The 144179-nt window shown below is 40.4% G+C and overlaps 1 protein-coding gene across 8 annotated transcripts; it reads right to left on the minus strand.

Annotated features, from left to right (window-relative positions):
• Positions 1 to 39555: 39555 nt before the first annotated feature.
• ATL2 (atlastin GTPase 2) lies at positions 39556 to 107460 on the minus strand. 8 transcript variants are annotated; one of them, XM_027555034.1, is made up of 14 exons: positions 107307 to 107448; positions 78660 to 78904; positions 56990 to 57124; positions 56638 to 56742; positions 52367 to 52417; positions 52012 to 52068; positions 50488 to 50580; positions 47715 to 47853; positions 46759 to 46886; positions 45567 to 45623; positions 44578 to 44649; positions 43509 to 43940; positions 41977 to 41991; positions 39556 to 41876 (listed from the first exon to the last, which is right to left on the minus strand). In XM_027555034.1, the coding sequence occupies exons 1-14, from the start codon at positions 107422 to 107424 to the stop codon at positions 41769 to 41771; spliced, it is 1755 nt and encodes a 584-aa protein (XP_027410835.1). In that variant the 5' UTR covers positions 107425 to 107448; the 3' UTR covers positions 39556 to 41768. The 8 variants fall into 8 exon arrangements, with proteins under 8 accessions (XP_027410835.1, XP_027410836.1, XP_027410841.1 ...); XM_027555041.1 differs by lacking the exon at positions 107307 to 107448 and adding an exon at positions 106763 to 107075 and having other exon boundaries at positions 41769 to 41876; XM_027555035.1 differs by lacking the exon at positions 41977 to 41991 and having other exon boundaries at positions 39676 to 41385.
• Positions 107461 to 144179: the final 36719 nt, after the last annotated feature.

Consider the following 144179-nt stretch of genomic DNA (forward strand, 5'->3'; position numbering starts at 1 on the left):
GGAATGAGCAGTGGAAGCACTTTCTCTTCCATTACATGTGCAATAACAGCCTGGCTGATCCCAGTCGTGTGAGTAAGTTCCTGGCAAGGAGAGCAGTTTCCATCTTACTTCACTGATGGCTTCCCTGAACCTCGGGTTTCCCCAGTCCCCAAAGTCTGTGTGGTGAAAGGCCTCTTAGGTATCATCATTATAGTAGTTGTTCTGTGGGGGATATTTATCGAATACTAACCATTTATTCATTCAGTTAAAACATTTTGTTGGAACCCTATTGTGTTCTATATGTCTTAAACGTTCATTTGTTAATATAATGACAACTTCAAGTTGATCTTATCCTCAAATTACAGATGAAAAGAGTGAAGCCATGTGAGTTTTGATAAGTCCACGGTGGCAGAGTTGAATCAGTTATTATGGCTATGGAATAAACCACCCCGAAACATACTCTATACATTAAGCTTAAAATTCTGTGCAGCAACAATTTAGAATCTATCTGCAGAGCAACAACAGAGACACAGACATAAAGAACAGACCAGTGGACACAGCAGGGAATGGGAAGTGTGGGATGAACTGGGAGATTAGGATTCACCTATATACACTACCATGTGTAAGACAGATAGCTAGTGGGAAGCTGTTATATAGCCCAGGGAGCTCAGCTCAGTGCTCTGTGATGACCCAGAGGGGCAGGGTGAGGATGGGGCGGAAGGGCAGTCCAAGAGGAGAGGATACATGTATACATGTAGCTGATTCACTTCATTGTACAGCAGAAACTACCACGACATGGTAAAGCAATTATATTTCAATAAAATTAAAAATAAACGATTGAGGATGGTTTCGCAGTCTTGGCTAAGTTATATCATACATGGTGGTCAGCTCTGGGTTGATTAGGCAAGAAGTCAAATGATTGACTGGCTGGTGACTGGAGCCCCTCAGGTCTCCTCCATGAAGTCTCCCATCTTCTGTAGACTTACTTGGCCTTGTTCTCACTGTGGATGCCAGAATCGAAAAGCAAATCACCCAGATTCAAGTATCATTATTCTTCCTTCCCTAGTTTTTCCAGACCTTCCCTATCACAAGAAGGCTGAGGCAGGGACCTCGTCTGTGACGACCTGGGCAGCCAGCCTCCTTCTCTAACTCTAACTTACTGTGAATCTTACTTGGTCATTCACATTATACCTGTTTACATTTTAGCAGCTTTTGTCATTGCAACATATCTCGCCTGATCTTTGTATCTCTACCTTGGGCTCTTGATTTGATTACTTTTGAAATTAATTCCAAAACATTTTGTCATAATTTTTTCCAATAGACTTTACTTTTTAGAGAATTTTTAGGTCCATAGCAAAATCGAGTGAAAAGAACAGAGTTCCCATACACCCCTTGCCCTGACACATGCTTAGCCTCCTCCACTATCAATATCCCCCACAGTGTGGCACATGGGTTACAGTTCACGAATCTACACGGACATACCATCATCACTCAAAGTCCTTAGTTTACACCAAGGTTCCCTGACGGTGCTGTACCTTCTATGTGTTTTGACAAATGAATGATGGCTTGTAGCCACCATAATAGTATCATGCAGAATAGTTCCACACCCTTGAAATCCTCTGTGCTCCATCTCTCCATTGCTGCATCCACACAAGCCCCTGGCAACCACAGATCCATTTTTACTGTCATCACAGTTCTGCCTTTTCCAGAATGTCATACTTGTTGTTGTTCAGTCGCTAAGTTGTGTCCAACTCTTTGTGACCCCATGGACTGCAGCACACCAGGCTTCCCTGTCCTTCACTATCTCCCAGAGTTTGCTCTGACTCATGTCCATTCAGTTAGTTTGCTACCCAACCATCTCTTCCTCTATCGCCCCCTTCTCCTCCTGCCCTCAATCTTTCCCAGCATCAGGGTCTTTTCCAATGAGTCAGCTTTTTGCATCAGGTGGCCAAAATATTGGAGCTTCAGCTTCAGCATCAGCCCTTCCAATGAATATTCAGGGTTGATTTCCTTTAGGATGGACTGGTTGGATGTCCTTGCAGTCCCAGGGATTCTCAAGAGTCCTCTAGCACCACAATTCGTCAGAGTTGGAATCAAATGGTATGTAGCCTTTTCAGATTGGCTTCTTTCATTAGTAATAATATGCATTTAAGGTTCCTCCAAATCTTCTTATAGCTTAAGCCCATTTCCTTGTAGCACTGAATAACATTCCATTGTCAGAATGTACCACAGTTTATTTGTCCATTCACCTATCAAAGGATGTCTTGGTTGCTCAATAGTTTCGGCAATTGTGAAAACTCTTCTATAAACATCACTGTGCAGGATTTTGTGCAGACGTAAATTTTCAATGCATTTGGGCAAAGGCTAAGGAGCACAATTGCTGAATTGTGTGAAACTGTCCAACTGTCTTCCAAAGTGGCTGGACCTGAGTCACTGCCATACAGCAGAAATCAGCACAATGTTGTAAATCCACTAAACTTCAATTAAGAAAGAAAAAATGGCTGTACCATTTTACATTCTCACCACCAATGAACGCCAGTTTCTGCGGCTCCATATCCTGGTCAGCATCTTGTGCTGTCTGTGTTCTGAATTTTGGCCACTCTAGTGTAATGTTGTTTTAATGTCATAATTTTATCAGCGGGACTGCGGTGTTTTTCTGCAGCGTGTACTTCATTTAACATTTGTTTTTCCTGTTACTTTCGTTCTTCCTTCTTCTAATATATTTGTACAAGACCCTATGGTGGTTCATTTTTTATTTCTTTTTATAGAAGCAGGTGATATTTTCCTGTAGCAGCTTTTGGCTTTCTTACTCATGTTATTTGCCTGTATTAGTCCACCGCTTATGCTGAAAATTATGACATGGAAGGAAGGGGAGAGATAAAGCACTTTCATAATTCTTTTCCTTTCAGTCCTTCCTTACCCATCAGGAAGTTGAGAACGTGGGCAGAAGGTGCACAGATCAACAAGTGAAAAGAACTAAGTTCATTGTGTGCAGTGTTTCTGCTGTTCTTTATACTTAAAGACAAAATACATCTGCATGTGCAAGCTACAAAATGTGAACTGTGTAATTTCAGTGCATGATTTAAGGATGAATGGTAACATTCATGCTAATTCTAAATTTTAATCTTTCTTTTCTTAGAAAAACATTAACTAGTAAATTAAAAACATCCTAAGTTGGGACTTCCCTAGTGGCTCACTGATGAAGACGCATGTGCCTATGCAAGGGATATGGGTTCGATTCCTGGTCCTGGAAGATCCCACATGCAGCAGAGTGGCTAGGCCTGTACACCACAACTACTGAGCCTGTGCTCTGGAGCCTGTGAGCTCACCACTGACCCCCTGCCGCAACTACTGAAGCCCACGCAGTCTAGGGCCTGTGCTCCACAAGAGAAGCCACTGCAATAAGCAGCCCGCAGCACCACAGCTAGAGAGTAACTGCCACTCACTGCAAGCAGCAAAACCCAGGGCAGCAGTGAAGACCCAGCACGACCAAAAATAAATTAAAAAAAATTTTAAAGACTGTCAACCTAGATTTTTTAAAAATCGTAAGTCGAAAGTGAGATAACACAGGAGAAAGAAAAGAGCTTTATATTTTAGAAACTTTAAGGGCAATTTTCCCCTGATTTTTGAACAAGGGTCTTGTATTTCCACTTTGATTCAGCCCTGCTCAGGAGGTTAGTGCTGAAAAGACCCTGGAGATTATCTAGCTCAGTCCCTTCATCAGACAGGGAAGATGAGGTCCAGAGAGGCCAAGTGACGTCTTGCTCAGGAAATTAAAAGAGAAGCGTGGGAGGGAAGGGCCTTCATCCATCTTCAGGCCTTGAGGAGTGAGCGAGGGGTTTACTGAAACACACTAAATCCAGAGGGACCCACAACTCTCAGATCTGCCTTTGTCCAGGTTCTCTCACACCCACCCCTTCCCATGATGATCCCAGGGTTCCTAGAGCCAGGCTCATCCCCACGGTTCAAGGGCAGTGGAACCAAGCCGTTAGTTTCTTTGCAGCTCTGCATATCTTGGCCACATTCCCACCATCCTGGATTCCCCCCCGCTAGGGATCACTCCCACACATTCAACAGCCAGACAAGATCTTAACCAACAACGAGTCCCGCCAGCCCTGGGCACCTGGGGACTTTCAACAGACACGTGTTCTGTTCTTGGGAATACTCAGTTTCTAGTAAGGCCATAAGGCCTTCAAAAGTTTGGGAAATGCTGTATAGCTCATGGAACTCTTCTCAAAACTCTGTAGTGACCTATAAAGGAAAAGAATCTTTAAAAAGAGTGGATATACATACACGTATAACTGATTCACTTTGCTGAACAACAGAAACTAAAACAACATGGTAAATCAATTATACGACAATAAAAACTTTTTTTAGGCTTTAAACGCTATATTTTATTTAAAATACAATTATATTGGTATGAATAAAAATTATGTAATCATAAATAGAATCAAACATATACATTCAGTTCAGTTCAGTCGCTCAGTGGTGTCTGACTCTTTGCGACCCCATGAATCGCAGCACGCCAGGCCTCCCTGTCCATCACCAACTCCCAGAGTTCACCCAGACTCACGTCCATCGAGTCAGTGATGCCATCCAGCCATCTCATCCTCTGTCGTCCCCTTCTCCTCCTGCCCCCAATCCCTCCCAGCATCAGAGTCTTTTCCAATGAGTCAGCTCTTCTCATGAGGTGGCCAAAGTACTGGAGTTTCAGCTTTAGCATCATTCCTTCCAAAGAAATCCCAGGGCTGATCTCCTTCAGAATGGACTGGTTGGATCTCCTTGCAGTCCAAGGGACTCTCAAGAGTCTTCTCCAACACCACAGTTCAAAAGCATCAATTCTAGGAGGAGCCAAGATGGCGGAGGAGTAGGACGGGGAGAACACTTTCTCCCCCACAAATTCATCAAAAGAGCATTTAAACGTCGAGTAAATTCCACAAAACAACTTCTGAATGCTGGCAGAGGACATCAGGCACCCAGAAAAGCAATCCAACTCTTTGAAAGGAGGTAGGAAAAAATATAAAAGACAAAAAAAGAGACAAAAGAGGGAGGGACGGAGTTCCGTTCCCGGAAGGGAGTCTTAAAAAGAGAGAAGTTTCCAAACACCAGGAAACCTTCTCACTGCCGAATCTGTGCCGAGCTTTGGAAGCACAGAGGGCAACATAACAGGAAGAAAAAATAAATAAACAATTAAAACTCGAAGATTGCGAGTCCTACGGTAACTCCCCCAGCGGAGAAGCAGCGCAGACGCCTGCATGCGCCATTAGCAAGCGGGGGCTGGGCAGGGAGGCGCAGCGCGGGCTGCATCGCTTAGAGTAAGAATCTGGCCTGAATACCCTGAGCACTATCTGAGCGAAATAATTTGGGCTAGCAAACCAGACTGTGGGATATCTACCACGAGAAAAGCCAGCCCCAACCTAAGACACCGCCAGGCCCACGCACGGAACAAAGATTTGAACAGAGATAGCCGGCTGCAGACCTTCCCCCTCCGGTGACAGGCAGCCAGAGCCGGAAGGGGGCAATCGCAGCCCCAGAGAGACATTATCTATAAAACTGTAAGCAGGCTTCTTTGCTAACTAAAACTTTTTGGGGGTCTGGACGGTTAACATCTGCCTGAGAAGGTGCGCCGGTTTTACACCCAGATAACCAAGTGGCGGGGAGGCGATAAGTCGCAGCATTGGCGCTCGCCAAACACCTCATCACTTGAGCTGCTCGGACCTGGGAAGAGCACAAAACTCAGGCCCAACTGAGTCTGCGCCTCTGAGGACTACCCGAGTGCCTGAACCTGAGCGGCTTGGACCTGGGAGGTACATGCAACCCAGGGCCAGCCTCGGATTGTTCCCGGCGGAACAACCTAGAGCCCGAGCAGTGTGGGCAGGGAGGCTACACGCTCCATGAGCGGGGGCAGACCCAGTGTGGCTGAGGCACTGCGAGCGCACGCCAGTGTTATTTGTTTGCAGCATCCCTCCCTCCCTCCCCACAGCGCGACTGAACAAAGAGAAGAAATACAGCTCCACCCATCAGAACACCGACACAAGCTTCCCTAACCAGGAAACCTTGACAAGCCACCTGTACAAACCCACACACAGAGAGGAAAAGCCACAATAAAGAGAACCCCACAAACTGCCAGAATACAGAAAGGACACCCCAAACTCAGCAATTTAAACACGATGAAGAGACAGAGGAATAGCCAGCAGATAAAGGAACAGGATAAATGCCCACCAAACCAAACAAAAGAGCAAGAGATAGGGAATCTACCTGATAAAGAATTCCGAATAATGATAGTGAAATTGATCCAAAGTCTTGAAATTAAAATGGAATCACAGATAAATAGCCTGGAGACAAGGATTGAGAAGATGCAAGAAAGGTTTAACAAGGACCTAGAAGAAATAAAAAAGAGTCAATATATAATGAATAATGCAATAAATGAAATTAAAAACACTCTGGAGGCAACAAATAGTAGAATAACAGAGGCAGAAGATAGGATTAGTGAATTAGAAGATAGAATGGTAGAAATAAATGAATCAGAGAGAATAAAAGAAAAACGAATTAAAAGAAATGAGGACAATCTCAGAGACCTCCAGAACAATATTAAACGCTACAACATTCGAATCATAGGGGTTCCAGAAGAAGAAGACAAAAAGAAAGACCATGAGAAAATACTTGAGGAGATAATAGTTGAAAACTTCCCTAAACTGGGGAAGGAAATAATCACCCAAGAAACCCAGAGAATCCCAAACAGGATAAACCCAAGGCGAAACACCCCAAGACACATATTAATCAAATTAACAAAGATCAAACACAAAGAACAAATATTAAAAGCAGCAAGGGAAAAACAACAAATAACACACAAGGGAATTCCCATAAGGATAACAGCTGATCTTTCAATAGAAACTCTTCAAGCCAGGAGGGAATGGCAAGACATACTTAAAATGATGAAAGAAAATAACCTACAGCCCAGATTATTGTACCCAGCAAGGATTTCATTCAAGTATGAAGGAGAAATCAAAAGCTTCTCAGACAAGCAAAAGCTGAGAGAATTCTGCACCACCAAACCAGCTCTCCAACAAATACTAAAGGATATTCTCTAGACAGGAAACACAAAAATGGTGTATAAATTCGAACCCCAAACAATAAAGTAAATGGCAACGGGATCATACTTATCAGTAATTACCTTAAACGTAAATGGGTTGAATGCCCCAACCAAAAGACAAAGACTGGCTGAATGGATACAAAAAACAAGACCCCTACATATGTTGTCTACAGGAGACCCACCTCAAAACAGGGGACACATACAGACTGAAAGTGAAGGGCTGGAAAAAGATTTTCCATGCAAATAGGGACCAAAAGAAAGCAGGAGTAGCAATACTCATATCAGATAAAATAGACTTTAAAACAAAGGCTGTGAAAAGAGACAAAGAAGGTCACTACATAATGATCAAAGGATCAATCCAAGAAGAAGATATAACAATTATAAATATATATGCGCCCAACACGGGAGCACCGCAGTATGTAAGACAAATGCTAACAAGTATGAAAGGAGAAATTAACAATAACACAATAATAGTGGGAGACTTTAATACCCCACTCACACCTATGGATAGATCAACTAAACAGAAAATTAACAAGGAAACACAAACTTTAAACAATACAATAGGCCAGTTAGACCTAATTGATATCTATAGGACATTTCATCCCAAAACAATGAACTTCACCTTTTTCTCAAGCGCACATGGAACCTTCTCCAGGATAGATCACATCCTGGGCCATAAAGCTAGCCTTGGTAAATTCAAAAAAATAGAAATCATTCCAAGCATCTTTTATGACCACAATGCAGTAAGATTAGATCTCAATTACAGGAGAAAAACTATTAAAAATTCCAACATATGGAGGATGAACAACACCCTGCTGAATAACCAACAAATCACAGAAGAAATCAAAAAAGAAATCAAAATTTGCATAGAAACGAATGAAAATGAAAACACAACAACCCAAAACCTGTGGGACACAGTAAAAGTAGTCCTAAGGGGAAAGTTCATAGCAATACAGGCACACCTCAAGAAACAAGAAAAAAGTCAAATAAATAACCTAACTCTACACCTAAAGCAACTAGAAAAGGAAGAAATGAAGAACCCCAGGGTTAGTAGAAGGAAAGAAATCTTAAAAATTAGAGCAGAGATAAATGCAAAAGAAACAAAAGAGACCATAGCAAAAATCAACAAAGCCAAAAGCTGGTTCTTTGAAAGGATAAATAAAATTGATAAACCATTAGCCAGACTCATCAAGAAACAAAGGGAGAAAAATCAAATCAATAAAATTAGAAACGAAAATGGAGAGATCACAACAGACAACACAGAAATACAAAGGATCATAAGAGACTATTATCAACAATTATATGCCAATAAAATGGACAACGAGGAAGAAATGGACAAATTCTTAGAAAAGTACAACTTTCCAAAACTCGACCAGGAAGTAATAGAAAACCTTAACAGACCCATCACAAGCACGGAAATTGAAACTGTAATCAAAAATCTTCCAGCAAACAAAAGCCCAGGTCCAGACGGCTTCACAGCTGAATTCTACCAAAAATTTAGAGAAGAGCTAACACCTATCCTGCTCAAACTCTTCCAGAAAATTGCAGAGGAAGGTAAACTTCCAAACTCATTCTATGAGGCCACCATCACCCTAATACCAAAACCTGACAAAGATCCCACAAAAAAAGAAAACTACAGGCCAATATCACTGATGAACATAGATGCAAAAATCCTAAACAAAATTCTAGCAATCAGAATCCACCAACACATTAAAAAGATCATACACCATGACCAAGTGGGCTTTACCCCAGGGATGCAAGGATTCTTCAATATCTGCAAATCAATCAATGTAATACACCACATTAACAAATTGAAAAACAAAAACCATATGATTATCTCAATAGATGCAGAGAAAGCCTTTGACAAAATTCAACACCCATTTATGATAAAAAACTCTCCAGAAAGCAGGAATAGAAGGAACATACCTCAACATAATAAAAGCTATATATGACAAACCCACAGCAAACATTATTCTCAATGGTGAAAAATTGAAAGCATTTCCTCTAAAGTCAGGAACAAGACAAGGGTGCCCACTTTCACCATTACTGTTCAACATAGTTTTGGAAGTTTTGGCCACAGCAATCAGAGCAGAAAAAGAAATAAAAGGAATCCAAATTGGAAAAGAAGAAGTAAAACTCTCACTATTTGCAGATGACATGATCCTCTACACAGAAAACCCTAAAGACTCCACCAGAAAATTACTAGAACTAATCAATGATTATAGTAAAGTTGCAGGATATAAAATCAACACACAGAAATCCCTTGCATTCCTATACACTAATAATGAGAAAACAGAAAGAGAAATTAAGGAAACAATTCCATTCACCATTGCAACAAAAAGAATAAAATACTTAGGAATATATCTACCTAAAGAAACTAAAGACCTATATATAGAAAACTATAAAACACTGGTGAAAGAAATCAAAGAGGACACTAATAGATGGAGAAATATACCATGTTCATGGATTGGAAGAATCAATATAGTGAAAATGAGTATACTACCCAAAGCAATTTATAGATTCAATGCAATCCCTATCAAGCTACCAACAGTATTCTTCACAGAGCTAGAACAAATAATTTCACAATTTGTATGGAAATACAAAAAACCTCGAATAGCCAAAGCGATCTTGAGAAAGAAAAATGGAACTGGAGGAATCAACCTACCTGACTTCAGGCTCTACTACAAAGCCACAGTTATCAAGACAGTATGGTACTGGCACAAAGACAGAAATATAGATCAATGGAACAAAATAGAAAGCCCAGAGATAAATCCACACACATATGGACACCTTATCTTTGACAAAGGAGGCAAGAATATACAATGGATTAAAGACAATCTCTTTAACAAGTGGTGCTGGGAAATCTGGTCAACCACTTGTAAAAGAATGAAACTAGAACACTTTCTAACACCATATACAAAAATAAACTCAAAATGGATTAAAGATCTCAATGTAAGACCAGAAACTATAAAACTCCTAGAGGAGAACATAGGCAAAACACTCTCTGACATACATCACAGCAGGATCCTCTATGACCCACCTCCCAGAATATTGGAAAGAAAAGCAAAAATAAACAAATGGGACCTAATTAAACTTAAAAGCTTCTGCACATCAAAGGAAACTATTAGCAAGGTGAAAAGACAGCCTTCAGAATGGGAGAAAATAATAGCAAATGAAGCAACCAACAAACAACTAATCTCAAAAATATACAAGCAACTCCTACAGCTCAACTCTAGAAAAATAAATGACCCAATCAAAAAATGGGCCAAAGATCTAAATAGACATTTCTCCAAAGAAGACATACAGATGGCTAACAAACACATGAAAAGATGCTCAACATCACTCACTATCAGAGAAATGCAAATCAAAACCACTATGAGATACCATTTCACACCAGTCAGAATGGCTGCGATCCAAAAGTCTACAAATAATAAATGCTGGAGAGGGTGTGGAGAAAAGGGAACCCTCTTACACTGTTGGTGGGAATGCAAACTAGTACAGCCACTATGGAGAACAGTGTGGAGATTCCTTAAAAAACTGGAAATAGAACTGCCTTATGATCCAGCAATCCCACTGCTGGGCATACACACTGAGGAAACCAGAAGGGAAAGAGACACGTGTACCCCAATGTTCATCGCAGCACTGTTTATAATAGCCAGGACATGGAAACAACCTAGATGTCCATCAGCAGATGAATGGATAAGAAAGCTGTGGTACATATACACAATGGAGTATTACTCAGCCATTAAAAAGAATACATTTGAATCAGTTCTAATGAGGTGGATGAAACTGGAGCCTATTATACAGAGTGAAGTAAGCCAGAAGGACAAACACCAATACAGTATACTAACGCATATGTATGGAATTTAGAAAGATGGTAACGATAACCCTGTATACGAGACAGCAAAAGAGACACTGATGTATAGAACAGGCTTATGGACTCTGTGGGAGAGGGAGAGGGTGGGAAGATTTGGGAGAATGGCATTGAAACATGTGAAATGTCATGTATGAAATGAGATGCCAGTCCAAGTTCAATGCACGATGCTGGATGCTTGGGGCTGGTGCACTGGGACGACCCAGAGGGATGGTATGGGGAGGGAGGAGGGAGGAGGGTTCAGGATGGGGAACACATGTATAATTTTTTTTAATTAAAATTGAATTATTTTATTATTAATAAAAGAAAAAGAAAAAAAAAAAGAAAACAAAAGCATCAATTCTTCGGCGCTCAGCTTTCTTCACAGTCCAGCTCTCACATCCATACATGACCACTGGAAAACCCATAGCCTTGACTAGACGGACCTTTGTTGGCAAAGTAATGTCTCTGCTTTTCAATATGCTATCTAGGTTGGTCATAACTTTTCTTCCAAGGAGTAAGCATCTTTTAATTTCATGGCCGCAGTCACCATCTGCAGTGATTTTGGAGCCCCAAAAAATATACATTACAGACATTATTTTTGATACTGTTCAGATTTTCTTATACTTACTAAGAAGCTATAATGCTAATGCTATTTTGTAATTAATTTATTTACTGAAGGATAATTGCTCTACATCTTTGGCTACAAAGAATATAATCAATCTGATTTCGGTGTTGACCATCTGGTGATGTCCATGTATCGAGTCTTCTCTTGTGTTGTTGGAAGAGGGTGTTTGTTATGACCAGTGCATTTTCTTGGCAAAACTCTATTAGCCTTTGCCCTGCTTCATTCTGTATTCCAAGGCCAAATTTGCCTGTTACTCCAGGTGTTTCTTAACTTCCTACTTTTGCATTCCAGTCCCCTATAATGAAAAGGACATCTTTTTTGGGTGTTAGTTCTAAAAGGTCTTGTAGGTCTTCATAGAACCATTCAACTTCAGCTTCTTCAGCGTTACTGGTTGGGGCATAGACTTGGATTACTGTGATATTGAATGGTTTGCCTTGGAAACGAACAGAGATCATTCTGTCATTTTTTTTTAAATTTTATTTTATTTTTAAACTTTACAATATTGTATTAGTTTTGCCAAATATCGAAATGAATCCGCCACAGGTATACCTGTGTTCCCCATCCTGAACCCTCCTCCCTCCTCCCTCCCCATACCCTCCCTCTGGGTCGTCCCAGTGCACCAGCCCCAAGCATCCAGTATCGTGCATCGAACCTGGACTGGCGACTCATTTCAAACATGATATTATACATGTTTCAATGCCATTCTCCCAAATCTTCCCACCCTCTCCCTCTCCCACAGAGTCCATAAGACGATCTATACATCAGTGTCTCTTTTGCTGTCTCGTACGCAGGGTTATTGTTACCATCTTTCTAAATTCCATATATATGCGTTAGTATACTGTATTGGTGTTTTTGAGATCGCATCCAAGTACTGCATTTCGAACTCTTTTGTTGACCATGATGGCCACTCCATTTCTTCTGAGGGATTCCTGCCCGCAGTAGTAGACATAATGGTCATCTGAGTTAAATTCACCCATTCCAGTCCATTTCAATTCGCTGATTCCTAGAATGTCAACACTCATTCTTGCCATCTCTTGTTTGACCACTTCCAATTTGCCTTGATTCATGGACCTGACATTCCAGGTTCCTATGCAATATTGCTCTTTACAGCATTGGACCTTGCTTCTATCACCAGTCACGTCCACAGCTGGGTATTGTTTTTGCTTTGGCTCCATCCCTTCATTCTTTCTGGAGTTATTTCTCCACTGATCTCCAGTAGCATATTGGGCACCTACTGACCTGGGGAGTTTCTCTTTCAGTATCCTATCATTTTGCCTTTTCATACTGTTCATGGGGTTCTCAAGGCAGGAATACTGAAGTGGTTTGCCATTCCCTTCTCCAGTGGACCACATTCTGTTAAATCAGATTGATTATATTATTTGCAGCCAAAGATGGAGAAGCTCTATACAGTCAGCAAAAACAAGACCAAGAGCTGACTGTGGCTCAGACCATGAACTCCTTATTGCCAAATTCAGACTTAAATTGAAGAAAGTAGGGAAAACCACTAGACCATTCAGGTATGACCTAAATCAAATCCCTTATGATTATACAGTGGAAGTGAGAAATAGATTTAAGGGCCTAGATCTGATAGATAGAGTGCCTGATGAACTATAGAATGAGGTTCGTGACATTGTACAGGAGACAGGGATCAAGACCATTCCCATAGAAAAGAAATGCAAAAAAGCAAAATGGCTGTCTGGGGAGGCCTTACAAATAGCTGTGAAAAGAAGAGAAGCAAAAAGCAAAGGAGAAAAGGAAAGATATAAACATCTGAATGCAGAGTTCCAAAGAATAGCAAGAAGAAATAAGAAAGCCTTCTTCAGCGACCAATGCAAAGAAATAGAGGAAAACAACAGAATGGGAAAGACTAGGGATCTCTTCAAGAAAATCAGAGATACCAAAGGAACATTTCATGCAAAGATGAGCTCGATAAAGGACAGAAATTGTATGGACCTAACAGAAGCAGAAGATATTAAGAAGAGATGGCAAGAATACACAGAAGAACTGTACAAAAAAGATCTTCATGACCCAGATAATCACGATGGTGTGATCACTGACCTAGAGCCAGACATCCTGGAATGTGAAGTCAAGTGGGCCTTAGAAAGCATCACTACGAACAAAGCTAGTGGAGGTGATGGAATTCCAGTTGAGCTATTCCAAATCCTAAAAGATGATGCTGTGAAAGTGCTGCACTCAATATGCCAGCAAATTTGGAAAACTCAGCAGTGGCCACAGGACTGGAAAAGGTCAGTTTTCATTCCAATCCCAAAGAAAGGCAATGTCAAAGAATGCTCAAACTACCGCACAATTGCACTCATCTCACACGCTAGTAAAGTAATGCTCAAAATTCTCCAAGCCAGGCTTCAGCAATATGTGAACCATGAACTTCCTGATGTTCAAGCTGGTTTTAGAAAAGGCAGAGGAACCAGAGATCAAATTGCCAACATCCGCTGGATCATGGAAAAAGCAAGAGAGTTCCAGAAAAACATCTATTTCTGCTTCATTGACTATGCCAAAGCCTTTGACTGTGTGGATCACAATAAACTGTGGAAAATTCTGAAAGAGATGGGAATACCAGACCACCTGATCTGCCTCTTGAGAAATTTGTATGCAGGTCAGGAAGCAACAGTTAGAACTGGACATGGAACAGCAGACTGGTTCCAAATAGGAAAAGGAGTTTGTCAAGGCTGTATATTGTCACCCTGTTTGTTTAACTTATATGCAGAGTACATCATGAGAAACGCTGGACTGGAAGAAACACAAGCTGGAATCAAGATTGCTGGGAGAAATATCAATAACCTCAGATATGCAGATGACACCACCCTTATGGCAGAAAGTGAAGAGGAACTCAAAAGCCTCTTGATGACAGTGAGAGAGGAGAGTGAAAAAGTTGGCTTAAAGCTCAACATTCAGAAAACAAAGATCATGGCATCCAGTCCCACCACTTTATGGGAAATAGATGGGGAAACAGTGGAAACAGTGGAAACAGTGTCAGACTTTATTTTTCTGGGCTCCAAAGTCACTGCAGATGGTGACTGCAGCCATGAAATTAAAAGACGCTTACTCCTTGGAAGGAAAGTTACGACCAACCTAGATAGCATATTCAAAAGCAGAGACATTACTTTGCCAACAAAGGTTCGTCTAGTCAAGGCTATGGTTTTTCCAGTGGTCATGTATGGACGTGAGAGTTGGACTATGAAGAAGGCTGAGCGCCGAAGAATTGATGCTTTTGAACTGTGGTGTTGGAGAAGACTCTTGAGAGTCCCTTGGACTGCAAGGAGATCCAACCAGTCCATTCTGAAGGAGATCAGCCCTGGGATTTCTTTGGAAGGAATGATGCTAAAGCTGAAACTCCAGTCCTTTGGCCACCTCATGAGAAGAGCTGACTCATTGGAAAAGACTCTGATGCTGGGAGGGATTGGGGGCAGGAGGAGAAGGGGACGACAGAGGATGAGATGGCTGGATGGCATCACTGACTCGATGGACGTGAGTCTGAGTGAACTCCAGGAGTTGGTGATGGACAGGGAGGCCTGGCGTGCTGCGATTCATGGGGTCACAAAGAGTCAGACACGACTGAGTGACTGATCTGATCTGATCTGAATTGCTCTACATACAGTAAAAACTTTTGATAAATAAAATAGATACTTTAAAAGAAGTTCAGGAAATTAATTGTTCAAGGTGCAGTTTAGGGGACAACAGGGAGTTGTCCTGAATCAGGATACAGTATCCTGAATCTTCCTCCCTTGGACAAATCTGTTCTTTGAAGAAAAAGCAGTAGGGAAAAGAAGAGAGCAGTAGGAGGGCTGAAGTAGGAAAGACCTGACGTCTTTCCCTGTTGTTCTCATAAAATCCTTGCTGGGAAGCTTGATAATGCTGATTCTGAAAATTTTAACAATTTCTTTCAGAGGCAACTGATTGAATAATATATATAACATGAGTCGTTTATCAGATGTCATGTCATCTGATATTCCAGCCAGTACCACACACACACACACACATTCTGCTTTCACTTCTACAGGGAATAAAAAAAAAAATAGACAGTTTTTCTCAAATTACAGTGAGATAATTTTACCCTCCCCTACATCCCTAGAGCCCAAGCCATTCTTGAAACACAGCACGGTTTGAAAGGACACCATGCACCATTTCATTCCTTTGGGTGAAAATGTGATTTTCACCCTCCACCCTCCCTTCACTCCACCTTCATTAAAACTCCAGAAGGACATTTTCTTCAGGTGATGTTTTCTGGGATTTCTTGGTTTTCCCTGAAAAGTATTTATTGAATCAAAACATTTTGGCCTAGGCCATGGCTACGTGCAGGGGCAAAGCAGATTGGGGCTGGGATTGCAGAAAAGGAGGAAGAAGGACCTATCTCCCACCCCACTCCACACCCCCGAGACCAGGCGCCCAGGGACCACCACACCCTCCCCCAGCTTTCAGGCTGCTCACAGCTTTTTTGCAGAAAAAATGAGATGGATAACGTCTTATCCAGCCACCACCAGCCACAGGGTTTACAAACAAGCCCACAGCCTCTGTGTTGAGCCGGCAGCTTCAGGCTCCACGCACCCCTCACCCCCAGCCCTCCCATCAGCCCCTTCCCTTTGGTCGGGTTCTTTCTGTGCACCAGCTTCTGTGCGCTGGACTTCGGGATTCTCAGGTGATTCCTAGAGCTTCTTTGACAGGACCCAAAGCTCAGTCCTCCTGACCAGTTTCCCTCCTGCTCCAGCGAGAACCGGCTCAAAGGTAACAGCCCCTCCAGGCCTTCCTCATGATACAAGGCCCGTTCTAGCCCATCCGAACAAAACCAGGATCCCAGCATTTTATCTCCCCCTCGTCTTTGCTTCCTCCACTCAGGAACAAGGACATATTTTTCTCCGCCCCGCCCCCTACCCCAGTCCCTAGCGCAGGATGGGTGTATAGGCACACAGTAGGTGTTCAGTGAAGATGAGCTGTACAGATGAACAGTTCTCCACTGCAAGCACAAGGTTCTTTGTTTACTGAGCTCTGTTGCACAGAAACTCGGTTAACATACGCCGTAAAACTTCGATTTCAGTTCGATAAATGTGTCTCAGCTGTGTTCTCAGACCCCCGCCCCCATCACGGCAAAGGCCAGAAGAGAGGTGGGACACCCCTGAGATCTGAAAAGTCACGTGGGCTGCTCTGGCCAGCTGTAGGGCAGTCGGGGCTGTTGTTGAGCTTTGAACAAATCCAGGGATTATTTATAATTGAAAATCAGGCTCGGCAAGCCTTCAGAGCCATGAAGGAGTTTATTATTCTCCACCCCACGTGCTCTGCCTCCCCCTCCGCCTCATATCCGGCCTCACTCACAGCAGGCTCTCTGGCTCGAGCGGGCCTCGGAGCACCTGGGCTGGGCGGGCGGCCGCCTTCCCAGGAGTCGGGAATCGCAGACCACCCTGCACACCCACACGTACCCTTTTGACTGGGACGGAGCATCCAAGGATGGGAATGGCCAGCTGAGGCGGAAACTCCATGAGACTGACATACTCCAGGCTTATCTCAGCGGGGGCCTACAGAGGCTGGCAGAAACGGAGGCCCCGCGGGGAAGGCCCAGATGGGAGCTCAGGCCTGTCTCCACCCAGGTGACAACCTCCTGCCCCATCCCCTGGGCTGCCCGGCCTGTGAACACAGCAATCTCTTAGGTCTCTAATCATGCCCAGGCCAGGTGATTAAGAAAGGGAAACCATAAAGAACATTAGCCTTGGAGAGGCCAGTAAAGATCTTCTCAGCTGGTAAACATAAAACAATTCTAGCTACAGAGCCCTTTCTTCAAAAGAAACTTCCAGAAAATCCAGTAAGCAAAAAGGAGAAAACGCCAGGAAGAACAGGCCACACTTGGGCCCTCCACTTTCACAGCTGTCCAGTCAAAATGTTTTTATTCCTGACCAGAAGAGGCCCCTGGTAGTTGGGAGCCCACCTAGGGTGTGCACTCAGGGACTCTAACCCCAACAAAATCAGGCCAGCAAGCAGCCTTTTCTTGTCCATGCAGGATTGGTATTTATGGAAAGCCCTAGAAGTCAGGCACATTGATGAGAGTGTTAGAATATTCTTTCTTGAGAGTGATGGAAGCCAGTATAAACATGCTTAGTTAAAATGGGGCTTCGTTGTAAAGAACCTGGAGCATCCAAACACATGTCTGTGCTCTCAAGGCCTAGAATTGAGTCTCGATGCCATGAAAACTCCTTTTTCCTTACCCCATACTTGGCTTTATTCCCTTCATTCTGTGTGACTGAAAACATAGCCTCCGGAATCTAGATTCCCATCCATCCCTCCAGCCTCCCCAAGTTAAGATGACTCTCACCACTAGCTCTTCTTAGATCAGTCTGAAGAAAGGCCTCTGATCACCCCAGAATCTGTCATGTGCCCATCCCTCAACCAATCACTGTGGTCTGAGAGAAGGATACCCATCTAAGCCCTGGACAAGGGCATGGAGTTCTGGGCTTGCCAGGCCCTCAGAACCATAGGGAAGGGAGACTGGGAGAAATAATTCCTCAAAGAAACATGGGTCCCTGGTAAGTTAATGGTGATGAACAGCCCCGACTTTTAGCATTTTGACCAAGACACTCGGAAAGAGTGCCCTAACCAAAAGGAATGATCCCCACAAGTTCACTGGGGCAAAGAGGGCCTTGCAGAGCCCCGAAGACCACCCACAGAGGGCACCATCTACTCTTTCTTCCTACACAACCAGAGCTAAACCCAAGCATTAGCTGGGAACATGTGTGTTGCTTTTCCTTTTAAACTTAATTCAACTTGAAAGGACTCTTCATCTTATCTTGTGCAAGTGAGTAAGGGAGAGTGTGTTGGTTCAGTGGTGCAATAAATAACCTCTCCTTATGAGAAACATGATGCCTCAGCCCCTAAGCCATTTGGTAACTATAATCTGACATTACAGAAGCTTTTCTGGTGAGACCAGAGATATCTGAGCCACTTCCCTTTTCAAACAACTTCAGCTAATGGCTTTCAATGCTATTAGTGGAATGAGTCCAAGCTATCTTTGATTTGTGGTCGCTTGATTGGATCCTGAAAGGGGAGGCTCAGCTTTGCAAGGAGAAATAATTGCCTGGGAACACTGCAGAGTGATACAATTCCTGTGGAGTCAGAGGAACCACAAATTTGGAGAAGCTTGACTCCTCTGGAGAGATGAAAATACTTGTCAAGGTTTCTAACTCTCCTGCTGGCCCCTTCCTCACTCTGACAGCTCACTTCAGCCCCCTCTGCTTCCCCAGTGTTCCTGATGCTGGTTTTGTTTTCTTTAGAGAGAAGGGGGGTCCTTCTTGGATCCTGCTACACAATGCCAGAAGCCATTTAGAAAATGACCCAGCCACACAACCTGGCTGACAGGTCCAAGTGTCCTTAGGCAAATGTCAATCCTGGGAGTGCATCTGAAACTCTAGTGATGAGTTTCAAACCGACTCCAGTCACTGTAGGGCAGTTGGAGTAGGGACAGGGCTGTGTGTGTGGTCATTAAACAGAGCTTCTCTTTCTAGTAGAAAGAGAGGCACCATTTTGTAACATTGCCTGACCCCCTGCATGTTTCTGGGCTCGCTCACAGGCACATCTTAGGGGTCCCTGGTCCCATTTGAGCTAAAAGAAAATGACAGTTATTTGACACTGTACTATGCACACATCACTGAGTGGAAGAGAGACCACCAGTGGGTCAGCATTTGTTGTAACATTGGAAACCTGGCTTCATTTTCTGAACCATAACAACCAGAGGTTATCTCAGGCTTAGAAGGGACTTTTTCTTTTTAGTAAACTTTTGATTTTGAAATAAATTTATATTTACAGAAGAGTTACAAATGTAGTTCTGAGGGTTCCCATGTATCCTGTGCCCAGTGTCTGCTAATGGTAACATCTTTTCTGACCATGCCGCTTTTGTCAAAATTATTAATAAGAAATTAACGTTGGGATCATGCCATAAGCTACACTCCAGATATGATTCGGATTTCACTCACTTCTCCATTAACGTTCCAGGATCCTACGTTGAGTTTAGTCATCGTGTCTCCTCTGTCTCCTCCAATCTGTGACCATTTTTCTGTCTTTCCTTGTTTATCACGACTTTGACCATTGTGAAGATTCCTGGTCATACACTGTCCCTCCCTCCGAGTTGTCTGATGTTTTCTTTGAATTGATTAGAAGTATGGGTTTTGAGAAAGAAGATCCAGAAGTGAAGTAACTCAAAGATTACTTCACACAGATGAGCAGAGAAGGCTGAGCCATAAATGTTCTAAAAAAATGTTCCAGAGACCACTTCCCTGGTGGTCCAGTAGATAAGAACCCACCTGCCAATGCAGGGGACATGGTTTCGATCCTTGGTCCAGGAAGATTCCCACAGGCCCCAGGGCATCAAGCCCGTGAGCTGCAGCTACTGAAGCTCACGCGCTCTAGAGCCTGTGGTCCGCAACGAGAGCAGCCCCCACTCACCACAAGTAAAGAGAGCCCACACAGCCACAAAGACTCAGAACAGCCAAAAATAAATAAATAAATCAATCCTATTTTTAAATGTTCCAGAGGAGTAAACCTTCAGCCTGACATGTTATTGCTGGAGCTGAGGCCCAATAGTCTGCGGCCAAAGCAGGAGCCCTCCCAGGCCTCTCCATGAAGAAGGGCTGGCTGGTTCTGCAGGGCTGGGAACCCACCAAGCCAGGAAATGGCCAAGCTCACAGAAGGTGGAAGTGCAGACAAATCACATGAGCAAAGTGGCAAAACCAAGGGAGGGAGGCACAGCCAACTCGGCCTGACCAGTGGGATCCTGGTAAGAAAAGATTCCTCCTGCAGGAACTCAGATGGGGTTTGTCATAAGATTATGACATTTCATAAGATTATGAAACATTGTGGAACTTGTGGTTCCTATAATTTGTCTGCCAAGGAGGCACTAATGTTTATTGATTTTCTTCTGGAAGAGGCAGAATCATCAATTTGGGTTGCAAGTATTGAAAGTTCTCAGGTTTCTGGAAGAAGCTTGAATGAAAAAAAAATTAGGGCTCTCTATATTGGTGTCATTCTTAATCACAGAAATTGTTATAGTGACATTATAGGCTTCACATATAGTGATATATAGGCTTCACAAACATCCAGAATCTTACTGTTTTTCAAATTCTCAGAGGTTGAAAGTGTTGGAAGGAATGAGCAGTTGAACCGAGTGTGTGTCAGGCCACTGAGCTGGGCCCTTTGACAAGAGTGGAGGGAATTTAATATGTGCAGAATCTCCAAAATGATTATTATATCCGTTTCACTGAAAACTGAACTGTAAAAAAATTAAATAGCTTACCCAAAGTTCCACAGATGAAATGGATACAAAGTGAGATTTCGATCCATGTCTGTGCATTTCAAGTTCCGAATCTTTCCGTGGCTCATCCTGACTCTCTGTGACTGGTTTTTCTCTAACATTCTACATATTTTATTGTCCTATTGAATTATTTGAAACTTCCAAAACAACAGTAACAATAAAAGTGGTCAATGCTATTTGTTCCTGATTTTAAAGTGGCTTCTCTATTTCATAATTCAATACAGCCATCAGCATGTTTTAAAAGCCTTATTTTATTTTTAATTTACATGGGATTTCTATTAGTAATTGTTGCTAGATTTTATCAATGCCTTTACTTTCTACTGCTGTAATAATGCAGGTTTTTTTCTCTTTTCATCTGAACACAGAAATTTTTTGCTGAATTTTCAACTTTTAGACTATCTTTACGAATCTGAAATAAATGTGAGCTTAATTTCCTTTCATTCTTTGTATAACTTTCTACTGGATTGTGCTTACTAATTTTTGTTTAGTAGTTTAGCTTCTACATTCATAAGTGAAATTGTCTAGTTTTCTTCTTTTTCTATCCTTCTCAAGTTTTAATATTAATATTACTTGGGAGCTATTTCCACCTGTTTTCTCTGGCCTAGGACAGTTTAAATAGTAATGTGCCACAGTTTCCCAGTCTTAGGCCAGAAACAAAAGGCAGATTGTTACTCGCAGCCATAGCAGTAGTGAGAAATCAGCATTTAGTAGCTCCAGTGCAAGACAAACTCTGTCTTCCAAGATTTTAAGAAATCTGCCCTTTATTCTGAAGGCAACCACTATCTCTACCTTCCACACTTATTGACCATCCAAACGTCCTTGAAAAGATGGCCCAGTAGTTCACTCCTATACGTGCAAAAAGGTGAGCGATCCATGGAGAATTATTCCCCAGTGATGGATGACTGAGGTCAAACAACAAAACATTAGTACTTGTTCATTCTAGGCTTTTTCTATATTTTTTAAACATCCTCCTGCCAAAAAGAAAGAAAGAAAGAAGAAGGAAGGAAAGCTTTGTAGTACTGGAAGAACTGTCTCAAGATTTGGTAAGTGTTTCAGCAGATTATGGTGACTTCCTTTGGAGACACTGTAGAATTCCTGACTTGGATGGGTGGCAGGGTAAGGCCCTTCTAATTCAAAGAGTCTACAATATTGGATAGGGCTTCCCTGATAGTTCAGTTGGTAAAGAATCCGCCTGCAATGCAGGAGACCTGGGTTCGATCCCTGTGTTGGAAAGATCCCCTGGAAAAGGGAAAGGCTACCCACTCCAGTATTCTAGCCTGGAGAATTCCATGGACTGTATAGTCCATAAGAGTCGGACATGGCTGAGCGACTCTCACTTCACTTTCATTTCACAATATTAGATGGTCAACAAAAATTTATTTGGCTGGCGTCGGATCTTAGCTGCGGCTTGCTGGATCTTCATTGCCTCATGTAGGATCTCTCCTTGCAGCTCATGGATTCTCTAGTTGCAGCATGTGGGCTTAGTTGCTCTGTGACATGTGGGATCTTAGTTTCCTGACCAGGGGGTCAAACTTGCATTGCAAGGTGGATTCTTAACTACTAGACCTCCAGGGAAGTCTCGTAGATGGTCAACTTTGAAGACATTTCAGGACTCCTTGTATTGTGTGTGTGTGTTTAGTTACTAAGTCATGTCTGACTCTTTGTGACCCCATAGAGTGTAGCCCACCAGGCCCCTCTGTCCATGGGATTCTCCAGGCAAGAATATGGGACTGGGTTGCCATTTCCTTCTTCAAGGAATCTTCCTGACCCAGGGATTGAACCCAGGTCTCCCTCATCTCCTTCCTTACAGATGGATTCTTTACCATTGAGCCTATTCAGAATTCCTTAGCTATTCCTGCTCATTACCTCTCTATTTCATCATACTCATAGGTGAACCAGTGACAGGTGATTGGAAATCAGTCACATACATGCACACATACAATTCCAAATAACTCATGGCTGGGATTATCCACATTTTTTAATCTCTTTAGGCTTTTCTTAATGAGGTCAGTGGGAGGGCTGTTATTTATGCTCCTAAACACTGGTGTGTGAAAAATGTATAGGCACAGCAAAGTCAGTGGTGAGCAAGACAAACACGACCCTGGTCCACAGAACTTACTATCTATTGGGGAAGAGAAATAATTCAACGGAATAAGAAGATGTGATTGACTCTCAGATTCACTAGAGATTGATTTAGCTCCCTCCCTTTCCACTCACCCACTTGCTGCCTAGGAAGTCATTGCCAAAGAGAGTTGGTGCACTTTGACCCATGGAGAGTAACAGAACAGGAGGGCCAGGGATGCCGTAGATTAAAGAACGAGCCCAGCAAGGTGCTGGTTGATAAAAGGCATCTGCTCAGGTATTTCTCCTCTCTAGCTCAGATTTTCCTTTGCGTAGAAAAGCCCAATGCCTAGCCTCATAGCTCAGTTGAATACTTACTGCTTTAGAGTACCCAGCAAACCTAATGTACCATTAAAAAGTCCAAAATTAGAATAGTCTCTCAAGGTCTTTGGCCAAAATGCAACACCCCACATCCCTGGTCCTTTCCTCTCTTCTGCTCCTCTGATGCATTCTCATGGCCATAACACTATGTCACACACACACACACACACATACACATACACGCATGTGCAGTTTCTTTCTCTACATTTCTAACATTTCCTCTCATTCACCCTGAAGGGATGTGGGAGTGGCTACTATTTCTGAAATGGGAATAAGGTTAGCTAATGAAAACAATGGCCTCTTTACTCATCCTCTCATCAAAAATCAAAGCGTGGCTACAACTCAGGTTAAGCAAACATCTAAATTAAAAAATCAGATTTGTAGACAATATTATATGTTAATATTAAATCTACTTAATAGTTGTTATTTTTTAAAGCATTGAGAATAAAATCCCTTATTTTAGCAAGCATCCCTCACAACTATTCCCCAAAAATACTTACTCTGAAGTCTGAATTCAGATGTTCATTGAATATGAAGAGAAAATGTTCCTGTAGTTTGACTTTTTCCCAGATTTGATACCAGAGATACCTAAAGTCAGGTAAGCCCTGAGCAAAATGAAAAACTAGATTCCAGCTTCTTTCAAAAACTGAAGTAACAATTCTAATCTGCTGTCATCTAAAATGCTGGGTTGCCCCCTGCTGTTTTCTAGGTAAATGACAGGACATCCTAACCAGCAGGAGATAGAGCTGCTTTTGGTGTGTACTAGCATCCCTTGCTAGAATGGAAAGGCTATGGCAAAAAGACTGTGCCTGAGGCTCAGCAGTGTGTCCCCAGCATGAAATTAGCTGGAATGTAGCAGACACTCGATTAATGTGCCGAATGCATACACAAACAGAAAAGAAAATAGGCTTACATACTCTGTTTGCAGAGGCATAACACAGAGAGTATACAGGCCCAAGGAAAGAAATGCTTTGCAATTCTCTGTTCGTAACTGTTTGAAATAAATTGGTGGCAATTAGACATGCCTGATGTCCTCTAATAATTCCACTGGGTTAAATAAATTAATAAACTGGAATATTTAGACTTAACAATAAAGATATATTTTCTGAATGTTGCTTACTGTCAAAAAATAAATATTTGAGAGCTTAGGATCTAAAAGCTGCAAGGTTAAAAAAAAAAAAAAAATGATGGTTTCCAAGATGGCAGAGCTGGTTAAGATATAAAGTTCTCAGTGTTATCTTTCATCTGTTCTCCGAGATCCCTGCTGCTAGTCCTAAGGTCACAATCAGTCACAATCCATGTATCTCTCAAGCATCAATGAATGCAAGGACAGAAATAGATCCTTTGAAACAGAAGGGCTTTACCCTGACCCACCCATCCAACTCAAGAATTCTACAGTGTCCTGGGATTCCTTAGTGGTCCACTGACTCTTTCATCCCAATGCAGGGGGGCAGGTTCAATCCCTGATCAGGGAACTAGATCCCACATGTTGCAACTGAGACCCAGTACAACCAAAAAATAAATAAAATAATAAATATTTTGTAAAGTTTAAAATAAAAGAATTCTATAATGTCCCCAAAGGGAAGTCACCATATTCTTCTGGAACACTCATCACATCTTGAGACAGCTCTTCCATTACAAAACAGCTCTTCTCTCTTCTTCCTTCTTTCTTTTTCTTATAGGCATCATCTTTAGTTGGGGGTGGATTTATTGAATATGAAAAGAGTCACGTTAGGAAAAAGATTTTGACATTTGATATACCTCTGTACCCACCTGGAAGCTTAGGTTTCTCTGATGAGTCAATCAGTGTAGGCAGAACAATTCTGAAGGGAATATAAATATGTGCCAGTGCATGTGATACAGAAAATGTCCAGAAGAGAAATGTTTCCACCGAGGGTATCTACCAGTGGAGACTGGCGCTTGGTCGTTTCAGGTTCTGTACACCACATGACTAAATAAGCAAATAAAATGGGGTGGAAGGGGGAGGGTTGACCATTTCAGCTGGGGTCACTGATCCTGGCTGTTAGGGAAATAGCTCTGCTTCCTGAGACAGGCTGGAGGAATGTTCAAAACTAAAGTGCCCTCCTTGTACTTCCCCATCAAATGGTGAAAATTAACACAACTAAAGCAACCCCAGAGAAACAGAAGGTCACCCCAGACTCACATCCTCAGGAATAAAAATCCTCCACCAGGTAAAGGATGCTAGCAAAGTAATGCTCAAAATTCTCCAAGCTAGGCTTCAACAGTATGTGAACCAAGAACTTTCAGATGTTCAAGCTGGATTTAGAAAAGGCAGAGGAACCAGAGATTAAGTTGCCAACACCCATTGTATCATAGAAAAAGCAAAAGAATTCCAGAAAAACATCTACTTCTGCTTCATTGACTACACTAAAGCCTTTTACTGTGTGGATCACAACAAACTGTGGAAAATTCTTAGAGATGGGAATACCAGACCACCTTACCTGCCTCCTGAGAAATATGTATGCAGGTCAAGAAGCAACAGTTAGAATGGGACATGGAACAACAGACTGGTTCCAAATTGGGAAAGGAGTACATCAAGGCTGTATATTGTCACCTTGCCTTTTTAACTTATATGCAGAGTACATCATGCGAAATGCCGAACCGAATGAAGCACAAGCTGGAATCAAGACTGTCTGGAGAAATATCAATAACCTCAGATATGCAGATGACACCACCCTTATGGCAGAAAGTGAAGAGGAACTCAAAAGCCTCTTGATGACAGTGAGAGAGGAGAGTGAAAAAGTCAGCTTAAAACTCAACATTCAAAAAACTAAGATCATGGCATCTGGTCCCATCACTTCATAGCAAATAGATGGAGAAACAATGGAAACAATGAGAGACTTTATTTTGGGGGGCTCCAAAATCACTACAGATGGTGACTGCAGCCATGAAATTAAAAGACGCTTGGTCCTTAGAAGAAAAGTTATGACCAACCTAGACAGCATATTAAAAAGCAGAGACATTACTTTACCAACAAAGGTCCATTTAGTCAAAGTTATGGTTTTTCCAGTAGTCATGTATGGATATGAGAGTTGGCCCATAAAGAAAACTGAGCACCAGAGAATTGATGCTTTTGAACTATGGTGTTGGAGAAGACTCTTGAGAGTCCCTTGGACAGCAACAAGATCAAACCAGTCAGTCCTAAAGGAAATCAGTTCTGAATATTCATTGGAAGGACTGATGCTGAAGCTGAAACTCCAATACTTCGGCCATGTGGTGCAAAGAACTGACTCTTTGGAAAAGACACTGATGCTGGGAAAGATTGAAGGCAAGAGGAAAAGGGGCTGACAGAGGATGAGATGGTTGGATGGCATCAGCGACTCAAAGGACATGAGTCTGAGCAAGCTCTGGGAGTTGGTGATGGACAGGGAAGCCTGGCATGATGCAGTCCATGGGGCTGCAAAAGGTAGGATATAACTAAGTGACTGAACTGAACCAGGTAAAGGCAAACCAAGTTATGGCTGAGGGCAAAGCAACATGGAGTAATAAATATTAACTGTATTCTTATATTTCCCCTTGTTGGTGAGTTATGTTATATAAATGTATTGCTAAATCTTTCTCCTCTCCCTTTCCCAATATATATTGTATATAGTCTCTGTTGATATATTTTATAATTTATCCAGGGTAGGGATTCCCTGATGGCTCAGACGTAAAGAGTCTGCCTGCAATGCGGGAGACCCGGCTTCATTCACTGGGTCAGGAAGATCCCCTGGAGAAGGAAATGGCAACCCACTCCAGTATTCTTACCTGGAAAATCCCATGGATGGAGGAGCCTGGTAGGCTATAGTCATGGGGTTGCAAAGAGTGAGACACGACTGAGAGACTTCACTTTCACTTTCCAAGGCATTAAGAAAAGAATGTGTTTAAATTAGAATGAACAGCAAACCAAAATCCTGACTATAGAGCTGAATGCAATCCACTGAAACTAGGGGCTTCCCCTTTTGAGGAGCGAGGCTGTGTTCTGCAGGCTGGGGGTTTAAGGATGGAGGAAGGGTGTACACTGATGTAGGGCATCCACAGAGTGACTGCGGCGAACATTTATCCTTTCCTGGATCTCTCAAACAGCTTCTTCTCACTTGGATAATTCCCCCCATATAAATCTTACCTCCCTCATCGGAAACAGATTTTTTAAATGCATTGAAATTTTTAATCCATTTCAAAATGCATTTTGAATTCATTTCAAAGATACATTTGAAATTTTGAAATTAATGTAAGTGTATTAAAGTCTACCAATCAGAAATACACATGCAAGACTTTGTTTTGAAAGCAAGTTTTCCGGAAAAAAAAAAAAAAAACAAAGAACATCCAGGGAAGCAAAGGTAGCTGGTTCTGAAGTCAGTGGTGATGGAACCGTCTCCTCTGTCCACAGCAGAGTCCCTGTGTTTTGCCTGCGGCTCCATTACCGGTCGAATCTGATCTGTGGTTCTGTGATCTGTTGTTCCTAGCAGCTCAGCCTAGCTTCTCCAAAAATTCTGCAAATTTTGAAGAGCCTTTGTGAATCCCTTCCCATGTAAACTAGCTAGAGAGGATTCTATTGTGAGAACTAAGACATCTGATTAGTATAGAAAAATTCAGTAGCCATGTGCCTAAGGCAATTTGTTTTGCCTCTCTCAGACTCAGTTTTATCATCCTTGAAAAATTTCAAGCACTGTTGTAAAGACTAGAAATAATACAAAATGTCTTATATTTTTTTAAAAAAACATTATATTATGGCTTATTATTTCATCAAACTATCAATTCAGTTAGCTGTTCACTCATGTCTAACTCTTTGTGACCCCATGGACTGCAGCATGCCAGGCTTCCCTGTCCATCACCAACTCCCAGAGCTTGCTCCGGGATGAACCCAAGTCCATTGAGTCAGTGATACCATCCAACCATCTTATCCTCTGTCATCCCCTTCTCCTCCCGCCCTCAATCTTTCCCAGCATCAGGGTCTTTTCCAATGGGTCAGTTTTTCACATCACATGGCCAACATATTGGAATTTCAGCTTCAGCATCAGTCCTTCCAATGAATATTGGGACTGATTTCCTTTAGGATAGACTGGTTGGATCTCCTTGCAGTCCAAGGGACTCTCAAGAGTCTTCTCCAATGCCACAGTTCAAAAGCATCAATTCTTCGGTGCTCAGCTTTCTTTATGATCCACTCTCACATCCACACATGACCACAGGAAAATCCATAGCTTTGACTAGACAGACCTTTGTTTGTCCTTTGACGTTTTTCAAAGTATATCCCTAATCTATTTCTTACCATCTGATCCACAATCATCATCATCTCTCATCTGGACTATTTCCATCACTTCCTAATTGATCTTTCTTTTTCTGCCCCCCCAACCCCCTACAATCTAGTCTCATTCCAACAACCAAAATGACCCAGTCACAATCAGTTCCTATCACTCTTCTGCTCAAAATGCCCTAATAGTTTCCAGTTTGCCTTCTACTAAAAATTTCTTTTAACTGTGTAGAAGCCCTACATGACCTGACCCCTAAGAGCCTGACTGATCCCTTTCACAGGATATGCACCCTCATTCCTCAGGCCCCAGTACTTTCTTTTTTCTGGCATACTCTTCCCTGAAACATCTGCATGGTTCATTGCCTCACCTCCTCCAAGTCTTGGTTCAAATGTCACCTTGACGATGAATCGTACCGCCACCATCCCACTTAAAACAGTAAACCTCTACAACATCATTAAAGTACAGATTTTGTTAAAATTTCACAAAATTTTATGCTTGTGTCCATTATTTGTTTTCATACCTTATTCAAGATCCCCCTTGTATTTAATTGCATTGAGCAACTTCAGCTACATGCAGCAAATTCTGGTAAATACTCTTTTTATTTTTATTCTATTACAAACGTTTTCTCATTTTCCTTGTTATGGCTTCTTAGATGCAACCATCATTTAAAAGTGGACATTTAACTTCCACATACATGGGATTTTGTTTAAAGTATCATTAATATTATCATCTTGATACTAATTTCTCGTTTAAACACTTTCTTCTGTGCAGTCACCCAAGGTGTTTTTTTCAGTCTAACTTTGAGGCTTTTGATGCCTAAGTCGAAGATCTCTCTTGGTAAATGTCACACCACACTTGAAACCATGTGGGTTGTTTTCGAATATCTTTAGATATTGATTTCTAGTATAATTCCACAGTGATAAGAGAACAGACTTTATATGATTTTAGTACCTTTAGACCATGACAATTTTGCACTTTTTATATCCCTGGATGTGTTCCAGTGTCTCCTAGTTTACAGTCTATGGGAACTTGAATAGAATTTGTATCCTACTGTTGTGTGAAAATTTTATAAATATTAATTATATTGAATTGGTTCACAGTGCTTTTCAGGTCTACTATATCCTTCTACTTCTCTGTATATTCATTCTATTAATTTTTGAGAGTTTGACATTGAACTCTCCAACTAAAAATCTTTTTGTAATTATTTGTTTATTGGCTGTGCTGGGTCTTTGTTGCTATGTGGGCTTTTTCTCTAGTTGCGGTGCTCAGGCTGCTCATTACAGTGGATTCTCTTGTTGCAGGGCAGGGGCTCTAGAGCACAGGTTCAATAGCTGTGGCACACAGGCTCAGTGAAGAGCCCACGTGCATTGGCAAGCCGATCCCTTACCGCCAAGCCACCAGGAAAGTCCTCCAACGAAAAATCTTAATATACAGTGGAATTATATGTAACCTTGTTCTGTATTTTCCAAGTCTCCTGAAAATGTGTTATTGTACTTTCATAATTTAAGGCAAATCTTTAAAAAAGAGAGAGAGAGAGAAAGAAAGAAAGTACTCTAGGTTATGCCTCAGGCCCCTGGGCAAAGAGGTGAACAGGACCTTCCTTGGTCAACCCTTCAACTAGGCAGTTCCTCTCCTACAACCCACCCAAGAGACATGCACGGGAATGTCACAGCAACCCAAACTGGAATCCGTTCAAATGTCATCCATGGACATATACATACATATCTACCAGTGGGATGCAATAGAGCCTACTAAAGCGTGAATCCTGGCAACTCAGCGCTACAAACGTTCAGTGTTGGCTGAAGCTGAAGGAAAGCAGACCCAAGCATACATATGCATGAATTCATGCAGATAATGTTCAAAATCAGGCAAAACAGAGTAACAGAATATAGGTCAGTTCCCCACCCCCCAATAACAGGAGGGTTGACATGGAACTACCTATGGAAAGGGAGCATATGGGAACTTTCTGGAACAGTGGGAAGCTTCTATATTTTTACCTAGGTGGTAGTTATGTAGGTGTGTACATTTGTGAAAACTGAGCTGTACAAGATGTGTGCATCTTATGTAAATTATGCCATAATTTTTAAATTAATTAATTAAACCTCCCCACCCCTAGCACTCCTCATCCTGATCCTTTTTTTTTTTTTCTGTAGCACTTACCACATTCTTGTGGCTTCTCAGGTGACTTAAGTGGCAAATGCAGGAGACACAAGAGACACAGGTTTGACCCCTGGGTTAGGAAGATCCCCTGGAGAAGGAAATGGGAACCCACTCCAGAATTCTTGCCTGGAAAATGCCACGGACAGAAGAGCCTGGTGGGCTACAGTCCATGGGGTCACAAAGAGTCAGACACGACTGAGCGACTAACACGCATACACACCACAAAGAGACTAAGAATATACGTACAAGAATAACTGGGACTTCCCTGGAGGTCCAGTGGTTAAGACTCTGCACTTCCAATGCCAGGGCCACGAGTTCCATCCCTGGTGGGGAAACTAAGATCCCACATGGCATGGCCAAATTTTTTACAAAAGAGAAGAATGGTTGTCTTGCTGGACCACTGCATCTAAGCTGAGTAAGAAAGGAAGTGAGATGGGTGTGATATGTATGAATAAGTGGTAAGGCCAGAGAATAAGGTTTTGGTGAGATCAGAGGATTGCTTGAAAGGAAATACAGGAGTAAATGAGTTGAAAGGTTAGGAGTGATAACTGTCAAAAATTTAGATTTGGGAGGCAGTATGGATATAGTAGGACAGTGTGACTGAAGACTAGTCCTACTTAGGACTAGGTAGAAATGGAGTGGAAAAAAAGATATCATGGGAGCTGAAAAAAAGTTCAGGTATGTGATGGGTCATTTCTGTGGTGTTACAGTTGCCAAGAATGACCACAGAAGGAGCAGAGAAGAAGCACTGCAAGCCAAGTGCTGTAGTTATTAGTGAAGGAGAGAGGTGTGGCAAATGCCAGTAGCAAGTTGGGGTGAGGAGTGGAAAAGTCTGACAGCTCTGAAGAAGCTGGTTTGTTTGTGGTCAGTTAATGGAAAAAAAGATTTGAATCAGCAATAGAGCACAATTAATCTAACCCTACTTCAGGACTTGAAGAACACAGGTATGGAGAAAACCAGCCTCGAAGACATATAGGGAGACATTCTACTGAGGGAGTGCAAGAGGAAACCCAGTTTCAGTTAAGGCAAGACATGAAGAGAGAACACAGAGGGACTGAGCTGTAGACAGCACAGAGGAAGGGGCAGGAGGGCAGGGGAGGGTCTTCAGTCCTAAGTGCACAACAGAATCACCTGGGGAACTTTTAGAAAATGAAGCCTGTGCCGCAGACCCCCTGAAACACAATCTTGAGGGTTGGCTGCGTGTGGTGATCCTGTTATACGGACAAGAATGAGAACTACTGGATTCAATGATTAATGAAACAGTAAGAAGATAAATGACTTCATTTTCTGATGGTAGATGGATGTCAGGAACATGATGGGGTTGGTCCTAAAAGCACTGGTGATGGGTCAGTATTCTCAAACACTGCTAAAGGAGGTGTGGACTGGTACAAGACTTCTATAGGTCGGTAATTCTATTTCTAGGATTTGTCCCAGTCTCCACATTATTAGCAGAGATGTCCACAAAGAGATAGGTACAGAGTTATTCACTGCTGTGTTATGAACACACCAAGAATGAAGATGTCAAGCATACATTATGAAACTAAGTAAATAGATTATAACAAAATAAAATAGCTGTTAAAAAACTTAGGACATGATTTACTGTCATGAAAAAGGCTTGTGATATGTTAAATTTTTAAATATATTAAATTTTTTTTAAAAAACATGGTCTCAAATTCAAACATATGCTTACTTTTATACACCTACACTGCCTGCAATGCAGGAGACCCTCATTCGATTCCTGGGTCGGGAAGATCCCCTGGAGAAGGGATAGACTACCTACTCCAGTATTCTTGGGCTCCCCTGGTGGTTCAGCTGGTAAAGAATCCTCCTGCAATGCAGGAGACCTGGGTTTGATCCCTGGATTGGGAAGATCCCCTGAAGAAGGGAAAGGCTACCTACTCCAGTATTATGACCTGGAGAATTCCACCAGGGGGTCGCAAAGAGTCGGACATGGCTGAGCAACTTTCACTTTCATTCTATATACCAACACAGATGACAGACTGAAGGAAATTAAAAAAAGAAGGTATCAGTGTTTACCTCCAGTAAGTTCAAAGTACTAGAGATAATTGTCTTTTATATTTTCTGAATTTTGTGCATTTTACACTGAGAGGGAAAAAAGACATTTTTGCTTGGGGGGATTGTTTAAAGAAATGTGTTTACAATGTAGTCCCAATTCTCACTGTTCACAAATGGAATTTGGTCTGTCTGACCCAATCTGTTTCTGGTGATAGGAGTATAACATAGGCTTTGAAATATAAATAAGAAAAATCATCCAAACCTTGGAAATAAGCAAAAGACAGTACAGCATGTACTTTCAAAGTTCTACTGGGGCATTGTTTAACATGCCTGCCAAGGGTATTTTTTAATAGAGGGTAGTGGTTCTCAAAGTGTAATCTAAGGACCCCTGAGATTTCCCAAGACATTTTGGGACTCTGTAAGGTCCTCCCTTTCCAACTACATAAGTGTGAGGTCAGATTTTCCTCATATACTTCAACCAAAACAACATACTGCAACATGTGAATGAAGAAATTGATATAAGAATTCAGCTGTCTTCTGATAAGCCAGTTTAGTGTTCTTTTTGCCAAAGTGTAAAAATGCCTTTTTTCTGAAAACATATCTCAAGTTATTTTTCATTTAAAAATGTTAATAGGCTTGTTCTTCTTATTTTTAAAATATGGTTGACCTTTGGGACTTCTCTGGTAGTCTAGCAGTTAAGACTTCACCTTCCAATGCAATGGGATCCTTTGTCAGGGAACTGAGATCCTACATGCCTCATAGCGAAAAAAAAAAAAAAAACAGAAAACAAAAAATATTGCAACAAATAAAGACTTTTTAAAAAATAATGGTCCACATAAAAGAAAAAAATCTTTTAAGAAAATACAGCTGACCCTTGAAAAACATAGATTTGGACGTCACAGGTCTGTTATACAAAGATATTTTTCTGTAGGGTCTTCCCTGGTGTCTGAATGGTAAAGAATCCATTCTGCCAAGCAGAAGCAGCGGGTTCAATCCCTGGGTTGGGAAGATCCCCTAGAGAAGGAAATGGCTAACAACAACAAATTTTTCCGTAGATACCAGCTGCTGTGCTACATAATCTGTGGCTGGTTGAATCCAGAGAAGCAGAACCCAGGATGAAGGGTGGACTCTAAAGTGATTCCTGGAGTTTTGACTGTGGGGAGGGTGGGTAACCCTAACCCCCACCTTGTTCAAGAGCCTACTATAATATTTAAACATTTTTGTTTTAGTGTCAAATAAGGTTAATACTGATAGATCACTTGGGATCCTCAGTTTTTAAGAATATAAGGAGTCCTAAGAATAAAAGTCCTTGAGACTCACTAACCTAGAGGTTTGACTTTGCTATTCACTTTAGAAGGCTTAGATCACTCAGCACACTCATTTCAAAACACCCTTTCTGGTAGACTACGTAACTCCTGTTCCTCCAATTCTGCTTCCAACCAGCTTTGCCACCTTATCAGCTTCCTCATTCGGAGAAGGCAATGGCACCCCACTCCAGTACTCTTGCCTGGAAAATCCCATGGACGGAGGAGCCTGGTGGGCTGCAGTCCATGGGGTCGCTAAGAGTCAGACACGACTGAGCGACTTCACTTTCACTTTTCACTTTCATGCATTGGAGAAGCAAATGGCAACCCACTCCAGTGTTCTTGCCTGGAGAATCCCAGGGACGGGGGAGCCTGGTGGGCTGCCGTCTATGGGGTCGCACAGAGTCGGACACGACTGAAGCGACTTAGCAGCAGCAGCAGCAGCAGAGGGATCAGAAGCACAAATTCCTATCCCAGAATGGGCTCTGGTGTCCCCCCATCCTCCCTACTGCCTCAAGCCCTGTGCTCTTTTAGTTGTACATTTTATTTCAAAGGAAAAAATATTTTCAATTGCCAAAGGGGAAAAAAACACCAGAAGTTGATTACCCTACTACGCATTAGGAAACACTTCTCAAAATACTAAAATATTAAGCTCCAGTACACATCAGAATGATCTGAGAGGCCTATCAGAAACAGATTTGAGTTCATTAGTGTGGGGCAGGGCAACAATGTGCATTTAAAACAAGCACTTCCAGGTGACTGATTTAAAAATAAAACCATACTTTGAGAAACCAAGACAATTAAAACCACTGCTAACTGACTGCCTCTGTTTTTCTAAGAATCACCCATGTATCCTTAACATCTACATGCCAAGTCCTTCTACATGGTCTGTAAAAGGACTTCACAATCTGACCAGGGTCTTCACAACTTTCTCTCCCACCACTCCATCCTTCTCCACCCTACAACCACCTCCTACACTGGAACCCACTGCTGCACTCCTCCTTATTGTTGACCTCTTTCCTTCTCCCTTGCCCTGCCTATGCAGGACTGCTTATTCTTTACAACGGTGCAATAGAGAGGGTTCGGTTCAGTTCAGTCGCTCAGTCGTGTCCGACTCTTTGCGACCCCATGAATCTCAGCATACCAGGCCTCCCTGTCCATCAACAACTCCCAGAGTTCACTCAGACTCACGGCCATCGAGTCGGTGATGCCATCCAGCCATCTCATCCTCTGTCATCCCCTTCTCCTCCCGCCCCCAATCCCTCCCAGCATCAGAGTCTTTTCCAATGAGTCAACTCTTCGCATGAGGTGGCCAAAGTACTGGAGTTTCAGCTTTAGCATCATTCCTTCCAAAGAAATCCCAGGGCTGATCTCCTTCAGAATGGACTGGTTGGATCTCCTTGCAGTCCAAGGGACTCTCAAGAGTCTTCTCCAACACCACAGTTCAAAAGCATCAATTCTTCAATGCTCAGCCTTCTTCACAGTCCAACTCTCACATCCATATATGACCACTGGAAAAACCATAGCCTGGACTAGACGGACCTTAGTTGGCTAAGTAATGTCTCTGCTTTTGAATATGCTATCTAGGTTGGTCCTAACTTTTCTTCCAAGGAGTAAGCGTCTTTTCATTTCATGGCTGCAGTCACCATCTGCAGTGATTTTGGAACCCCAAAAAATAAAGTCTGACAGTTTCCACTGTTTCCCCATCTATTTCCCATGAAGTGGTGGGACCAGATGCCATGATCTTCGTTTTCTGAATGTCGAGCTTTAAGCCAACTTTTCCACTCTTCACTTTCACTTTCATCGCTATCTAGACTCTAAAGCCAGTACACCTGGCTTCCAATCCCAGAACTGTTTGGTAAAAGTGGCCAACCTCTGAGTCTCAGATAACTCCTCTATCAAAGACTGTTTAAATAGCCACCCCAAGGTTATTAGTACGTCAGCACCAGCGGTATTTCGTTTAGAGGCTAAATGTATTAATTTGGTTTTCTTACCTCCTGTAAAACCTTCAACACTAATAGAACTAACAGCTCTCCCCTCTGTTTTAAGCAGTGTTAGCATTCCTAGAGACACAATGAATATAAGAACTCTAAACTCCTTACTGTGCAGGTCTATAAATCCAGTTCTGTAAGAACTTAAAAGAGTAGACACTTAATTTGAAATGACTTTTTACAACTGGAGTTTCAGAAATAAAATTCGTGTCAGTTTAAGTAATCACGCACTCATTTTCCATAAATACTTTATAAATTTATACATTCACACACACACACAGAGCAGATACTTAAGAAGCTGCATTAAATCAGTATAAGTTCTAAAGATAATCCAAATCCCTAAGGGTAGCCTACCCTCACTTCCTCAGTTACGATTTTTTTAGTTAATAATCATGTTCCTTATTTTGAGGTCAAGGTGGAATAATACAACTACTGATACTTAGGGCCCATAGCTGCCACATGACCCCCTTGCCCATCTACAGCAGATGGTATAGCTCATCTATAGTGGATGTTTAAGTACGGAAGGTGGGTGAAGGGATGCAGTTGCCCAGTCCAGCCCATGTTCAAATATTCTGAGCATTTACCATGTATAAAAAAATACTAGACAATATGAAAGGCTAAAAGATGCATGAAGTATAGTTTCTTCTTTCCAAGGAACTTAGTCCTATTGAGGAAAGGAACTCCTGATACTGCTTTTCTCCACAATGACTATCACCCTCCAAGAGTCATCATGGTTTTTCTCTTCAGAAAGCAGAGGGTGTAAGATTAAGAGTAGGTATGATTTGTAAGACAGATGCACATTTACAAATATCATCCCCCATAAAAGGGATTCAAAAGAATGTCTATGAGGATTTTATGTTCTCATCCTATTCTCCTAACAACCCTGAGAGGTAGGTATTATCTCTATTTAATAGATGAAAGTGAGGCTCAACTGTTACTAAGTGTTGGCCCAAGTTCACAAAGCTTGGAAGTGGTGGTGCTAGGAACAAAGCTGTTTTAACCCCAAGGTTCATCTCCTTTTCCCCCCCGAGTTTAAATTCAAGTATTCTTCCAGCTCCAGGTCACCCAAGCATTTACAGAGTCTTCACATTTTTTGATTGGAAAGTCTAAACTATGACATTTTAGATGACCTTTCTTGCTCTGTCAGTAGCTACAGAACCATTTTACTCAATGACCACATTCTTTGACATACAAACTTTCAGAAAGTTTAAAATTGTTATTTAAAATAAGAGCCCAGGTGGTACAGTGTAAAAAATCTGCCTGTCAATGCAGGAAAATTTGGGTTCAATCCCTGGGTTGGGAAGTTCCCCTGGAGAAGTAAATGGCAACCCACTCCAGTATTCTTGCCTGGAAATTCCATGGACAAAGGAGCCTGGTGGCCTACAGTCCATGGGGTTACACAGAGTCAGACACAATTGAGCACACACACAAATCACAGTCCAGATAACCCCCACACCCTATCAAAGTATGGACAAGCTTCAGGAAGTAGTCATTAGTCAACTGGCCAAATAGAGCCAGCAGACAGACAAACAAAACGGAGTACAAATTTCCTACAGTACCTGCTTCCCAAGCACCCTCCACGTATCTGATTCTCTCACCAATCCTGTGGTAGGGGGGAGAACAGCACAAAAAGTAAGATCCAAGGTCTGGGCTCTCCCCACAAAACCCCATTGACCCTCAGAAGGGTCAAAGCCACTGCATGAGCATTGAAGAATTACTTAACAGCCCAAGAAAATGTCAGTGTTGTATGGGGAAAATGTATAATGTACAGGGTAATTCTATTTTTGTGTACAACAAAAACCATGTTTTATACATACATAAAGATGTGTCAATAAGCACAGGGCAAGTTTTCCATAGCACACACACCAAATATATGGTTACCTCTGGCACATACAATCAAAAGGACAAGGAGACTTTCACTACTTAATTAATACCACTTTTTAAACGTGGTATTATGGGTCATTTTCACCTTGCTTCAGTATTAACAAATTCTTCTCCAGCTTTAGTAATTTTAAAATGCAGGTAAGACAGTTTTGAGTTATGAATATCACTGTCTGTCTGAAACTTTCCACGGACTCAAACCCCTGGTGTGGAGTGGCAGAATCCTGGTTCGCAAGCCTGAGACACCCGAGACAGCTTTTTTTAAGTGGTTTCCTACCACACGACGGTTGAACAGAAAGTACTAATGTATGTGCAAGTGCTTGACTGACTACACGAAGGCTGTGATGCCCCCCTTTCTCCTAAGCTTGTTTTACACTCCTCTTCAGGCACTTTTGACCCGGTCAGCTCCTAGCTTTCACTGAAGAATGTTAACAGGAGCTGTATTGCCCTCAAGTATGTCAAGGGTAGATCAATTCCTCATCCTAAATTACAGCAAACTGCAAATCTGGAGAGGAGAAATTCCTAAAATCTGATAAAAGACTTAGGTAGAGAAGGTGGCATTTCTCTGTCCTGCATGAGAAAGCCCTCATGTAGCTTTGTTTGCCCCAAAGCCAAGAATTCCCCAAAGTTAAGTTCCCTTTCTGACAGAGGCTCCAGACTGAATCCAAGAGTCATTTGATGAGTACATTCTGGCCAAGTAGATGGCTGCCAGGAACAGCTGCCAGCTCTCCAAGCCGACGTTCGCCATCACCTCACAACTAGGACACAAATGGAAAAATATTTAGGTGCACAGAGCAATCCTGGTCAAAGTAGGAAAAAAAACCCTAATGCCAAGAATGAAACTGCTGAAACCTAAAAATGTGTGCAACAGACCCAGGCAACCCACAGTGGCAAAGAAACAGCTAATCGGAAAGCCAAAAGACTAAGCAACTGCTTAAAAACTTTCTATAAGCCCATTTTGACCTTAGGGAACCATTAACAGTAACATTATAGTGCTTTCTGCAATTTTATGATATATTTATTCCCAATAGGTTCTTAACCAAGCTAAGTCCACCCAAAAAATGTTTAACCCTGCAATAATCAAACAATGTAACAAACTCCAGCAGTAGTCACACCTACACCAAGAGTAACTGCTCAAGCCGCCCAGTTCTGGAATAAAATGACTAATTAAAGTTCACCAAATAATATAAATTCTCAAAAATCACTGCTACTCCATTTCACAAGCAGAATATACTTAGTCAAGCAAGGATGACTATTTTCATGAGGAATATATAAGGCATACTCAATAGTAGGGTCACAAATTTTATCTCTTCCATAGAAGTAAGTTATTTATATCTCAATGGGGAAGACAGTTTGCTTTAAAAAAAAAAAAAAAAACCCTTGTAATATAAATTACTAAAAAATTTTACCACAGAAAATATACTAACACCAAAATTATTTCAGGGAACAGTTTGAATTTGTCTTTAATCCCTTTTACTGCTTCTTAACAATATTCAGTCTTCCAGCTGAAACCAAAGTACTTTCTTGGAATCCTTAATAGAATTGTTATCTTTGGGAAAAATACTCTTTCCAACAAGAAATATTAAGAAATCCAATGGTCTAGATTTCACAACTCTTTTGTTAAAAAAACAAAAAACAAAAAAACAAAACAGTTACCTGTGTCTCTTTAATTTCAGAAGAATTGCTATTATACAACAAACTTTTTATTTTTTCCATTCATAAAAACAGTCCACAACATTCATAAAACATAGTAAAATGAGACACTTTTCAGGTGGATTCTCTTAAAGAACAGATGAGTTGGTAGCAGTTTAATAATAGATGGAAACAAACACAATCCATATAAAAACAGGATTTGAAGCGGGAGGGGGGAGATATATACCAAAGTAAATTTTGAGCTTTCGGCCATGCAACTCAACATCTGAGTTCTCCATTTAAAAACCAAACTAGGTGCTTTAAACAGGTGTTCACAGAAAAGGCTACAAAAGTACTGCAAAATGTTAGCCTTACATACACCAGAAAAAAGAGAGAGAAATGAAAATTAATAAATCCCCTAGCTAATCACAAGTTTTCCCTGACAGAGACAGACAGAAAAATAACTGTTTACAAGCTTAGCTTCGAGGTACAATGGCTTACAGCTCTCACATGGGTGTTCCTCACTCATGCTCTTTTTAGTATAAACAAATAGGTTTACGTAATGGAATACATATTTGAAGAATTCCTTAAAAAAAAAAATCACAAGTTCCATTTTATATATGCAACAAATTTTTAATTATGTACTGAAAATAAATTACAGAAAATAACTTTAAAATGCAACAGAGGACAAAGTCACAATAAACATTCCCATTGAATTCCCTCGAGGGTGGGGGGTGGGGTGGGGAGTGAGACTGCAGTGCTCAAGAAGATAAATATCACAAATATATCAAAAACTTCAAATTGTCTATGCATTCATACACTGACATGAGCCACAAACACTCCTTCACAGGGACTGTACTCATTAGCCTACCACAGAACCAGATTTTGCCATAAACTACAAAACTTTTAATACAAAATCGTATTTATATATTTATAATTCATATACATGCCCTATCTGTGATTTTAGAAAATAAAAGCTACACACTGTACAGACACTCTTAACTCATAGCTGTAGGCAACATTTTTGGATGGAATTTCTCCCCCAATAAAATTAATGGCATATTTTATGTACATGAAGGCTAAACTGCATAAAGACAGTTTAGTTTCCCAGATATGCATCTCGTTTTAGGGCAGGTTTATAAATTTAAAAAGGCAAGACAAATGTACACTTCAGAATCACTTTCTTAGCTACAAGAGTTGTCGTGTAATTTCTGTGAAATTTCTGATACATGCATTTATGTAATACTGGTATTGAAGGCAGTAAAGCAATATATACTTTTAATGTCGTGGCTCAATAAAGGCTTCATTGTCATTCCAATCTGAATCTTGCTACAGTGATTCATTAACTTCTCTAAAAATTAAAATTTCAATGGGACACTGTGTTAAAAAGACTCTAAATAGATTTCTTAAAATATTTCCCTGAAATATCCTTTTACATAAGACAAATTTCACTAACATCAAAGAAGGGAAAAAGAAAAAAAAGAATTAAACATGGCACCAGTGTGCATGATAAACTAATGCTCCTCAGCCAATCATCATGTCTCAGGAGCCATGAACAGAATGCTTAAAACCAACAAACAATTTCACACTCTGTGGCAGCCATCTGTGAAGCCAGTTATACTAAACTACTTCTACAGTTGATTGTAAACTTTGGTTTATTTTTATTTGAGTTCTCATTGTACAGCAAGCATGAAAAAAAGGGAGAGTGGAGTCCATGAGGAGATGAAGTGTCAGTCTGTCTTTAATCTGGCATGATGAGACACCTGGTCAGTCAGGCCTGCTTTGATAGAGTTTGTTACAGACTGCCTTATGTTTTCCTCCATCAAATTATCACCCAGGGGCTTCAATACCTGTGGTATGAGAAATGTGCAAAACAAATAAAAACATGAGGTAAAAAAAGAGTTACATATAAAAATAGATATAAAAAATTCAATTCAAAGCAATGAAGAAAATAACCAGGAATGTGGGAAATAAAAAGATGCTTCTCCCAAAAAAAAAGTTATGATGCTACAAATAATGCAGTTAGACATTTTATAATGTAACAAAAATTACTTTCCTCCTATTCAAACCATTACAATTCCTATGAGATGGATGTGCAATTCCATACCCTATATGCAGCATCAAATCTGGTATGTATACAGCATTTATGCAGACCGGCCCAGACGGTCCTGCTTATTGTCCTACATGTATAAGTGTGAACACTTCAGATAGGGAAAAAAGTTAAAAATACTGTCTAATTTTTCTTCTTGTTATTGTTGGATGACAGTCTCTGTCGCTGTGCTGACGAAAGAACACGATGAACCATTCGACGTCTAGTAACTTCGAACAGTTTGGAAAACACCTAAAACATGGAGTGATTCGTTAGAAGAATGATTCAGAGGGCCTTGAACTTAAAGAGTTTAATTAAGACTATAAAAATTTGAGACTTCATAGTTTCTCACCTTCCTGGGACTCCTCTGAAGCAAAAGAAAAGAGAAATGCAAAAAAATTTAGACAAGGTTTGTTGACACTGCACAGACCTTCCGCCTAGTGATCATCTTACCTCAACTGTACTAAAAATACTTGTACACGCTTTAGATTCTTCCACTGACTTGTTTTGTGATAGTGGCACCTCTAAAATCCTAGAATCAGCGCTGTACTGGAGATGACTGATTTTCAGAAGACTCTGTACAATTATCAAAATTCCATGTGGCAGAAAATTAATAATGATTCAACACTTTTAAAGTAGATACTATTTTAAGTGATGCTGTGATAGCTTTTTTTTTTTAGGTTGTGATAGCTTTTAATCCATCTTCTGTCAGAACATATCAGAGGAATATAAAGAATTAACTTTTTAAAGATATAAAAATTTAATAAATATCCAGACATAAGGTTCCAAATCAGATCTGAATAGAGCATTTCTCTAAAGAAATATAAAATGGAAATTAATATAGCAGGTCACTGTATAAAATAGTAACAACATTATTAGTAGAAAAATCAGCATCAATCAACTTCTTCAGTCTTTGACTTTAAAACCAAAACCAGCATGGACCTGCATTATCTTAAATCTTCAAAATAAGCCCAATACTTCATCGGCCCAGAAATGGTATCTGAAAACGCCTTTCATATTGTCCATCAGTAATAACTGTAGCTTTCATTCTTGATATGATGCTCAGGTATTTCACGATGACCATTTTAATGACAATATCCTTAAGTGGAATTTTCTGAACACAGGCAATTCCAGACAACAGTTGGCTGATACACAAGGCTTTCCTTAGTAGATACTTGTCAGGCCCAACTTTGAATTCTGGTTTAAGGTAAAAAATCATGATTTGAATTCTGGTTGCGGCAACAGATTATGATTAAGAAAAGCTGGCTCCCTGTGGTACTTTGCTTTGCTCATTAGCATTTCCATAGTACAGAAGTAAAAGATTATTTGCTGTAAGAATTCCCTATAAGATTGTTCTTTGTAGTAAGTACATCAGTAAACCACTACTATCTTCATGGAAGGCAATGAAGACCTGAATATCACCCATTTTTCCTGGAATATAAGCATGCATTGCTTCTTATCAACCCTAGTAAGAAACTTCAAGGGAACTGCACTTCCGAACTTACTTCCTTACCTTCATTACTCTTGCACTGATATTTTCTTTTCTCAAAAAAACAAAAAAAAAGGGGAAAATCCTTAAAGACTCTGGTCCTGCCCACTTGTCTGGTATAATCAGGCCTATAACTAAGAAACTATCCAGAGTATTACAGATATAAGTTAACCAAAGCACACTAAAACTTTCAAGGAAAAAAAACTTCAGTTTATACTTTATATTTGGATTATGCATCTAAACAAAACAGAAAATATCCTTTTGCCATTCTCCATATAAAGAAAAAGTAGGTGTGGAAATATTGGGGGTGAGGGTGGGGAATGGGGGACTGGAGGAGGGGTGGGGAGCCACAAGGATAAGATTAGTCACTGAAAAACCAAAAGAGAGATACCAACCTGTTCCCATAGTGTTTCAGCAATCTGATCGATCATTGTTCCAATTTCTCTGAACTCCCCAGAGTATTTAACATATGCCCAAGTACAAAGAGACGTCAGTGCTAACCCCATGACAAGGTTACACAAGACGGCTATAGAGTTTAGGCCAACGAAGCCAGTCAGTCCTGAGATTATATACATAGCAAACATGACCGCAAACAGTGTGGCAGGGGTACGAGCAGCATAGAAGATGTTTTTGCCATCATTGTGCTTTATAAAATTTGCATAGGTTTCTTCAATTTCAGCCTCAAGCTGGTCCTGATAACGACGGCAGAATTCATCTCCACCCATTTTTTTCACTGAACGAAACTGTTTAATCGCCACTTCCTTAAGATCCAGGTGTTTTCGCTCCAGATCTGAAGGTGCAATGTAAGGCTTGTCCCCACCACATACCTGTGCAGACAGCAGGACAGATTACATGCTGGAAATAAGTCACACTTGAAAGAAATTCCCCATCAGTAAAGTTAAACCACCTACATGATTTAGTTTTAAATTTGTTTGTAATACTCCACACTTCATCATAATCTATGCATTTCTTATATATTTAACTGACTCAGGCAAAATAAATTTTCCCAATTAACTATATACCAATAAAGACAAAAAGAATTACACTACAATCTGTATTGATGTCAGCTGACCCAGCAATACACCACAAAAGACTGCTGGCAAGAAAGTGTGTTAAGAGCTGTAACACATAAAAAAGGTACTTGAATATTTGAATTAGCAAGCTTAGCAAAGAAATTGCTATTGGTCTTAGGACAATGTTACTAACATCAGAAGCTACTGATAATAGCACTCTGAATCATGTGTCAAAAAATATTTTATTGTGGTCTATGTAAATAACTTACTACTCTCATCCTGCACTCTAATGATGGAAATTATAATCTTAAGTTTATTTTCAGTAGAGATGATAAAAGAAGATTTGGGAATGATGTAACATGACAATGTATAAGGAGTATGAATTGGTTCAATGATTTTAAATATAAAAATCTTCTCACTCTAGTGTCTAATATAAATGTTAGTCACAAACCTGCTCCATACTTTTGCAATAGATCTCTCTTGCTCCTGCTACTGCAGCAAGATTATTAGCTTCAGCTGTTGCCTAAAAAATAAAATAAAATGTGCCAACTTTATGTGAAATAACTGATGACTATAAATGCTTAAGACAATAAATTATGTACAGTGACCAAGTCTGAAAATGAAACAGAAAAATATTATCAACTTCCAGTTTTCCTTTCTAATGGAGGAAACACTAGTAAAAATGATATAACAACTGCTTCTAATAGGACTACCTGATTAATTTTGTTTTGCTTAGATTTGTTAAAGTGGGTTTGTAGAATAGAACACATATGCCCAGGAAATTATAAGAGAATTAAATAAATACAGCCCTAAAATATGTCCCGTCTCCAGGTGCAAAGAATCAAGGGTTACTCATATGGTCCTCTCTCTCATAATCAGTATGACACAGGATACATTTTTAAATCCACAAAACTGTTTACTACATGTATTTTATGAAAAAAGTTTAATCCACTATAAAACTGGGAAATTGCCCAAAGTAGCAAATTTTTAAAAAATGAAACAGGTTAAAATAACATTGTCCCTAAAGAATACCTTTTTTTTTAAAGAAAGAAAAAAAAGAAAACTATAGTCACTAGAAGTAGCTGTCATTCATTAAAGAGAAAATAAGCCTATTTCAAACAACATTCATTGTCAAAGACCCAGAGAACAGAAGCAGCTTGGTTCAGCATGGCCCACACCAAGCTATCTTCTGAAACAGAAATTTTCCTACACTTCTTGAGCAACTGAAGAGAAAGCACCAAGGACCTTCATTTCTATGAACTGTGTGTGTACAAGGTCTGCAATCTGTAGTTACAAAAACTCAAAAACTTCAGGACCCATGCCTTGAGTATCTAAAATGTATTTGCATGCAAAGAAGCACCACCCCATTTCCAGCATTTCTCTCTAAAGCAAATTTTTTTTCTACCTCATAAATAAATGTATGTACAATGCACACACTACCTGAAGCATGGACTTTGGATGTGGAAGTTCCTCTCCTTGATAAATTTTAATGTAAGCCTAAAAATACAGAAGACTCATTATACTGATAGGTTATGCAATTTGGCTCCATATTGCCAAAGAAAAATCATTAGATAGAAAAATGATTCACACTATTAAAAGGAAAGTCTAAGCTTTAAAAATCATATACTCTCATTCCAACGAAGTTAACCCTATTCTCAACATTATTAAAAACGTGTGTTGCTAAGTAATATCCTAGAGAAATATCTCTAAATGTAACTCCAACTTGGCAGAAAAGTTGTTTCATATTTAAAGTTATATATAAAATGCTATCTACCCTATGAAAAGAAATCCACAATTCTCTCCTACTGCCAAACTGCCAATGTTTCAAATAAATATGTAACAAAACATTTTAACTCAGTATTTTACTTTGATCAGATTAAAGTATATTTCAGTTCAAGAGCAAAAAAAATTACCGAATTTGTGGTTTAAGAGTAAGAAAGATGAAAATTTTTAGGTAAGTTCCATATAGGAATCTTTCATCTCAACTTTCATCTGACTCTTAAATTATTTCATAACTAAACAAAGACAGTATGAAAGTGATCAAGTGTCCATTAAATAACACAAAAATACACTCTTTCATTAACTGTGTTTTCCCATCCATCTACAACTACTACAAATAATTACAACCCTCAACAGTGGCCTTCCTCTGGCAAGTAAGCTATAAAGACTAGAGAGCAGAGGGGGGGGAAATAATCTATGAATAATTTACTTGAGCTCAGAACCCAGTTTTGATAACTTTCAAAGGCTCTCATCAAGTACTCAGACTCTGAGACAAGGTTTTTTATGAGAACTCAAGATGCAGAATTATGCTCCCAATATCTATTATTATTTTCAAATGATAAGAGTGGTATTATAATATTATGAATGGTTCTTCTCTGCATATCAGAGCTGGAGAAAAAGTAAGATAACTGTATAAACAAATAAAATTACTGTGTAGAAGATACGTGTTACAATCTGCTATAATCTTCAATATTCTAAAATATTGATACATCCAATTCAAGGCAAAAAAATACATTATAAATTTTACTTCATTGTTTTAAAATACAGATAAATTTTTATACCATACAGATGAGTTTTAAGTCAACTATATTTCTAACTTACACAAAGTCATTTAATATAAGTATTTTCCTACCTTAAAGTATTCTACAAGATCTCTACAAGTGACTTTAGATCCACTTATCTCTTTTTCTACCAAATTTTCTGGGGCAAGGAGCAATGGAACCAGATTTCGAAGCTCTCGTTTAAACTCTTCATCAATATCTGATGGGCATGAAATTAGTCAACATATTAGTAAAATAAAAAAAAAAGAAGAAGAAGAAGTAAAGTCACCATTGGTAAGAGTTAATGAGATTCTGTTTTATAGAACAAGAGTATGATACTTAAGTATAGATTCATTTCAAAAAACTCATCCAAATCTGTCATACTGACACATCTCCTAGGAAAAAATATAATGCCCCCACCCAACTCTGTACCCCATTTTCTTCATCTTCCAATAATTCTGTCAGCTTAAATAATAAAAAACTGTGAACTATCAAAACAAATTCCACATCAAGTATTTTAAGTCAACTATCCTTTCCAAATGGCAGGCAATTCATGAAACTGTATTAAATATTAAAACTAAATTTTGTTTTTCTAGCCATACTGTTAAAGTTTTGTTAGTCCCCAAGTCTTCTGCTATCATGCTCAAAATAATCCTAAAACATACACAGAAAATTATACCATCACCCCGAAACAGACTTAAATCTAATTATATCAATACAATACATTGGTAATGCTTTTTAGCAGACTGCAATCAGATGAAATACTGAAATGTTCTTAGTCTTCAGTGTTTTTAGGACATCAGTGCTGAGCAACAGACATTAAAAAATATGTTAATCAATATGCTAGGTGTTTGCAACAAACCAATGAAATGGAAAGCTACAAAGACCACACAGAGCACTACAATCACTTCATTAACAATGCACTGAAATATCCTCCAGTATAAGAGAGAAATTTTAAGGAACCATATATATATATATATATTATTTTTTTTTAACTTTCAGTCTCTAAAACTTCAGTTCTGATTTTAGCAAGAATGGGAATTCCCACCTTTCAATCTCCCATCAAAACTAGGATTAGTTGCAACTTTAAGACCAGGATGTGGCAAAAGGAAGCAACCAAGATTTGAGAAACAATTGTGAATGTGCTTCCTTACATTCTGCAGCTCTTCATGTTGATTCTGTTTTACCTGGAGGTAGGAGGAGACAGGGTAAAGGAGCAAACAAGAGAAAAACAAATTTTTTTTAAAAAAGTACACACACATACTCACAAGCATGCACAGTAATTCAAATGCTACTCCACATGGGTGTTTTTTGACAATATAAAATTTTATTAAAGACCCATTTCTAACCATTGGGTAAGACCCACCTCCTCTCCTAAACCAAGAGATTTTTTTTCCCCGTTAGCTACCAGAGAGAAAGTGAAATTCCGAATCTGACTCTTTGCAACCCCATGCATTATACAGTCCATGGAATTCTCTAGACAGAATATTGAAGTGGGTAGCCTTTCCCTTCTCCAGCGGATCTTCCCAACCCAGGAATCACCCATGTCTCCCACACTGCAGGCGGATTCTTCACCAGTTGAGTCACAAGGGAAGCCCATTAGCTACCAAGGATATGAATAAATACAAATAATAATCAATCATAATATCTAACACCAGAACAACAGGTGTGACTGTGATTTATAAACCCGTCTTTAAAGTACTTATAATGGCAAAGAGAAAAACAAAGTACTAATCTGCCTACAAATAAAAAGGTCAGCCCTCGGGCAAAACAACAGATAAGGTGAAAACTACCAGTACAGTCTAAAGAACTGTAAGATTTCAGCACTCATCCCAAGTGATTACTTATGACATATGCTAGTCATCAGTTTTCTGCAGAAGAGAAACTGCTATGTGTTTTCTGGAAGAATATACTATAGTTAGATTTTTAATAACTACTTATCCCAATATAATTCACATATTCCCTCCTAAACTCTTCTCAAAAACCATTCTAAAATACATGTACTGTTAGTAATCAACAAAACCTGGAAACTACCCAAATCTCCATTGAGAATAGAATGGAAAAATTATTGTTATTCTTACAATGGAATACTGAATATCAATGAGAATAAGGGAACTAAACTACAGGCAACAATCTGAACTAATCTCAGAAACGTAATACTGGGCAAAAGAAACTGGACACAAGAGAATACATATCATGTGTGATTCCTTTCATAAAAAGTCCAAAAACAAAGCCTCATGAAGGTCTGAACAGCAATGAAGGGTTTGGGGACCAGGGGGAGTTAGCAGACAGAGGTGGGTGCTTCTGGGTCATTATATGGCTATGTTCAATTTGCACAAATTCACCAAGGTGCATACTTATGGTCTGTGTACTTTTCTGTATCACTTTAATAATGTATTTAAAAACCCCTTTGTCTTTGAAGTCCATAATTCTGAATTTAGTTAGTATGCCTAATGTACTTCGTGTTAATTTCTTCTGAACAAACCAAAGAAAATGCTGATGAATGAAAATCTTTGACAGTCTAGAAACGCCTTTCATATAATCTAAGAATAAGGATTTGGTTTTAATCTCAGTTTAGGATCAAGAAAAATTATATTATACCCTCAGTCTTTGAATATGGTTGCAAAACTAAATTCATCCTTCCACAGGGAAAAAACAAAAGTTTATTACCCCAAAGAAAGAAATCTCCTATTTATGAATAAAGGGATTTTTATACATCTTTTATTGATGTCAGTAGGCGGGTAGTATTTGACCTGAGGGTTTCCACAGGAGGATACCTCTAGGAATAAAGGATCATGGTGGTGAGTTTATTTTCCAGGACTGCCTTGGTATGGCATTTTGCATGGGTCAGAACAAGAGTCTGGATATTTGAGTCCTATTATAGTTACTGATAATGTGTTAAATAAACAAAGGCAAGTCACTTTTCTGGATTCCAGTTTTGAGGTGTGTGTGGAACTGTGGTTTTGGAGAAGACTCTTGAGAGTCTCTTGGACTGCAAGGAGATCAAACCAATCCCTCCTAGAGATCAGTCCTGGGTGTTCACTGGAAGGACTGATGTTGAAGCTGAAACTCCAATACTCTGGCCACCTCATGCGAAGAGCTGACTCATTTGAAAAGACCCAGATGCTGGGAAAGATTGAGGGCAGGAGGAGAAGGGGACGATGGAGGATGAGATGCTTGGATGGCATCATTGACTTAATGGACATGGGTTTGGGTGGACTCCGGGAGTTGGTCATAGACAGGGAGGCCTGGCGTGCTGCAGTTCATGGGGTCGCAAAGAGTTAGACACGACTGAGCGACTGAACTGAACTGTGTATAAATGCTAAGCTAGATAAAATGTTTAAGATCCCTTTTCTAGCTCTCTATATGCTGCCACTCTATGAGGCAATATTCCTTGGAAAGAAAGTCTCACATCATTTGCGTTCAATGCATGCACACTAGATTATCCATCCTGTCTCAAATGTTCAGAAGCTCAGCTGGGCCAGAAAGAGACATGCATGCAATCTGAACAGATCAAAAGGTTAGTCTACCTCAAACTCTTATCCTGTGAATATTGATTTATTGAAATGTCCCTTCAATATGTCTCTGGAGAAATATCTGTTCCTTAATTTCTATTCAAGGGCATTTCTACTGTTCTCTTTCTCAGGAGTGCTACCAATTTATACCTCATCAATTATGTATGGGGTTACCTAGGTTAACCAGGGATACTCTATTTGTCCCGATCATACTTAGACATTGGTGGTCTAAGCAGCAGTCCAGGCAGCCCACTCCTTTGCCTGACTCGGTGCTTATGCTCTCCTCTCTCAGAAATAGGGACTTACCTGCAATCTCTTTTCAAGGAATTGTTTGCCACCTTCCAAACCATATGAATGTTCATAAGGATAACTCCAGTCTCGAATCAAAAACATTAATGTCTACAGAAAAAAGGAAAAACATAGAATCATTTCTTATAAAATTTTACCAAAAATTACTACCTTAACAACTGAAGCATCCCTTACTCCCCAGAAACAATCCTTATCAAAAGTTACAGCAACCAAATGGTTTACTACTAATCATAGTTATATCAAGAGCCTACTACATAAACCAGTAACACTCCCAACTCCTATCCAAGAATCTACATCCACTTGAGAAACTTACTCTATATATTGTCACCACAAGTAATAACACAGGGATTTTTAAGAAGAAACAAAAGACGTATCAGGGTATACAGATCATAATTTTAAGCCAAGATTGTATAATTAAAAGACCAAATAATTCACAGAATTTTGTATTCTTACATGCTTAGGTTTCTCAATTCAGCATTATTGATGCTTTGGGTCAGATAATTCTTAGCTGTACACACTTGTCCTATGTATTACAGGATGTTGAACAGCATGTCTGGTCTCTAAAAACTAAATACCAATGGTATTAACTTCCTCCCCAAAACTGTGATAACCTAAAATGTCTCCAAATATCAGCAAATGCCATTTGGGTGGCAAAATTACCCCAGTTCAGAAAAACAGATATAGGCAAAATAGAGTACATTTTATCATATACAAAAAATGACACCATAACCTGTCTAAATATTTCATGAAAGTAATCACTTGAGCCAGGCAAGACTGAGGCTGAATCAGTGTAAACCCACTGACAGTAAGAAGCACCAGTGATGCTTTCATGTAAGGGAAGACTTCACACACGGATGAGCAAACAGGGTGGAGTCATTCTTACCTACTGTAACACAACTAACCAAGTAACACTATGTCAACTTATAAACCACTTATTTCAAAAAAGAAACTATCTAAAATTAGCTTTTTTTCTTTTAAATCTCTGTAATGTTAAGACTCCAAAGAAGCAATATCAAATTATGCTTCTCAAATAACTCCACCCAGATTAATTTCTGACTTAATATTCTGCATCTAGCATTTAAAGGTAATGAAAAAACATGAGGGAGAGACATAATAAATTCTGAAACTTTTCTATGAATCAAAAATGAACAATAACAGGTCTAACTTCAACTTGTAATATACTCCCCCACACACACAAAACCAACAACATGGCAGTAGTTTATGATGTATACAAGAAGTTCACATGACTATCTCAACTCTGGGAATTAACACCTAATTAAGAGAAATGTTATTAACTTCTTTAAGTAAAAATTCTAAGAATCAATCTATAATCATTTGTTCTATTTCCTATCTTGTAAATTGCTACTGTTAAGTTGGTAATGACTCTACCATAAATTAGTTTCAATTCCACTGGATCTGTTGCTAAAAATGAGTTTGGCATAATGTCCTTGTGTCTTCAGAAATACAAGATGACAGCTTTTCACAGATAAATTTCTTTTAATGATAAAATACTTAATTTACCTGAAATGGTTTCTGGTAGATTTCTTCCATTGCAAGTCTGCCGTATTCTGTAAATAACTATTAAATCAAATTATTTAAAATAATGCCCCCAAAGACGTTGAAAGAAGACATCTGTAAAGCTGTTCTATATCAGAGCACTAGATGTCAGGGCCTTTAAAATCATTTGAAAGCCAAGCATTTAATTTTTAAGACCAAGTATACATCAAAATTTCTTTTAGTTAAGAAATCATGTATCTGTTTAAAATCATATAATAGTCAATCTTCTTACAATATTATAGATTCTTGGTGTAAAGTAACAATAATGTAGGAATTAAATTTTCAATACTTTGGCATACATTCTTTGAGACATACATACTTGTAAGTGTTGAAGATCATCTTCCTGAATATTTTGAGACAAATTATATACCTGTTAAAACAATATGGTTTTCATTAGTGCTTTACTTTGAATACCCATCTGTGTGTAACTTTACTTGTGGTAATGAAGGCTATTTTATACCTGAACACATATGAATGACTCGATCATTATCTTAACTGGTGATGAAAAGGATTTCTTTTTCCCTAACTATAAAACATTAAGGGGGGAGCAGTGGTGGTAAACTATGTAAAAATCATGAATACATGCATATGGGGCCAAGAGAGCAGCAGACCTTTTTTTAAAGTATATGTAGTATATTTATATTGTACGTTTACATACTTACACTTAGGTAGTAAGTTTCTTTAATGTTACACCATGTTTTTTTTTTTCTTAAGTATAGGATTTCCCCAATTATTTTTCTAAGTGAATGTATGTGAAGGGCATAGTTCTACAAAGATCAAATTCCTCCTTGGAGCATTCACAATATATATGGGTGAATATATATATCACCCATATATCATGGGTGCCTCAACTACCATTGACTCTATCTTTTTACTTAAGCAAACTCAGTCTAAATAACACGAAAATTTTACCAGACTGTAGTAGCTGTTTTAAAAAAAAAACACACAACAGTAGGTGGCACTCTTGCCCTTTCCACAAATTTTTAGGAGGCTTTCCAAGCCACACAGACCAGAGCTGATAATGGTAAGTTCAGTAAGTATAAATATCAAATAGGCTAAGTTTTCAAACTGAGTACAATGACATATAATCTTGTATGCTAAGTCACTTCAGTCATGTCCGATTCTGTGTGATCCTATGGACTATAGCCCGCCCGGCTCTTCTGTCCATGGGACTCTCCAGGCAAGAATACTGGAGTGGACATCCCTCTCCATGGGATCTTCCTAACCCAGGGATTGAATCCGGTCTCCTGCATTGCAGGCAGATTCTTTACCATATGAGCCACCAGGGAAGGTCTTATAATTTATTAAGTGATTTCTTAAGTGCCTTTGGTTGGGTTTTTTTTGCCTGTTGGAAAGAACCCCCATTATACCGAAAAAAAAAAAACTTAAAAATTGCTAATTTAAATACTGATTATATTTGAAAAGTAGCTTTTCAAAGAATTATGATATATTATACATTTTATAGCTTCTTTATTTGAAAATTACTGTTTTTGCACATATTTTTGAAGGAATGTGAAAAATGCACAGTTATCAAAAACAGAATTTTAGAACTAGAAGGAGCATTGAAGGAGCATCTGACCCTAACTTTGTATTGTCCATGGGTAAAACTGAGACCCTTTGGGTCCAGTTTGGGTCCAGAATCCTGTTTGCTGAAAAACATGGAGAACTCATGGCTCCTGACCCCTTTTCTCTCTTCAGTCCCCAAGTCTGGGGAAGGAGTGTTCAGTTCATTGGGAGATGGACCAATGTGACCTGGCATTCTGGAAATGGAATGGTTTGGGTGGGGGCAGGGGAAAGGTAAGAAGAACTGGGTTTGAGACCTAATATCTGTGGAGCATCAGGGTACCTTCTGAAACCATTATACCCTAGAATGGAACCGCAAATACCTCATCCATGCAGAATTTTAGAGGCTTTGCGAAAAATCTGGAAAGTGCCACTGGCCAGTGGGAATTAAAGGGATGTGTCTTGGGACTGGAGCTGTGCTTAGGGAGGATAATGAACAGTCAGACTTGACTACCTATCTACCCACCATGCAGGTTTCTGAGTGGATGCAGGCAGCACCCCAGTGCCCCAAAATTCCACCATGAGGGATTGCTCCTTTTTGTGAGAGGGGCATGAAGGTCATTTGGAAAAGGAAATGGCAACCCTTTCCAGTATTCTTGCCTGGAGAATTCCATGGACAGAGGAGCCTGGCAGGCTACAGTCCATGGGGTCGCAAAGAGTTGAACACAACTGAGTGACTATCACTCACTCAAGTACTCGCAAGAAAGAGAAACTGGAGAGAACATTCACTAGGTACAGTCCTTCTGAATCAAATCTTTTAAGAGGTCAACTAGGCCACCAAAGGAGAAAAGTAGTAGGTGTCCATAGTTGCAGCCTCTGCTAAGAAATAACGTATCTAAGAAAACTGGGTTACTCCAAATATAGAACAAGCTATTCTAACCACAAAAAAATGCCGATCAAACTTAATCACTTGGAGGTCAAGAAAATAAACAGCCACTATAAGCCAGCAAACTTAAAATTATTTTCTCAGCTAATTTCAAACAGGTACTTACAAAGAAATTAATGATTGAGGTGGTTAAACTCTATTTAAACTTAAAATCTGAGAGCATGACCAACCTATTCTCACTGATATGGGCCTTAGCGTTTAGAAAATAGGCCCAGATCCTTTCATTGTCAGGGCCAGGTTATAAACAGCAAAGAGAAAAGATTTGTTTACTGTAGACCATTAGTACTTAGTATACCACACTGTATTTAACAAGATGCTCAACAATTATTTTTTGAAAAAATAAATGACAAAGGGATCAATCTGTCATTAGCCTATCAATCATATAACTTATATAATAAGGAAGGACAGAAATCTGGCCTCAAGAATCAGGAAAGACGCAATAATAAAAAATAATTTCAGGGACTTCCCTACAAGTTCAGTGATTAAGACTCTGTGCTCCCAAGACAGGGGGAATGGGTTCGATCCCTGGTTAGGGAACTAAGATCCCAAATGCCAGTCAGTTCAGCCTTAAAAAAAAAAAAAAAAAAAATCAATCTTTTTGATTATTTAGTTTACAAAGCACTTTTTTATGCATTATCGCATTTGGATTTCATTTCTGACTGCACATAAAACCACATTATGAGACAGTCAAGCAAAGCAAGAATTTTCATTTTACAGTAAGAAAGTGGCTTTAAGTTTCCAAAATTAGGCCTCTCACTATCATAAAGTTAAACAAACAACAGAACACCACGGTATATAAGTTTTAGGACAGAGAGCTTATAATTTAAAGCAAGTCAGAGAGTCAGCTAATCTGAAGGGCTATAATGTGATAATACAAACACAAAGATGCATTTTCTGGTTGCCTCAGGAAAATGGCAGTTGTGCCACCCTGTAAGATTGGAGGAAAAAAAGTAGAACATATTGGAAAAGAGAGATTCTGAGGGTCCCCAATAATATCATTTAGTTTATAGAGACAGATATTTCCATCCCTATAATAAAAAGAAGCCCCTTCTCTTTTATCTCATAATAATATCCAAAAGTTGTTTCCACTGACAGCTAAATACTTCGAATTGAGGAAGGAGATGGGAACTTTAATCGAGACAAGTCATACATTCCAGATACTAATAGAAAGCACAAAAACCAAGACACTGTGACGGTATCATCTATAATCTCTCATCAGTAAGAAATATTTCTTACCTCAGAAGAGGCACATACTTTTTAAAATATTTGCAAATACGTATCTCGAAACATCACCACCAGCTGGACCTAACCACCATACTTCAATAATTCTTTTTTCAGCCAGAGAAGTATCAACCACAAATGAGCTCATAAAAGGGAAAGTAAAAAAATACAAAATGACCTGTGGTGGTTTAATTCAGTCCAATCAGTCTAAATTATACACAAAAAAGATGGCCTAGCTCAAAGAGACTAGAACTTGACAAAACACCAAACACACCTAGGGTACAGCATAAGTGAAAGAGAAAAGAATTTTACTTCTTTCTAAGTGAAACAGGTGCTATCCTAGATTATATAAACATCACTCAGGTTTCCTAAGTTACATAGGACCCTAGTTTATTATATAAACATACCTCCATTCATTCAAATAATCAAGTACTAGTTGCCACGCACATCAAGTAGAAAACTAAATTTAATTACTTGATTTTGCTGTTTGGTTGATTTAGCCAAAAAATAAAAATATACTCTACATTTTACTGTATCTGGCAGCCACAGTATCAACTGAATATCCTAGAATTCAATTAAGGATAATATACAATATATACTCCTTAAAGAAAAAGAGCATTGATGCTACAACAAAATACCAAAGGCATTGGCTGTTGGTTCACTGCTTCCCTGGTAAGCACTTAAAAGTACGAAATTTCACACTGTAAGCCAGGACAGCAGGCACAGAAATGTAAGTGAGCGTTAAGAAATGTAAATAGTTTCTCTAATTTTAATCCGTCTTTTCTTCAATCAAATGGCATTCTGAGGAAGAGCAAAGGTACTAGAGTTCTGTGAACTGATCATGCTGGAGCATCCCTGCGTCTCACCTGAACAGAGCTAGTCATGAGAACTGATCATGCTAGAGCATCCCTGCGTCTCACCTGAACAGAGCTAGTCATGGTGCTCAGAGCAAACACTGTAGCACAATCCTTGATCGTCGACTGGCTGTCAAAGGCACCCTGGGTATCCATTAGCAGCACAGCCACCTAGGAATTTAAAAGTTAGAAATACTACGTAAAAACTCACCGACAGTGATTTATAAAAGTCAAATATAAAATGGTTACTATAAAAACCACTAATTAAGTCAAGAAAAGTACATATCTCACACATTTTGACTTAATAGTCCACATGTTTAAGTTATTGGATAATAAGATAAGAGTTCTGCATTGTTTTGCTCAAGAAATAAGGAAGAAAAAATAGTTAAAAAAAAAAAAACTCTAAAAAGAATTTTACTTTTGTTCCATTAGGTCTCTCGATCACAAACACTTCATTCCAGACTTGTATGCCTGTTGTTTCTCTTTCGCAACCACCTCGCCATGTAAAGCCAGTCAATGGTTCATTGTTTCCACCAATCCAACTCTGAGAATCCTGTTGAAATCAAGCATAAATATAAAATAAAACACACAAAAATAAGAACTCAAAAGGAATGTAGGAAATCACCCACTCTTTACAACATTGTAAATCAACTACACTTCAATAAAAATTTTAGGAAAAAAAGAAAGAAATCATCCACTCCTTATTTTATATATAAGGACGGTATATCCAGGGAGATAAAATATACTGTAACATTACACAAGTAGTTACAAAAACAAATCCCACATCCTTCACAGAGGGACCTGAACCTTCTCACATCTGCTCCCATTTTCACACCCTAGGCTTCTAGATAAGTGGGGTCACACCCACTTTTCCCACTTTGGAAAGACTTCCTATGTTCAAAATCATAAAAATAAGATACCAGCTATTTTGACACCTCCTTCTACAAAACCAAGTTCCAGACAGAATGACTGTCAAAACAGCACTGCTCTCTTAGAATAGCTTATATACTAAAATGTTTTCACACTGCCTTAATCTTCTCTTTAAAAAACATCAACTTTAAAAATAACCACAAGATTTGTATAAAATCCGATTCAAACAATCCAACTGTAAGTCTTTTTCAAAACCAAAAGGGAAATCTGAATCCAGACTGGGTATGGTATTATATGGTGCTACGTTGGGGTAAAGATGATTGTGTGAGGTAATAATGGCTTTGAAGTTGTACTACTAATAATAAAGTCTTATCTAGTTAAAATAAATAAGTAAAAGGGCAGAGAGGAAAACAGATGAAATAAGACCAGGAAAATGTTGGCGGGTACACTGGAGTTCATTATATTCTACTATTTTGGGGTATATTTAAATTTTTCTATAATAAAATGTTTTAGCACATACATTATGGGACTAAACTGTTGTAATATTATAAAATTATATGAAATTTAATATACCATAGGCTAATTTATCTAGAAAATTAAATCTAGAATATGATAAATGAGTTAACTGTGACATATATTAAGAGCCCTCTACTTTAAGTATATTTAAAGCCCATATATCCTTTTCTCAAAGTACCTTCCCTCACAGGAAAAATTCCTTTGTTTCAGAAATACTTCTAATAAGCTTTACTACATAGTCCAAAATAGATAACAAAGGTCCAATTAGGGGTGGAGAAAGATGTATAAGGTAGACTTAATGAGGAAAAGGCGGGAGACAAAAGTGTTGCCCAAATTATCACTACTTTATATAAAGATCAGTCTTAAACATCAGTGGGCTTCCCTGGTGGCTCAGATGGTAAAACACAAACCATCTATAATTATTATTCCACAGAACTCCATCCCCAGTTGTTACCAATCCTATCACTTACAAAATTCTCTTGGACTCTCTTCACTTTCAGTACCTTCAACTTAAGACCCTCATCCTCTGCTGGTCACAAGGCTGACACATGGTACAGCTCTATTTATACTATATACTACAGACTTGTGCTTCAAGAAGCACCCTTCACAGGGATCAGGGGATTAACAGTACACCCTAGATAAGCCCAGTTACGGTCTTGCACTGACTATACTTTTCAGATGCTCCAAATCACCTTGAACCTCCCTGTTGTACCCTCCAACCCATCCTTCCCAACTGTCACTTAATGTTCTCAACAAGAAATCTAAAATCATGCCATGGTCCCACTAAAAAGCCATCTGTGGCTCCCCATTTCTTTACAGGACCATCTGGAGACGTGCTGTATACAATCCACCTTTAATTTACATTTCCTATCTCTGCTCCTTATGTCCCCCCAACACACACACCTCTTCCAGTTTGTCCCACAACAAAAAAGGTCAATATTCCCAAATACATAGGTTGCTTAGCATCTCTATACCTTTGCTCAATCTGCTCTCAGCCTGGACTGAGTGGGTGGTCAGGAAAAGAAACTCCAACTTTTCTGAACTCTTAAAGCCTATTATTGACAGTTCAGGTGGCTCCCTTTAAATGGCTTTGCACTGCAGTTCTTGTGTAAGTATTGTGAGCACTGGCTATAAACCCATCTGATTTACAAAACTGTTTCTACCAAAATGCCTTCCATATTCTAGGTCCTCACACATAGCACCTCATTCCCCAAAAGTGTCAAAGTGATATTTAATGAACTGATTCAACCTACACAAGTAACTTAAAAGAATTTATCCTATTAGAGAAATCTACTTTTATTCTACATATTACTTTTTACTTAATTACTTAATTTTACTTATTTTTTTCCCTATCTCTTCTATGAGAATTTAAGTTCCATGAAGAAAAAAAGTCTTGTCATTTTTTTCCTCTCAAAACACAGGATAGTATCCCCAGAACATAGAATAGTGCCTGGCTTGCAGTAGGTACTCAAAATATTTGCTCAATAAATACGTCAAATTTTTTAAATTAGTAAGCTTCAACATGTTCCTTTTTGCACATGGGTAAGAGAGATGGAAGAAATAAAATCCTTTCAATCACTGCTAGAAATAATACAATAAGAGTAAAACTGAATTTTAAAAAGTACAGATGACTGAAATCATAAGCTAAGTAAGATGCTTGTTAACCTTACTATCTCCAAAAGAACTTTAAAAAGAATTGGTGTCTCATTAAAAAAGATGTACTAACTATATATTATCTCTTCTTGGTTTACCCTGTAATGGAAATGTTTACTAAATTGCTATTGTTCAGTCACTAAGTCGCCCAACTCTTTGTGACTCCATCCACTACAGCACATCAGGTTTTCTTGTCCTTCACTATCTCCTGGACGTTGCTCAAACTCATGTCATTGGGCTGGTGATGCCATTCAACCATCTCATCCTCTGTTGCCCGCTTCTCCTCTTGCCCTCAGTCTTTCCCAGCATCAGTCTTTTCCAATGAGTCGCCTCTTCACATCAGATGGCCAAAGTACTGAAGCTCCAGCTTCACCATGAGTCCTTCAGTGAACGTTCAGGGTTGATTTCCTTTAGGATTGACTGGTTTGACTCCTTGATCTTCAAGGGACTCTCAAGAGTCTTCTCCATCACCACAGTTCGAAAGCATCAATTCTTCAGCAATCAACTGTAGCCTGCCAGGCTCCTCTGTCCATGTAATTCTCCAGGCAAGAATACTGTAGTGGGTTACCATTTCCCCTCTAGGGTATCTTCCCAACCCAGGGATCAAACCTGGGTCTCCTGCACTGCCGGCAGGTCCTTTACCACTTGAGCCACCACAGCTTTCACTATACAGACCTTGGTTGACAAAGTGATGTCTCTGTTTTTTAATGCGCTGTCTAGGTTTGTCACAGCTTTCCTTCCAAAGAGCAAGCATCTTTTAATTTCATGGCTGCAATTACCATCTGCAGTGATTTTGGAGCCTGAGAAAATAAAGTCTGTCAATATTTCCACTTTTTTTCCATTTATTTGCCATGAAGTGATGGGACTGGATGCCATGATTTACTTTTTTGAATGTTGAGTTTTAAGCCAGCTTTTTAACTCTTCTCTTTCACCCTCATCAAGACACTCTTTAGTTCCTCTTAGCTTTCTGCCATTAGAGTGATATCATCTGCATATCTGAAGTTGTTGATATTTCTCCTGGCAATCTTGATTCCAGCTTGTGTGCTTCCTTCAGCCAGGCGTTTCGCATGATGCACTCTGAATAGAAGTTAAATAAGCAGGGTGACAATATACAGCCTTGACATATTTCTTCCCTAATTTTGAACTGGTCCATAACTCCACATCCAGTTCTAACTGTTGTTTCTTGACCGGTACACAGGTTTCTCAGGAGGCAGGTAAAGTGGTCTGGTATTCCCATCCTGTTAAGAATTTTCCAGAGTTTGTTGTGATCCATACAGTCAAAGGCTTTAGCGTAGTCAATGAAGCAGAAGTACTAAATTGATCAGTCAATAAAAGAATGAGAGAAAAGGTAAATCAGAGAACCTAATTAAAACCAGTTAAGTTTTGACATTTCAAAACATGAAATTAAGAAGTCTTGTTATTTCTCTAACATACTGAACACTGGTAAATTTAATAGTCATTCAACAAATATTTATTGAACCCCTACTGTGTGCCAGCCACTGTTCTAGATTCAAGGGACAGAGCAGTGAAAAAGAACAAACATCTCTGCCCTCAGGAGGATGCTAATGAATTCGAGAAGGAGCCTCGCTCATTAACAGATACCGTCTGCTGTCATGAGTAGAAGCAAACTTAAGAACTTGAAAAACAGTACCTGATACCATTTATTAATACAGGGACAAAAACTAAAAATTTAAAAAATTATCTTAATCCTCCAGTTCAAAAAAAAAAAAAGCTTACTGAGTAAGTCCCAGTTGCAAAAGGCATCTCAGCTGAAAAGACTTGAACTTTGAATGTAGTCAAATATTACAGTGAATAAACAGAAATCCTTGCCAAAAAGACTCAGCAATATAATTATCAACAATAAAGAACCCCTACCTGCTCTAAACAATAAGAAACAAATTCTTATTTCACCATAGGAAAGATAACATTCTCTAGCAATGGAGATCGGAGAAGGCAATGGCACCCCACTCCAGTACTCCTGCCTGGAAAATCCCATGGATGGAGGAGCCTGGTGGGCTGCAGTCCATGGGGTCGCTAAGAGTCAGGCACGACTGAGCAACTTCACTTTCACTTTGCACTTTCATGCATTGAAGGAGGAAATGGCAACCCACTCCAGTGTTCTTGCCTGGAGAATCCCAGGGGCCAGGGAGCCTAGTGGGCTGCCATCTCTGGGGTCGCACAGAGTTGGACACGACTGAAGCAACTTAGCAGCAGCAATGGAAAAGGCAATGGCACCCCACTCCAGTACTCTTGCCTGGAAAACCCCATGAATGGAGAAGCCTGGTAGGCTGCAGTCCATGGGGTCACTAAGAGTCAGGCACGACTGAGCGATTTCACTTTCACTTTTCACTTTCATGCACTGGAGAAGGAAATGGCAACCCACTCCAGTGTCCTTGCCTGGAGAATCCCAGGGACTGTGGAGCCTGGTGGGCTGCCGTCTATGGAATCACACAGAGTCAGACACGACTGAATCGACTCAGCAGCAGCAGCAACAAAGTGAAACAAAAGCTAGGTAAATTTGCACACTGAGTTGGTAGTCCAGCCAGGTCTCCTAACTTCAACAATGGGCATGCCAGAAGATAAAGGTGCATTGAGAAGCCGTAACAACTCAACACAGCTATAAGGAAAATGAACAGAAGGATGAAATTAAAGATCCAAGTAACTGTACAACAAAACAGCAGATCCTTCGAGCTATGAAGCATTCCCCATAAAAACATAACAGATAAAAACCTTAATCTGTATAAACTAGTACCTAACTTAGGAGGTAGATTATTAACACCAAACACCAAACGACAGAATAAGCTAATACTAACATTCTGACCACCAAGCATAACTTAAAGAGTTTTCATTTGAATATGTAAGAATACTCTGCAAGTCCGAGAGCAAATTAAGAAACATTAGACTTTTAAAACAATTTTAAAACTGTCTAACATCTTACCCATCTCCTCATCCAACTCTTCCCTTTTGGGGCTGGACAGACAGATAACATAATGACTGACCTAACTCACAAGCTCAGACAAAGGACAACTGTATCAACTTAGCTACACGTGAAAGAAGAATAAGTTTAAATAATCTTTTTTTCTTATGATTCTGGTTAAAAGGTGACCTTGACCTGGAAGACACACTTAGTAAAATAAGCCAGATACAAAATAACAAAATTGTACGATTATACTTACATGAAATATCTAGAGCAATTAAACTCATTGAGACAGAAAGTGGGAAAGCAGTTATCAGGGGCTGGAAGAAAGAGTTTATTGTGTACAGATCTTTAGTCTGGGAAAATGAAAAAGTTCTGGAAATGTATTGGTGGTGATGACTGCACAATAATATGAACAATCTTAATGCCATTTAAATTGTACACTTAAAAGTGACTAAAAAGGTAAATTGTTATGCATTTTTTAACCACAATTTTTCAAGTGTACTTAAGTGCTACTAGAACAGGAAAGGGAAAACACTTCTAGTTATTGATGTTTGGTGTTGAGATCTGACTTTATAGCCTTCCACTGGACTTCCAGTCTCAGTGCTCCCATGTATAAAGCTAATATAAAAAAGCATATCAGCCTCGCAAGAAAAAGCTCAACATGAAAATCAATGACCTTTCTTTCTTTTTGATCAGAGAATCAAGGTCACAGGGCAAATTGCACACTGAACTCTGGAGACAGGCAAATACAAAGAATTGCAAGCTGAAAGTCAGTTTACCAGAAGTAGAAACTGCTAGAGCAAACTGAAGAAACACTTAAATAAATATGGACAAACTGCTAAAAGCTAAAAGAAACTAGCTTGAGACCTAAGAGCTCTTCATTTTTACCACAAGAAGTTCCCTGAGGTTCTCTCTTTCTGTTTGTTTTGACCCTGCACATGGTTTGCGGAATCTTAGTTCTTCAACCAGGGGTTGAACCCAAGCCGTGGCAGTGAAAGCATTGAGCCCTAACAACTGGACCACCAGGGAATTCCCTGCAACCATTTCCAAACACACAGAGGGGCAAGCAAGCCCTGAGAGCAGTCCCCACTAACGAAGGCCAGCCCTTCAAGGCAAACTACCTGATCAGAGCTTTATCTAACCCTGGGAAAGTCCAATTCATCAACTCCAGTTCCCTCTAGCCTTCCTGTTTCAAGTAAAGGGAGAAAAAAAATTTCTGAAGGTCATAGCCCAGGGACTCAGGTCCACTTACAAAACTGAGATTTAATCATAAAATGATAAAGCTCTCCTCACGCACACATTACCACCACATCAATCAGTGGATTACAACTGACACAGCGGCAAGACACAGATTCTATTTAAGGAGTTCTTAGGGAAACCCAAGGACAATGGAAGTGGGACAGAATACTGAAGTCTCTGGGATCTAAAGCAGCAAACACTAACCACATCTTTGAGCTAGAACTAGATTAACAAAACTTCACAGTAAAAGCTTAACTCTCAGTTCCTATTTTCTGATAGTTCACGTCTGATAAGTACAAGCCATGTACTTTCCTCAAAAGTTGAGGAAAAACAGACTGATGAGACAAAGCAACCTTAAGAATCAAACTCAGGTATGTTGCAGATTTTGAAATACTAGACAGCAAATTTAAAGTAACTAAGGTAAATATCATAAAAGCTCTAATTTTAAAAAGTGGAAACCGTGCAAAAACAAGTAATGTAAGCAGAGAGATGGAAACTCTAAGCTAGAATCAAAAGAAAATGCTAGATAGAAAAATACTATTATAGAAATAAAGAATACCTTTAATATACCTGGGCTTTCCTTGCGGCTCAGCTGGTGAAGAATCCGCTTGCACTGCGGAGACCTGGGTTCAGTCCCTGGGTTGGGAAGACCCGCTGGAGAAGGGAAAGGCTACCCACTCCAGTATTCTGGCCTGGAGAATTCCATGGACTGTATAGTCTCTGGGGTCACAAAGAGTTGGACACGACTGAGCGACTTTCACTTTTAATATACTTATCCACAGACTGGACACATCAACAAAAGAATCAGTGAACACTAAAATGTATCAACAGAAACTTCCCAAACTGAAATGCATAGACAAAAAAGGATAAGAATAACAGAAGAGACTATTCAAGAACTGTGGGACAATTACAAAAAGGTATAAATAGGTATGGCTTCCCTGGTGGCTCAGTGGTAAAGAATCTGCTTGCAAGCAGGAGACGTGGGTTCGATCCCTGGGTCGGGAAGGTATACTGGAGGAGGAGATGGCAACCCACTCCAGTATTCTTGCCTGGAAAAGCCTATGGACAGAGGAGCCTAGTGGGCTATAGTCATAGTCCATGGGGTCATAAAGAGTCGGACATGACTGAGTGACTAAACCAGTAAGTAGGTATAATGGGAATACCAGAAGGAGAAGGGGAAAAGGCATAAAAGAAACATCAGAAGTCATCAATTCAGTTCAGTTGCTCAGTCGTGTCTGACTCTGCCACCCCATGGACTGCAGCACACCAGGCTTCCCTGCCTATCACCAACTCCTGGAGCTTGTTCAAACTCATGTCCATCAAGTCTGTGATGCCATCCAATCATTTCACCCTGTGTCAGCCCCTTCTCCTGCTGCCTTCAATCTTTCCCAGCATCAGGGTCTTTTCAAATGAGTCAGTTCTTCACATCAGATGGCCAAAGTACTGAAGTTTCAGCTTCAGCATCAGTCCTTCCAATGAATATTCAGGACTGCTTTCCTTTAGGATGGACTGGTTGAATCTCCTTGCAGTCCAAGGGACTCTCAAGAATCTTCTCCAACACCACGGTTCAAAAGCATCAATTCTTCGGTGCTCAGCTTTCTTTATAGTCCAACTCTCACATCCACACATGACTACTGGAAAAACCATAGCTTGACTAGATAGACCTTTGTCAGCAAAGTAGTATCTCTGCTTTTTAATATGCTGTCTAGGTTGGTCATAACTTTTCTTCCAAGGAGCAAGTGTCTTTAATTTCATGGTAATAATGGCTGAGAATTTTCTAAAATTAATGACGAATACTAAAGAACAGATCTAAGACAATCAGATAACACCAAACAAGATAAATATCAAAAGACCTATACCAGGCGTATCACAGCCTAACTGCAAAATGACAAAGACTAAAAGGAAACCCCAAAAGAAAACAAAGCCAAAAACACATATCTATAGATGATCAAGGAACGGTAAGAATCACTTTGGACTTCTAGTCTGAAACCATACAAACAGGAAGAAAATGGAATGAAATATGTAAAGTGTTAAAAGAAAAAAGCCACCAACCTAAAATTCTGTATCCAGTAAAAGTTATCCTACGAAACTGAAGGAGAACTAAATTCTTCCTTAGATAAAAAATGAAGGATGTTGTCACCAGTACACCTGCCTTGCAAGAAATGTTAAAAGTTCTTCACACAGAAAGAAAATAACACACACTGGAAACTCAAACATATATATATATAAAAGAGTATCAGAGAAAGACAAGAAAATCTTTTATTCTTCTCTTAATTCATTTAATAGACAACAGCATATCCAAAGTTCTAATTGCGACAATGTATTAGGCGATTATGGTACATACAGAGGACTGGGAATAAGATACCTGTACTACCCATAAAGCAGTATACTAATATTCTAAAAGCAAACTTAGATCAGTTGTAAATGTATATTGCAAACTCCAGGCAATTAGATTTTTTTAATGTTTAAATAAATATAATAGATACACTAAGAAAGAACAGAATGTGGAATCATATAAAATAGTCAATTAAAGCTAAAGAAGGCAGAAAAAGAGAATAAAAAAGAACCAAGTATAACAAGTATCAATAATCACTTCAGACATGCATGACTGAAATAAACCAATTAAATGAAAGAAACTGTCACTGGATTAAAAATAAATCCAACTATCTGCTGTCCACAAAAAAACCCAGTTTAAACATAAAGAAAAGGAATGGAGAAAGACATACAATGCTAACACTAATCAAATAAAAGCTAGAGTAGCTATACTAATTTCAGACAGAGCTGACTTTAAGACAAGGAAATTATCATTATAAAGAGTGGTAATACATAATGATAAAAGGAGTCATTCATTTCTCCAGAAAAACTTGACACTCTTCAATGTGTATGTGCTTAATAAGAAAGCATCAAAATATATGAATTCCAAGGAGAAACAAGAAAATCCGCTATTACACTTGGAGACTTCAACACCCCTCAATCAGTAATTGACGGATCCAGAAGACAAACTATCAGTTCCCTGATAGTACAGTTGGAAAGAATCCCCCTGCAATGCAGCAGACCCTGGTTCAATTCCTGGGTAGGGAAGACCCACTGGAGAAGGAATAGGCTACCCAGTCCAGTATTCTTGGGCTTCCTTTGTGGCTCAGCTGATGAAGAATCCACCTGCCATGTGGGAGACCTGGGTTCGATGATTGGATTGGGAAGATCCTCTGGAGAAGGGAAAGGCTACCCACTCCAGTATTCTGGCCTGGAGAATTCCATGGACTATACAGTCCATGGTTGCAAAAAGTCGGGACATGACTGAGCGACTTTCACTTTCAAAGATACAGCTGAACTAAACAGCACCAACATTAAAGCAGATCTAACTGACCTTATAGAATCCTTCATCCAACAACGGAATACACATTCCTCTCAGTCTCATACACAACATTCCCCAATAGAATAGAACCCTGGGCTTTAAAACACACCTTAAAATAAACTTTAAAGAACAGATCATACAAAGCATGTTCTCAGACCACAAATGAATTAAACTAGTGACCAATAATGTAAACATAGTTGGAAAACCCCAAAACAGTAGAAGTTTACACAACACACTTCTAAATAACACGTGGGTCAAAAAAATCCCAACAGAAATTTTTAAGTATTTTGAACTAAATGAAAATGAGAAAAACAACTTATGAAAACATGTGAAATGCAGTGACAGCAATGATTAGCAAAGAATTTATAGAAATGGGTGCACATATTAGGAAAGAGATCTAAAACCAAAACTAGAAGAATAATTTAATCTAAAGAAGCAGAATAAAATTACAGCAGAAACCTTAATAACACTGAACATAAGAAAACAGGATATCAAGGCAACAGGAAAAAAAAAAATCAAACCAAAGCTGGTCCTTTAAAAGATCAATAAAATTGTTTTCAACGAGAAAAGATAAATTAAAAATATGAGAAATCAGAGGAGTCAAAACTACTAATTTCATGGACTTTAGAAAGATAATAAAAGAATATTAAGAACAATTCTATGCCCACAATTTTGATAACTGACTTGAAGTGGATTGATTATCTGTAAGACATAACCTAGCAAACTCACATGAGAAAAAAATACATCATCTGAATAGGTCTGTATCTACTAATGAAATTTAATCAACAATTAATAACCTTCAAAAAAAGAATGAACTAAGTTCAGACAGTTTCACTGCTAAGTTCTTCCAAACATTTAAGGAAGAAATGATACTAGTTCTCCCTAAACTTTCCCAGGACATAGAAGCAGAGGGAATACTTCCTAATTCCTTCTATGAGGCCAGTGCTATCTTAATATTAAAACCAAATGAAGACATTACAAAAAAGAAAACTAAAGACCAATATATTTCAGGAATATAGATGTAATAATACTCAACAAAATATTAGAAAATTGAATCCAACAATGTATAAAAAGAATTATATACCACAACTAAGTGGACTGTTCTAGGGATGCAAGGCTAACTGAACATTCAAAAAATATGATCCATTTCATTGAAAAAGTGAGAGGATTCCAGAAAAATATCTATTTCTGCTGTACTGACTATGCCAAAGCCTCTGACTGTGTGGATTACTACAAACTGTGGAAAATTCTTAAAGAGATGGGAATACCAGACCACCTGACCTGCCACCTAAGAAATCTGTATGCAGGTCAAGAAGCAACAGTTAGAACTGGACATGGAACAACAGACTGGTTCCAAATTGGGAAAGAATTACATCAAGGTTATATATTGTCACCTTGCTTATTTAACTTATATGCAGAGTACATCATGAGAAATGCCGGACTGGATGAAGCACAAGCTGGAATCAAGACTGCCAGAAGAAATATCAGTAACCTCAGATACGCAGATGACACCATCTTTATGGCAGAAAGCGAAAAAGAACTAAAGAGCCTCTTGATGAAAGTGAAAGAGGAGAGTGAAAAAGTTGGCTTAAAACTCAACATTCAAAAAACTAAGATCATGGCATCTGGTCTCAATCACTTCATGGCAAACAGATGGGGAAACAATGGAAACAGTGACAGACTTTAATTTTGGGGGGCTCCAAAATCACCGCAGATGGTGACTGCAGCCATGAAATTAAAAGACGTTTGCTCCTTGGAAGAAAAGTCATGACCAACCTAGACAACATATTAAAAAGCAGAGTCATTACTTTGACAACAAAGGTCTGTATAGTCAAAGCTATTGTTTTTCCAGTAGTCACGTATGGATGTGAGAGTTGCACTATAAAGAAAGCTGAGTGCCGAAGAATTGATGCTTTTGAACTGTGGTGTTCGAGAAGATTCTTCAGAGTCCCTCGGACTGCAAGGAGATCCAACCAGTCAATCCTAAAGGAAATTAGTCCTGAATATTCATTGGAAGGACTGATGTTGAAGCTGAAGCTCCAATACTTTGGGCACCTGATGCAAATAACTAACTCATTTGCAAAGACCCTAATGTTGGGAAGGATTGAAGGCAGGAGAAGGGCCTGACAGAAGATGAGATGGTTAATGACATCACCGACTCAATGGACATGAGTTTGAGGAGGCTCCAGGAGTTGGTAACGGATAGGGAAGCCCTGCGTGCTGCAGTCCATGGGGTCACAAACAGTCAGACACAACTGAGAGACTGAACTGATCAAATCAACAGACTAAAGAAAAACCATATGATCATATGAATAGATGCAGAAAAGGCATCTGACAAAATCCAATGTCCATTCATGATTTTAAAAGCAAACAAAAACTGTCTTAGCACACTAGAAAGAGAGAACTTCCTGAACCTAACAATATCTCCAAAAAAATTCTACAGCTAACATCATACACAGTGGTGAAAACCTAGGTGTTTCTCCCTAAAGGTTAGGAAAGCAGTAAGAAGACATGTTCTTATCACCTGTATTGTACTGGAGATTCTAGCCAGCACAATCAGCCAAGAAAAACAGATAAGAGGTACTCAGATTGGAAGGGAAAAAGGAAAACTATATTTACAGATGACATGGTCTTATATATATATATATTTCTGCTTTATTGACTATGCCAAAGCCTTTGACTGTGTGGATCACAATAAACTGTGGAAAAATCTTTAAGAGATGGGAATACCAGACCACCTGATCTGCCTCTTGAGAAATCTGTATGCAGGTCAGGAAGCAACAGTTAGAACTGGACATGGAACAGCAGACTGGTTCCAAATAGGAAAAAGAGTTCGTCAAGGTTGTATATTGTCACCCTGTTTATTTAACTTATATGCAGAGTACATCATGAGAAACACTGGACTGGAAGAAACACAAGCTGGAATCAAGATTGCCGGGAGAAATATCAATAACCTCAGATATGCAGATGATACCACCCTTACAGCAGAAAGTGAAGAGGAACTAAAAAGCCTCTTGATGAAAGTGAAAGTGGAGAGTGAAAAAGTTGGCTTAAAGCTCAACATTCAGAAAATGAAGATCATGGCATCCGGTCCCACCACTTCATGGGAAATAGATGGGGAAACAGTGGAAACAGTGTCAGACTTTATTTTTCTGGGCTCCAAAGTCACTGCAGATGGTGACTGCAGCCATGAAATTAAAAGATGCTTACTCCTTGGAAGGAAAGTTATGACCAACCTAGAGAGCATATTCAAAAGCAGAGACATTACTTTGCCAACAAAGGTTCGTCTAGTCAAGGCTATGGTTTTTCCTGTGGTCATGTGTGGATGTGAGAGTTGGACTGTGAAGAAGACTGAGCATTGAAGAATTGATGCTTTTGAACTGTGGTGTTGGAGAAGACTCTTCAGAGTCCCCTGGACTGCAAGGAGATCCAACCAGTCCATTCTGAAGGAGATCAGCCCTGGGATTTCTTTGGAAGGAATGATGCTAAAGCTGAAACTCCAGTCCTTTGGCCACCTCATGCGAAGAGCTGACTCATTGGAAAAGACTCTGATGCTGGGAGGAATTGGGGGCAGGAGGAGAAGGGGACGACAGAGGATGAGATGGCTGGATGGCATCACTGACTCGATGGACGTGAGTCTGAGTGAACCCCGGGAGTTGGTGATGGACAGGGAGGCCTGGCGTGCTGCAATTCATGGGGTCGCAAAGAGTCGGACACGACTGAGCGACTGATCTGATCTGATCTGATAGAGAGAAAACATTTAAAAAGTCCACTACAAAGCTACTGGAATGAATAAATGAGTTAAACAAGATTTCAGGATAAAAAATCAATATAAAAATATCAATTGTATACTTACAACGAACAACCTGAAAATGAAATTAAGAAAACAATTATATTTATATCATCATCAAATCAGGAGTAAATTTAACAAAAGTATAAAAAATACAAACTACAAAACATTCTCCCCCCACAATCTGGATTTATTTATTTAAAGACGACCCACATAAATGGAAAAACATGCCATGTTCAAAGATCAAAGTGCTTAATATTCAGACAACATTACCCAAACTGATCTTTTAGATTCAATACAATCACCAACAGAATCCCAACTAACCTCCCATAGAATCAGGGAGACAGTAAATAAGATTATAGTTCCTTAGGGAGAGAGGCTGGGAGAAGAGGTTATAGGGGATAGGTGGGTTAACAGCTTAAAAGGTACAGGGCTTCATATTTTTCATTCTGAGATGGTAAAAATGTTCTAAAATTTATTGTGATGATGATTATATAACTGTGAATATACTAAAATCATGGGACTGTATACTACAGGTTTCAAGTAGATGAAATTATATATTATATATGAATCATACCTCAATAAAGCTGTTAAAAGAAAAACAAAGTATCACATACACTTAGTACATGAACTTAACAAGAGACTCCCAGCCATACAAAACCCACCCTGTAACACTACAGAAGTCTAAGAGGAAAGAGAATGGTCCACTGGCAGTTCTGTTAAATGTCCATATACTACTGCAATGTGGCATAAATTGTTATTTTAACTTGCTTCTTGACAAAAGGATTACAGTGAACATTCTCTAAAGCATCTATAGAAAATACATCCTATTAACTATAAAAAGAAACGTTGCAAGAAAAAAAAATGTCTTAAGAGAAAAAAGAAATCTTGAACTAGAACTCATGAGTCAAACATCAAAATTGTCCCAGGGGGAATAGGGGAATGAAGCAAGGAGTTATTAATTACTTAAAAATTTCTTTCTCCTCCAAAAAAAGTTAGTATTAAGGAACTTGAAATCTATAAAACTGTTTTAACTCCCCAACTGTTTTAAAGCTGGTGTTTGAGTAATTAGTGCTCATGTATAACAGTATTATTACTTGAGATATTCTTCAAAAAATGACCTCATAAAGTCAATTATTTTAGAGAAAGTAAACTTTCACTTGCAAGAACAAATACTTTGGAGTAGGAAAAGGTCTACTGGAAAAAATAATTAATGCTCTCTCAAGTACAAAACTGAAATAAGTGATAACATAGGTATAATACTTTTGATATCACAAAACAGGCAGTACATACATTTGGGGCTTAAAGCTAGAAAGGTATTTCAAAGGCTACAGATGACAAAACATTTTCAGGGAACAAGTACAGAAACGCAACCAAGAAAGGCCCTCCTAAAACATGGCAATAAGGACTTTGAACAACGTATTGTAGCCTCCTCCACGTCATCTGTTTCTGATTCCTCTGGCTTTGGCAACATTTGGTGAAGCCTTCTAAGTGAAATTACACTAATTTTAAATCTGCATATGAAAGAACAGAAATATATAATTCAGAAATCAAGGGGGGAAAATCTAATATGCTAACAGAAAGAAAGTAGTCAATAGTCCACATAACCTCTATACCCAACTCTTTAGCATATTTTCAGCAGACAAAATTAGACCACCGATTTTTATTTTTCCTTACCGAATCTTAAAACTCTGACCAAGTTCTGCCTGCTTCTTACAGAAGCAAAACTAGTAACAATATCAAATTTTCAATTTCACCAGTTTGTTACATAAGTTATATTCAGTGTATCACTTGGAATAGGTGAAATATTCAAAAGCAAATTCAGTTAAAGCAATAATTAAATGAATAAGCTAAACTTCTACATCAAATCTGGCAATTTTATGAGCATATGAACCCGAACAAAGTGATGCCTTAAAATTTTTTAAATGCACATCTATTAGAATGGCTAAATGACAGTATTGTTTTATAAAATGTAAAGGAACTGTAAGTCTTTACACATAGCTGATGGGAGTACAAAATTGGTAAACCCACTATTGAAAAAATTTTGATCCTAACATTCCTACTCCTGGGTATAAACTCAACAGAAATAAGTGCTTACTTCACCAAGACTTTTATAAGAACATTCATCATAGCTTGATCCATAACAAACAAAAATTACAAACAACCCATAAGACCGTTAATTCAAATTCAGATCAGTTCAGTCACTCAGTCATGTCTGACTCTTTGCGACCCCATGGACTGCAGCACGCCAGGCCTCTCTGTCCATCATCAACTCCCGGAGTTTACCCAAACTCATGTCCATCGACTTGGTGATGCCATCCAACCATTTCAAACTCTGTCATCCCCTTTCCTCCCGCCACAAATCCTTCCCAATATCAGGGTCTTTTCAAATGAGTCAGCTGTTTGCATCAGGTGGCCAAAATATTGGAGCTTCAGCTTCAACATCAGTCCTTCCAATGAACACTCAGGACTGATCTCCTTTAGGATGGACTGGTTGGATCTCCTTACAGTCCAAGGCACTCTCAAGAATCTTCTCCAACACCACAGTTCAAAAGCATCAATTCTTCGGCACTCAGCTTTATAGTCCAACTCTCACATCCATACGTGATTACTGGGGAAACCTTAGCCTTGACTAGATGGACCTTTGTTAGCAAAGTAATGTCTCTGCTTTTTAATATATTGTCTAGATTGGTCATAACTTTCCTTCCAAGGAGTAAGCGTCTTTTAACTTCATGGCTGCAGTCACCATCTGCAGTGATTTTGGAGCCCCCCAAAATTAAAGTCTGACACTGTTTCCATTGTTTCCCCATCTATTTGCCATGAAGTGATGGAACCAGATGCCATGATCTTAGTTTTCTGAATGTTGAGTTTCAAGCCAACTTTTTCACTCTCCTCTTTCACTTTCATCAAGAGGCTCTTTAGTTCTTCAATTTCTGCCATGAGAGGTGTCATCTGCATATCTGAGGTTTACTGACACTTCTCCCAGTAATCTTGATTCCCAGCTTGTGCTTCATCCAGCCCAGCATTTCTCATGATGTACTCTGCATGTAAGTTAAATAAGCAGGGTGACAACATACAGCCTTGACGTACTCCTTTCCTGATTCGGAATCAGTCTGTTGTTTCATATCCAGTTCTAACTCTTGCTTCCTGATCTGCATATAGATTACTCCAGAGGCAGGTCAGGTGGTCTGGTATTCCCACCTCTTTCAGAATTTTCCACAGTTTATTGTGATTCACATAGGCAAAGCCTTTGGCATAGTCAATAAAGCAGAAACAGATGTTTTTCTGGAACTCTCTTGCTTTTTCCAAAATCCAGTGGATGGCAATTTGATCTCTGGTTCCTCTGCCTTTTTTAAAACCAGCTTGAACATCTGGAAGTTCACGGTTCACGTACTGCTGAAGCCTGGCTTGGAGAATTTTGATCATTACTTTACTAGGGTGTGAGATGAGTGCAATTGTGCAGCGGTTTGAGCATTCTTCAGCATTGCCTTTCTTTGGGATTGGAATGAAAACTGACCTTTTCTAGGCCTATGGTATCTTCATCCAATGAAATACTATTCAGCAATTAAAAAAACAATTACTGATACATGCAACAACATGAATCTCTTAGACTTAATATAAAGTGAAAGAAACCAGACATGAGCGCACACTTTATAATTACATTTATATGAAATTCAAAAGTAGACAAAACTGATCGATGGCAATTTAAGTCAGAACAGCAGTGGCTCCTGAGAGCTAGAGATAGTAGTAACTAGGAGAAAGAACAAGAGAGCCTTCTGGAGTGCTGAAAATGCTGTTTTTCTTTATCTGAGAGGCAGTGGTCACAAAAGTATAACTCAATGAAAATTCACTGGCTGTACTAAGGCTTACATACTTTGCTATATTTTACACCACAAAATAATAATAATAATAAAAGTGACCCTAGGAAGAAACTTATAAAAGCATTATTCTTCCTCTACATACATTTCTTTCTTAGAAAGCACAAGAAACCAAGTTTTTTTTCATAGATTAACATTTCCAAGTCTTAATCTCAGATATTACTAGCCTTAGAGAAAAAAGTGAAACCAAGTTCAACATCCCATATACTGATCCTGATATAGTTGTGCTTTTGGCAAATTATATGTAGCAGCACATATAATCCTTAAAGACAGTTCCTACTCTTGATCTCTGGAAGAAGTTCTGGGAGCAGCTCTTAAAATGGAAAAGAATAAAAACTATAGATAACTCCCCTTAAAGTGCCACTAGCAATTATGATACAAACAGTCAAAACTCATACTTATTAAGCAAAGATACCAGTGGGCAGCAAGAAAAGTTATCAGGTATGTACTCCTGTCAGTCTCTTTCACTTTCTCAAGTAAACAATGAAAAGTAAACACTTACAAAAGAACAATTGAGGATAAGTATATAAATGGACCAAACATCATTTTACATAATAGTTTTTAGAATAAAGGCTTTGGCGTCAAATTGGCTGGCTTGGAATCCCAGCTGTGCCACTTACTCTGAGTTTCATTCTTCAACTCCAAGCTGAAATACTAATACAACTCCATAGTGTTACTGTGAATACTGCTACTGCTGCTGCTAAGTCGCTTCAGTCGTGTCCGACTCTCTGCGACCCCATAGACGGCAGCCCACCAGGCTCCTCTGGAGAATCCCAGGGACAGAGGAGCCTGGTGGGCTGCCATCTATGGGCTCACACAGAGTCGGACATGACTGAGCGACTTCACTTTCACTTTTCACTTTCATGCATTGGAGAAGGAAATGGCAACCCACTCCAGTGTTCTTGCCTGGAGAATCCCAGGGACAGAAGAGCCTGGTGGGCTGCCATCTATGGGGTCGCACAGAGTCGGACACGACTGAAGCGACTTAGCAGCAGCAGTAGCAGTATTCACAGTAACACTATGGAGTTGTATTAGTATTTCAGCTTGGAGTTGAAGAATGAAACTCAGAGTAAGTGGCACAGCTGGGATTCCAAGCCAGCCAATTTGATGCTAAAGCCTTTATTTTAAAAACTATTATGTATAATATCTATTAAATGCTTAGTAATCAGAATACCCAGAAATCAATAAAGATTCAAAAACTGTTACGTGAAAAGATAACATGTGCCTCCTCATAGAAGAAAATATCATCTACGAAATGCTCTTGCCAAAAAGTCAAATCTGAGTCTGATCTAGGTTCAACCAACAATTTACAGGAAATTCATAAAACAAAAGAACAAGAAAACTGCACCAATGGGGTAAAATCAGCAAACCCAGACTGGGAAACTCTGTAAGACCAACAATCACATTTTTCAACAAATAAATTTACCAAGAAAAAGAAATGGAGGAAAATCTTAAAAGAATTAAAACCACTTTTTGCTAAAAATTATTAAGTACATGGGCATTCACTGTCTACTTTCATACATTAAAAATTGTTCACAAAAGTTTTTTAAAAAATAAGGAATGATTAAAAATAAATTAAAAAAATAAGAAACACTTAAAAAGGGAAGCAACTCTATAAAAGATCAAGAATCCTTACCTAGAACAGCTCCCATTACTTAGTGTTCAATATATCCCCAAAATTAAGTTTTACTAATTTAATTCTACTACATTAAGTTTCTACCTTCCTAAACTGATTCTTGAAATTGGAATCACTTTTATATGACCACTTGATCAACATTTTTCTAGCAATTCCTACTGACTGTTAACAGAGTAACCTACTTTTCTTTGGAAACATGTGATTCAAAAATCAGCTTACTAAAACTTATTAAGATTATCCATTGACAAATGGATAAAAAAAATGTGGTATAATCATATAATGGAATACCAAAGTAACAAAAACAATGGACTATCACAGATGCAAAAACATAGGTAGTTCACAGATATGTTAATGAATAAACCAAACATAAACCCATATGGTATGATTTCATTCATGTGAAGTTCAAAAACAGACAAAATCAGCCTGTGGTGAGAGTTCAGAACAGTGGTTACCTTTGAAGATATTAACTGAGAAGGCTACACTGTGTATTAGTTCAGAAATAACAAATATGACACATGTGTGGGCTGCTACTCCCCCTCTGAACAGCCACTACTAACTGATCAGAGATCAAATAAGAAACTGCACCTAAGGTGAAACTTGCTAGACAAGTGATCTAAGTTTCCTTCCCCTTCTAACGTTCTGTCACCTACGTGGAATCAAACACACTTGCAGTGAACAGCCAGACACAGATAGATACAATATACACAAGCTAACTTAAGAAGTTAGAGCCTCAAAATACAGAAATTCATCATCTTTAAATGTAGTTTTTCTTTCTTTTTTTTTTTTTTTTTTTAAGAATAAGTCATTATACATTTCTCTATTTCAGATGTAAAATTCTGGAAAATAATCAAGTGGAAAAACTTTACTGTATCTTTCTCAACTCCCAATTTCTGCAAAATAGTGTTCTTTAACATGAACTATATCCTTGATACTCAGGTGTATTTAAGTATGCCTGAAAAGATTCCTAGAAAAAGAATTCTGAAAAGCTTCCTGGAAAATCAACTAGGAATGTTTGCCTTATTACTTAATCTCAAGGCACATACACAGCCAGTTACAGATTTTACACAGAATTCGTACAGATGAACACCATGACAGATGTTCAGACAATTACATAATTCTAAGTGTTACTTCCAGCACCTTCACGTGGCCTTCTGAACATCTAGCCTCTTCCTATAAAGCCGTTCCCCACTAAGTGTTCCACTCCAAAATTTCAATTCCTCCTTCTTAGTTCCTACCAAACTCTCATTCCCTCAGCCCAACTTTCAACTATTAGAAAAATATTCTGACTCAAGTCGGGGAGAAATTCTTTTTTTTTTTTTTTTTTTTGCTTTTTTTCCAGGGAAGAAAGTTGAAGTCAGGGAAAGGGAAGGAAATAACAATTGTCTGGAAAATAACAACTGTCAAAAAGTGAAAATAGAAAGGGTGATTCATTAGTCAAAATAGAAAATAAGTGCTTACTATGGGCCAATTACTGTGCCAGGCACGAGAGACATGGTAATCAAGATAAGGCCACTCCTGACAGAGGTTACACTAGCCAGGAAAAATAAGTAACTAAAGTAGTATCAATGCAACACATGACCTGAGCCATAGAGTCATAACATAGTCTTAGAATCATGGAAGGCTTCCAGTGAAAAAATAAGCCAACAATACAGCAACATTTGAGAGATAATATGGCATAGTCAAGGAACTGCAAAAACTACAGAGGTAAGGAATGAGGCTTAGAGATCATGGAAGGCCATGGGAGTCACTTTAAGGAACTGAATCTTACCTCAAAAAGAAGAATTCTCTAAAGGAGACTTATTTGAGGAGCATAAGTATACCTTTTCAGAAGTCTCTATCAGCCTACTTCACCCATTACTGCAAAGGTGATCAAGAAGGGGAAGGTGTGAGGAAATACAAAACAGGCGAGACTGAACAATACTCAGGAAATTTAAAGTACACTCAGACATTCTGAGTTAGAGTTACAATGCTCGGAACACATTGTACACAGGTGCTCAATCATATGCCTCAATATGTACTACCTGCAAAGAGGAATTATGGAGATGGGAGATGAAGAAGAATCAAGAGCTCAAACAAACTTACATTACTGTCTTAACTGAGAAGTCTTATCAAGAACTATATTTTTTAAAACTAAAGATACAGTTCTTACTGCTTTTTATCTATTATTTTTAAACAAGACTGGTTGGTAATTTTTGTGTTTAACTTGGTTCAATTTAAAAGACACTATTCACCTTGTTATACATATATCTAAGCATGAAGTCCAGCAGAAATGATTTCCCTTTACGGAAAGCTCCTGCCACAGACACCACTACTATGTTTAGGTCTCGTATGTGTTCCTGTAGTAATATCTGCTCCAAAGCTTCTTCATCAAGCTCAAAGTTATGGTCATCTTCATGTGCAAGGACAATCTGTACTGGACATGGTTTCTTCATAACCTCATCAGAGTTTACTAGGTCATCATCTTCATAATTCTCACCTAGAGTTAAAAAAGAGAGAAACAGGTTACTTTAATTCCTGCATTCTGAACTTTTTCCTAAAGGACCACAACTAAAGCAATATTTCAAATAACTTCTTCCCCATTATAGGTCATTTGGAAATAGTTACAAAAGTGATGCTCAAATACATACTGAACGTCTCACTCCCTCTGTAATATTAGGACCAAGAATACCAGTCACTTTCCTACTATATATACAGATAAGCAGCAATACTAAATATGGCCTCAATTAAGTCTTAACAGCTAAATGTGAGCAGCACTGTTCGTGAACACTGTATTCAGCCATAAACAACTCCTGCTACTGGATGCACACAGAAACTATCAATTTCACCTAATAATTCAGATTCCATTCTTCCCCCTAGACTCACCTGGAAAAATTCCAAGTTACAAAGACTAAAATATATATATTTATTTATGTGTGTGAATATATATAAATATATACATGTGTGTGTATATATATATATAATTGTTAAGATCCTAAAAAGTTTTCCAAAATGGCATATGATAAAGCTAATGGGTCCTAATTTAATAAAAGTTACCTAAAAGAATAGCCTTCCTTATTAAAACAGAGCACATGATTAATGTTTCAGTGGAAGACACAAGAAGGACAATTAGTGAGGGACAGAATTTCGTTTGCCTCTAGGACCCTTTCTCACCAAACACCATAAATACCCTTTCAAAATTACAAAACTCCTAAGAAACAGCTAGCTCAGTTGGTAAAGAATCTGCCTGCAATGCAGGAGACCCCAGTTCAATTCCTGGGTTGGGAAGATCCCCTGGAGAAGGGAAAGGCTACCCACCCCAGTATTCTGGCCTGGAGAATTCCATGTCCTATATAGCCCATGGGGTCGTAAAGAGCAGGACACAACTGAGCGACTTTCACTAAGAAACAGCTACATAAACTCTTTTGTTCACCCAGCACACAACAAGAAGTTAACCTTTGCAGAAGAACTTTACTGAATAGTGGTGGAAAAGTAACAATCCTAAAGTTTAGGTTTCTATTTTGTTCCGTTCTGTTTTTTTAAACCCACCGAATAGCTAGTGGTGGCCCAGTGGTAAAGAACCTGCCTGCCAGTGCAGGAGATGCAGGTTAAATCTCTGCACAGGGAAGATCATCTATCTGGTAAAGGAAATGGCAACCCACTCCAGTATTCTTGCCTGGGAAATTCCATGGACCATGGAGCCTGGCAGGCTACAGTTCATGGGGTCACAAAAGAGTTGGACACAACTTAGCGACTAAACAGCAAATGGCTAGTTTCAGAGGCTATGTACCATAATACCTTGTCTGCCTTTCTTCCCTATCAACTGCTTGATCCCACTAGTACACTCCTGGGGGATCTTATCCTTTTCCCACATGAGTGTCTTTAAGAGACTCTCCCCCTCAAGCTTGTCTAAGTGCCAGTTTCCAATCTAAGGAAATATATAGCATCTACTACGTTCAACCCAATGACAGCCTCTCCTCTCAGAGGAGGAGACAGCCAGTCCACTGCGGAGTGGCTCATTATTAGTGTGCCAATATCAGTCCACAGAGACACTATTCTCAGAGCAAAGATCACACACCCACTTTAATGAATTTTTAGTCTCTTTACAAAAAGAAACATCTAGCTTATGTGATTTCCAAAAATTATTAGAGACTTCAGGCTTCCCAGGTGGCAAAGTGATAAAGAATCCACCTGCCAATGCAAGTTCAATCACTGGGTGGGAAGACCCCCTGGAGGGGGAAATGGCAACCCACTCCAGTATTCTTGCCTGAAATATTCCACGGACAGGACAGCCTGGCGGGCTACAGTCCATGGGGTCACAAGAAGTTGGACACAAGAAGTGGAGCGACTGAGTATGCACGCACATTAGAGCCTTTACCTTCACTTTATGAGCCACATTTAATGTACAAAGTAAAATCAACACTATTTCAAAAGGTGCTGCAAACAGTAACAATACAAAGACCAAGCAATTTCAAAGACTTAGGGTGGCACTAGTGGTAAAGAATTTGCCTGCCAATACAGGTGACATAAGAGATGCAGGTTCGATCCCTAGGTCAGGAAGATCCCCTGGAGGAGGGCATGGCAACCCACTCCAGTATTCTTGCCTGGAGAATCACATAGACAGAGGAGCCTGGCGGGCTACAGTCCATAGGGTCGCAAAAAATCAAACACGACTGAAGTGACTTAGCGCACACACACACATACACACATACATAAAGACTAAGCAATTTCAAAGAATTTTAGAAAATAAAAGAAAGCAATATTTAATTAAAGAGGATATTACCACTGCTTGTTCCAATGCTATAAAGATATAGCCAGGTATGCTATCTGAATGCACAAAAAAAGTAAACTTCCCAGGAAAAGTCTAACACAGTTAAGTGCCAATTTAATGTATCATTAGGTGAGTCTACATAATTACCACACAGTATGCAAACTGTGTGATTAAAACCGTCTAAGCCTAATTAGTAGTTAAGAATGAAGCAGGAAGCAAAACTGTCTAGATATATGTCTTTTAACTTCTCTGTGCCTGTCTTCTCATCTGTAACATGGGGATAGTCACAGCACCGACCCCATTAAGTCATCAGGATTCAATGAGTTGAAATATGCTTAATACATAGTAAGCATTATATGTGCTTGTCATAAGGTGACAGTAAATGGCTCAGGGGTAAAGAATCCGCCTGCCAGTGAAGGAGACACAAGAGATGAAAGTTGGATCCTTTAGTCCGGAAGATCCCCTGGAGAAAGGAAATGCCAACTCACTCCAGTATTCTTGCCTGGAAAACTCCCATGGACAGAGGAGCCTGATAGGCTACAGTCCACAGGGACGCAGAGTCAGACGTGACTGAGCACACACTGCACTGTAATTTTAAAATAATCAATCCCATAGGAGAAGCTTTTATTTGCAACCTTAGAATGCTAAATCTCTGCAGTGACCTTTAATTGACCAGTGTCGCTATGTAACATCACCATCTACCCATTTGCAGGTACACACCTGAGGCCTGTCCATGATACATTTCTCCTTTTCCATACCCCTAAATCTAACCAAGGTCCTAAATCTGTCTTCACTCAAAATCTCTACTGATACCATCCGTATTCTCATCACCACCATCTGTCAGGGAAATTAAATAAATAGTCTTGTTTAGGCTTCAGAGACAAAGCAAAGTAGGCCTCTGACCTGGCTTCCAAACTGCCGGGACACTGCTTGGTCTGTGAGTGACCTAGAGTGACTGCCTGCTGTGAGTGCAAGAGTTGCAGACAAAAGGGGGGAAAAATTTTGAGATGGCTGAGCCCCTGAAGTGGGCCTGGCCAACCAAGCCTCAGGCTTAACAACATTCCAAGTTTTACAAGACAAAACAAACAGCATTAACAGGAAACTAGGCTTGCAATTGGAAAAGACTCTGATGCTGGGAGGGATTGAGGGCAGGAGGAAAAGGGGATGACAGAGGATGAGATGGCTGGATGGCATCACCGACTCGATGGACTGAGTGAACTCCGGGAGCTGGTGATGGACAGGGAGGTCTGGCGTGCTGCGATTCATGGGGTCGCAAAGAGTCGGACACAACTGAGCGACTGAACTGAACTGAGGCTTGCAATTTGGTCACAGATTGATTATGATATCAGTGTGCATCCTGGGATTATAAATGGGAACCCCAAACTGCAATCTTTGACATCTCACCCACAGAGTGGACCCCTGGGACCTTTTCCCAATTGGGACTCCAGATGTGCTGCATCACGAGACTTTCTAGAGTTGTTTAAGTCTGGATGTTGGTTAAAACCAATTAGGTAATGTATCTTCTGCTCTATTTCTCTTTTCTTTTAATGTTAGTATATTCTTTTAATATTAGTATATTCTTTTAATGTTAGCAACCTAGATAGCATATTGAAAAGCAGAGATATTACTTTGCCAACAAAGGTCCATCTAGTCAAGGCTATGGTTTTTCCAGTGGTCACGTATGGATGTGAGAGTTGGACTGTGAAGAAAGCTGAGCGCCGAAGAATTGATGCTTTTGAACTGTGGTGTTGGAGAAGACTTTTGAGAGTCCCTTGGACTGCAAGGAGATCCAACCAGTCCATCCTAAAGGAGATCAGTCCTGGGTGTTCATTGGAAGGACTGATGCTAAAGCTGAAACTCCAGTACTTTGGCCACCTCATGCGAAGAGCTGACTCATTGGAAAAGACTCTGATGCTAGGAGGGATTGGGGGCAGGAGGAGGAGATGACAGAGGATGAGATGGCTGGATGGCATCACCGACTCGATGGACGTGAGTTTGAGTGAACTCCGGGTGTTGGTGATGGACAGGGAGGCCTGGAGTGCTGTGATTCATGGGGTTGCAAAGAGTTGGACACGACTGAGCAACTGAACTGAACTGAATGTTAGCTAGATGATTCTCTAATAAATATTTGTATTATTTATTTATATATAATGAGTGGCTTATTTTGTTTAATAAATCCTTTAAACTTGAGACAAAAGTGAAAGCAAAAACACCATCCTAGCTCACTTAAAGTGGAACCAAACTGGTCTCCATTCTCGCCCCCTTCTCCAATCTAATCCTCACAGAGTAGCAACTACTAATAATATTAAATGCACTAGTGATTAAGTTACTCTCATTAAAATCACTGTTACAGAGGATTAACAGCTAAAATCGTACACGTGCCTCATAAAATCCTGTTCAATTCAGTTCAGTCGCTCAGTCATGAACGACTCTTTGCTACCCCAAAGAATGCAGCATGCCAGGCTTCCCTATCCACCAACTCCTGGAGCTTGCTCAAACTCATGTCCAACAAGTCGGTGATGCCATCTAACCATCTCATCCTCTGTCTGCCCCTTCTCCTACCTTCAGTGTTTCCCAGCATCACGATCTTTTCCATTGAGTCAGTTCTTTGCATCAGGTGGCCAAAGTATTGGAGCTTCAGCTTCAGCATCAGTCCTTCCAATGAATATTCAGGACTGATTTCCTTTAGGATGGACTGGTTGGATCTCCTTGCAGTCCAAGGGACTCTAAGTGTTTTTTCCAACACCACAGTTCAAAAGCATCAATTCTTTGGCGCTAAGCTTTCTTTATGGTCCAATTCTCACATCCATACATGATTACTGGAAAAACCATAGCTTTTGACTAGACGGACCTTTGTCAAAGAACCCTGTACTCACTGCCAAATCTCTCCTGCCCCATTTGGTGCTATTTTCCCCTCCGTAAACTACAAATAGACAAGCTAGCCTTTTTCAGAGCCTTATGCCACTAAGCTCTTTCTAGACTCATATTTCACCTTGCTATTCCTCTGTGTGGAATGCTCTTTCCCATGCTGTTCCCCTAATTAATTCCTTACGCCTCAGTTTAAACGTCACTGCCTCATGAATGTCTTCTCCCAAGGTTTCCAGTCCCCCCACAAGCCCCCACATTCTATGCACCCGTCATTTGCATATGTATGTCAGTGCTCATTTATTATATGCCCCCTAGATTAGCAACCCTTGCGGAACACCCTCAGCTAGTTTCCCACTGTAACCAGAAAATAGAGGGGGAAAAAATCTAAGTTCCTGATCACAGCCTCCACAGTTCTGGGCAATCCAGCCCTCCTGCTGTTCCTTGAATAGGCCAAACCTGTTCCCTACCTTAAAATCTTTGTCTTGTATTCTTCCCCATCTGGAAAGCTCTGTCCCTGGAAATTCAAGTGGCTTGCTTCTCCATCATTTAGGTGTCACTGCAAATGTTATCTCCTCCATGTGGCTTTCCTTAATCACTCTGTCTAAATTACAGATCCTACCCATCACTTTAACAGAACAGGGTTTTTCTCCCCCAGAGCCTTTTTCAGTATTTAAAAATGACCTTTTTTCATTCATTTACATGTGTACATCATCGCTCCCCCTCCTGCATAGAAGGTGCAGGCCACCAAAAGAAGGATCCTAATCACCCTGTTGACTACTCTTGCTCTTAGCATTTAGAAAACCGCTTGGCACCTAGCAAGTGTTTAATAAATATTTCTTGAAGGAATGAAATGTACATATTTTACTCAGGAGTTTTACACATGCCCCTTCCCACCCATTTTATAAGGAAATTTAACAATCATATAATTAGTTTGGGGAAATACTTCTAGCAACTCAAGAGTAGTATATTTATCACAAAAATCACAAATAAAAGTACAAAGATCTAACAACACATTTTAATTAAAAAGACCCTGGAGTAAGAAATGGCAACCCACTCCAGTACTCTTGCCTGGAAAATTCCATGGACAGAGGAGCCTGGTGGGCTACATACATACATGGGACCACAAAGAGCCAAACACAACTGACCACGTACTCACGTGCACAATTAAAAGAACTCAAAACCAGTAAGTGCTAAAATATCACAATGACCAAATATGGAGATTGCTGATTTTGTTAAAACCAACAAGTAGTCTTATCTTTAATGTAAAGAAAGTCTTAGTTGGTTTCTTAAAAATAAAAACAAAAAATAACCATCTGGCAGGAAATCTTTGTTATCTTGAAATTTCACCTAAATTAGTTGGCTACAGTAGCCTGTTTTCCTTTAATATCATGGATAAAGATAGATACTACAGATACACAGGCAGCGTATTTGTCACTATTTCTAGTCAACAGATAATAAAAGGAGGTGTCACCAATGCTGCAAAGATATTCTGGAGCACAGTCCCATGGCTCAGCTAACTTCACTCCCACCATACTTGCTAGACCAAGTCTGGACTACATATAGGCAAAGTATTTCATTCACAAATACTGATTTAGGCCACTGGAAAAAAAATTAAGAATTATATGCAAATTTATTTAGACTACCTGCAAATATGAATAGTGATCACCTACAAGCGGAAGTCTTTTTAAATTTAGCATTACTTAAGATTTTACGTAACGTAACGTGTAACATGAAGTTGCTCAGTCGTGTCTGACTCTTTGCGACCCCATGGACTGTAGCCTACCAGCCTCCTCTGTCCGTGGGATTTTCCAGGCAATAGTACGGGAGTGGATTGCCATTTCCTTCTCCAAGGGATCTTCCCAACCCAGGGATCGAACCCTGGTCTCCCGCATTGTAGACAGACGCTTTACCATCTGAGCCACCAGGGAAGTTTTTAAACTGAAGTTAAATTCTATGTGGAGAATACTGATTTCAATTTCCACTTTTCAGTACTAAGAGATTGCTGGGAAAGTAGGTTTCAGCCCGCCAATATAGCTTTCCTAATATACTTAACCTATTTGCTACAAATACTTAACCTATTTGCTACAAGGCCTACAAAAAAAAAAAAAAAAAGACACTACCTTTGTTTAAAAACAAAAGTCAGTATTTACCAAGGGTTGGGGAAAACAGAGATGAGTAGGTGGAGCACAGAGGAATTTTAGGGCTATGAAACTAATGTTACAGATATGTCATTATACATTTGCCAAAACCCACAGAATATACAACTCCCAAAAAAGTTGAAACCTACCGTAAACTCTGGACTTTGGATGATAATAATGTGTCAATGAAAGTTTGCTGACTATAACAAATATACCACTCTGGTGTGGGATATTGATAGGGCTGCAGGTGTGTGAGGAAGTGGGGGGCCCAGCATTCTTTGTGCTCTATTTTGCTGTGAACCGTTTTAAACTGCTTTAAAACGTAAAAGTCAATTATTAAAAAAAAAGACACCTATCATTTTGCTTTTTTTTTTGGCCGTTGAATCATACTTTATCTTATATTTGCCAAACTCATACATTCAGTACATATTCCAACAGGAAAAGTGACACTTCAGGACTGACCTAAGTACATTTGAAAACTTCAAGCTTAATTAGAAGCTATACAATAAAAGGTGCTGTAAATCTACATTACAATAAAATGCTACTAGCATTAGGTTACATCAACCCAAAACTAAACTTGTAGAAAGAGAACCAAGTAAAAAGTATTTCACTTTTCAGAAGCAATGAAAGTATATTTTATTACTCACATTCCAAATAAAAACTTAAAACAAATTTTTGTGGAAAGTGGCCTGGACTCAGTGCATTTAGTCTATTTACAAAAATTAGCTATTCAACAAAAGCAAAGTGATATTTTGGTGTCTGGTATTTATTGTCCAACATCCACACTCTGTAACAAAATAAAAATAGTATATAAGTGCTCAAAAGTTTATTTCAGCACATATTTTAAAAGCTTTAAAGAGGTTATATCATGGTAAATCTATTTCTAGATATTTATTACAAGAAAATAAACAAAGATACTAACAAAGATATACAAGTTGGTTTATCAGTGTTATTTATGGTAGGGAAAATTAATGCTGAATGTCTCAAAACTGGAAACTGGCCTAATATTTTAACTACATATTGACATATTATGCAGTTTTAAAACACATATACACATTTAAGAAATTAAAGATATCTTTAAGACTGGTATAAAATCACCAGGAAAAAGGCAGATCACAAAGTAGTACAAATCTTCCCCAATTCTGTTTTGCTTTGTTTTTAAAAACACAGGCTCACTTGGGAGTTGCAGTGGGAGACAGAAACATTTGAGGCTTCTTCTTTCAGTCATTAGAATAACTGCTACCAGACTGGCCCTCTGCCACAAACTATAAAACTAAACTAAATATACAAGGCATCTTTTTTCAAGCACTGTACAACAGAGAGAAGAATCCTTGGGAAAAGATCACACCCCCCGCCCCCCCATCCACAGCCACTCTGCGCACGCACACATACATCCATCCACGGCCACTCTCTGCCTAGGAACAATTTCCTAAACTAGAGTGGGGAACCAAAGCACAAGCAAAGATCTGAGTTCAGGACTACTAAAGGCAGTGGGATGGGAAGCTGTGAGGCAGGACAGAGAAAAAGGAACTATGCAGAAGTATTCATTGGAAGGACGGATGCTGAAGCTGAAGCTCCGATACTTTGGCCACCTGATGTGAAGAGCCATTAGGAAAGACCCTGATGCAGGGAAAGGCAGAAGGCAGGAGGAGAAGGAGCTGACAGAGAACAAGATGGTTGGATGGCATCACCAACTCAATGGACATGAGTCAGAGCAAACCAGGAGATGGCGAAGGACAGAGAAGCCCACCATGCTGCAGTCCATGGGGTCGCAAAGAGCCAGACACGACTGAGACTAAACACCACCAACGCAGAGGCAGAGCCCAGAAGTCCCTGGCCAAGGGTGATAAGCTTCCCAGGCACAGGAGAACACACTACACAAGGCTCAGCAAAAAGCAGCAACCACAGGGTTGCAAGAGCAACAGAGATACCAGAAGTCAAACTGTACTGGGACGCTGTGACATTTTGGCCCAGCCACTGTGGGCAGAACACCTCAGGCAGAAAGCTAAAACACCAGGAATGCCATACCTTAGATTCAAAGCCCATGCTTATCTATTTTAAGATCTACTGAAGATTCACCCAAACAAAGCCTAACACTAAGACCTGAAAAGAGAGGAGACACTTCGGAGATTTAGTATCCCCAAGTTAGGAGGATTTCCTCTAAGCTTTCTACAGAGTCATACTAAAAAGATAACAAAGTCAAGCCTATAAAAGGTCAAGAGCAATTCGTAACTGAACTTTGAGCCACAACACAAATCAGACAACAGAATCCAGAATCTCCAGAATGCTAATGTACAATTAAAGAACATGATCAGAAATCATCAGAAATGCAGAGAAGAAAATGTGGCCCACAGTAAAGAAAAAAAAAAAGCAGCTGCAGAAAAACAATCCTGCAGTGGCCCAGATGTTCAACAAAAGCGTTAAAGAAGACATTACAAATATGTTCAATAAGCTCTTAACAAGTGAACAGTTAGGGAGTTTCAGCCAATAAATAGATGAATAGAAAACAAATGAATATTCTAGAGCTGAAAAGTACAATATTAAAATGAAATATTCACTGGACAGACTCTGGCCACTGATGAGAAAGAACTGACTCATTAGAAAAGATCCTGATGCTAGGAAAGATTGAAGGCAGGAGGAGAATGGGACGACAAAGGATGAGATGTTCAGATGGCATCACCGACTGGATGGACATGAGTTTGAGCAAGCTTGGGGAGTTGGTGGACAGGGAAGACTGGCATGCTGCAGTCCATGGGGTCGCAAAGAGTCATACATGATTGAGTGACTGAACTGAACTGAGTCAAATGTTACTAAATTTGGTGTCAGAGACTTAAAGATCCAAAAAGCAAACCTCAAATAGGGTAAACACAAAAAGAAAACCACATCAGTCAGACTGCTAAAAACCAAAGATAAAGGGAAAATTTTTAAAGAAATGATGTGGTGAAGAAAGTGAAAGTCACTGAGCTGTGTCCAACTCTTCGAGACCCAATGGCCTATACAATCCATGGAAATCTCCAGGCCAGAATACTGGAGTGGGCAGTCATTCCCTTCTCCGGGGGATCTTTCCAACCCAGGGATGGAACCCAGGTCTTCTGCAGGATTCTTTAGCATCTAAGCCACCAGACAGTAAAGGGAATAATTCAAATGACTACTTTTCATCAGAAGCAATGGAAGCCAGAAGACAAAAAAATAATATCTTTAAATTAAAAAAAGAATGCCAATTGAGACTTCTATATTCAGAAACTATTATTGAAAAATGAAACCAGTATATAGACAATGAGCAAAAAAGCTACACAAATTTGTCACCAGAAGATATGCTTTACATGAGATGCTAAATGATGTTCTTCATTCTTCAAGCTGAAAAGAAATGATACCAGATGGAAAGCCTCCTCACTCCTTCCTATAGTATCCAAAGTAGCAAATAAATGGATACAAAAATAAAAAACTGGTTGTTTCCCCCAAGTAATGTCCTTAAAAGGTAATTGATCATATAGAACAAAAATATAGACTGCAATGTGGGGTTTATAAAGTATGTAGAAGATTTTTAAAAATTATGACAAATAGTCAATATTCTCATTTTGACTCAAAATCAATGTTTTAAAATTAAGGCATATACATTTCTCTTTCACACTGTCTTTGAAATTCACTGTGTATTTTACACTTATAGCACCTTTCAACTCAGACATTAAATGCTTATTAAAAATACATGATCACTCAGATTTCATAAAATTTACAACTCAATAAGATTCACATACACAAAGTGTTCCCAACATAAGTTTTCCAATAACTGAATCAAATACCAAAAAATCACTTTCCATTCATATGTAAACCTATACTGACAAAATTGTTTTTAAAACATAAACTAAAATGAAAATTTAAAACTCATTTCTTTAGTCACAGTATCCATTTTGCTTTAATACGCATATCCTTGACTGAGACTGATCATTTTTCTATGCATATTTGTTTCCTCTTGTATGAACTGTCTATTCATAATCTAGGCAGCTTTAAGAAAACACATAGTCATAAACTGTAACCCAGAAGTTACTTTAACTCTATGTTTAGTCGCTAAGTTGTGTCTGACTTTTGCGACCCCGCAAACTGTAGCCCACCAGGCTCCTCTGTCCATAAGATTTCCCAGGCAAGAATACAGACTGGATTGTCATTTCCTTCTCCAAGGGATCTTCAAGACCCAGGGCTTGAACCCACGTCTCCTGCTTGGCAGGCGGATTCTTTACCACTGAGCTACCAGGGAAGCCCCTTAATTCAACAGTAGCAAATTATTAAATGCTTAAACAGTATATTTTGCAGACAGTTTTTTAAATTCAAAAACAATCATGTGCTGCTTGCATATTTTAGAGCACAGAGGGGTACCTTGTATACAACACATAATTTAACGCTGAAAACTACAAGATTTAGTTGATGTACAGTTGCTTGCATAATATATCAGTGATTTACTTCTTACAGAATGCTCAGTCAAGAATGTTTCGTTTCAATTTAACATTATAAAGCAAACTGTGTTTTTCCCATTAGAATAATTGTGGTTCTCTCAACTGAATGGGGTTAAAAAGCTGGAACTGGCTGTAAACACACAACAGAACTAGTTAAAGTCCCATTGCTGCCTCTCTTACAGACATACAGACAAAGCCTCAGAAAGAAATGGTTCTATTTTCAATAACCCTACTCTGCTTCCATGACCTTTATTACAATTAATATTACCACAATCAGGGTCAAAATTCAAATCTATAACTATAAACACTGTGAACAACTCAAAATTAAGGATCATCGGCTAATGAGCTGAGGTTAATAACCCAGCAAAAAAAATCGGGAGTCAGTGCTCAACATAAATACATACTCTGCTCTCTGCTTTTTGTATATTTTCTTCAAACTCTGGAACTTTTTTGCTTTAACTATGATCTCAAAAAAAAATAAAAATAGTAGATCACCCAAAAAAAGTCTTAAATAAAAAAATTGTCACTCTAGAAATAAAGGATGGCATTTAAATCTACAGAAGTGAGATATGAAAGAGTATGAGTTATCTTTCAGGTTCAAACTATCATGTTCAACAAAATACAGTTGTGAAAGACAAGAAAATATAACTGAAGGCTGCAGAGATCTGTAGGTCAATGTAGTCACCACTCAAAATAGTTCAGCTACAAAGCACTTTCAAAGTGGAAAAAGCAAGTAATCACTGAAGACATCTGCTATTCAAAGTTTTAAAGAATCACCAAGAAAAATATGAAACAATTTTAACATTAATTTTGGAAATAATTATAAGATCTTTGGAATAATGCAGACTTAACTTGCTAAAGCAAATTCTACCAAGGAATGAAGGACTCCTGACTTGCACTTTATCTTGCTCTTAAGAAGAGGCTGGTTATAGGGAATTCCCTGGCAGTCTGGTGGTTAGGACTCCATGCTTCCACTGCAGAAGACACGGGTTCGACCCCTGGTCCATCTAATAATTCAGCAACCCTAGTTTAAGAAAAAATATTCCTTAAAAGGTTGTAGTAGCAATAAATATATAATCATTATTATTGTTTAGTTGCTAAGTCCTGTCTGACTCTTTTGCGACTCCATGGACTGCAGCCCACCAGGCTCCTCTGTCCATGGGATTTTCCAGGCAAGAATACTGGACTTAGGTTGTTATTTCCTTCTCCAGGGGATCTTCCCAACCCAGGAATGGGACGTTAAGTCTCCAGTACTGGCAGGTGGATTCTTTACCACTGAGCCATCAGGGAAGCCATATGATCATTACTAAGTAATAATACATTCATTTATTTATTTATATGTTACGTGTCTAGTTTATATTCTTAATCAATGCCTGAAAAATTTTTGTCCAATTTTCTTTTCATTTATTTTCAAGATCAAGCACGATATAGAAAGATTCTCTAAAACAAAACTCAACTGAAAATAAAACACACTTACAGGAACTAATGATCTGACTTAAGACTGTTTATCCAGGAAACAATTAAGTAGTAAGGTCTTGAAGAAAATCCAGGTAGTCTTCATTCCCTAGAAATGAGGACTTCAAAAGGCAACAATGCACGAAGACTACTAAGACTACTGAGTCAAGACTACTAAGATAACTGAGTGAAAAGCAAAGGGGATAGATTACAACGGATAGATTAACCCACCCTTAACATCCAAAGCGGAGAAGACAATGGCACCCCACTCGAGTACTCTTGTCTGGAAAATCCCATGGACGGAGGAGCCTGGTGGGCTACAGACCATGGGGTCGTGAAGAGTCGGACACAATTGAGCGGCTTCACTTTCACTTTTCTCTTTCATGCATTGGAGGAGGAAATGGCAACCCACTCCAGTGTTTTTGCCTGGAGAATCCCAGGGACTGTGGAGCCTGGTGGGCTGCCATCTACAGGGTGGCACAGAGTCGAAACACTAAAGCGACTTAGCAGCAGCAGCAACATTACAAAGAGACAATCAAAAGTTTCATGGACATCATGCGAAACACCGGGTTGGATGAAGCACAAGCTAGATTCAAGACTGCCAGGATATGCAGATGACATCACCCTTATGGCAGAAAGCAGAGAAGAACTAAAGAGCCTCTTGATGAAAGTGAAAGAGGAGAGTGAGAAAGTTGGCTTAAAACTCAACATTCAGAAAACTAAGATCATGGCATCCGGTCCCATCACTTCATGGCAAACAGATGGGGAAACAATGGAAACAGTAATAGGCTTTATTTTGGGGGGACTCCAAAATCACTGCAGATGGTGACTGCAGCCATGAAATTAAAAGACGCTTACTCCTTGGAAGTAAAGTTATGACCAACCTAGACAGCATATTAAAAAGCAAAGACATTACTTTGCCAACAAAAGTCTAGTCAGTCAAAGTTATAAAGTCAGTCTAGTCAAAATTATAGTTTTTTCAGTAGTCATGTATGGATGTGAGAGTTGGACTATGAAGCAAGCTGAGCGCTAAAGAATTGATGCTTTTGAACTGTGGTGTTGGAGAAGACTCTTGAGAGAGTCCCTTGGACTGCAAGGAGATCCAACCAATCAATCCTAAAGAAAATCAGTCCTAAATACTCATTGGAAGGACTGATGCTGAAGCTGAAGCTTCAGTACTTTGGCCACCTGCTGTGAAGAACCGACTCACTGGAAAAGACCCTGATGCTGGGAAAGATTGAAGGTGGGAGGAGAAGGGGACGACAGAGGATGAGATGGTTGGATGGCATCACTGACTCAATGGACATGAGTTTGAGTAAACTCCAGGAATTGGTGATGGACAGGGAGGCCTGGCATGCTGCAATCCTTGAGGTTGCAAAGAGTTGGACGCAAAGAGTTGGACACAAAGTGACTGAACTGAACTGAACTGTGATGTATCAGAAACCAAAAGATACCACCAAAGACATATGTTTGAGGAAAATTTTTTAAAACATCAAACTGATCAAGCCTCTAGATCTAACTATGGGAAAGAAAAGAGACACATTCACTACCACCACAGAGATGGAGTCAGAAAACAAGAATATAGGAAATTTCACTGGACAAGCAAACCTGGACAAACAATTGAAAAAATAAAGGCGGGAAAAAAGAGAAGGAGACTTAAGAGCCGTATCAACCAAAGGCAGCGAGGGGGCCTTGTTCAAGCAAATCAACTACTACAAACCTGAAGCAATCAGGGAAATATGAACTCTGGATATGTGGTATTAAAGAATTATTTTTCTAGCATGGTAATAGTACCAAGGCTGTTTCTTTAAAAAGCTTTACTCTTTTAAAGACACAGAACATTCATATAATCTGTTATTTGCTTCAGAGTAATCTGGTAGGGAGGCTGGGTATGGAAAATAGATAAAAGAAAGTGGCCATTATATTGATGATCGTTTAATCTTGGAGATGTTTATACACAGGTTTCTAACGTTGTTCTCTTCTGTACATATCTGAAATTTCCCATAATAGTAAGCTTTTTATGTGGTGAGGCTAATAGTCTTTATTAGGAAATGAAGTAGATCTAAGTACAAAAGATAGAAATATAGACCAGAGCTATTAGAAGTGAGAAAAGGTCTCTCAAACTGTACTTCTCAATGTTTCTGCTACTTTCACAGCACTTTAGTGACCAGGAGGGGCAGGATGGTGCCATGGAAGATTAAAACAAAAAAGGTAATTCTGAGTATCTCCAATAGTGACAAATTCACTCCTTTGTGAATCAATTCCTGTGAGTCCTCATCACACCAAGATCTTATGGTTAAACAATGAATATTTTTTTAAAAGAACTCAAGAAACAGCTTTCTTAATTGGAGAGGGGGACATTTTTAAACTCCTTACAAGTGTTTACGCATAAAGAGAATATATGAATACACTCCCCAGAATGTCAAGAAATTTTAGGGCATTCAAGTTCTAGTACAGATGCTGAAAAATTAGCCTCCATATTTAAAATTAAATCTAATATATCACTCACAGGGGCTTTAGAGATTATGCAGCCAAACTCACTCATTTTTAAGACAAGGAAAACACATGATTGGACCACCGTGTGGAGAGAGACCTGACTGTGGTTTTATTTAGTGTTATTTTCTCTACATTAGTGTTTCTCAAACTTTTTAAATGCATATGAATCACCTGGCTCTTCTTGAACATTCTGATTCAGGCAACCTGGGATGGGAGGCTAAAACTGCATTTCTAACTCCCAACTTGATAATGTTGTGATGCCAACATTGACGGTCCTCTGAACAGAACAGAGTACTGATGATCACGGTATTGTACAGGTATTTAGAAGGTAAAGACCATTCATTTTATTTCATGTAGCATTCAGTGATGCTAACGTTTTCAGTAAAGGAAAACAGGTTTTCAAGCTATGCTATAATCCTCCATTTTCCTGAGAGACTGCTAACCACTCTAGCTGAGCTACTCTGGATGCTGTATAAAGTGAAAAGAGGTAGTGTACATAGACACCCCTACTTTCAAAATATAAATATAGAATTTTTTCTAATGTGTTAATATGATATATAGCGAGGGTTGAAAAGTATTGGCCTGGAGCCATCATCAATCACCTGGTGAGCGTCTAATAGCAGGCTTCCCTTTCCCTGCCCAAACAGATGCAGCCCAGAATAAGCATACTGACAAAGACACAAACTTGGACTTCAAACATTTTTAAGAAGAGAAGTAGCTATTAGCCAAACAGGTACCACAAAAAAGAGTTTAACAATTTGCTCCTATAAAATACTGTTATTAATAACTTAAATTTCTCTCCTATAAAACTGGAACTATGATGCAAATGGTAAAAATGAAAACTTTAAAGACTCCAGGAGACCTTCCACTAATGTCATACATCAGATACTTTCCCCCATCAGCTTTGCCCATCTGACCAACAAGACCATCCTAAATCACCAAGCTTTAAAAATACTTTTAAAGAGCATATACAGTAGTTCATATTTCCTTCCTTCATTACTCTCAAATCATGAGATAAACAAAAAAATGTTTTCCTGTAAGACTCAAACATTATTTCCCACTTGTAATCTACTGTTTCCACAGTAACCGGCAGTGATGACATAGAATTTTTGCTGTTTCCATTTAAAGAATACTGAACAACCCACTTCAGTATTCTCGCCTGAGAAATGCCATGGGCAGAGGAGCCTGTCCATTGGGTCGCAAAAGAGATGGACACAACTTAGCAACTAACAACAAGACTATGCTAAAAATATTTTCAAGAATGAAGGATATTTTCTTATTGCCACTGCTGCTTTAAAAATAGGATTTAAAAAAGATAAAATTAGTATGCCCAAACATTGTTAATAAAAGACAAGGTAACTAAAAGTTATTGTATATACAGGGTTTCTCTGGGAGACAAAAATGTTGTTCAGTCATGTTTGACTCTGCAACCCCATGGACTGCAGCATGCTAGGCTTCCCTGTCCATCACCAACTCCCAGAGCTTGCTCAAACTCATGTCCATCGAGTTGGTGATGCCATCCAACCACTGCATCCGCTGTCATCCCCTTCTCCTCCTGCCTTCAGTCTTTCCCAGCATCAGGGTCTTTTCCAATGAGTCGGCTCTTCACATCAGATGGCCAAAGTACTGGCTTCTGATTTAAAACTGTTCATTATATACTCACTTCTAATTTAAAACTGTTCATTTTATCAAACATGATTTGACTCTGGTTGGCTTTTAAGTTTATATAAAACAAAGTTGACTTTCCTCAATATGGAGGACTTAGATTATTCCCCACATTGAGCAAACAATAAAATCTGAATCTATTAAAAAAAATGAATAAAAATGTTTTTATGCATTTATCTAAATAGAGGAAAAATGTAAAATAGATCACAAAATATATCTCTCAAAGTTTATCATCAAATATTAACCAGCTCTTAAAGCATACATTTAAATATACATGCATATACTTTAAGATTACAAATTTTCAACTGAAATTAAATTAGATTATTTTTTAAAAGGTGGCAGTTTATGAAGTGAATTTTGTTGACTAGCTAAGAAATGCTAGAATAAATAATGGCTTGGGAGGCTCTAAGCAACAAGACAGAAATTCAGAAAAATTCTATTTAGGTTCTGCAACTTAAGAGTCCTCAGTAGGAAAGGACGTTCCTAAAGGAAAGTCTTACAGAAAATCTCACCCAAGTCACCCCAAGGGGCCTGCATCTTTTGTACCTTTAAAAAAAAAAAAAAAAAAAGGATGGGAGACACATTTTTTGTTGTGTGGTACACTATTTTAGAGAATTTGAGTAAACAGTATTGAAACTTTTTAAATTTAATTTTAGATAAGTTATTTACATGCCAGAGGAATTCTTACCCAAATGCACAGAAGAGACATGGTTCCTTTTCAATGGAGGACTGTCTCTAACTGCAAAAAAAATTTGGAACCTGAATATCTACTGATAAATAAAGTATGAAAGAGAATTAAAATTAGTGCATAAGATCCAAATGTGAGAGGTGAAAAATGTTAATCACTCAGTTGTGTCTGACTCTTGGAGACCCCAAGGACTGTAGCCCACCAGGCTCCTCTGTCCATGGAATCCTCCAGGCAAGAATACTGGAGTGGGTTGCCATTCCCTTATCCAGGGGATCTTCCTGACCCAGGGATAGAACCCAGGTCTCCCACATTGCAGGCAGATTCTTGACCATGTGAGCCACCAGGGAAGCCAATGCTATAGAGAAAAATAAAACCAGTCAAGGGAAATGAAAACAGGGGTTGCCATTTTACAGAACAGTCAGGCAAGGCTCCTCAATAAGGAGGCATTTGAACAGAGAACTGAAAGAATTGGGTACTGGGAGAAGGGATATTATTAAGAATTTTCTCATTCCTTGAAATAATTTACTTTACGAAATAATTTTAGATGTTACTTTAGAAGAGAGAAAAGCACTTAGAATGCCTACTCTATGCTAATAACTATATAAGCCTCAAAAGCAGCTAAGAGTTTTCGTATCTGTATGAAGGAGGACACTGAGGTTTGCTTAATGTAAACAAAATCTAACATTTTGAAGTGGTCAGATCACAATGTACACCCAGTCTTTGTAACTGTCAGATCCATCATTCTCCAACTATGCCAAATGAGCATGTTTGTTGAACAAACTCACAAGTCAATTCTTATGTGCTCAAGATCTTTATAAAGTTAAAAAAAAGTTACCAAAAATACAGTTTGTTTAAAAGCAAAGAAGTTTATTTCTCATTTTTATAATAAATCTTAGCATACAGCTATCTTTCTCTTTATTTTTTCAAAAAATTTCCTTGTGAAAACTTAATCATTTATAGTTAGCAAATCATTTATACAGTCCTCCATTAGGGAAAAAATTTTTTCTTCATAACTTCTAGAAGGGCAGGTTTTAATTGAAGACTTTAAAAACATAAGATGCAATAAAATTATACTTTCCCATCTTTGGTAAGATATGCATATATATGTATATGTAAACAAATATGCAACTTACTGTTTCATATTCACTGATTCCAACGATGCTCAGCGATGTGTCATGAAGATTCTCTCAACCTAACTACTTCAGACTAATCATCAGAGAGCAAGGCACTATTGCTAGACACTAGAGAAGTACGGATGTGAGAGTTGGACTGTGAAGAAGGCCGAGCGCCAAAGAATTGATGCTTTTGAACTGTGGTGTTGGAGAAGTCTCTTGAGAGTCCCTTGGACTGCAAGGAGATCCAACCAGTCCATTCTGAAGGAGATCAGCCCTGGGATTTCTTTGGAAGGAATGATGCTAAAGCTGAAACTCCAGTACTTCGGGCACCTCATGCGAAGAGTTGACTCACTGGAAAAGACTCTAATGCTGGGAGGTATTGGGGGCAGGAGGAGAAGGGGACGACAGAGGATGGCTGGATGGCATCACTGACTCGATGGACGTGAGTCTGAGTGAACTCCAGGAGTTGGTGATGGACAGAGAGGCCTGGCGTGCTGCGATTCATGGCGTCGCAAGGAGTCGGACACGACTGAGCGACTGATCTGATCTGATCTGAGAGGAAGTACAATTTGCTACTAACAGTCCTTACTCAAAGTTCTGACACAAATGAGTATAAAGTGACAGTATAACGAGAAAGAGATAATATGGGATTATTTAAACCAGGGTTATCAATGAAGATACCCTGGAGAAGGCTGCATTTCTCTAAGTCATGAGAATCAGATTAAGCTAAACAATTTAAGCTAGGACTTCTCTGGTAGTCCTGTGGCTAAGATGCACTCCAGTGTAGAGGGTCTGGATTCAATCACTGGTCAGAACTAGGTCTCACATGCAGCAACTGAAGATCCTGCATGCTGTAACAAAAATGGAAGATCCCATGTGCCACAACTAAGACCCAGTGCCACAAAATAAAATTTTTAAAACAAAAGAATAAAAAAGTTTAAAAATGCTAAGCATCATCCTGAGGAGAGCCATGGAAAATTCTGAAGCAGAGTGATAGGATCAAAGCTGTGCTGCACAGATAAACTTAAAGTGATGAGTGAGTAAGAAGTATAATAATGAGTCTAAAAACAGGGAAATCAGATATAAGGCAAACGAAGGAGCCTGAGTATAAGGTGAAAAGCTCAAAGTCAAGAGGTGACAGTAAAAATAGAAAAGTGATGCATGCAAGAGCTAGCTAGTTTCAACATCGTTCTTAAGAGTAGGCAACAAATAATACCAAATTATTCCATATTTTTTATAAGGGACATTCTCTTCTCTATAAGCCTTTATAAAGCGACAAAGCACTAAATTCCCATTTCCAAATGTACTGTTGCTACAGTGACTCCCAAGACTTTAACAAAGCAATCAGGAATCCAACAAAACCAGAGTGCGTTGCCTCAATTTAGGCAAATCGTTTAATCATTTACTCTGAAGGCCTCCCAACTAACTCTGCAGTAAGATAAAAGATATTAAACTCATAGAAGAGCTATTGAAATTTGGGGTAACAGGCTAGCAAAGAAGTTATTAAAAAAAAAATACACTCAAGCTTAAATTTCGAATAGGCTTTTCATGACAAATCTCAAACAGGTATGTGTCAAGTCTCTGTAAACAAGACACTACGTTCCACTTTGCTTCAACTCTCAACCTCAGATGACTTATTACAGCAACAGTTTAAAGAAAGGAAAGCAAAGAGTATACTCAAATCCCAACCCTGGCTCAGTGCAGGCAAAATCCTACTAAAAGCAGGGGTAAAAAGGAAGTAGAGCCAAAAGGGACAAATAACCATCTTTCCAGCTAGATAAAATGTGATTAATTTGAAAAAAAAAAAAAAAAAAAACAACAGGATAAGAGTGTCAAAGGTTCTCACTATCCTCTCCTTTGTTCTTTCTCTAAGTTTGGCAATTTTAGAGTAAGTGTCAGGATTTCCTGCGGCAGAGAAATACACACATAATCAAAAATAGCGGCATGGAGCACACATCTTTACAGTTTTTAGGTACAGCTAGGGGGGCTATTCAAAGTTTTTCTAGTAGTTATTCAGTTATTTAAATCAATTCTTTGCTGTACTTGGCTACAGAAAAACTCATATCCTTTTTTATTAAACATGCTCTAACAAATTTGATCTTTCAGTTGCTTCTAATTGCTTTTAAATATTTCAAGCATCCTTTTTAGAAAAATTCTTAGAAAGCAGGAACAAGTACTTTAAAGCTTCCCAACATAAGCCTATCTTTCTATCTTCAAACAAGTGGTATATCCTACAACTCTGCTAAGGACTTCAAGGACTGATAAGCCCAACTTCCCCCAAGTCTTCCTTAACAATATTAACACACTAATTTCTACTTCTGAAATTAGAAACTTCATGATAAACTTTACTCACAAACATGCATAAGGTCTATCTGATCTCCCAACTACATGAAAGCTTTAGAAAAGAGTGATCTCTTTTGCACTTTTCTACATAGGTATTCACTACAAGAAACAGAAAGCCTTTTTATAAGGTGTCAATATAGCAACATAACATCAAGGGGAGAAAAAAGCTAGTTCTTTGTCCAAGGATGGCCCTCTACCTGACTGTCCTACTCCACCTCTTTACCCCCAAAAGAAAAAACTAGCCGCAGCCCCTTCAGGCTCTCCTTTACCCTGAGGAGTAACCCTGTACACTCAATAGACGTCAGGAGCTTTGAAAAATATTATCTTTGAACCTTAAATTTCTAAAGTAGGGTTTGTTTGTTTTGTTAAGGAAGCCAAAGCTTAAAAACGATGGTGATCTGAATCCAGCTCCTAAGTTTGGATGCTTCTACCACCCTACTAAGCACTGAAGCAGATGCCTATGTGAGTGAAAGTCGCTCAGTTGTGTCCAACTCTTTGCAACCCCATGGACTATTATATTATAGTTCAGGGAATTCTCCAGGCCAGAATACTTGAGTGGGTAGCCTTTTCCTTCTCCAGGGGATCTTCCCAACCCAGAGACTGAACCCAGGTCTCCCACATTGCAGGCGGATTCTTAACCAGCTGAGCCACAAGGGAAGCCCAAGAATACTGGAATGGGTAGCCCATCCTTTCGCCACAGGATCTTCCCAAGCCAGGAATCAAACCAGGGTCTCCTGCATTGCAGGCTGATTCTTTACCAACTGAGCTATCAGGGAAGCAGATGCCCATACTTTGGTATTAAAAAGAGATGGGAACAATATCTCACAAAGAATTCAAAACAAAAAAGAAGGAAAAAACCTCCAGGTGTGCATACCTAAATATTCAAGAGACTAGCACTAAGTTACTAAGTTCAGACATGCCATCAGAGATGCCAATTTAAGGAAAGAACTCATATCGAACCATTTTAAGTATTTTTTTTAAATATAGTATTTCGCAAAAACAACCCACAAAGTCAAAAAGCAAACAGGAAAAAGAATTTCTTGTATATAAAAGAACTTTTACAAAGATAAGATAAACACTGACAGCAGGTCAATTACCAAAAATTCACATTCAATTACCATGTTAAAATTTCAATATCAACTGTAATCAAAGAAATGCAAATGAAACAAACAGTGGGATCCCCATTTTTCCCATTTGTTGGTATTTATTTTTAATTAACAACACTCATTTGTGAACAAATGGAGACAGAATAAATGGGTATAACCTTTCTGAATGGATATGCTGATGTGGTCTTCAATCTTGAAACTGTACAGGCCATTTGAACCCTGAAAACTACTTTTAAGACCTTACCCTGTAAGTCAAGATTTATCTAGAAAGATGTTTGGCCAGCATTATTCAGTAAGAAATAACTCCATAATCAAAAGGAAGACTGAACAGATGTGGAAACAGTGACAGACTTTATTTTCTTGGGCTCCAAAATCACTGAGGACAGTGACTGCAGCCAGGAAATTAAAAGGCACTCGCTCCTTGGAAGAAGAGCTATGACAAACCTAGACAGTGATCACTTAGCATCACTTAGTGAACCTAGCATCACTTTGCCAACACAGGTCCATCCAGTCAAAGCTATGGGTTTTCCAGTAGTGAAGTACAGATGAGAGAGTTGGGCCATAAAGAAGGCTGAGTGCCGAGAACTGATGCTTTCAAACTGTGGTGCTGGAGAAGACTCTTGAGAGAGTCCCTTGGACTACAAGGAGATCAAACCAGTCAATCCTAAAGGAAATCAGTCCTGAATATTCATTGGAAGGACAGATGCTGAAGCTGAAACTCCAATACTTTGGGCACCTGATGGGAAGAGCCAACTCATTGGAAAAGATTCATGCTGGGAAAGACAGAGGGCAGGAGAAGGGAGTGACAGAGGATGAGATGGTTGGATGGCATCACCCACTGACATCAAAAAAACTAAGAACAATGGTGAATTTCGTTCAAATTTCGTCAAAATTTCTCTCCAACTTATTCAAAATTCAAACCCCCTCCCACCATTCTGATAAAAGTGAACTTAATCCAGCTTTTAATCCAGCTCATAAACGCAGTCATTCAAATAGGAAAAGAGCAACTCAATGGGTGCCAATTTCAGCCCTTTACAGAGTTTCGTTATAGGAGGCTTTAAAGTTTCTAAAGTACCTCCACAGATTAACTACTTAGTAATCCAAAAGAAAAAAAGACACCAGCTTGCTAGGGTAGATAGTTCCTTCAGGAAGGAAAAAATGTTATTCCATTCCAAAGGCCATGGAAGTCTACACTACTCAAAATTCAAAATTAAGTCTTGAGTTAAAATACGTACTTTCTTATCACTACCCAAGACTCTTCTATGAATGACGACTACAGAAAGGGGGAAAAAAAGCTTTTTATGGGATTCATGATTAGTGTGGTTTCAAATCAATCACTGTTTCAGGCATTCTTGTGCATACAGACATTAATTAGATTTCGCACCTTTACTGTTTGAAAAGCCAATGTTTTCTACTTGAAAACTGCCATGATTCATATTGAATCCTGAAACTGAAATAAACTTCAGAAGATTATCTGCCACATGATTAAATGATTCTCTAAAATGCAAGTTTATTAAAATAAAGGTAGCTGAGAAATATGTTTATTTTTATCTGATAAAAACTAAACAAAGACTTTTCAAATCACCTATTTTAAAAATTAAATGTTTAGTTCAAAGTCTCATCTTAAATAACCACACATTATAGTAAGTACCACCAAATAGAATGTTTGATACTGAGTTAAGCACTTTAATCACATTTAATAACCCTAATCATGAACACATTATCAGCATTTTATAGATAAAGTTAAAAATTCACCCACCACTCTTGACCACACTAAACTTTCACATTACAGGGGGAAAAAAAGAAACTTTCTGACTGCAAATATACACATATATTAATATAACAGCACAAGTAGTCCAACTGGCATATTCTTACCTATACATTACTGTATCTTACACACAGCTTTATAATTTATGAAACACTGGTACCCTCACCTCATTTGTTTCCCACAACAGCCCTTATGGGATGATTATCACTACTGCGTGTGAGGGGTTTCAAGCTCAGAGTTTAAATGAAGTCACTCAGCTTTTGAGTCCTCATTTTTTTTCCACTGGACTTCCCTGGTGGCTCAGATGGTAAAGCATCTGCCTACAGTGCGGGAGACCTGGGTTCAATCCCTGGGTTGGGAAGATTTCCTGGAAAAGGAAATGGCAACCCACTCCAGTATTCTTGCCTGGAAAATCCCAAGGACGGAGGAGCCTGGTAGGCTACAGTCCATGGGGTCGCAGAGAGTCGGACACGACTGAGCGACATGGTAAAGAAACATTGCCCCCACAATCAGTATTATATAATAAAAAGGCAAAACCATTAGAGAGCCTAAATTAATCTTTCATCAGTTACACATTTCACCAAGTTATTAGTCACTATTTATTTTGATGCCAATCATAGAAATACAAGTTGTACAAATAACTTTACTAAACTGGTAAAGGGAATCCCCTAGATTCTACTTATACTGGCCAGAAGACTAACCCCAACATCTACATTATTAATTCTTCTTTCTACAATATCCACCTTTTCCCTTCCTACTTTAAAATTTCCCACTCCACTTAAGTGATTTGCCCTACCTTTACTTTTTAACTGCTCCATCATCTCATTAGTATGATTTCAGACTTCATTCAACAAAATTTTACCCGGTCATGACTATGATACATGACAATCTGAATGAAAAGAGGCCCCTACCCTCCTCCAAGTCTGGTGAGGAGCACCTCTGAGTCACTTCTGTGACTGTAGACCAGTCTCAATCACTCCCTTCAGCGGCAATAACTTAATTCCTCCAGAGGAAGGTTTTAAGAATAAAATCAAAGCACGATGTTTGAAGTGCTTTATAAAGTATCAAGTATTATCCTGCTGACACTATATCCTCAGGTTGGTCTTTTTTTCTGGATATCCACTTTTAAAGCTATGGAGAAAGCCCTCAATAGGTCTTCTGTATTATGGGTGATAAAGAAGAGTAAAGGATAGCAAGAAACTTACATCAGTAATGAATTGGAGGATCAAGTTTGGTTATTCTATATTCACATCTATCTTCCTAAAGTTAAATAATGCCCCAAAGAGTAAACAATACAACCCCAAAATGGCTAGACAATACCATCACACTTCTTTAAAAAAATTTTTAAAAAGCTGTTTCCCTGCACCCACTCTAGAGAAAAACTCCTTCTGTAAAGCTATAAGTCACTGTTATAAAAAGTCTAACTTCTATTCCCACCCCGTACATTTCTGGCCCTTTGACAGACTGCCAAACAGCTTTACTTACAACTGTGTGTCAAAAAGGTCTCCCAATTAAGCATAAACAACATAAACAATGTGCATAAGATGCATTTTTTAAATGCATCTTACTACTAGGTCTCACAATTTTAAATATGTCTTGAACTCCAGCATCAAACTAGGCGACAGTCCTCCAAGTATACTCTTCAGTTCAGTTCAGTTGCTCAGTCGTGTCCGACTCTTCACGACCCTATACTCTTAGTAGCTGCTTAATAGCGGATAAATGGAAAAGGCACAATTTTGGAAACGGGTCTAAAAATTTCAAGAAACTTACTTTCACTTGTGAGTATTCCAAAACCCTACCCTAAAGTTAAAACAGAGAGGCAACCTAAAAATGAATTTGAAAACAGGTGCATTCCATTTAAGGACTGAATCTCATTTTAAGTCGTGGTTTATTTGCCCTATAATAAGTGCCTCTTTAATATAAGGCCCCTCCATCTTCCCCAAACGAAAAATCTGAAGGATTTCAAAACACTTTACTAAATATATTTAATCACATCCACAGATTCTTATCATCCTACAAAGTCAACGGAAGAGTTCCTAGGTCTTTTATAAAGGTCTTACAATCCTAAAAAGAATAAACACTGAAGAGACACAGCATCTTCCTAAGACTGAACTACAAGAGCAGCACCTGACTCACCCCAACTCTTCAACTTTATCCAGGAAGCAGAGGGAGACAGAGTTTCTACAGCCGAAATCTAACCTGCTCATTCAGAGCCTGTTTGCACACATCTCAGCCAATTTACTTAGTTTTTAATGTAGTAAAGGGTGATTCAGAGAAAATCAGCAGGAAGAGGGACTATTTTGGGCAGTCATTTGATAGAAATGGCTTTCAAGTGAAGGACTAACTTCACAAACACACACAAAAGACAAAAACCTGTGAGTAGCAGACAGAGCATTTAATAAATGATGACCCCGATATATCAAGTCTTAAGAATAGCATCTCTTTTCAATATGCCATAGCCTAAAAACGAGGTTCATAACTGTGAGTCATAAAGCAACGTTTCTCCTAATAAGGCAAGCACATAAAACGCTCTGAAACTACATCTAAAACGGTATAAGTAAACAAACACGTGCACACACATTCCCAGGTCCAAAAGAGCTAAACTAACCAATCCATCGGCATTCCAGAACAACTAATGACTTGAGAATTCCAACCAGAATAGACTTAAGGCATACCTCTCTTCTCTGGTGGCATTTTTTTCCTGCATAAACAGCTCTGTCAAGTGCTTTGGTTGGCAAGCAATAATAACATCAACTTTATTTCCTGTTCCCTGTACCTTAACAAAACTTCCAGTTTGTCCTTACCTCTGACATACGTTCAACACGTCCAAGGGCTAACGTAAATGATAAAATATATTTCACATAAACTTTTCTATTAAAGGGAGTTTTTCATCAAAATGTTTTACATTTTACCTCACAAAACCTTTATCAGACTGTGGAGAGAAACTTGAAAAACACAGTTCATACTTAATATACTTAATAAACTCTTATCTATGTCACGGCCACACTTGCCTAAGCTCAAGCTTTTACTGATTATAAGCCTTGGGAAAACTTTATGCCTTTAAGTACCATCAAAATTCTCAATCAAGATTTCAGGCGTTCAATTCACACCACAGTGAAAGATCAAATGCTAAACTCCTAAAAATAGGGTGTAATGAGTAAGAGAGACACACAACACTCTGCTGCCAAAGCAAGTGCGTCTTCCAAGGGGCAGGGGCGCTCCTTTACCCGTACAGTAGGAGCTCACATTCAGCAAAACCGGCGAGCGAAGGATCAGGTGACTTCACACCACCGACACTTTCAGCCCGACTGGGCCTCACTATGGTCTCAGAACTAGTAAACAGCTCAAAAGCCCAGTTTTGACAATTAAATCTGAACTTGCATCCTAGCCACGCACTACCCGCAGGAATAGGTTCGGGAACTGCGGGGCCCCGGAACGCAGCCCTGGCCTGCGGGCTGCGGTTCCCTCCTGGAAGGGTGTCTGGAGAGCCTCCCGACCTGGCAGCGAGGTGTCTGCTCCTCCCGCGCGCTGCGCGTCCTCCTCCACCGCCGGGCCCATCACGACCTGGTTAACCCTTCCTCCCTCTCCGCGCGCGAGACACAGGGCAGCGAGTGGCGGCGGGTGACAGGTCGCCCGGGCGAGTCCGGAGCTCCCGAGGACAGAGCCGCGCCGCCGCCGACCTCCCCTCGCCCTGGGTCTGCAGCCCCTGCTCAAGGCCGCCCCCTCAGGTCGGGGCGGACACCGCGACAGCCACGCGGCGGCGGGCGGGCAGGGGGGCCGGGTCGGACGCAGACGCGCGCGCCGCCCGTTCACCCGACAGCTGCGGGAGCCGCGGCCCCAGGGCCGCCTTTTTCAGGCCGCGCGCCGCGGGAGCTCGGGGCGCGGAGGGGGCTAGGCCTGGCGGCCAGACGCGGCGGCGGGAGGAGAGCCGAGCCAGCCGCGGACGACGACCCCGCCGCCTGCGGCCGGTGCCCGCGAGCCCGAGCGGCCCGCGCCCTCTCCTTGCGCGGGCCTTGCGGCCTCCACCCTGCCGGCCCGTACCTAGGAGGGTCGTGGACGAGACGTGGTTAACCCCGGTGTTTGAGTCGCTGGTCCGCCGCCGGCGCCGCAGCCCTTGGTGCGGTTCTTGGCTTCGCGTTACCTCGTCCCCCTCCGCCATCTTGTACCGATTTAAAATTAACTCCCCACTGACGTCAAACGCCGCCGCCGCTTTATCAACCTCCCGGGAGCCGGCGGGGAGCCGGCAGGTCCTAGCGCCGCCCGCAATCTGTGCCTCCTCCTCCTTCTGCCCACGCCCTCCCTCGTCCCGCCCCTCGGCGCCCTCGCTCCGCCTCCTCCCTGCTAGCCTGCTTGCCTGCCCCTCGGTTTTCCCAGGCTTCCACTTCGGGGAGAAATTGGGCGGCGCCCTCACCGCAACCTTCTCGCACTCCCACCGCCCTAAACTCAGGACCACACCCCCCGAGCGCTGTGTAATCGCAGGACTCTCCGGAGAACCAAGTTCCCCCTTCCCAATTCAGTAACCCAATTCTCTTTACGTTTCTTCTCCATAATCGTTGACTCGTGCAACGCAAATGTTTCATACTCCTTTCCTTCTCTCCTTTTTTATCCCCCACCTCCTCCCCCAGTGCTAGTCTCTCCCTCCTTCCCTCGCTTTCCCTCCATTCCCGAGCTATTGCTGGTGGCCTGCTTTTCCTTTTGATCTTTTCTTCGCACAAGTCTCTCATACCGTTTCCCATCTAGAGACCATCCTCTGCTTTGTTTATCATAGCTTCCTTTTACTTGAGACCCTCCTCCTATCTTCTTTACTGCGCATACCCTTGCCCTTCTGCTCCTAGCCCCTTATAGGGTCAACCAGAAAGCGCTGTAATCAGAAAATGAATTGTAACAGGTCCTTTCCTAACTGATGCACCTTCTTGTGGGGATCCAGTGACATCCTAGAGAAAGTTCGGGTCACTTTTAAAAATAAATATCTGCCTGTGCAGGCTTCTGTGAAACATGGTTTCTATTCTTTTGGATCTTTGCCCTATCACCAGCTTCATCAGAAATTCCTTCTCTCTGGTAAAGGCATGTGTCCAGTGTCCAATTGCAGTCTTGTCCTGGTCTTTTCACAGCCTTTCATCTAGCATGACCTCTAGAAAAGCACTGGTGTCATCAAAGCTTGCAGAGTGCCATTCTAGAGGGGGTTTTGTTGAACTCTTTATTCATCTGTTTTCTGTATCAATGGAAAGGGATTTGGAGTTCCTCCTGCACGTGATAACTCTCCATCTTGGCTCAGTGACCCTGGGGCAACCCCCCAAGCCATGAGCCCTGCTTGATGATGGATTTCCTAATTTCCTATGATGGATTCCCTACATTTCCTAATCTCCTATGAGACATCTATTTAATATTGCCCGCAGTCTGCATTATGCATCCTCTAAGGTGTGAGAGAAGATGCAAAGATGAGTTATTTTTGTCATCAAAGAATAAACTTCCAGTTACAATTAGCAATAAACTTAGCACCAGCACGCCCCATCAGGGACCCCTGGGGGGTTAAGGCTGCACTACTAGTCAAGAGACCTCCCAAGCAATGTTGTTGTTGTTCAGTTGCTCAGTCGTGTCCAATTCATTGCGACCCCATGGACTGCAGCATGCCGGGCTTCCCTGTCCATCACCATCTCTTGGAGCTTGCTCAAATTCATGTGCATCGAGTTGGTGATGCCATCCAACCATCTCTCCTCTGTCCCCTTCTCCTCCTGCCTTCAATCTTCCCCAGCATCAGGGTCTTTTCTAATGAATCCACTCTTTGCATCAGGTGGCCAAAGTATTAGAACTTCAGCTTCATCATCAGTCCTTCCAATGAATATTCAGGATTGATTTCCTTTAAGATTGCCTGGTTTGATCTCCTTGCAGTCCAAGGGACTCTGCTGCTGCTGCTAAGTCGCTTCAGTTGTGTCCGAGTCTGTGCGACCCCATGGACAGCAGCCCACCAGGCTCCTCTGTCCACGGGATTATCTAGGCAAGAATACTGGAGTGGGTTGCCATTTCCTTCTCCACCAAGGGACTCTACGACACCACATTTCAAAAGCATCAATTCTTCAGTGCTCAGCCTTCTTTATGGTCCAGTTCTCACATCCATACATGACTACTGGAAAAACCATAGCTTTGACTATATGTACCTTTGTTGGCAAAGTAATGCCCCTAACCAGTGTACTTTCCAGTATTAGACCGTTTACCTCATGGGCCACTACAGTGTGCTGGACAGGGCCCAGTCTCCTGACTCCAAGGAGTGTAAAGAAGCCAAAAGCAAGTACAGTCAGGAGATTGAGCACTGTCCCGTGGTCACCTCAAATCCATAAGTTTAAAAGGCCATCCTTGGGCCTCCCTGGTGGTCCAATGGTTGGGAATTCACCTTGCAATGCAGAGGACACAGGTTCAATCCCTGGTCTGGGAAGATCCAACATGCAGTGGGGCAACTAAGCCCATTAGCCACAACCACTGAAGCCCCTGCACCAAGAGCCCATGCTCCACAAAAAGAAAAGCCACCACGGTGAGAAGCCCATTGCACCACAACTACAGAGTCGCCCCTGCTCACCACAGCTAAGAAAAGCCGGAGGGCAACAATGAAGACCCAGTGCAGCTAAAAATAAGTAAATAAAAATTTTTTTTTAAAGCCTTTCTCCATTTTCCCCATCAGTCATGCCTTTTCAATTTCTTTCTCTTTTTTTGGCTGTTCCAAGAAACATATAGAATCTTAATTTCCCAACCAGGGATCAAACATATGCCCTCTGCCCTGGGAACACATAGTGTTAACCACTGGACCGCCAGGGAAGTTCCTGTCTTTAGTTTCTCATCGCAGTGAAATCTCAGTGATGCTGCAGCTTTCTTCCTCCCTCTACACCCAGCAAGTCCGGGTGATGTCAACTCTGACTTCTAAACCTCCCTTCAGCTCATCTCCTCTCCATCCCCTCAGCTTCCCGCTTGATTTGGACCTCATCATCTTGCGCTGGACTTATTATAACAACCTCCCTGTCGTTCTCCCCCTTGTAGATCCTCCACACAGACCGACTTGAGTTTCTTAGATGCAAATCTGTTTCACATGATTTCTCTGCTCAGGATGAAGTCCAAACTCTTCAAAAGAGTTGACAAGGCTTTTCATGATCTGGGCCCTACCTATGCATCAAGCCTCATTTTTCACTACTCTGTCATTTCTTCCTTCATTCTTTCATTTACACAAACGAATTTTGACACTGTTGTGTGTGCTGAACAGACTACTGATGAACAAGACAGACAAAATTGGTTTCCTTGGGGACTTCCCTAGAAGTCCCGTGGTTAAGACTCCATGTTTCCAATAAAGGGGCTTCGGGTTTGATCCCTGGTTGGGGAACTAAGATTCCACATGCCGCATGGTGTGGCCAAAAAACAAAATTGGTTTCCTTCGGTTTTCTTTCTTTCCACACCTTACACAGGCCTCTTCCACCACAAAAAAGTGAGCATTCAGGAGCCCAAAGATCTGTCTTGTTCAGACTATATCTCCAGTACCTAAGCCAGTGCCTAGTAGGGCCTCAAAAAATAGCTGAGAATAAATGAATAAATTAATTAATTAATGGGTTACAATTCCGATTCTATCTACTGATTCACCTAATGTTTCTACACTTCCAGGTCTTCATTTTTTATAAATAACTATATAACAAGATTCTTATGGGATTAAATCAACATACTGAGAGGATTTTCTTGACACTTAAGATAGCCAACATTATGGAATGTTTCCTGCTCAAAGTACTTTACATATGCTAAGTCATTTAATCCTAACAATAATCTTAAGAGATAAATGCTAATGTTACTTTCATCTTACAAATGGAGAAACTGAGGCACTAAGAGATTAAAAACTTGCCTAAGTGGCAGGACTGGCATTTGAAGGCAGGCAGTCTGGGTCCACAGCTTATGCTGATACCCACTGTAATGGTGTTCACCTTACAGACTGCAAATTCCTGGAGGGCAGAATCCATAGTTTATCCACAGCCAGGTACTTTGGGATTCTTCTCTCAGGTAGCATAAATTATTTTAAAAGCTATTTCTGCCAAATAAACAACTTTTAAATGTTTAAAATCCTGTTACTAAATGGGCAAAAACATCCACAGACTACTCACCAAAAAGAATGATCAAATTATGGACCTTAAACATATAAAAAAACATTTAGCTTTACTCATAATAAGAGAAATGCAAATTAAAACAACACTGAGACACCATTTTTCACCCATCAGGTTGGCAAAAAATCAAAAGCTGACGATTACACTCAGTTGGCAAGTATGTTGGGGAACTCAGGCACTCTCCTACATTGCATCCTCACTGGGAATGCAAAATGGTATAACCCCTATGGAGAAGAAGTTGGCAATATCCAACAAATTTCATTCACATTTGCACTTCGACATGCCAATCTCGCTTCTGGGCATTAACCCTGAAGATACAACTCCAATAATCCAAAAAAAAATTTTTGTGCACAAGGTTATTCACTGTAGTGTTATTTGCAGTTGCGAAATACTGGAAGCTAAATATCTGAGCATAAATGATTGGTTAAATAAGCTATGATAATTCTTCATGATGAGCACTTCTTAACTGTAAAGAAGGAACAGGAGGATATCTATGAACTGATACAGAGTGATTTCCAAGAGACATTCGTAAGAAAAAGCCAAACTGCAAAAGAGCCTCTGTAGAGCCTACCTATTGTGCCAAAGGAAAAAAATAAGAAAACATACATATACCTATCAACCTATCCAAAAAGAAACTTGGAGAGGTGAAAAAATAAAGTTAGTTGCCTCCAAGGAGCTGGGAGTAAGGGGGATAAGGTAGAAGTAATACAGAATAGAGAATACCTTTTTATCTAGTGTTGACTTCTGTTACATGATCAAAAAGTAAAATCAACAAGGGAACAGGGTGCTAAAACTGAAAGCAAACCAAAAAAATGATTGTTGTTGTTATTCAGTCGCTAAGTCACGTCCAACTTTTTGCAACCCCATGGACTGCAGCGACCCAGGCTTCCCTATCCTTCGCTATCTCTAGGAGTTTGCTCAAATTCATGTCCACTGAGTCGATGATGCTATCTAGCCATTTCATCCTCTGCTGCCTTCTCTTTTTGCCTTCAGTCTGTCCCAACATCAGGGTCTTTTCCAATTAGCCAGTTCTTCGCATCAGGTGGCCAAAGTTTTGAGCTTCAACTTCAGCAGACGTGTATGTACATGAATATATTTCCTAGTTTTGTCCACAGAACAGGCCTATAAGCACAGACACCCAAGTAGCAATGATCATGACCTAGTGCCCACTCTTGCTCTTAATTCTATTCCCTACTAAAAAGAAGTAGAGTCCTTGGAGAAATGACTGGTTCCAGAGCTGGGGTAGGATGCATACAAGGTGAGCCATGAGCATCACCTTTGTGGCAGAAATGAAGGAAGTAGTCAAAAATATGATGGCGCATGTCTCAGGGAGACTTTCCTTCTGAGTCTTTTAGGGAAGGAAAGCACAGGTTACTGTGTATGAGATCTAACGGGAACCAATTGTAAGATCTTTTTAACCTTAATGGAAATGTATAAGACAGACAGAAACTTCCCTTCCTGTAAGAGTCAGAGATTTGGGTAACCATTAATGAAAACTGTTACCTTGATTCAGGGGAGGGACAGCAAATGGATGGGGCAGGGCTAGAGGAGGGGAACAAGAAAACAAATGTAAAACAAAGGCCACAATAGAAAAGTTGGATATTGCTGTGGCTAAAATGAGATAAATTGCTCTCTGAGAATGACGAAGGTTGTGATAGAGGAAAATTGCATCTCTGTAGACCTTATCCTTTCAGTGATGTGTTTGCTAGAAATTTAATTTAAGGTACATACCACGTTTGCAAATTGTTGCTCCTTTATGTGAAGATATGTGTTTTTTGTCCAACAGTGGTTGGCAGAAGATGAATGAGTCATTTCCCTGAGGCTACGGGAGACTAAATCTGGACACAGGCAGGACTGCTCCAGGGCCTAGTTGACAAAATGAAGAACAAGGCTGGAAAATTGGTCCAGCAGCCTGGGGGCACCAGGGAGCTTGACCCCATCAACTGGCACCTCTCGGTGGATTCTGCAGGCTCCTCTCACTGACCTCGGGAGCAGTGGCCACTGATTGATCTCAGAAGTTGCACAGCCACTGTGGCTAACCAACCAATTTGCCACATCGGCTTTGGTTTTCTTTGGGATTAACATTTTGAGGGAGGGGCCTAAGAGGAAATTTTTGCAGGGAAGGAGGGAAATCAAGGTTCTTGCTGGAACAGCTGTGAACAGTAATATAGACTCTGAGTTATTGATTGACAGGGAAATGTTATTTCTATCCAAACCTAAGCCAGAGTCATTGAATTATATCTTATAAAGGAAATCAAATGAAGAACATCAAGGGTTCCATGAGGCTACTTCTAGTAGGACCCTGGACATGCGTACATGCCTCTCTGATACAGCCAGGCTGGTCTCATGCTGAGAATTGTGGGCATCATGAAAGGCACTTGCTCTGCATGGAAAACTGTGGGCAGATGGATTTCCACCCAGCTTGCTGCATAATATTAGGTGTCCATTGTTCTCTGAAGCATGGGACAGCTGTCCCTCATGAACGTGACAGGAAATAGTGACCCTTCCAATCCATATTCATCCTTAGAGGTAATGATTTGAATCAGGATATGTGAGCATCAGAGTCACTTAGTGAAAAGAACACCAATTCTGGAGTTCAAACTCCAGCTATACCGCTTGGTTTTATGACCTTCAGAAAGTTAATTAACTTCTTTGATCCTCGGTTTCCTCTGCTATAAAGGTCTCTTCTTGCCATTTTTTCATGATGATTACAGACAATATAGATAAAGTATTTAGCCCAGTGGCTGGCACATGACAATAAATGATAGCCATCATGATTATTACTCCAATCAAGTCTAAGAAGAATTGAAGAGCAGGAGCATATTAAAAATGATAACACCTATAATTTTATTTAGTCTATAAAATCTCTATGAGGTAAGGACTATTGACACCATCAGCCTTTTACAAAAGAAGAAACTAGGGCTTTAAAAGTTGGCATAGGGACTTCTCTGGTGGTACAGTGGATAAGAATGTGTGTGTGTGTGTGTGTGTGTGTGTGTGTGTTAGTCACTCAGTCATCACGTGCCTTGGAGCAACTCAGGCTGTGCACCACAACTAGTGAGCGGGCATGCTGCGACTACTGGAGCCTGTGCACCCCAGAGCCTGTGCTCCCCAACAAGACAGGCTGCTGCAGAGAGAAACCTGCAAATCGCATTGAAGAGTAGCCCCAGTTCGCTGTAACTAGAGAAAAGCCCACGGAAAGCAACAAAGGTTCAGTGCAGCCAAAAATAAATAAATAGAATTCTAAAGAAAAAAATAAATTTAAAAGGTGGCATAAATTGTTCAAGGCCACATGCTTAGTAAACTGAAAAGCTGAGATCTAAATGCAGCTCTGTCTTCCTCCAGAGTCTATGTTCTTAACCATCAATCTCTGGATAACACACTGGCCTCAGGGTTAGACGCTGGAAACACTATAATCATAAGAACCATTTATGTTGATCACTAAACAGCTTCTGGATATCCAGGAAACTTTCAAGTGGCTGGAATGGAGGTAAACAGAACTCCAAGTCCAGAAAAAAGGCACCCAGGAACACCGTGACAACAGAAACATTACCTGAATGTTCAATGTCTATGGAATTCACAGATGCTATGGAGTCTTGTGGTCACTAAAATTGTTTAGTGATAGGAGAAACAAAAATCCAAATTCATAAACTGGACTTGATGGCGTACATTTTGAAAAGTAGGTAGTGACTTGGTTTTTTAATTAAGATAAGCATACAAAAGAACACTGGTGGGAACTCTTTAGGAACTACACTGTAGTCAATAACATCTTTTCAAAAATAACGATGAAGGAATGAATGTAGCCCCCAGGGTACACAAAACATGCCAGTATCTTAAAGCAAACAATGCCACGTGCTTTCAGTTCCTCTGAGAACAGGGCCCTGAATGATACCCACCCTAGAGAGCTCATCCAGACACAGTTTACAGCACCCCTCCCCCATCACTCCCATCCTTAGGAATGCCTTCAAAGTCAGTGGGAAATCCATGCTTCACGGAAGGAGCTGCACATCCTAGCCTCTTCTAAGATTAAGACAATATCCACTTGGGCATATCACAATCAACGTGTTCAATATTTTCTTTGTAACCAGAGAGCAGTCAGATCTTTCTCACACCCAAGCTTAATTCCAGACTCCCCAAAACTGGTTGCCAAGTTGGCAGGCAAAACACTCCACCTTGATGATTAATTAATAGAATTAATTGTCCCTGTTGTAACCTACATAATCCTTGGATTCACCACCACCAGTGTAATTCCATCATTATATTCTAACTGTTAAAGCTGCACTTCACTTCCAACACTGCCCACCCTTCCACCCCCACCTCCCCAGCCCAATGCCATTTCTCCTGACCCCTAATATTCTTGAGGTTGGTCTTCTGGTATAAACACCAAGAAAGTGAGTTCCTTATTTCTTTTCCCATGAGAGTTCTATGCTCAAGCTGAGATATCTGCACGTAATGCCGTTGCCACTTGATCTGATGGCAAAGCTGTGATTCATGGGGTCGCAAAGAGTCGGACACGACCGAGGGACTGAACTGAACTGAAATGAAGCTTGTCCTGATTGCCCTCCCAGAAGGTGAGCTAACATAAATCATAATGAAATGATTGTTATTTTGACATTCAGTTTTAGGGTAATTTGTTATACAGTAATAGACAACCAGACCACATGGACACAGCATACTACCAGTGTGTGAACATATATAGGTAGTAAAAGTATAAACTAGTACATAGTAACAGTAAAGATTGAATTCAGGATATCACTCTGGTATAGTTGTTTGCTTTTGCTGTGTAGAGCAGTGGTACTTAATTTGTTGTTGTTTTGTTGTGTTTTATTTGACAAATAAACAGACGATACAGATGATATACAGCATTTGCTTACAGGTCAGTTCCCTTACGACGCATGCACAAATACCCACTGGAGGCCACTGTCAATGACCGTGGCCATGCAACTCCCATCAGGAGCAGATCCAGGATTTGTGGGGTCTAAAGCATCTGTAAATTTGAAGAATTTTTTTAAGACAACAAATTATGAGTTAAAATTAGATTTGAAAGTAAATTTTTTTTTAGTGAAAGTGAAGTCTCTCAGTCATGTCCGACTCTTTGCAACCCCATGGACTGTAGCCTACCAGGCTCCTCTGTCCATGGGATTTTCCAGGCAATAGTACTGGAGTGGATTGCCATTTCCTTCTCCAGCCGATCTTCCCAATCCAGGTATCAAACCCAGGTCTCCTGCATTGTTAAGTGGGCCATTTTTAGTCTTTATTGAGTTTGTTACAATATCGTTTCTGTTTTAGGTTTCAGGTTTTTTGGCCGCAAGGCATGTGGGATCTTTGTTCCCAGCCAGGGACTGAACCATACCCTCTGCATTGGAAGGTGAAGTCTTAGCCACTGGATCACCAGGGAAATCTCAGAAAGAAAATATTTATTTAGAATGAGAAAAGGAATCCCAAGAAATCACAAATTTTGTAATGTTAACACTTCACAAATATACAGGAAAATTATATATTGATTAACCTCATGTCATACATCCCATGGGCTTCCCAGGTGTCACTAGTGGTAAAGAACTTGCCTGCCAATGCAGGCGACTTAAGAGACGCAGTTTCGATCCCTGGGTTGGGAAGATCCCCTGCAGGAGGAAATGGCAACCCACTCTAGTCTTCTTGCCTGGAGAATCCCATGGACAGAGGAGCCTGATGGGCTATGTACTACAGGGTTGCAAAGAGTTGGACACGACTGAAGTGACTTAGCATGTACATATACATCTCATACTTTCTTTCTGACATTTTTGGCTGCACAGTCTTTGATTGGCTTTTCATATTATATGACTTGGAGTATCATTTTACAAAAAGAAAATAATAAGACAGTTAATTTCTCCTCTAGCAGAGTTAATAAAAATTTCATTTATTGATAGCTTAGGAAAGTCTCTTTCAGCTTCATAACATTTTATTCCTGGCATGTAAATTTTTAGGATTACTGTCAAATTTGGGAAAATCTGTCAGGTCTCTTTCATGTAGGAGCTTCAGGTTTCAGGGCATATCAAGTTTGGTTTTTAGCAACGAATCTCAAATACTCTTCGAATTGAAAATGCATCAGGGGTTTATAACTGTATGTGCTGCTTTTCTCAATAGTCTTAACAGGAGAGAAATTCCATTTTTCATCATCATTGATGAGGACAAAATCCTGTTTTTATAATTTTACCCATCTAGTGGTTGGAAGAATTTTCCAGAGATTAGTTTTTGGCTCAAGACTTTTCCACATCGTTTTTCCTCTGCTCCCCACATACATACTGCTGATGCTGGGCCCGTGGGACACTTTAACTCCTAACCTTGCATGTGGTTCTGTCACCTTTGAGCCTGAGAACAGGAACAGAGAGACAAAGGGTACATGTGATCTGCTCTGCCCCTTTCAGACTTATGTCAAGAAGTCAATGTTAAACAGAAACCAGAGGGATTTTGTGTCCTCCCCCTTATTCAGTACTCAGGGAGTGAACTCGTCCACTGAGTGGCCTTGCTCCTTCAAGAAATGGTCATAGCAGATTAAAACTGATGGTGCAGAACTTCCCAGGCAGTCTAGTTGTTAAAACTCCAAGTTTCTCCTGCAGGGTACTAGAGTTCAATCCCAGGTCAGGGAAGTAAGGTCCCTCATACTGCATGGTGCAGCCAAAGAAATAAATTAAGATAAAAACGATGGACATGGGGATAGGTGGAAACAGGGCTTGGTTATTCCTTCTCAGTATCCATTGGCTGGAGTCTAGCCATCTCCACGTACACCAGGGAGGACTAGGAAGGCAGCTGAGTTGGGAACCAGACATCATCGTTTGTGAGTACAGCACGTTCAGCCTAAGCTAGGAATCAGATGGAGGCTGCAGGCAAGATTCAGACAGGTATGCCACACCGAGGTGACCTGATCAGCAAAAAAAGAGCACTGGGTCCTGAATACCCCAGAGAACAGAGCACAAGCAGATCAACTCCAGCTCCACAGATGAGTGCAAGGGGCTTAGGGAAGAGGAGCCAAGCCACCTCACAGCACAGTCCAGTGAGGCCCCTCACAAGAGCAATGGGACCCAGATGTATATCTGGGAACCTCCCCTCAACAACTGGTAAACCTGAGTAAGCTCTCTACTCTGCAACCCTGTTCCTTTAGCTAAGTGCTCTGGGAGCAAGTAGAAACATGGAACCTAACATACGAGAATTAGATCTTCAAGTCACAGGAGAGGATCCCTGGAAGCCTCTACTAAGACTTATAACAGCACAAGGCAAAAAATTGTTTTCTATTTCTTTAATTTTGTATCTATATGAGATGATGGATGTTCACTAAACTTATTTGACAATCATTTCATGATGCCTGTTAAGTCAAATCATTATGCTGTACACCCTAAACTTATACAGTGCTGTATGTCAATTATATCTCAATAAAACTGGAAGAAAAAAATAAAGTGCGTTTCTTGTACACAGCAAAAGAAAAAAGTAACATTTATCAGGTACTTACACACGTCTGGTAATTCACGTTACCATAATAAGGTAATATAGTTATATTACTTGTTTTTCAGTTAAGCTTCACAACTCCAAAGCAAAGGTATTCTGTTTTACACCAGGAAGCCTGAGGCCTAGACAAATTAAATAATTTGCCCACGGTTTGTTGTTGTTGTTGTTCAGTGGCTAAGTCTTGTCCAACTCTTTTGTGACCCCATGGACTATGGCCTGCCAGGCTCCTCTGTCCATGGGATTCTCCGGGCAAGAATACTGGAGTGGGTTGCCATTCCCTTCTCCAGGGGATCTTCCCAACCCAGGGATCAAACCCGTATCTCCTACATTGGCAGGCGGATTCTTTACTGCTGAGCCGCCAGGGAAGCCCTGCCAAAGGTTACACGCTTATAAAATAATGGAGGGTCTTCCCAGGTAGAGCAGCAGTAAAGCGGAGCTAAGGCTTTAAACCCACTGGTAGAACTTGGGAGTTCACACTTGAAACTATCAATTTTGTTTTCCTATAGCAACTTGAGGAACTCCAGGTGTGTGATACCAATAGCTCCTTGGGGGTGGCCTGACTATCCCCCACTACAAGTCCCTTCCTTGTCACCACATGCCATCAGTGGCAGATCTCAGAATGTAAGACTGCTGTTCCAGTGTATCAGGTGTAGTCTGCTTCTCAAATCCAGAGCCCAGACTGCCTCAGAGGAGAGTCACCTGTTGCTGGAGAAGAACTTCACATCAGCCGCCACCACCCTGTGGATAGCACACTGAGCCATGCTGGCAGTGGCTGACCTCACCCTCCATCACGTACACCTTCTCCACTCCATTCCAGAAGCTATGGTGCATTGTAAAGGCATGCTCAACTCCCAGCACAGCCATGTTTTAATCCATGGAAATTCATCCTTAAACATAACCACACTTGCTAAGGGTAACCCAGAAACTGCAGCAGCCAGGGCTCCAGACTGCAATTCTGACTCTGTGATAAGAATCCTTGAAAATGTATTTAGCCTTTATGGACTTTCATTTCCACCAAACTGAAGGGGGTGCGACATACTGTTATCATTTATAGGCAGGTGAATTTGTTTTTTCTTGAGCAAGTATTCATGTTGGTGTTCAGGGTTCTTCTCCTCCTAGCCTTGCCACCTCCTCCAACACTCCCTCCTGTCAGCATCTACTTTCTTCAGAGCTCTTAAGGCAAAGCCATCCCCTTGCTGGCAGTGCCAATGGAGAGAACTAGGATCTGGGCCAAGCCTACAGACTGCTGATGCTCCTAAAGCCTCTGGTCCACTGGGTACCACAGCTGAGAAAATTCTGTACAGAGATAGAGAGGTCAGGCTGCAACCAGCCCTGCCATGCTTTGTTCGAAGCAGTCCTGCCTGTGCTTAAAGGCTCCCAAGGTCTCTCCTGAATGGAGAGATTTCAGTTTTTTCCTCCCACTTCTCACTGCCTCAAAGTCTCATGAAGTCATTTCTTCTCTTTCTGGTCTCACCTATGGAACATCATCACTTGGCCTAGCCTACCTTAAATGTACTCAGAACCCTTATATCAGCCTACAGTTGGGCAGAATCACCGAACACAAAGCCTATTTTATAAGAAAGTGTTGAATAGTCATATAATGTATTGAAGACTGGAAGGAAAAACGGAATGGTTGTATGGGGACAGAACAGTTTTAAGTGTATCAGTCGTTCACCCTCATGATGGTGTGGCTGCTTGGGAGCTGCAGCTCACCGCCAGTGCCCAGCCTCAGGAGAGAGGACCATATTGCACATCAGTAGCCCAGAAAAGATCAAAATTCAAACTTCAAAGTCCAGTTTCTTCTGAATGCTTATCACTTTCACACCATTGTAAAGTTGAAAAATCGTCAAGTCAAACTATCACCAGTCAGGGACCGTTTATATAGTCCTCAATAACTTGAAGTGACTTGAATAAGTTGGGCTTTTCCCACCAGAAAATCAATCTAACCTGGAGGTTCAGGCTTGGGAACTGAATGAGACCTGCAGATTTGTTTTGTTTGTTACATAGTTGGACTGCAAAATAATTTCTTTTAATTAATTACAAACATTGGAAAAATCAGCAAATTACACACTCTTGTTTCTAAAAAAAAAAATCTGGATTTCTGGCTTTTCTTGAAAAAATCAGAAAATCTGGCCGCCTGGGCCAGCCTACCTATATAGTAACCATTGTCTGATGCTGACTAGTATATTCTCTTTGGAAAAGAAAGAAATAGATTCCCCAGCTTGCGACCAATCTCACTTCATATTCATGTTGCCTGCTTGTCTACCACAGCATTTGAACTTATGGCACCTGGCTACATAACAAATATACCCATGGAGTAACCTAATGGACTTGATAAATCCTAGAGTCATAGCCAGTTCAATCTGAGATTGGAAAGCAAATTCACACATGAAGGGAGAAACATATACGTATGTGACATGTGATCTCCTAGCAGGAGATCTGAGACGTGAGGCCCATCCCCAAAGGAAAAACATTCTGAAATTCATAGCCCTCCTCCCTCTCCACACCAGTCTTGGGAAGCTGCCCAGCCAGGAGAGGAGAGAGTCAAACAGCCCATTGTTTTTTGATCTACTCTACAACAGTCACCATGCTGCAGAGGCCCCAGAGCACTAGATCTGATTACTTGCTGATCACGATTTCCGATTGCAGAACAAGCCTGTTCCCATTAGTGACTCTATACAGTTACAATCTGTTATGCTCTAGGGATCTTATCACAATATTCTTTTCAGGGATTTCTCATTTCTTCCACCAGTCACCACACACAAGCACACATACTCTCTAACTTGATGTGCCTGACAGCACGGGGCCCAAATGGAGTCTGAAAACTGGCTTAGTTTGATCAGCAATACACGTTTCTCAAGGTCTGTATTTTCTGCCTTGTTTAATCCTTCCTTTATGACCACTCCCTCTAGATCCACCTTCCCAAAGAAAGATTTCAAAACTGAAAGAAGGCAGGTAGAGGGTGGATATTTCCACCAATTGTTTTCAATAAGTGCTAATTCCAAACTTAGAACAGTTAAAATGTACTAACTTAACATCTCAGAATCTCAGTCCAGAAATAGCCAATATTTGGACTTCCCTGGTGGTGGTCCAGTGATTAGGAATCTGCGTGCCAACGCAGGGGGCATGAGTTCAATCCCTGGTCTCGGAAGATGATGCCACATGCCGCGGAACAACTTAGCCCGTGCACTCTGAGCTCACTGAGCCGGCTTCCTAGAGCCCAGGAATCACAACTACTGAGCCCACGTGCTGCAACTACAGAAGCCCACACACTCTGGAGTCCATGCTCTGCAACAGGAAAAGCCACCACAATAAGAGCCCATGCAGGGAAAGGAAGAGTGGCCCCTGCTCGCCGCAACTAAAGAAAGCACACCCAGCATCGAAGGCCAAGTGCAGCCATAGACAAATAGCCAATATTCAGTATGAACAAAAATGTGCATAACATGACACAACGCGGTGTGTTGAAATGGGCAATTGTGTACAGGTCCTTTAGCTGATGAGATGACAGAAATAGTTCTTAAAAATTAGGACAGATTAAAAAAAAAAAAAGAAGAACTAAGTATCCTAGAGACACTGTGGCCTTTGGAGAAATTCCTATCAAACTGGATGCAGCCATAAGGAAATCAGGTTAGTGTAATAAGACCAGACATTTTGAGTCCAGAGCACCCCTTCCAGCATGGAAGGGCACAACCCATGCTCTATTCTGACAACCCCGGGTAAGACAGTCTGCTGTGTGTTCCACTTTCTAGTGGACTTAGGTATGTGCTTCAGGAAAATCCTTTTGAAAACAGAGGGGCTCATTTTACCTAAGAAGTTTCAGCGCTTAGAATGTGGGCTCTAGAGAAACATGAAGGAATTGGACATTTTCTAGAATTACTCTCTCCTGTTCCCCTTACTACCTTAGGGATTACCTGAAAGTGGACCGATTAGGCAGGGAACTATGAATAGAAAGACATTCCATAGACCTAGGTGGGTTGCCTCCATTGTGACCCCATGGACTGCAGCCCACCAGGCTCCTTTATCCATGGAACTCTCCAGGCAAGAATACTGGAGTGGTTTACCATTTCCTTCTCCAGGGGATCTTCCCAACTCAGGGATCGAACCTGGGTCTCCTGCATTGCAGGCAGATTCTTTACCGTCTGAGCCATAACTGCCTCATTTCATTTAGTTCAGTTCAATTCAATCAAAATTTACTGGATGCCTACTCTGTACCCAGCACTGTTCGAAGGGCTATAACAACTATGAAAGGAACACAAAGTCCTTGACCACTTGAAGCTGTCCATCTTTCTCTGTGTGCTGAACCTATATTATATAAAGGAATTATAGAACAACACAAGACTATAACTGAGCATTAAAATTGACTTAAAGTAGCAAATTGACTATAGTACAATTAAAAAAAAATTGTCTGATGTAATGTCTACCTAATGTCAGATTCCTTATGTACCATTTCACAAATGTATTTATAAAATCATAAAAATTAAATTAATTATTGTTTACATGTATTAAAATCTATCATAGGACACATTCTAGCAGAGTTAAAACAAGAAAATAGATAACACCAACTGCTAAGAAGAATATGAATCATTTGGACCTCTCATATATCAGTGATGGGACAATAAATTGGTTTAAACCATTTTGGAAAACTCTTTAATTATCTCTATGAATGTAAATCTATTCTATGATCTATTCTACTTCTGGATTTATGTGCTACTGAAATCCATATATATTTTCACCAAAAGACATGGATAAAAGTGGTTACAGCAGCATTGCTCATAACAGCCCCAAACTGGAAACAACCCAAATGACCACCAGTAGTCGAATAGACATGTACCTTACTCACATGCTATTATAGAGCAGTGAGCAAAAATGAACTCCAACTATATGCAACAATATGAATAAGTCTTATGAACATAATGTGAGCAAAATAAGTCAGACAGAAAAAGATGACTACATTATATATGATTCCATTTGTTTAAAGCTCAGGTAAAACTCATCTATTGTGGTGAAACACAGGATGGCAGTTACCCTTATTTAGGGAGAGTAGTTACTGCGATGAGTGCTGAGAGGAGGATTATAGGGTGCTGGTAATGATCTGTTTCTTTATCAGAGAGCTGATTACATGAGTATGTTCACTTCGTATGAATTCCTTGAGCTCTATATGATTTACACAGTTTTCTATTAACGATTTCTATTAGTAGAAAATCAAAGCCCCAAAGAGTTGTAGAAATTAACTTTCAATAGTCTCTGATGAGGGTCAGGAATTCCAGAGTTCTAAACTCTCTATTTTGTCACTGATTCTCCAGAAAATTTTAGGAAAACATTACTTTCGATACCTCTGGGGTTGTTTTTGTTTGTTTTTTGGGATTTTTTGAAAAAATGTATTGTGGTGAACCTCACATAATACAAAACCTACTATTTTCACCATATTTAACTGTACAGTTCAGTGGCACTAAGCGCATTCACACTGTTGTGCAACTTTCAACATCAACTATCTCCTGAATTTTTCACTTTCTTAAACTGAAACTGTCTTCATTAAACACTAAGTCCCCATTCTCCCTCCCCAACCCCCCTACCACCTCCTACCGTGGCCCTTGACATCTAACAAAATATACTTTCTGATTATGAATTTGACTATTCTAAGTACTTCATGTAGGTGGAATCAAACAGATTTGTCTGTATCTATTGTATATTGGAATGTCCAATGCCTCTGTTTTTAAAAAAAAAAAAAAACAGTAAAATTGACTTTCATTCTTCACTCACCATCTCATAGATTTACCTTTATGGGTGAAATATGTGACATTGCCTAGCAGTCAGTGCTTTTGACATTAAATCAAAATGAAAATTCAAGTCCCTCATCATTTTCATGACAGGTAATAAAACTCTACTGCCCCTGAGGGATGTGTTGCTATTGTCCAAACTTAATCATTAGCACTATATAATCATTGTCCTGATTCTCTGCTGAACCCAGAGGTGAAGTCTGGGCTGTCTGCCATAAACATTTATGTAGAAGCCAAATACTATTACGTGACAACACAAATAAGTAATAAGATGATTTCAGAAAGTAGGAAGTGTTGTGTGTGCTCAGTCACTTCAGTCGTGTCTGACTCTTTACCACCCCATGGACTATAGCCTGACAGGCTCCTCTGTCCATGGGATTCTCCAGGCAAGCATACTGGAATGGGTTGCCATGCCCTCCTCCAGGGGGTCTTGCTGACCCAGGGATCAAACGTGGGTCTCCTGCACTGCAGGCAGATTCTTTACCCCTGAGCCACTGGGGAAGCCCCAGGAAGTGTTATGAAGACCATTTTAAAAGGACTACAGCTGGGAGGTAGGGTGAGGGGAAGGAGGTAGTTTAGACAGGGCATCAGGGACAACCTCTCTGAGAAGTAAAGGATAAATGAATCTTGTCCCCAGGGTTTGCTCAACAAACAAGAAGGAAATTGCTTCCCTAAGAGGGTTTGGCTTAGTGAGGGCTTGTCCCCTAGGAAGCCTTTGCCATGTCTTGCAAGGGGAACAAAGCTTTCTTTCCCAGAGCCATCACTGGCCATTTGTCAGGCCGCTGGATCGCAGAGCTGGCCTTCAGTGTTTACTAAACAAACCAATGTGATTATCCTGTCAAGTTCTGAAAGAGAAAGACAAAAAAACTTAGCACAAATACAAGGCCACCTATTCAGTTAAAGCTGCAAACCAGGGCAGGAAAAAGGCTGAATATAAAACAGTCAGGGAGAGTTTTAATAAGAGTGAGTTACAGAACTTGAGACTTGCTTGAGACTTGAACAAAGGCGTTCTTATCTCAAGGTTAAAGAGAGGAATTAAGGCTAGGTGCAATTTCCAAGCACTTTCCCAATAAACTTTCTGCCAACAGCGAGGCTGGGCATTGGGATGACACAGGCTACCCAGCTAGCCTTTCCCTGGGGTTAATTAGGGCGTCTTCTGGGCCAGGTGTGGATCCTCGGTGCTGGTGGAATTAGAGAGTTTCAAAATCATTACCATTTCACAACACTGTTCCAGTTGGAAGCAACCTTTGAAACCATTGGGCCAACCCATTTCTGTTCTGGATAAAAAGCCCAAGAGGTCATCCAGGCAGTTAGTACAGGCCTAGACCCTCTGACACGCAGGCAGGGGCCACTCCCCCTCCACCACACTACTATGCCTTCTGACACCCCCAGTGGCCCATGACTGCAGTTGGGAGCCAATGGCTGGGTAACGCTGAGCACACTGCCCTCAGCCTCCAAAACTCGGTGATAGGTGCTGACCCCTATCCTGCCCGTTTGAAGCCTTCTCTTTTCCTTCTTCCTTCTTTTCTCCTCCTTTCTCCTTTTCTCCTCAAGCCAGCTATGTCCTCAACCCACAGTAGCACAGAGGGACCTCAGGTGTTGTTTCTCTTGCTGGTGGCACTGGAAGGCAGAGCAGTCCAGAAACAAAATATTTTCTCCTTCAGCCTTCTCTTCCACCTCTCTTCCAGTCTAAGCCTCCCCATGCCTGGTGGCCCTTCAACCTGCACCCCCAGCCTTTTCCTCCCTGTTCGCTACAATCAGTACTAGAACACCAGTCAGGTTTAAGGCAGGACCCTCCTCAAGATTACGGCATTTTAATAAGGCACTCTTTAATTCCCAACAGCTTTCAACAAGAAACAAGAGTGCTGACAGCAGACACATTTAACAAATAAATACTTGGTGACAGGGCTGTCCTAACCTCCCTTCAGTTCAGTTCAGTTCAGTCCCTCAGTCGTGTCCGACTCTTTGCGACCCCATGAATCGCAGCAGGCCAGGCCTCCCTGTCCATCACCAACTCCCAGAGTTCACTCAGACTCATGTCCATCGAGTCAGTGATGCCATCCAGCCATCTCATCCTCTGTCGTCCCCTTCTCCTCCTGCCCCCAATCCCTCCCAGCATCAGAGTCTTTTCCAATAAGTCAACTCTTCACATGAGGTGGCCAAAGTACTGGAGTTTCAGCTTTAGCATCATTCCTTCCAAAGAAATCCCAGGGCTGATCTCCTTCAGAATGGACTGGTTGGATCTCCTTGCAGTCCAAGGGACTCTCAAGAGTCTTCTCCAACACCACAGTTCAAAAGCATCAATTCTTTGTCGCTCAGCCTTCTTCACAGTCCAACTCTCACATCCATACATGACCACAGGAAAAACCGTAGCCTTGACTAGACGGACCTTTGTTGGCAAAGTAATGTCTCTGCTTTTCAATATGCTCTCTAGGTTGGTCATAACTTTCCTTCCAAGGAGTAAGCGTCTTTTAATTTCATGGCTGCAGTGACCATCTGTAGTGATTTTGGAGCCCAGAAAAATAAAGTCTGACACTGTTTCCACTGTTTCCCCATCTATTTCCCATGAAGTGATGGGACCAGATGCCATGATCATTGTTTTCTGAATGTTGAGCTTTAAGCCAACTTTTTCACTCTCCACTTTCACTTTCATCAAGAGGCTTTTGAGTTCCTCTTCACTTTTTGCCAAAACGGTAGTACCATCTGCATATCTGAGGTTATTGATATTTTTCCTGGCAATCTTGATTCCAGCTTGTGCTTCTTCCAGCTCAGTGTTTCTCATGATGTACTCTGCATAGAAGTTAAATAAACAGGGTGACAATATACAGCCTTAATTAACTCCTTTTCCTATTTGGAACCAGTCTGTTGTCCCATGTCCAGTTCTAACTGTTGCTTCCTGACCTGCATACAGATTTCTCAAGAGGCAGGTCAGGTGCTCTGGTATTCCCATCTCTTTCAAAATTTCCCACAGTTTATTGTGATCCACACAGTCAAAGGCTTTGGCATAGTCAATAAAGCAGAAATAGAGGTTTCTGGAACTCTCTTGCTTTTTCCATGATCCAGCGGATGTTGGCAATTTGATCTTTGGTTCCTCTGCCTTTTCTAAAACCAGCTTGAACATCTGGAAGTTCATGGTTCACGTATTGCTGAAGCCTGGCTTGGAGAATTTTGAGCATTACTTTACTAGCATGTGAGATGAGTGCAATTGTGCATAGTTTGAGCATTTTTGGCATTGCCTTTCTTTGGGATTGGAATGAAAACTGACCTTTTCCAGTTCTGTGGCCACTGCTGAGTTTTCCAGATTTGCTGGCATATTGAGTGCAGCACTTTCACAGCGTCATCTTTCAGGATTTGAAGCAGCTCAACTGGAATTCCATCACCTCCACTAGCTTTGTTTGTAGTGATGCTTTCTAAGGCCCACTTGACTTCACATTCCAGGATGTCTGGCTCTAGGTGAGTAATCATACCATCGTGGTTATCTGGGTCATGAAGATCTTTTTTGTATAGTTCTGTGTATTCCTGCCACCTCTTCTTAATATCTTCTGCTTCTGTTAGGTCCATACCATTTCTGTCCTTTATCGAGCCCATCTTCGCATGAAATGTTCCCTTGGTACCTCAAATTTTCTTGAAGAGATCTCTAGTCTGGATGATAGCTTAGAGGCAGTGGACTCCACATCCTGCTGCTCAAAGGGCAATCAGAGCTGCCCAACACCCTGCACTGCCTCCTTCAGAGACTAATCAATAATCTCATCCTGGTGTCCATCACCAGCCCTGGCCAGGACTCTGCCTTTAGTGGAACCTATATTTGCCATGCTGTAATCAGAGGTCATGCCCTCTCATGTTATCCTCCCTGGAGACATACAACACTGGTCAGCTCAGAAATCCTGACTTACACAAAGAGAAAAGGGCTACTCCCTAGCCACTCCTGCCAGTGGGTACAGTAGTTGGGTGCCAGCCAACAGTAGGTGGGTGGCTTAGAGCTTTAAACCCAGCAGAGTGGTCCAAGCTGGTTCTATGGACGCTGAAGTGACTCTTTGTCTCAGGGACCTGCTGGACCAGGTTAAAGAAGGAGGCAGGCTCTGGCAGGATCGGTGGTTTCGCAGGGTTATTAGGAATTACACAATCTCTCACTGGACGGACAGGCAGAACTGGCAGGCTCCCTGGAACAGAACAAGGCCTTGGGAAAGAGCTTTTTACCCTGCACCTCTGCCAGCGTCCCTCATCATTCTGGCTCTAAATGGTCTTGGGGCTTTAAATGACAAAATGATAGGTCTGAAATTTACTTTGCCACTCCAAAGAAAATTGCAAGACTCCCCGGGGGCTTCAGAATTTTAGAAGTGCTAGTTTGGATTAACTGGCTTTTCCGAATCCCTGCCACATCAGCCAAGCACACCAGAGAGAATGACAACTTACATTTTGGTGGGGGCGAGGTCCTGAGCTGCCCCTTTTCTCTTCACTGAGCAGTGGCTGTCTTCAATTTGCATCAGAACAAAGGACATCAGCTTCAAACTGGGTGGCTGTGGCTGTGTTGTTTTGCATTTTTCCATCATCTTATTTAGAAAGCAATGAGATTTTTTTCTTTCTTATTGGCTCCCTCCAAGTGGAATGGTCTTTTAGGTCCAGCATATTTCAGGATAAGTTATGGGTCAGAGAGAGCATGTGTTTAAATTTCTAGCACTGCTTTTAGAACAATCAAAGAATGATATCTCCCCAGGGTGCCCAACAGTCCCAGAGGCCAAACCTTCTGAGTCAGCCAGGGAGAAGGGATGGTTAAAATAAGAGGAGGATTGCCTTTTCAGGGGCTTCCAAGGGCTGGGCCTGATGGCTTCTGATTGAGCTTCTGGAATCTGCCATCCACCTCTACTGAGTGTAGCCATGGGAAAGTGCCACAGAATTTCTCCATGGTGTCTCTGGCATGAATGTCATTCATTGAAGACATAGTGTATTCATCACACAAGACTCTCTTTTTCAGGATCCTCAGAACATATTTTGTTCTGGTCCTAATACCGAGGATAGACATACATCTCTTGAACCATAATGCTATAATACCTTACAGGACTTCGTTTTCTTGGAAAAAGTCTTAAGAACCCAGTTATATATATCCTTCATGGATCCTGCATCTGTGGTTCTATCAGGGCTGCTCTGAGAAGAAATTGCCTGTCCAGACTCTCAAATCCCAGAGGGCATCTCCCATGGACAGCCAACCCAGACCCCGGGCTTCAAGAAACCTGCATTCATGCGTGCTAAGTTGCTTCAGTCATGTCCAACTCTTTGTGACCCGCATTGATCATAGCCCACCAGGTTCCTCTGTCCATGAGATTCTCCAGATAAGAAAAGTGGAGTGGGTTGCTGTGCCCTCCTCCAGGGGATCTTCCCCTCCAGGGGATCTTCCCAACCCAGAGAATGAACCCATGTCTGTTGTGTCTCCTGCATTGCAGGAGGGTTCTTTACCAACAGTGCTACCTTGGAAGCCCCAAGAAGCCTGTCTTGGTCCAGACATTCCCTGGATCTAATTTCTGTAGATATATCATTCATCCAATAACAAATAGTTATTTGACAAATAACTGCAGGGCACCTACTATGAGTCAGAAGATATGGCCCAGAACATGACAGGCAAAATTCCTTATTCTTACAAAGTTTGCAATTTGATAGATTCATCCAGCTGAATCCACTTGAGTTTATAACTATTCCAATGAAATTAACAGGCAGCTAAGGTGAAAACCTCAAAAAAAGACCAGAGGACCAAAATAACAACAGCAAAAAGCTGATCTGAGACAAAGTGAATAAGGACACTGGGAGGAAGTGAAAGAATTATATTTCTATTTGCTGTGAAACCTCAGGCAAGTGACAACCTCCAAGTCTCAGCTTCTGCATCTAAAAAGTGATGACACCACAAAGGTTTATCGTGAGAAATGTGAGAGAATATTGATTAAGCTCTTAACACACATTGATAAAGCTCATAAATGTGCTCGATAAACACTGGCTCCCACCACCTCCAATATCATCCAAGGAAAGGGGCTCTTGGCATGGCATTTTGGCCTCATGACCAGTTTCAGTGCAATCAGTGGAAATGTAGGGAGGAGGGAGGTTGCCATTCTATAGGAACCACGCCTATGGGTCACCTGAAGTCTTATTATTCCCAGTACACTCACACTTCAATTATTATTATTATTATATGGCTATCATCATTATTAGTGTTGTTTTGTTGTTGGCTATGCTGGGTCTTCACTGAGGCATATAGGCTTCCCTAGGTGTGGTGCACAGGCTTAGTCGCCTCTCAACATGTGGGATCTTAGTTCCCCAACCAGCAATCGAACCCACATCCCCTGCATTGAAAGACAGTTCTTTACCATCGGACCACTAGGCAAGTCCCAATACACTTCAATTATTTCTAATCACAGTAGGCAGGAAGGTGACGTCCATTGTCCATTCCATTTTACTAATGAGAACAGTTTCCATCTTACTGATCTTAGTCAATGTTAGAGAATTTTAGCACAGATAGAAAGTCCAGACTTTCTAACTTGCCTCTCCTGTTTGCATGGTATTTCTTTTGAAGAAAAGAAAAAATCAATCTGTGTTACCTTTGTTCTTTTTTTGGCAATAGCAAGCATGTCACTTGCCATGGACAAAAGTCTGAACCATGTACATTCTAATTTCGGAGTTCTTTGCAACTGGCTGTGGTTATTATTTACTTAAAGTTCGTAGTCAAAATGCCTCATTCAATGTAACATCAAAAGGACTGTTGGTTGCAGCCCTGGGATGCACAAAAAGGAGAGTTAGGAAGATTCCAAAAAGATGTGTTTCCCTCTTTGGCTCCCATCTCAGCCTCAGTGAATGGCTCGCTTCTATTTCAAGGGGTTGATCTTCAATATACAGTCTAGGCAGTGAACATCACATTTGAATCAACAAGATACTAAAATCCCAGGATCTTGAAAACCCAGTCTCCTCAGCTTCTGTGCATCACCATACCCATTAACCCCAACCCACACTCATCCCTCTACCCCTCCCACACCTTCATGGTTCTGAAGAACCTCTCCAAGGCCAAGCAGAGAGGAGCTCTGCAAACAGAGTGATGAGTGAGAGGAAATACCCACATGCCCCCACCCTATCCTCATCCCCTAGGAGCTGAGAGAGACGTGAAAGAAATGGCCTCACAGCATGAAAACTAGAAAAGGCTAGAAGACAATGAAGAAATAGCATGCCACCAGTCATTTCTACTCATGCAAGATGAGTAGGCTAGTGACATAAATAGGCAAGGGACACGTCTCAAACTCTCAGGCCTTTATTCGCCGTAGACCTTACAAGTTGATCATGGCGTGTCCTCTGTTAGCAGATCGGCCATCCAAGAGCTGGCCTTTCTCAGCTGGCTGAGTTTGGGTACCTTGGAGCAGGGGACCCCAAGGAGCTAAAAACATCCACTGTCCCATCAAAAGAAATGGAGGGAGGAGGGAGGTTGGGGCCTGAAGCTCGGAGCACTTCCTTCCAGTCAATGTGCTGGAAGGCAAAGGTCAGAGATTCAGCTTTAAGTACCCTTGGCGACCACTTGTCAGAGCTTTCAAGCACAGATCTGAGCCTAGTGGTCAAGTATACAGGAAGAAGAGAAAACCAGTCCCAGGAAATAGGCCTCTAAGTTCTCCAATTCTATACCATTTCTGCTCATCCGGCAGCTCTAAAGTTGGTGTAAGCTTTATCCTGTGTCCTGTACTTGAAGTCTAGAAAGTATATGAGACAGTTCCGTGGCCTAATATGTAGCCCACGGGAGCAGCAAAATCTCCCGCGTATGTCAGCTTATATATCCCTGTGGATGTACCCAGGCCTGTCTGACCTAGAAAGATTATACTGTAGATTACATGATAAAAATTTCTGGGACATCTCAGAGTATTATCATGTTGCTTTTATAATTACTCTATACATTTCTCTTTGAGTGCAAAATATATATTGAATATTTTTTCACACCCAAGGCTCTGAAAGTTAGTCTATTTACTGCTGCTGCTGCTAAGTCACTTCAGTCGTGTCCGACTCTGTGCGACCCCATAGACGGCAGCCCACCAGGCTCCCCCGTCCCTGGGATTCTCCAGGCAGGAACACTGGAGTGGGTTGCCATTTCCTTCTCCAATGCATGAAAGTGAAAAGTGAAAGGGAAGTCATGCTTTAAAGATCATGTATTCTAATTGCGTGAATCTGACCTGAATCTAACTGATTCTCTTGATATTCCCCTAATCAAAGATCATGAAAAATATTCTAGCCCCCATGAACTGAGTGCCTACTAGGTACAGGTCAGTAAATGTCCCAGGTACTTCACATATATAATTTCATTTCATCTTTACAACAGACTTGTAGCATTTATTATCTCCAGTTTTTAGATACCAAATCTAAAGGCAGAAAGAACAAGTAACTTATTCAAGAGCACGGCAGCACATGATAGAACACAAATGCAAACTCAGATATGCCTGATTCCCAGGGCAGTGATGGGACATACTGCAGCCTGAGTAGGAATAGCCATGACATGAAGCCCTTTCTACTTCACTTTCTCCGTCTAATACTGAAAAGAACTCACAGAGCCTTCTTTCTGAAAAAGGTTCATGGTGTCTACAAGATGATCGTATTCTACTCACACTAGTGAGGAGGTCTCATCTGTGGTGTTGTGAACACTGGTAAAAACCACAAGTTAATAAGGATGCCAGTGAGGGAGGTTGATAAGATTAGGTGGGTCTGAAAAATGCAAGGGGCTGTGGAAGGGTAATCAGCCTGTTAGAAAAAAGGCAAGAAGGGGAATAGGAGAGAAAGTCTAACAACTCTGTTGTAATATTTGAAAAGCTGTCATGCAGAAAAAGAAATGAATTTTGTTCATTCATTCATTCATTCATCCAAGAAACTTCTCACATTAATCACGTGCTGGGCACTGAGCTAGGTGGTGGGCAACAGTGAGAAACAAGCCAAATATACCTTTGCAGTGTGACCAGGAAGACCAATTTTAAAGGAATCACTAAGGGACTTTCCTAGTGGTCTGCTGGTTGAGAATCCACCTTCCAATACAGGGAACACAGGTTCGATCCCTGGTTGGGGAACATGCCACAGAACAATTAAACCCACGTGTTGCAACTAGAGAGGCCCTCAGGCTACTACTACTAAGCCCACACACTCTAGAACCACCACCACAAGAGAAGCATGCAACTAGAGACACTCCACATGCCACAACAAAGAGCCTTGTGCCATGATGAAGACAGGGCAGCCAAATTTTTTTTTTAATTAAAAAAGAAATCATTGCAAGTATAACAGTTTGCAAGGCAGTGAAAGGAGATGACAAGGAGTCTGGGTTTTAAAATGAGTCTTCATGGGTAGAAATATCAGTGGGTAGAAGTGAAAGGGAGGCAGATTCCAGGGCAGAATAAGAAGAGCTGTCCTGAGCTCCCAATGAAGAAGCAGCATCAAGAAGTGAGCCCTGTCACTGGGAGGGTTCAACTGGAGATTGGATGACCACCTGCCAGAAACCACCATCCACAGGAAATGCCCACATAGGGTAGGAGGTTGGCTTAAGCACTCGCTACCAACTCAGATTCTCCAGTCCTGCCATCCTTAGACCTCACTTCCAACAAAGTGAATAAAAGCTCTCTGAAAGAAAGGCTTTTTTTCATATTTTCACGGGGTTGGTGGGCCCCTCTGATCCACTGCTGATGAAAACCTGGATGAAGGAAAACTCACTGGGCACAAACTGTGGCATCCAGGACTTAGAGAGTTTTTGGACACAGGCCACGTTTTTAGGAACCTACCCCATCACTGCTAAGCACCAAAATTCAAGAGCTCCTCCCTGCTTACTTCTATTATCTCCTCAGCCTTGCCTCTTAAGAACTGTTGAGTATTCATCAACTGTTCCTGGAGTGACAAGGAAGAATGCTCTTGTTTTCTATGATAAAGTCTATTTTTTGTTTCCCTGCTTAGGTGAGTAGACACAAGCCTGGGGTATTTATCTGTTTATTACTCATGCCAATTTTTGAAGCTTGCAACTTAGAATCAAGTCAGGAATATCTGCTATAATATTATACAAACCTAGTTAATCAGAGTGGAAAACTCGGGAGAGAATGTATACATGTATGTCTTTGTCCATTGCTCACAGGTGTGTGTTAGTTGCTCAGTCGTGTCCAGCTCTTTGCAACTTCATGGACTGTAGCCCACCAGGCCCCTTGTCCATGGAATTCTCCAGGCCAGAATACTGGATTAGGTAGCCATTCCCTTCTCCAGGGGATCTTTCCAACCCAGGGATCGAATCTGGGTATCCCTTATTGTAGGCAAATTCTTTACCATCTGAGCCACCAGGGAAGCCCATATATATATATGGGGATATATATATATATATCCCCTTTGACCAAATTATTCAAGTTGGCATGATCCCATCTCACAGATCAATTTCCCATTTGATCATAATGCTTTCTAGTCACATGGCATTGGAGAGACAGCTTACACAGCATGTTCTCATTTGATATCTCTTCACCCTCTATGTAGTCCTCTTCAGTGGGCTTGGCTGGTGTTATCACAGCAGGCTCTGGACTATGAGCCAGAAGGATGGGCTCTGGCTCCAACCACTTCCTTGACTGATCTTGGGCAATTCCACTTAACTCTAAACTTTAGTTTTCCTTTCTGCATAAAGGAGCTTAAACACCCAGAGATGGATGAAGCTAATAGAGCTTTAGCTTTAGGATCTGCCACTTGCACAGACTGTGAACCTAATTTTGAATTCAGTTCTGTGTCCTTTTCTTAAAAGGATCCCCAAATTGTAATAAGCTTTAGGACCCACAAAACCTAGATGGGTCTTCTAATAATAGCTTCTCAGTCTATTACCAGAAAGCAAGAATAGGACAAGCATCGCTATGACTTCACCTCTGCCAACTGGCTCTTACTGATCACCATTCATCCTTGTGTAGTCGGTGGGCTCTGCTGATGCCCTGCTGGATGGTTGCAGGGCACCCAGCTTCCTTTCTCTAGAGAATATGCCCTCTGCTGCATGGGATCCCCTCATCCTGCAGGCTCTACCACCACCCTCATCCGAGGCAGCTAACCAATGTCTGAGTGATGGGGAGCGGCCCCTTCTTGTAACAAAAGGCAGCAGTCCTTCTGAAGGTAGGACCAGCTGTGGTGTAATCATGCTTCCTTTTTTTTTTTTTCTTTTTTGTTTTTATATTGAGGTATAATTGATTTACAATACCATAAAAGTTTCAGGTATATGACATAGTGATTCATAATTTTTAAATTCATGCTTCTTTGGGATTAGACTGAAGCTTGACTCCAGCCCAGATGACATCTTTGCTTAGCTTCTTCCTCTGTCTCATTCAGCTTCTCTCACTCCCTTTCTCCTAGAGCACTGTGCCATCAAGACATGCACACTGAAACCCAGCCTGGGGCGTGGCTTCCACGGTACCTGACCTGAGACAGAGAGTGATAAGAAAAATGTCCTTTCTTTCCTATCTCAAAACCTGTCTGGTCTACTTTCAGATACAGTCAAAAAGCCATGAGCCTCCAAGATCCACTGCAGTTGATACTCAGCTGCCTGCAGAAATGTGACCTATGATCAGCAACCTGAGGTCCATCCGGGGCCCTGAGCATAATCCGCAGATTAAGAGTTCTATGTACCTTTGGAATTAGGCAGTGGGAGAGTGAAGGTGAGCACTTGGTAAAGCCCTACTCTGTGACCATCCCACCCTTAATATCTTCTCGAAAACATTTGCTTTTGACATTAGAAAACAAACCAAAAGATGAGAAAAGAATGACTGGTGGCATCGTGTCTCCTTTGATCATTTTTAGGGCACTTTACTGCAGGAGATTTATAACTAGTTCTTTGATCCCAGTTGAATAGAACAGGGGTCCAGACTCTCCAGTGTTGCCTGTCCTTTGAGAGAGAGACTGAGTTTAGGAGTAAAGAGATTTAGAGCCTGTTTCTGTCTCACTTCTGACTTTGTTTGTGACTTGAATGGAATTTATCCTCACTTATCATTCCCACATGTGGCACAGAGACATACACACTCCACAGAGTCTCTGAAAAGCATCATCCACCATTACCATATATGGCCTATCTGACTAACTGTCCTCTGCCATCATTTTCAGCTTCAATTCCTTCTCCACCTTCCTGTTGGAATCAGAGCCTATCCCTGAATCCTGGTCCCAGGGGCTGTGGCCATGTTCATTCTAGTCTCCTCCCCAGGACAAATGGACCCTTGGATAAACATCTTGGATATACATGGGACACCCAAACTCTCCTTAAAAATACCACCCTGTGCCTTGCTTGCTCAACCCAGATAGAATCCCCACCTCCACCCTGGCCAAGTAGCCCAGCCTGGATCAGACACAGCCTCACTCCCCAGGCTTAGTGGTTTGACGATGGACTCTGCTCCTGGTGGAGATGGGTCTGCAGCCATCCTCCCCACCCATCAGCTTAGCTCCTCTCTACCCTCAACTCATCATTAGTTGTAACTGTCTCCCTCCTCTTCTTTGGGGGCTCACAGAAAAGAAAATGACAGTTTTTAATATATTTCTCTAAAAATATTAGCAAAGACAAGAAAGGCACAAGATAAAAGACTCAAAAGAAATATGAGCACGTACTTTTAAATTTTTATTCCTTCAAAGGAAGAATCAAAGATAATTAAAATATTAGTGAAGGGAGCATAGGTAGATTTATATTTGCAGGAAGAATTATATTTGCATATTCTTTAAATTATAGATTAGTGTGTTGTGCCTGAGCAGGGGGAGAGAAAACCTTTCCACTTCAACAGCTTAGCTGATTGAAATGATAAAGTTTGCAGAAGCCGTAAAGCCTATGAAATAACTGCACCTGGTATGCACTACACATATCATTGATGGTTTTATATAAACGCCAGAGTGATGTGCTGAGTGATTCTCAAATAAGCACAAGAAGATAAGAGGCTATCAGGCCAGACAGAATGAGATGGCTTTTGTTATTCACCTGTGTGTGTCACTCAGTCGTGTCCAACTCTTTGCAACCCCATGGACTGCAGTCTGCCAGGCTCCTCCATCCATGGGATTCTCTAGGCAAGGATATTGGAGCGGGTTGCCATTTCCTTCTCCAGGGGACCTTCCCAACCCAAGGATCAAACCCGCATCTTAACCAGGAGATGTTAACCAAGGTGCCTAACAGTTTGCAAATATGTCATGCCATGCTTATTTCTTTGCAAATATGGCAGGCAATGCTTGTTTCTCTGCTAGGTCAGGAAGGTGGGCTGTGAGTGACTGAATAAGGGTGAACTGTTCCCTTGAAGTGTCCTGGGAGCAGAGAAGAGTGATCCGAGAGGCTTCATCTTGAGACCTGTACCCCACCCAATGCCAAACCAGGCTGGTTGGAAACCAAGTAGCAGTTGGAGACAGGTGGCTTCAGGGTGTTGGACTGGACACTCCGGGAGCAAACTAGGAAGACAGAGGTGAGTGCAGAGGCTGGAAATTGTCTACTTGAGAAAGAGGCTGAGGCACCTTTCAACAAAGCCACTAGGGCCCCAGCATGGCCAAGGAGGGAGCCACTTAGGCATCAAGTGGGTCTGGACTATATCTCTTCCTCCTGGAATCACAACTCAACCTACTCATCTCTATAGTTCACCAGTCTGCCACACCGAGAAGGGGCACAACCCCGAACTCAGAATATCTAAGCATCTGGAACAGAGAGTCACACTTTGTTTTCTTTCATGGAAAGTCTCTATTTCTTTTATCTTGACTATGAAGTAATGTAATTGACCACTTAGGTCAAGTAAATAAAGCAGGTAAATATGATTTGGGACACAAAACCGTGCAGTCTCTCCGGTGGGAGCTTGCACTGATTAATGTGACAGAGCTGGAACCGCCATGAAAGAGAACAGGAGACCTGGATCTGGGATCCTGGCTTTTTCATGAACTATATCCTGTGGAATTAGGAAAGTCACTTCGTCTCATATTCCTCCAGCTTTAGACTGTAAATGCCAAAGTATTCTTGTTTAAAATAGTAAATAGGATTTCCCTGGAGGTCCAGTGGTTAGAACTCTGTGCTTCCACTGCAGGGGGTGCAGGTTCAATCCAGGGATGGGGAACTAGGATTCCACATGTGGTAGAGCAAAAAATAAAAATAGTAACAATAAAATGAAATAGTAAATAAACTGGAAATTGATCTGCCGATACAAGGTACTATTAGGCATATGATAATTAATTTTCTAAGAATGAGCCTCAAATATACTTAACATCAAAATATTAAGCAAAAATTGCATCTGTCTTTGATGATTCAGAAGGTATTTCAGCAAGTACTTCAGGCTCATTATAAACATTCTTTACCATTACATCATAAATCTGTGAAAATACCAATTAACAGAGAGTTCTATTTGATAGAATGGAACATAAGTCAATTTCTTAATAATATTGTATTGTTTTCAAATTGACATACTATAGAATGATCTACTGAGGTTATTGCCAAAACAGCCTTAAGGTTTTTTGAGATAAATGCATACTTAGGCCTAGAAATGGAGAAGGAAATGGCACCCCACTCTAGTACTCTTGCCTGGAAAATCCCATGGACGGAGGAGTATGGTGGGCTGCAGTCCATGGGGTCGCACAGAGTCGACCCCACTTTCACTTTTCACTTTCATGCATTGGAGAAGGAAATGGCAACCCACTCCAGTGTTCTTGCCTGGAGAATCCCAGGGACAGGGGAGCCTGGTGGGCTGCCGTCTCTGGGGTCGCACAGAGTCGGACATGACTGAAGCGAGTTAGCAGCAGCAGGCCTAGAAAGGCTTGTTCCAGCACTGTCAGTTTAATCACCACTCACTGGTCTCCAATGGGTTTAAAGGGATGATGTTAAGCATTACCATGTGGTCAGTGATTCACATGCAAATCATTGTTTTCAGGCAGGAAAATCAAACATTTGGGCAACAAACCTTGTAAGATTCTAAGTTATAGGGACGTTAGGCAGCCTTGGTGATTAGTCTCGTCCAAAGAGAATTTTAAAGGCTTTCATTAACTGCAAGTCTGAAAATTCCTGTTTACCACAGTGACACAGAAACTGCATTCCAGGGAAAACACCTGTTTTCCTCCAGACTTCTTGGAAACCAAACACTGTGGTGACCATTCCTCTGTGAATAAGTGGTCTGGGAGCTGAACTAAAGCTGTCCCATCGAAGCTGTAAGTTGCCTTGTCTAAATTCATCCAACATTAGGAGATTCCATTTGTAATTTTGCTCTGAGGCAGAACCAGAAAGAAAAAGTAGAAGCTTGTTCTTCATGCAAGGACCATATGTTAAAATCTCCAGAGAAATAAAACCAGGTATAGCAGAGGCAGAAGGACAGAAGAATTGATGAATGAGTGACTCAAGCCAGGGAAGGACTGGGAATGAGATTGAGAAATAAAAATCATGCTGAAGGAGGTGATCACACTCCTGGGCATATATGTGGACAAAACTGTAATTCAAAACAATGTACGTACCCCTGTGTTCATAGCAGCACTGTGTACAATAGCCAGGACATGGAAACAACCTGAATGTCCATCAACAGATGAATGACCAAAGAAGAAGTGGTGCATATACACAATGAAACACTACTCTACCATAAAAAAAGAACAAAATAGGGGATCCCTGTTGGTCCAATGGTTAGGACTCCCCTCTGTCACTGCTGAAGGTGCAGGTTTAATCCCTGTTCCGGGAATTAAGGTCCCCGAAAGTCACAAAGCATGGCCCAAAATGAAATAAAACAAAACAGAAGACAAATAAAAAGAATGAAATAATGCCATTTGCAGCAAAATGGATGCAACTAGAGATTATCATACTAAGTGAAGTCAGTCAGAAAGAGAAAAAAAATACCATATGATATCACTTATATGTGGAATTTAAATACGATATAAATGAACCTATCTACAAAACAAGAGGCTCACAGACTTGTGAGTTGCCAAGTGAGAGCAGACTTGAGGTTGCCAAAGGGGAGTGGGGAGGGAGAGGGATGGACTGGGAGTTTGGGGTTAGTAGATGCAAACTGTTACATTTCGAATGGATAAACAACAAGGTCCTACTGTATAGCACAGAGGACTATATCCAATCTCCTAGGATAAACCATAATGGAAAAGAATATTTTAAAAAGAGTGTACACTCTGCTGTATAGCAGAAATTGGCACAACATTGTAAATCAACTATACTTCAATTTAAAAAAAAAAACCCAAAATTTTAAAAAATCATGCTCGAGAGGAAGGAGAAGCTACTGAAGGAATTTGGGGCATGAAAGTGACTCCCATGTCACACTGAGAGAAATTTTGTGAAAACTTCCTCATTTTTGACACAAAGACAAAAAAGCATCATTAGTGATAAAGGAGGTAACTAACAGGTGAAACAGCACAAGAATAGTCACAGTGAGAGAGCATGCCTTTGCATGAGTTCTAAAAAGGTTCAACCCAAGCTAGAGCCTTGCTTCTCAAAGGAGGTCCATGGGACTTCAGCATCAGTCTCACCTGGGGCGTGTTGGAAAATGCAGACTCTCTAGCCCCACCCCAGACCTACTGCATCAGAATCCACATATTGACAGGATTAGCAGGGCACTTGATGCACAGCCCTAGTTCAGCCCTAGAATTTTTAGAGCAGTTGCAACCTTATCTCGTCCTTTTCTTCGTTCTCCTTCTTTTCATTCTCCTCCCCTTCACCTTTCATCATCTTCTTTCTTAAATTCCCAAAACAAGTTATGCATGAAAATTGGTATCTACTTGTCTCCACTTGGTCCCAATTCAAATATGCAAATGCATCTCTTCTTGGTCCTCATTCAAAACACAAACCAGCTTCAATCCATAAACGTGTGAACAAAACAGTCACACTGGGCCTCAAGAGAAACAGCAGGGCAAGACTCTTCCCCCACTCGATCTATATTTATGTCATTTATTTAAACAGAGCCTTAAGTATACACAGTACTTTGTGGGAGAACATGCCAAGGAAAGACTACAATCCCCGCCTGTTAAAAAATATTTTTCTTTTTCTCTTGCCACCGTAGGGAATAGCCAGGGTGGAGACAGAATTATGAAATCTGTGTACCAAAATATGTAAACTGAATAGAAGGAAGTCACAGGTATTTGGTAGGGCCTCCAGTCATTTCTAAGAAAACAAGCAAGACTTTCTCAAACAATGTGCATGAGTAGATTTTTGCTGTGTGTGGTAACAAGCTCTCCATTATTTGAAAGGAGGCTCAACCACACACACACACACACACACACACACACAGAAAGGTATTTTTAAAGGCATTTTGGACAAAAATGTCCATTTAGAGAGGAAATTTATAAAAGGGAATTTTTTTAAGCAGATTTTATGATACTTGCTAAAAAACAGTTGAATAAAATATGGAACAACCGTTTGTTAAAAATATCATGTAGCCATTCAAATCAGGATTTCAACGATATCTAATGAGCAAAACATAGATATTTTAAGTGGCAAAGCAGGATATGAAACTTTATATTCGCCATCATTCCACTTTTATGTAAATTTTAAATGGGAATTAGGTATACCGAAATGTTGGTAGTCCGTATTGAGTCCTGCCCCAAGGCCACAGGTGCGAGGCCTTGCCCCGAGGCCACAGAAGCGGAGCCCAGAATCAAGGACGTCTCCGAAGCTGACTGAGCCCTTTTGTAACCGTTGCCAAAAGCCCCCTGATATTCACTAATGAGCTTCCTGACTCCCATTAGGCAAAGATGCCCACTTCAGTAAGCACCCTATAGACCCCTAACCAATCACCTAACGCCAACCGTCCAGCAGGAATTTTCTTCGTCTTGAGGCTACAAAAATTGGCTATTACCCACAAAAACTGTTGACTTTCTGGTCTGTCAGAAGGTCAGCCCACTGGGCTCACAGTACCCACATTATATCTGCTCTTCGTTCTTAATAAAAACTCACTCCCTTCTGAAATGTCCTGGGTCCGGAAATTCTTTTCCAACCCGCGCATCTCTAAAATTGATATTGAGAGTGATTTAAACATTATTCTTTGTGCTGATCTGTATTTTCCACCTAGTACATAAACATATACAAATAGTGCATGCACTTTTCTAAACTGTCACATTTGCTTTGGTAAACATTCTTTCTTAACCTTCCTAGTTCTCTCTATTACCTTACCCAAGTCCATTTAATAATTCCTCCTCATCCAGAAGATTTGGTTCAGAAGCACGGTGACTGTCTCTATTTGAAAATTCATGCTGGCTCTACACACTGAGACAAGAATAAAGCAGGATTGAAAGGAGTCAGAATGAGGAAAGGTAACAACTTCCCAAATCTTCCTAAATCAGCCCCTAGATGTGAGACTTAAAGACTTCGTTTCAGAGTGTTTTGACTTCCCAAACACACCTATTATTCGTTGATATAGAAACACATTCTACAGTCCAAAAACATGGTTACTGCACTTTCCAGAAGCTCGAGAATGGAAAGGATTTTAAAGACCGTCTAGTTCACTGAGTCTCAATTATGGTGGGACTTCTCTGATGGTCCAGTGGCCAGGACTCCCTGCTCTCAGTGCAGTGGGCCCAAATTCGACTCCTGGTCAGGGAACTAAATCCCACACACCACAGCTAAAGATCCCACTTGCCTCAATGAAGATCAAAGATCCCATGTGCCACAACTAAGACTGGTGCAGCAAAATATATATATATATAATATTTTTTTTTTAATTTGGTGCACACTGGAATCTCCTGGAGGGCTTGGGGGGAAAAAAATGCCAGGATCCTACCCTCAGATTTTGTTGGTCTAGGGTGTGCCTAGCCATCTGGGTTTCCTTAAAGCTCTCCAGGTGGTTTCATGTGGATCACCATAGTCACTGACACTCTAATTTAAATCCACCAAAACCCCACTAGTGTGAACTCCCTCCAGTCTAGCCTCCAGTATTACCCAACTTCATCACAGGCTTCTAGAGCGTCATCAAGTCCCTGGCCATTGACACAATAGTCACCTAACCACAGTGGCTACAGTGGGCAGCCGTGTTCTATTACTGTGGAAGAAGGAAAGGATCAGTGTTGGTGGACAAGTTCCAGTCCTGACTATACAGGTATTCTCTCCCTTTCATAGCCAAACAGACTCAAGTTAATTTCTTTGCCCAAGAACTCCAAACTAGCAAGTGGCTGGGTCAAGATTCTTACCCTAAAACCTCAGTCTCTCAACTTCACTATAGGACAAAGCATCTAACAAATTTAAAAATGTATATATATTTTCCAATAATTTTAGACTTATAGAAAATTTGCAGAGATAGCCCAAAGAGCTCTTATATGAATGTCACACAGTTTCCCCTAATATTAACATCTTATTCAACCAGGGTACATTTGTCAAAACTAACACATCAACACTGGTATGTTATTATTAACTAAACTACAACTTTATTTGGATTTCACCAGTTTTTCCATTAATGTCTTTTTGTCTGTTCTAGGATCCCACATCGATCATTAATATAGTTAATGTAACAACACAGGAAATGTCAAATGCATCCAGTAAAGAGCATCCTCCCTTGGTGAGAGATACCTAGACATGAAACTCAAAGAGGAGGGACCTGACTTGAGCCTGGTGGAATGGG

Source organism: Bos indicus x Bos taurus, chromosome 11, assembly GCF_003369695.1.
Source record: "Bos indicus x Bos taurus breed Angus x Brahman F1 hybrid chromosome 11, Bos_hybrid_MaternalHap_v2.0, whole genome shotgun sequence".
Classification (NCBI taxonomy): domain Eukaryota; kingdom Metazoa; phylum Chordata; class Mammalia; order Artiodactyla; family Bovidae; genus Bos; species Bos indicus x Bos taurus.

Coding starts and splice junctions, on each gene's coding strand:
- ATL2 (XM_027555034.1), bottom strand. CDS start 107,424: ATGGCGGAGGGGGACGAGGTAACGCGAAGCCAAGAACCGCACCAAGGG. Junction 57,125..78,659: donor TTAGATATATGTATAACAAG/GTGAATAGTGTC, acceptor TGATTTCAACAG/GATTCTCAGAGTTGGATTGG. Junction 43,941..44,577: donor ATTGCAAAAGTATGGAGCAG/GTTTGTGACTAA, acceptor CTGTCTGCACAG/GTATGTGGTGGGGACAAGCC.